Here is a 125,193-nt window from a genome sequence, read left to right on the forward strand (position 1 = left end):
AGGGGTGTTGTCAATTCTCAGGCCCAACTCAGCGATAATCTCTGGTGTCGCGAAGTTGTCCGAAACTCCACAATCTATGAGAACGCGTACACGGCGGCCATTTACCTCTTCCCAGGCTTTGATTGACTTGTGATGTCCACTCAAGCTCATGAATTTGAGCTCCAATTGTCCCTGTTCTCCTGTTTTCGGAACTGCCTCATGTTGTAACCAATCTGCTTCAAAGTCTGGCTCCATGATTAAAAGCTTGAACTCTCTATTCTTGCAATTGTGATCTGCAGTGTATGGTTCGTCACAGAGGAAGCATTCACCCTTGGCCCTCTTAGCTCTATATTCCTCGTTGCTGAGATGTCTCAATCCGCGCCGTTGTAAGGGATCTGTCGTCGACTCCACACTGTTGCTTGCTGCAGAGTTGGACGCTGTAGCAGGGTGCTGGTGCACCGCTTTGGTGGCGGTTGAATTGGCAACGGCGAAGTTGGGAGTCAGTGATTTACCGCGTCCCGATACCCCCCGCAAGGCAGCGTTGCGGTTTTCGACCTTCTGTGCCAGTTCCATTAACTCGTCCACTGACTGGTATGGGAACAGTTTACATTCTTCCCCCACCTCTGGTTTCAGCCCATTCAAGAAGAGATCCATCAGCAATTCTGACGCAATTCTGCGGAGGGGCCGCACGTGAAGCACGAACGGGTCAACGTAGCCTCGCACTGAGTTCGTCTGTTTCAGCTTCAGCAGCGCTTGATAAGGGCTCTATAGCTGTTCCGGTTGAAAATTGCGTAGCAGCGCCGCACTGAAAAACCACCACTGCAGCACCGGCGCCGTCGCCTCCCACCACCTGAACCACGTGAATGCCCTTCCTTCCATTGCAAAGGTAGCGACCGTAAGCCATTCCTCCTCTGGCACTGTGCGCAGCAAGAAGAATTGTTCCATGCGTTCAACCCAAACCACCACGTCGTCTCCGTGGAAGATCGGGAGTTCCAGCTTTCGCCATTGCTCCGGCGTGCCGCGGCTTCCGGCCGATGAGCCTGCTGCCAGGTGCGATCCCGGTGAACCACGCTCATTCCGATTAGGCGCGCGATTTTCGAACGCATCTATTCGGGAATTGAAGCGCTGTAGCGTCTCCTGCACCGATCGGAACATCTCCTCCATGCGCGATTCAATTGTGTCAAATCGTGACTCCATTTTTCTCGATCTCGATTGCACCATTCAGCGTTGGGATCCTCAAGCTCCTGATACCAGTTGATAGGACCAGCAATAGCAGAATGATCAAGCTTTATTGATACACCGGGATGGCCAATTAGCTCTCCCTAGAAGGTTCTACACAGCTGGAACTACCAGCTCGGAGAGAGAGATATTCTCTCCAACTTCTAACAGAATTCACAACAGAAAAACTATCCTCTCTTAACTAACTATAACCTAGCTATTTATAACAACCTATCAGCCAGCTGGATATCCTAACAACTCCTAAAACACTTCTACTTGACCTCTACTTACCTCTCCTTTTGTAACACAGTCCAAACCTGTTAGTAGTAGGCGCCTCTCTATCATATTCTTTACAAGATAATAGAGGTCAGAACCCACCATAGCCACACCGCTTGTATACTATCTCTTTCTGGAGCTTTTAGATTGCCCCATACTAAACAAAAAATCCTTTATTTTTTCATTAGAGACATTAGAATTAAGGAGCTCAAGATCAACCTAACTGAGAGCAGGGAAGACATTTTTTAAGCAATAAGAAATATTAGGCATGTCATTTCTATAAAGCTTATTGTAGAAATTAGTAGCCATAAATTTCAGAATTTGTCTGTCAGAGATCTAACTATGCTGCTCATCTTGAATAGCTTTAATTTTGTCTCTTCTTCATTTTGTCATAGTAGTGCTATGGAAATACTTAGTGTTTCTATCTCCAAAATTAGTCCATTTATACCTTGACTTTTGGAACCAAAGTAATTCCCATTGAGAAAGAATTTCTTCATACTCCTTCCAAAGATCAATTTGTAACTTTTTAAGAAAATGATTATTGTTGGCATTAAGACTCTTGGTGATCCCTTAGAGCCTTCTGACAATACGATTTTTCCTCAGCAGAATGTTGCCAAACACATTGTGGTTCCAATTTTTGAGAGCTTCCTAAAAGTTTCTAATATACTTTTTCCACGAGTTCCTGCAATTCCAACTCTTATTAACAAGATTATCAAAATCAGGATGAGACAACCAAGCTACCACATATCTAAAATGTCTCCCCCCTTTGTTAGGAGCCAAAAAAGACGTAAAGATAAGGATGACGGGGGAGTGGTCTGATTTCATCATGGGAAGGTGTTTTATCCTAACATCAGGGAAGACAATTTGCCAATCTATATTACAGAGGCCTCTATCCAACTTTTCACAAAAATTCCCTCTTTTTCAAGTAAAAAGCACCCACTGTAGCCCAAATTCAATAAGCCACCATCCGAAATACAAGCTTTGAAATCAGAACAAGTACCATGATACTAACCGAGACCCACCTCTTCTATCATGATCATGTAACATAGCATCAAAGTTGTATAAATTAGCTTCAATCAATATATGCATTGCACGGTTATATAAACTAATTTTAAATAAAAGATTCAATTTATATTCGAATCAATCACTAAGTTTCTAATAAATCAATTATGCATAATAAATTTAGCTTAATTGTTAATGAATTACATGGTAAGCTAAACTCAACTTTAAAATTATCACATTAACTAAATGAAAAATAACTTTAAACTAGTACTGTATATAAGTGACATAGAGAAAAAAATATTTATTTATTCTCGAAGTACACAATATTTTTTAAGAGTAGTGCCTGAAATTAGAGTAATAGACGAATTTTAAGCATGGAGCATTACAAATTTATAGACTTGCAATTGCCATCCAATGTTTATTCCTCTTCGTTCAACTTTGTTCATCTCTTTTTTTTTTTTGGAAAAACCATCATTTTTTTGGTGACTAAATAGAAAAGAAAGAAAAAAAAGAGACAAAACCAAATTAATTGGCTAGGGTCATATCTAAATCTATTAGATGTTGAAGCTCCCTCCATGGTTGGCTCCAATTCGAGTGAATGTCCGCGACAGAAGCAGCTGTTTTAGCCATACAATCTGCAACACTATTTGCAGTCCTCTGAATTAAAAGAATAGAGACTCTCCCATTCCAATTCATAACCTCATGTATATGCTTTGCCAAATCCCATTCCGGAATATCCTTACCAAGCATTCTTTGGTTTACCAAGAAAAGAGCTTCTAAACAGTCTGTTTCACAAATAACCTCACGAAATCCACTCTCCCAAGCAAGAAGTAAACCTCTCCAAATTGCATACAATTCAGCAAAAAGAACACTGCACACTTCGACTTTCCCAGTGCAACCTTTCAACCAACATCCATCAGGATTGCGAATGATACAACCAAAACCAGCATAGCCAGAAGGAGCAAACCAACTAGCATCACAATTCAATTTAACAGAATAAACTGGAGGTGGAACCCAATGCAAACAAAGTGAAGGAGGAGACAGAGATTGATGCATAGCAAAAATAGTGTGAAACTCCCTTACTGAACTACGAATCAAACTCACCACTTTACTAGCACTCCATGAATCATCTATATTAAATAAGTCATGATTCCTGCTTCTCCAAATCCACCAGATGGTCGAAAAGAAAAGAAAAACATTTTCACTCCTTGCACCTCTGTAGAGCCAATTATGTAAATTCGAGTTATCTGAATACAGGCCTAAAAGGTTCCAGACCTCCTTGGCACTAGGGCACTCCCGAAGACAATGAAGAATTGATTCAGAACTATTCTGACACCGATGACAGGTGCTAGATAAAGCTAAATCACGACCCAAACGAAACTCTGCCGTAGGAATAGCATTATGAAGACTGAGCCAAATCAAGAACTTGTACTTCTCAGGAATATGCAGTCGCCATACCCACAACCAATTATCATGCTCATTCCAGTCAAACTTTCTTTTAGCTAGCCAACTGTACCCGCTCCTAGCTGAGTAAAGTCTAGAAGATGCCACACCCCACGACCAACCCGAACTCTCTCCAGCATTCAAATCCGGATTATAAGCATTCAAACGCTGTTTGACATCTTCTGGAATGATAGAGAAAATATCATGGAGATTCCATTGACCATCTTTCCAAATGTCTCTAATAGTTAAATCAGAGTCAGATATATGTACAAAAGGGACATCTTGAGCAATTGGGCCCTCAATACTCCAATTGTCAAACCAAAAAGATTGATCAAGTGACCCAACGCACCAAGAGAAGGCATCCTTAAGAGCACCAAAAGCCTTTGAGATACTCTTCCAAACATGAGAAGCATTGCAAGGGACATGGCCATCTAAAACTCCCTCATTCCTCAGATACTTCGCCCTCAATAGAGCAACCCAAGGCTTGTCCTGACAATGAAAAAGTTGCCACACCAATTTACCAAGTAAAGATATATTAACACACGCAGGATCTCTAACACCCAGGCCACCAAATTTTTTTGGAGTGATCACGGTCCTCCAATTAACAAGAGAAAGACCTTTACCATCAACTTGACCCTTCCAAAGGAACTGTCTCATCATAGAAGATAATTTATCGCAAACCCAATTTGAAAAAAAAAAGATACCTGCATATGATAGACAGGAATGGATGCTGCAACAGAATTGATCAAGCAAAGTCTCCCTGCTTTATTTAGAAGCCTTCCTTTCCAATTAGCTAATCTTCCCCTCACATTTTCAATCACTGAATGAAAAGAAGCCCTACTGGTACGGGAATGATTAAGGTTAACTCCAAGATATCTTCCTAAGTCCAAAGCAAAACGTATTGAAGAAACACTAGTAAAAATATCTCTTCTACGAGCAGTCACATTTTTAGAACAAAAAGCTTTAGACTTTTCAAGATTCACTTTCATGCCAGATGCCTTGCAAAAAATGTTAAGAGAATGCATGACCATTTGGACCTGACTCTTTGTAGCCTGACAGAAGAGTAAGAGATCATCTGCAAACATCAAATGAGAAAATTTTGGGCCATCCCTAGTGACAGAAACTGGTTTCCACACACCCTCGACCACCTTATGAGATATATAGCAAGCAAGTCTTTCCATACAAAGCACAAATAAGTAAGGAGACATTGGATCGCCCTGTCTAAGCCCCCTTCTAGGAGCAAAACTATCCAATCTATTCCCATTCCACATAATAGAAAGAGATGATGCACGGACACAAGTCATAATCAAATTAACAGTGATGATAGGAAAACCAAAAGCAATGAGAGTACTCTCCAAAAACCTCCAATCCACCCTATCATAAGCTTTTTCAAGATCAATTTTAAAAGCAAGAGTATCTTTCTTGGATTTTGTGTGCTTCATGAAATTCAGAATTTCTTGGGCCACAATAATATTATCAGGAGCACCATGACCCGGAATAAAACCTCCTTGTAAAGGACTAACAATATCTGGAAGAAAAAGCCGAAGTCGGTTAGTCAATACTTTGGTGATAATTTTATAAACAACATTACACAAGCTAATAGGCCTGAAATCCTTCATAAAGGTAGGGTTATCAATTTTAGGAATAAGCACAATCAGAGTTTCAATGATGCTAGGATTTAAGAACTCTCCCAAAAAAGTACTCCGGACAATATTCCAAATCTCAGTGCCTACTATCTCCCAATATTCTTTAAAAAAATAAGCTTGAAAGCCATCTGGACCAGGAGCCTTAAAGGGCTCATACTGAATACTGCTGACTTGACTTCCGCAAAAGAGACAGGGTCAATTAACCTAGCACAAGCCTCAGTGCTTAGAGTGGGCATCGGAACATCCCCTAAACAATCAACCCCAACCTCTTCCGTTGTACCAAAGAGATTCTTGTAAAAAGAGAGGGCTTCTTCCTGGAGAATATCTGGATCAGTAGACCAAGACCCATCTCTAACATATAATCCATGTACTCTATTATGGTTTCTACGCACCAAAGTCTGAAGATGAAAGAATTTAGTGTTTCTATCCCCATACTTGACCCACTGCTCTCTAGATTTCTGGTACCAAAAAAGTTCCTCTTGCAACAAAAGCCTATTGTAATCTTCCCTCAGTTCAGCTTCTTTAATTCTCAGAGATAACACATCGGTAACCTCTAAACGCCGTTGAATCTGATCAATCTGATATTCCAGCTTATTTTTTCGCACAAAAATATTTCCAAAATCTTTGAGTTGAAGTCCAAAGAAGCCTGTTGAACCATCTTAAGCCTTTCGGTAACGCCTCCAAACTCTTGATTCCAAGCCTTACTAATAACATGTTTATAAGAAGGATGTGTTGCCCACGCAGCTTAGAACCTAAAAGGACGTGAACCTTTCACTCTGGGGCTACCATGACAACGAACTAAAATAGGACAATGATCAGAATGAAGCCTGCTAAGAATTTCAGAATAACCCTCAAGAAACATTGTCATCCACGCCTCATTAACTATAGCTCTATCCAACCTTTTAGCCAAGTTCCTGCCAGCCTGAACTGCTCTATACCAAGTATATCTCCTACCAGTCACTTTAAGATCAAAGAGCTCACAGTCATCTAGAGTAGTAGCTAATAGACTAGCTCTGTGAGAAGAAAAATAAGCACCTGTACTCTCATCTGGTGCCACAATCTCATTAAAATCACCAACGGCCATCCATGGTCTATTATGGCATGAATTAATAGAACGCAAATGATCCCAAAGCATACATCTTTTTTCGAATTGAGGACTCCCATATACTGCACTACAAAGCCAAACTAAATTACCCACACTCACTTTCACTGTGATACATTGGTCAATTTGATCAATAACCACACAAGAAGTATTAGCAATAGAAGATAGAAACCAAATGCCACCCCTGTGTCCTACTGCTTCCTTAATACCAACACAATGAAAACCCAACTTATCCAAAAAATTCTTCAAATTATTAAACATGGTATGAGTCTCAAAGAGAAAGAAGAAAGATGGTTTATATATTCTCACCAAATTTTTGCAATGCACACGGGCCATCTTGTTAGACGCACCCCTCACATTCCAGGCTATGATATTGAAACTATCCATAAAAATAGCAAAAAGGGAGCTCCAATAACAAACCCGAGACTCAACATGATGTCCCTGTCTTCGACGATCCTGCCTTTAATGGACTCTCAAGTTGCAGCCCAATTTTCTCCGTCGAAACTTGCACCATACCCGCCGTCGATGCTCCATCCTTATCTACTGGTGAATTCTGCAAAGAGTTTGGGTGAGGACGCTTTCGCACAGTGCCATTTGTTGTCTCACCTTGCTGCTGATGATGAACATTGTGCCGGGTCCCCGAAGAAGCCACACTAACCGGTTTTCCAATATTGATGCCCCTGCTTAATTTTACTTTGGATCCAGTAGCATGTGTTGTACGTTGATGATTAGGCCTTGTCCAAGTATTGGTAGCCTTGTTAGGAGTCTTCTTTACTTTTGGTTGGACCTGATGGGTGCTAAGAGAAGACTTTGACCCATTTTATACTTTCCTTTCCTAATCACTTGAGTCCAACCTTCCAAATCCTCATGTTGTGCATGGTCTACATGAACAGCATGCAAATCACTCTCCATCATTTGTAACTCATAAAAGTTGCCAATACTAATAAAACTATTCATAAAAGAACGAAATTAATTTTGTACCAATATGAAAATAAATATCATTTAACAAAAATAACCAAACACTGAATTCTAGTTAATTCCGTTAAAAAAATTACTTGAATTTTCCAAATTATATTCGTCATCTCCACCACACTATCACTGTTACAACTCCTCTCTCACCATTAAACCACTTTACCATTGCCACCATCATTCATCATCCTCAACTTCTCTCTTTTTTCCTAAATCTAAGACTTTCACAACCCTATCACTACCATCTTAATCTCCTTTAACATCCCCATATCACTACTACTATCACTAACATTGTCAACATAACTAACACTACTAACCAATCAAAAATTGAAAATTGAATGGGAGGAATATATTGAAACTAAAAATTTTAAGTACCTCCTTTGGATACAAGCAGTATTAAAAAAAATTAGGAATAGAAAACAAGGACTAGAGCTCTAATTGCCTGAATCAAAATGATAAATTTAAAGGTAAAAATCTATCAACGTAGCAGAGAGAAGTCGAGAAGTTGCAAAGTCACGATGAAGAGGAGCATAATAAAACAAAGACAAACATAGTAGAGGACCACGGCAGGGGGAGGGGACAATGGACTATGGACTATGGATAGCTCGGAATCCGCTATGCTCAAGAGATCCGAAAGCTTCTTGTACCTCACATCGCGCTTCAGGTTGAGTCAAATTCAGATCTCGGTGGAAGAAATTGAGTCATTATGGTTATTGTAGCAGCTATGACAGACATGGTGGGTATGATAATGGAGTTGGAGGTGAAGTTGTTGAGAAAAGGTTAGTTGAACTTGCAGATGGTGAAGGACGACTTGGGTTATCACAATGGGTGATAAAATGGAAAGGGTTGGGAGGATGACTGTAGTGGTGGTGTGTTGGGGAGAAATTATGTTGGTTAATAATGAAAATGATAATGTTAATGATAAGAACAATTTGATGACGATGATGAGAGAAGAAGGTACGAAGGGGATGGTGTTGTAGGTGAAAACGAGAAGGGTAATTTGAAAAAGTCTTTAAGTAATTTTTGAATAGAGTCAACTAAAATTTGACGTTTGGTTGTTTTTATCAAAAGATATTCATCTTTTATAAATACAAAGTTACTTTTATCAGCATTTACAACTTTTATAGATACACACGGTTGTTTTCTGAAAAAAATTTTCATGGCCAAATAGACTAATAATGATAGGCGGAAAAAACCTAAGTCTCCAAAATTCAGTGTGGTAAATGATAGTGTTAGAGTATACGTTGGGACATTATAGGCTATCTAAATATGTTTTATTATAATTAAATTATATTTTTTATTTCTTTTGTTACTCATAATATTCCTAAGTCCGACAGTATAAAGATTAATTCATCGTAAATCTGAACTCATTTTAAAAGTGTGTCGCTGATTAATTAGTTGCTACATGCACAAGACAAGATTCAAACTCCCAACATTTACTTAAATAGACAAATGAAGTGATCCCTCAATTGTTTAAATTGTATTTTTAATTTATCAATAAACAATAATAATTGTATATTACATCATTCTAAATATATAATTTAATTATATATTTTATCCATGTACAGTGTCACGAAGACCATCGATATCATCACTATCAATAATTCAACCGATTCTGCTAGGTAGACAACAGAAAATCTGAACAATGGACTGATTAAGATAAAAATAACCCAACCTAATCAAATAACAAAAATTCCTTTTACCTTATTTTTTCAAATTTTTAACCATCCTTCGCTGCTACCTCTCCTAAAAACCTATCAGCGCTATTATTGTCCCACCAATCTCCACTGGATTTGCAACAAGAACAATCATCCCTTTTGTATGTAAAATAAAGGGATAAGTGCGATTTTGGTCCCTAACGTTGAGGGTCAGAATCGAAACCGTCCCTCTTCTAATTTTCGACTTAAAATCGTCCTTAATAAAGGGATAAGTACTTAATACGAACATCCATTCTTTTTATATGTAAAATAAAATATAATAATGGATTTGCAATAAGAATAACCATCCCTTTTATATGTAACAAGAATAACCATCTCTTTTATATGTAAAATGAACATCCATCCTTTTTATATTTAAAATAAAAAATAATAATGGATTTGTAACAAGAACAACCATTCCTTTTGTATGTAAAATGAATATCCGCATGCAAGAAATTAGGGAGTTATATAGATGGATTTGTAAAGTATAATGATTTTTGAAATGATTTGAACGATAATGAATGTGAAATTTTCAATGAAAAAGGGAGTTATAGAGAATTAGAGATGGATTAAATCAGTTTCATGAAAGATTATTTCCTTTAAATTGTCTATGAGTAGTGAAAATATATTGTATGAATTTGATAAAAAAAAAAAATTCTACTAATTCCATTGCCTAGACATTGTAGGAAGAAGTGCGAAAAGGGAAGATGTGATAACTTATAGTCATGCTAAGCCAATTAGATGGGATTGATTCTTTTCATGGCTGCGTCTGCACGGGCTATGGAGGGACAGCGGTGCGCGGTCAAGCTGCGGTGATATTAGCGTGGGGTGCGGCGGCGACACGGATTGCAGGGAGATAGCGGCGCGAGATGAGATTGTGGCAGCGTGCATGGATAGCAGCTGAACGGCGTTAGGAGAGCGGCGGCGTTTGATGCGTCGAAACAGTGGTCTCCGGCACCGACAATGAGTTTGGAAATAGACTGGAGATCGACAATGGCAAATTTTGAGCCTGAATCGGAGATTGAATGATTATGATAAAATTAGAAATAACCATACATAGTGTGAATATGTTTAATTATTAATCCTAATTTTTTAAATTTAAAATTTGTAATTAAATAATTAATTGAAAACTTGATTTTTAATTTTTAATTTATCTTTCTTTTTAAATCCTTTATTCATATGGTTTACGACGAGTAAATTTTTAAAATAATCTCTGAGATTGAAGTCGTGCACCAAAATCGTCCATGAGATTCCAATTGCACCAATTACGTCCATGAGAATGAAAAAATTGTACCATATTAGTCTCTGAGCCGTTTTTCGTTAACGATGTGCTGACGTGGCTTGATGACGTGGTTCTTTGGTGACACATGTCACCTCATAGTTTGGTCACGTGTAACGGTATGATGACTTGTCGATCAGCGACACGTGCCATGCTGACGTGGATGATTATGCCACGTGTTATAATGTTATTTGTCCACGTGTCATCCACTATGTCATCATTACATATGCACCAAATTGGTCCTTTATTTTGCATCAAATGATTTATTTTAGTCCCTAAAATTGAATATCGTGCACCAAATTAGTTCCTTTATCAGTTTGTTCTCTTTTTTTTTTTGTAAATTTAAAACTCTCAATATTTTTTGATACACTAATTTTAATTTTATTTTTTATTATATAATTTTTTATAATGAATTTTTTAATTAATAATTTTAACTTGTATCGTTATTAGAGCACATGTTAGCTAAATCCAAAATTTTATTATTGTCTCTTGTATTTATTTGTATCTGTTTTAATACTGTTCAAGCCATGGTTACAATAAGTATTTATATTAATTAATAGTGTAATATATGAAAAGGTCGCCTAACTAAGTTATAGATAAAATGAATTATTATGATCGACAGTATAAATTTATCTTATTAATTTAGTAAGAAGTCAATTATATGGGAAATCAAACATTATTAAAACGGATGGGAATAATGAATTTATATTAATTAACAAGTGTCTTATCAAGTATTCTTAAATTATGGTGTTAAATATTAAAAAGTTTGTATTAAAAAATATTATTATACTCTTAACTTACACTCTTTACTAAATTAATTTCAATATCTCATCTAATTCTTTTAATAAAATATTGTAGAAAAAAATTGTATCATTTAAACTAAAATTTTTAAAATATTTTATAAAAACACTTGTATTTAAATAACTTGTGAAAAGATAAAATTAAAATTAGAGTATTTAAAGATATTAAAAATTTTGAATTTATAAAAAAAAACAAACGGATGAAGGAACTAATTTGATGCACGATATTCAATTTCAAAAACTAAAATGAGTCATTTGATACAAAGTAAGGAACCAATTTAATGCATATGTAATGATGACATAGTAAATAACACGTGGACAAATAACATTGTGACACGTGGCATAATCATCTACGTCAACATGCCACGTATCGTTGATCAACACGTCATCATACTGTTACAGGTGGCAAAATCATGAAGTGATATGTGTCATCAAAGAACCACATCATCAAATTACCTGAAAGCCTTGTTAACAAAAACTAATATGGTACAATTTTTTTAATATAAAAAATATAGTTAATAGAATTAGAGTCTTAGAGATAATTTTAATGTACGAAATCAATCTCAGATTTCTCTGTACTTTCTCTACTTCAATACCTACACTTTCTTCGTACCATCACCTTACTTTCACCCTACTAACAATAACAATAATAACACCAATAATTGTAAATAATCCACCATCGCCACAACCTCAATTTCCACCACCTTTTAAATTTCCACCACCAACCGCAATAAAATAATAGCAATTTAAATTATTTTATTGCTATTATCTTTTAAATATTATTTTGTCAATTTCAAATGTTTCGATAATCAAACCAGCTATTTACTCGTGTAAAAACATAACTTTCTTCATGTACATTTAATTCATTGAAAAATCACGTTTAAAAAGAATCATGTTCTTTCTTGTCCTGAAATCTATATTAATGTAATAATTTTTTGACATATGATGGTTGTAAAACTCTTGATTCATAAAGTTTTGAAAGAATTAAAGTTTTTCTGTCAAAAAGAAAAAGTTGTCTAAATTCCAATTTCGTATTTATTTGAAAAGAAAATAGTTTAATAATAGAAGTTGATAAGTGGATGAAATTCGAATTCTACTTTAGGACCTTTAGCTAATTAACTAGCTAAATTTGTGGAAATAGTTTTATTTTATTTTTTTTCCGTTAGTGTGAAATGAGATTATTGTATAGATAGGTTGTCTGTGATGGAAATAGTGCAATGCACATCCATATACCAAGAAATAGTGCAATATGGTAATTTTTTTTACATTAAAACTCAAATAATAATGGTTAGATATAATTACTATTTACTAGGCTAAGAGGAAGAAAAAATAAAATATATTAAAACATTAACCTTACCTATCTCCAACTCCAATTTCCACAGTGCCTTTTACTAATTTTCTGCTATCCAATTTTTACCCAAACCTTTTTTTATCGGAAAATCGCAAAGCCATTTTGCTTGCTTCTGCTTCCGTACGTTCAAATGTAACGTACGTAGAGAAGAGAAGAAACTTTCTTTCCCGCTATCTCTCTGTTTTCTTTATTCTTCTCTTTCTCTCTTTTTTTTTTTTTGTTTTCTGCAATTTCCTTCATTACTTCATTCTAATGCAGAATGGCATCACCATCAATACTTTCGTGTTTCTTTCTTCACCATCATCGTGATTTCTAGTTTATAACCCATTGCATGCTTTATTTTTTCGTTCTTTTGGCGTTCGAATTTTGGTTCTAAGGTTTTTCCAGACGATCGAGCTGAGTGACGCAACAACAATGGAGAACTCAGATGGGAGGAACGTGGATTGCGTGCGTGTAGCGGTTAACATTCGCCCATTGATCACGTCGGAGCTTCTTCTAGGATGCACAGATTGCATTTCTGTTGTTCCAGGCGAACCTCAGGTTCTAGAACCTTCGTTTTCTCGAAATTATATATGATGGTTAAGTTTGAGCTTTGCTTACAATTAGTGTTGCAATTATTTGAAACTATGAGAAATTGATATATGATGCATTGTTGTTGTTGTTGCTTGTGAATTCGGTAGGTGCAAATTGGGACTCATACATTCACCTATGATTATGTTTATGGCAGCACGGGGCCATCTTCGTCTACGATATACGATGATTGTGTAGCTCCGCTTGTTGATGCGTTATTTAATGGCTATAATGCCACGGTTCTTGCTTATGGCCAGGTATAAACTTTTGAAGGTTTGCTGGTTAATTATGACTTTTGGAAACTTTGCTTTGATATATATTAATATTTTGTGTACTCATTTTATTTTGGGGTGTGAGAGTCATCCCATGTGAAAGATGCATGTTTCGTTTCAATGTATGAGGCATAATGTGTATAAATAATTTATCTCTGTGTGTAATCACTTATGTAGCTTTACACTATATTTTGTTCTCATTTTGTTAGACTGGATCTGGAAAAACATACACCATGGGAACAAACTATAATGGAGAGGGAAGTAGTGGTGGAATTATACCAAGGGTATTAGAGAGCATATTTGAAAAAGTTAAGGAAGCAAAGGACTCCATGGAGTTCTTGATCAGAGTATCATTTATTGAGGTGAAAAAAAGATAGTATAATTAGTTGGTAAATTTTCTATAATTCTCAATTGAGATGAATAATTGATTTGGTTTAAAAAACTGACAGATATTCAAGGAAGAGGTTTTTGATTTGCTTGATCCCAATTCATCGAGAGGAGAAGCAACTTCTGCTTCGAAGCCTGTTGTGCTAGGTAGAGTGCCCATACAAATCAGAGAAACAGTGAATGGAGGAATAACTCTATCTGGTGTGACTGAGGCTGAAGTTAAGACAAAAGAAGAAATGGCATCTTATCTATCAAGTGGTTCGTTATCGCGTGCCACAGGGAGTACAAATATGAATAGCCAATCAAGGTAAAATGCCAAATAAAAAGCATGCAACATTTTATTTATTTTTTAGCTTTGGGTCTAATTTCATGGTTCATTATGAAACTATACTTTAATGGAGAATATCTTTTATAGTATGTTGACTACTTGTTTTGTATGCATTATCCAGTCGTTCACATGCTATATTTACCATCACAATGGAGCAAAAGAAAGGTGATGATATCTTATGTGCCAAACTGCATTTGGTAGATCTTGCTGGTTCTGAGCGTGCAAAAAGAACTGGGGCAGATGGCATGCGTTTAAAAGAAGGTATTTCTCATTGGTAATATTACCGAGTTTGATATATTATTAATACAAGAGCAAATATCCTTTTTAGTTTTAACATTTTGAAATTAATCTGTAAATTTGGCATCAATTTTATCTTTCTGTCAAATTATAGGTATTTTCATTACAATTCATCTTACTTGGCGCATTGATGCACTTATTTGATTTTCTTGGCAAAATGGGGTAGATTATTTCTACCTTATTATCTTGAGAATAATAATATTATTAAAATGATAAAATTGATGTCAAAACTAAGTATTGACTTAATTGATCAAAAGACATTTTAGGACCAAAGGAGATATTATGACTAAAGAATATATTTACTCGTAACACAAAAAGTAATATCACAGAAATGTCAATTTTGAATTTTTAAGCTAGTTAATTTCATTTCTGAATGAAAATTGTATTTAGTTTGAATATTGTTCTTATGATTAGGAATTCATATCAACAAGGGGTTGTTAGCTCTTGGAAATGTTATAAGTGCACTGGGAGATGAAAAAAAGCGAAAAGAGGGAGGTCATGTTCCATATCGTGATAGCAAATTGACACGCCTGTTGCAGGTTTGCTCAATATTTTTTTAAGCAATTTATTGAGATTACTTATGAACCTAAGTCTATTGTGTTTGTTTGGATGACTATTCATAAAATGAAAAGTAAAGTAAGTAACACACTGGACCAAAAACTTGGTTATGCATGAATGTTTACAGTCTACTCTACTCACAAGTTCATGAATTGCCGGGTGTGTGCTTCTCATTTTTTTTCAAAGTATGATAATTCTTGTACTACAAATGTAATACAGTTTGAATATGAATGTAATGCTAGTTAAACCTATTTGCAATAGTCACTGCTACTTAAAAAAGTGATTAAAAAGGCTATATTTATAGTGTTCAATTCAAAATAGCTTCAATGGATTAATATTGTATTATTATGACTGACAAAGAATGGGGTAATGAACATGTAGGATTCTCTGGGGGGAAACAGCAAAACAGTGATGATAGGTACACAATCAGTGCACGTTGGCAATGTTCTGAATTTCTGATATTTTTGTTGGTGGTTAAATTATTGTAGTGGTCATAATAATTTTACTCAATTTTCAATTAGGTCTCTATACTTTAAGAGTTTGTAATAAAGTTTTTATATTGTATAATAATTTTCAATCATGTAACTATAAGTTAATATTTCCAAACAAGTCCTTATGCTGTACAAATATTTTTCAGCCAAGTCCCTTTTGCTGAAAAATTTTGATCAAGCCCATAAATTGGCTGGTAAGCTGTCTTTTTGAAAAATTTTCTGCAATACAGGTACTTGATCACAAAAGTTTAAATTAGAGGGACCCAGTTAAAAAATGTTTGTACTGGTCAGAGACATAATTTGAAGTCTATATGAACTTGATTGAGAATTTTAGTATAATATAATAATTTGATTATAAATTCTAAACTATAAGGACTTAATTGAAAATTGAAATGATCTAATTACAACATAATTCAACCTATTATTTCCTTTGGAGCATATAATCTAATTTGTTGGGAATGTCACAGCATGTGTTAGTCCAGCTGACAACAATATTGAAGAGACACTGAACACCTTAAAGTATGCAAATCGTGCTCGCAACATTCAGAACAAAGCAATTGTAAGTGTGTTTAGTAATTTTTTAATTTGTGAAAATTTCAGTTTCTTAATGTGCGTGATTTCAAATTTTTCATGTTTCAGATTAATCGTGATCCAGCTGCAGCTCAGGCACAGGAAATGCGAAATCAAATTGAGCAGTTGCAAGCTGAGCTTCTATTTTATAGAGGTGAAGGTGTGGGACCATTTGAGGAGCTTCAGGTACTTCGTTTTATAAAATGTCAAAAGATGCTCACTTTTTAATCTACATGTTTATAATGTTGTCTACTTTTTCTTTTTAAATTTTATTTTATTTTCAGATGCTTAAACATAAAACTTCGTTACTTGAAGCAAGCAATGCAGAGCTACAACAGGAGCTAAAAAGACGTCGAGTAGCTTGTGAGAGTTTACAACAATCTGCCCTTGAAGCTCAGGTTTTTCTTTTATCCTTTGTCTTATCTCATTTATAATAAATTTGTTAGTTGCATGCAATATCTTTATAGTATTTTTTACAACAACTTTTGGAGTCTCACTCAAGTCAGTGATAATATTTGTAGGTTGAAAGAGACCAGCTGATTATGAAAATAGAAGCTATACGAAACGGTAAATCCTTGGACAAGATTGACTCTAATTCAAATCAGGTTTGGATGCAACAAGTTCTTGTTAATGCTTGGTTACAATTCTCAGAAGTGATCGATCTCTTAAAAATTATATAAATTATTTTCAGGACTACAACTTGGTAAAATCTTATGTGTCAAAGATCCAATATCTTGAAGGGGAATTGAAACGTTTGAAGACTTCAAACACCACGAATTCAAGACATTTTGTTAACTGTGTTGATTCCGAAGATGATGAACCACTTTCATCTGATAGCCATGCTAAAGCTATGGATTTACCAGGTATCACATTGGAAATTTTATTTCTTGTGATGGATCCTGTTATAGAATTTTAGCACTAGTTTTGACCTTCGAAACATAAATTTTGACAAATCTGTTTTGGTTTTGAAAAGTCCGTCTGTCGAATCTTCAGGATGATTTGTTAGATACTAAAAGATTCAACAACAACGTTACACTTAATAATGAAGCGTACTTATTTGTTATTTTATCTTGTTGATTGGCATTTCATTCTAAGTATGCTTTCTTTCTCAACATTAATATAACTTGTTTGCAGATGAATCAGATGATGAAGAAAAGGAGCTAGAACACTCTTCTCTCCAAGAAAAATTGGATAAGGAGCTCAAAGAACTGGACAAAAAACTTGAACAAAAGGAGGTAAGAGCAACCTTTTCTAGTTTTAACTCCTTAAGATGTTGAAATCCCTCTCTATACAAGCACACATGTGCACATGTCCTCACCTGAGCGCGCACAGATCTGTTTTATTGAGCTTTTTAAATTGCTAATATATCTATTTAGCTTATTGTATTAAATGTTTTATAGGGATGCAACTGATTTTTACATATTTCAATTAATAATTCATTTCCCCCTTGGTTGAAGGCTGAAATGAAGTTGTACAATAACTCTGATCCTTCAATTCTTAGGCAACATTATGAAAGGAAACTTCTTGAGATGGAACAAGAGAAGAAAATTTTGCAGGTGGTTGCTCTGAAAATTTCACTATCAATCAGTTAAAGAATTTTGTTTTATTTTAAATATTTTTTACTAACCCTTCTTTTGTACATAATTGATAGAAAGAAATTGAGCAACTTAAAGAGAATCTTGCAAATATTTCTTCCAACTCTGATGACGGTGCTGAAAAGACAAAGCAGGATTATCTACAAAAGTTGAATGCGCTTGAAGTGCAAGTGAGTTGATATTTTAAGCGTGTTAAACCTCAATGGCCACTCAATGCCATAAACTGATTATTTGCTTTCTAGGTTTCCGAACTGAAGAGGAAACAAGATGACCAGGCTATGCTTTTGAGACAAAAACAAAAGAGTGATGAGGCTGCAAAACGACTTTATGATGAAATACAACGAATTAAAGCTCAGAAGGTGCAATAGTCCTGTCAATCAAACGTGCATTGTTTGTTAGAAAGGAGAAATTTTTTTTTTGGGGGGAATTGCTTATGGTTACTTTTCTTTAGGTTCAACTTCAACAAAAGATTAAGCAGGAATCTGAACAATTTAGGTTATGGAAAGCTACACGTGAAAAAGAAGTTCTTCAGGTAAAATGCATAAGGGGAGAATTTTCTTTTACCTTTACATATTAATATATTCTTACTTTTATTTTTTTATTTTTTTGGGGTCCAATAATCTTTTCCCAACTTTTAAATAACGATAGATTAGTTATGAAGAATAAAAATTTTTAGTCATTTGACATATTTGCTTAAATACCAGCTTAAGAAAGAGGGGAGGAGGAACGAATATGAGATGCATAAGCTATTAGCGTTAAATCAAAGGCAAAAGCTAGTAAGTTCATGCTCAAATCACGTGTTGTTGCATTGAAGTCTTATATAGTTGTTTAAATTACAAGTTATATGTTCATTGCAGGTACTGCAAAGGAAGACAGAAGAAGCTTCCATGGCTACCAAAAGGCTGAAAGAACTTTTGGAATCTCGAAAGGCTTCCTCACGTGAATCCATGGGTTAGAAGAAACTGTGTCATGTAGTCTCTTACTCTCTTTCCCCTATGTTGAGTTTGCCTAATATCTGGCACTTTGTTTTCCTTTTCCTTTTTCGTTTTTCACATAAACACAGGTGTTGGTGGTGGGAGTGCTCCTGGAATTCAGGTACAAGTAACTTTATGGAGTAATTAAAAACAAGGAGTAAATTGCATGTTAAAATTCAATATGGATGAGTGCTGGATTTTTTACTAGGTGTTATGCCTTTTGTATTTTTCCCATTGATCAAAAGACAGGTCATAGCTATTCATGCTAATGAGTTGTAAGTGATGTATTGACAATTTGACATATCAGTAACTGCTACTTGATGCAAATTTTTTTTTTCAAGGCTTTGATGAAGGCAATCGAGCATGAGCTTGAAGTTTCTGTTCGAGTGCACGAAGTACGCTCGGAATATGAGCGTCAAATGGAAGAGTACGTGACATTTAGGTGGAACGCTTGATGCTTGATTACATTTGAAGTTATCTTATTTTTGCATTAGAATTTACCATCAAATATAACACCTCTCTCATAATACACCCCATATCTATTCACTTGAATGTTCGGAAAGAACCCCAGTTTTTATGTTTATAGGATATGATAATGTGTCATTCTCCCTCATTTTCTTTTAAATATAAGTGTGGCTTAACCAATTACATACACTGCATATGGATACTTAAGCATAGTATTTACTCTATATGCAAAATTTAGTTCTTATAAATTCTCCATACTGAATACCAAACCAAAAAAAATATAAAATATAAAATAAAATAAAATTCTCCATGGTAGTCAAAATTAAAGTATGAGAAATGTTAAACAGATATACTAATTTTCTTGGATTAGGTACCTTTCTATGTTGTTAGACTGGCTCCAACCCATGGTTATTGTCAGTCCATAAACATTCAATGGAAGACTCTAGAAAGAAATTTGCAATTGGTTATATTTTGTAATAAAATATGTGCCAAATTTAATTATTTGAGTTCAATAACCAATTATTTTAGGCTAGATGGTGTGACAACTTTGCAGGGAGGATTTGAATTGTTCTGTTAAGCATTATTTTTTTTTTTCCCCATTTGATTGGGGCTTTCCTCACTTATTCATTTAGTTATCCTTTTATTTTAGGAGGAATAAAATGGCCTCAGAGATGAGTAAGCTAAAGGAGGAAGTAGAGATGATGAATCAATATGGTACAAGGTGATGCCTTGTAATTACCTATTTCCTTAAAAACATGAAACAATGTTTGTGGTTTTAGTTTGGTATTTTATGCACGTCTCTCTCTGACTGGTTGCTATTGTAGTGATGGCTCTGTGTTAATGTCTCCTGGAGCCAAAAATTCAAGGATTTTTGCCCTTGAAAACATGCTTTCTACTTCTTCTTCATCTCTAGTGTCTATGGCTTCCCAGTTGTCAGAGGCAGAAGAGCAAGAACGGGTTTTTAGTGGTAAGGGACGTTGGAACCAAGTCCGGTCCGTTGCAGATGCTAAGAATGTGATGAATTATCTGTTCAACATAGCATCTTCCTCGAGGTAACAATTTCTCTGCAACAATTTGGTCCCGTGATTTAACCAATTCTTGCAAAGTTATCAAACTTGCTTATATTGTGTTAAAATGCAATAGGTTTTAATTTGTGAGTAATCCAAAAATTTCCTGAAGTGGTAATCTGACTGGCATATTGCTCTGGCTTTTATTTTATCTTAGGTGTTTAGTGCGAGAGAAAGAAATAATCTGCAGAGAGAAGGACATGGAGATTAAAGATTTAAAGGAAAAGGTAGTAAGGTTAAACTATGCAGTTCGACAGTTGGAAATGATAAAAGTTCAACTTACTCGTCAGTTGGAATCACAGGTTTGTTTATGAGCCACATCATCTAGCTAATAGCTATATGGTTAAAAAACGTTTTGCTGCAAAAAAATTTCTTCGTATATAGAAACTTACCAATATTCCTCTTTACTACTTTACAAACTTTTAGCTCCAATTTGTAGAATTGGGGCACGATTCCACTGTCAATGAATATTTAGCATTTTGATTACCCTATTATTTAGTATCTTCTTTTTAAATAATTGTTTCTTTATCATTTGAACTTTATGACAGAGTGAAACTTTAAAGAGGTATACAGGATCTATGGGAGAAGCAGAATACACTAACATGAATTTGCACAAGCCGGTTGGTCTCGCACACTAGTTTTCTTACAAAAAATGGTTAAAAGGATTCTATCTCCTAGTTGACTATAAACTGCTATTGGTTAATTCGGTATAATTTCTTCTAAACGTAGGAAAACCGCCATTCTACACATGTACAGGAGGATATATACATGTCTGGTGCAGAATCAGAATATTTTGATGACATGGAAGCAACAGATGACGAGTGGTTTGAGCCAGGAGAATCAACTGAGAATAAACGGAAATCCACAAGCACATACGCAAGCTTAGAGAATATCAACCTTTCAGAACATGATGATAAAGAGTATTCAAGAGATGAACCTGGATGTACATCTGGAGAAATAACATCAAATATTTGCTGCTCTTGTAGTAAAACTTCATCATGTAACACAACAAAATGCAAGTGCAAAACCACAAGAAACAATTGCAGTAGTTCTTGTGGTTGCCTAGCAACCAAGTGTGCTAATAGAGCATCAATCTCAAATGAGTCAACACATCTGGGATCAGTTGAGATGGACAAAGACCACCTTCTTGTTGCTCAAGGTGCAGAGTTACTTCGTGGAGCACTGGTTGATGGGCTTGCCGAAATAGGCCAACAACCTAGAAAGGCTCTTACTGACGTAGGAAATACTTTGGTGTGTAAGCCCTCCAAAAGTCAAGTTCTTTAGAATTGCATGAAGTTAATGGCATCTTTTTTTGTTTATTTTTTCCCTCAACTTTTTTGAAGCATTGTTATTTCATTTTGCAGGCCAAACCAAAAGCTCAAAAGGGTAATCAGAGAAAGAAATTGCCTAAACCCACCACAATTGTTGTGTCCGATCCTTCGTCTTCCTTGCAACCCGAGAATTCTGGACCTCCCAAGTCCAAGAAACAAATTGATGATATATTTGATTCAAAAACACTAACATTGAATATACCACCAAGACTACCCTCCTCTAAGCCTGAACATGCTGCCTCTGCCCCTAGGGTAGAGGGTAATGCCTTGGACCCAGATAACAGTCCTTTAAAAATAAGGGCTGCACGAAGGGCAGCATCATCTAGTGACAGTGATGTTCCGTTGTGGGATAGGAATGCTGGCAAGTTTGATTAATCTATAAAGAAGAAAGGGCCTGAAGTGGTTCTGTCTAGAAATCCTCTACAATCGAAAAGATCATGGGAAGAGAAAGAAGACAACAGAAGCTAATTGTATGTATGTATTTATCCCCTCTTTACTTGTTCTGGAATTTTTATAAGACCAAAGATCACAATGTAAGATGCATGCCTTAGCATCTTCTAGTGGTGGGTCTGCAGAACAAATAAAGAAGAGTGGTGTATAGTGTGGCTTGCCAATAGTAGACAATCATTTTGGCTTGGCCTGATTTTTGTTTGGCTTGCTTTTCTTTGTTCTCACAGTTGAAATGAAAGCCGAAATCACAGGTTTTGATCGTCTACGGCTTGCTTTGCAAAAGCTTAGTTTTTTTTTGTTAGGTAGCTTATAAAAGTAAATTTTAAAAAGACGTGACATCTGATAAATCAAACTATAAGTAATTTTCAGTAAATATAAATAATAACAACTATATCTGATAAAATAATTTTTAAAATTTAAATTGATCGTAACAGGTATAGGTATAAATAAAAGGAGAATTTTGATTGTGAATGAAATTTAGCATTAATAATTTTGGTGATGTTATATATATAAGTATTTTTGTAATTAAGTCTAACTAAATTGGCACAAACTGAGCAAAAAAAAAAAAAATGTGCGTATATGTTATAGAAACTTATTGAGATAAAATTTTTATATATATCAAAAAATTTTTTACATAGTACGAATTTATCGATATAGCATAAAAATTTTGCACATAGCACATAAATATTTACACATAGCATATAAATTTTTGTTGCGAATGTATTTTGTTAGTTGTGTATGTGGTCTTTCAAAATGTCTGTATTATGCACCAAAAGTCATGTGTTGTCCATATTTTGTTTGTTGGGTGTCAATATTTGACGTATTGTCTTTCAAAATTTTTTGCTCACCAAAATTTATGTACACAATAATTTTAGTGAACATAAAAGATGAAAAAGATGACGATGATAATTATAATTGATAGTTATAAGTATTTGTGATTTTCACACGCGCAATATTTCTCTAAAGAGGCCTGCTACACATACAAGTCTTTTTGACTTACAAGTCTTACAAGTTGCTACACACGGGCCTTTTAATGCGTTATTCAACCGTTTTCTATTTTCAAAGCGCTACACTCACCATGTATTATGAACGACTTTTCTTCTTCTTCTTCTTCTTCCTCTTCCTCTTCCTCTTCTTCTTCGTTTTTTTTTTTTCGATTTTCATGGTTTCTGAAATCAAGCTTTGAAATCGTTTTGAAGATAATAGAACTTCAGAAATACACCCAAACAATTACAGAAATACACCCAAACGATTATAGAAATACATCCAAAAGATTACAGAAATACACCCAAAGGATTACAAAACTACACCCAAAGGATTTAAGAAATACACCCAAAATTCATTGAAGTACACCTTATGCATAATTCAGAACTCTTTCTCTTTCTCCTCCTCATCTTCTGCTGCTTCTTTTTCTTCAAAAACAATTTCAGAGTTTGATGTCAAAAAAACAATGGAAATCGAGAATAACGAAGAAAGAAAATAGAGAGAAAAGCACGTAAATGAAGAAGAAGAAGAGGAAGACGAGGAAGAAGAACGTGCAACAAGAAGAAGAAGAAGGAGAAAGAGAAGGCAAGAAATGAAAGAAAAGAAGAAGAAGAAGAGGAAGAGGAAGAAGAACCTGCAGCAAGAAGAAGAAGGAGAAAGAGAAGGCAAAAAACGAAAGAAAAGAAGAAGAAAAAAACGAAGAGGAAGCGCGTTTTGAGCGTTAGTTTTAATTGGATTTGTAAGGCTTACAAGCCTTAATCGCTTGTATGCGAAGAATTTCTGTTCTCTAAATACTTTACCAAATTAAGTCTATATTATTTTTAAAATTATAAATTGAAATAAAATAAAAATACGTTATTTTAAACTTAACATTTCAGCTAAATGTCTATTAAAAAAACTTTTGACTAACCATTATTATAAGGGTTTGGTTAATAAGTATAAGGAAACAAAAACATAAAGATTTTATTGAAAAATTAAGAGCGTATTAAGTTTGAATTTTTATTTTTTATTTTTTATTTAGAATTTTGTTAAAAAAAATAAAAACATAATTTTATTATTTTTATTTTTTTATAAAATTCTAAATACAGAAAATTTTAAAATAAAAATAAAAAATAAAAACTGAGATGATGAAGAAATGATGAACAAGAAAAGAGAGAAAGAGAGAGAAGTGAGGAAGAGAGAGAGCTATTCTATTGAGTGACTTTGAATTTGTATTTTCTTAACTTAATTTTAGTTTACAGGTTTGTACTATATATACAGGGTTGTTTAACAGATTCTAACTAATTATGCTGAGTTGGACATACTAATAAACTCACTAACTAACTTTGTGGTTACTGCACATGCTTCTCACTCTCGTTGCTTCTATCATCATCAATCCTACTACTTAATATTCTTGTTGACGCTTTTATTACTAACATTAGCCCTACTATTGAGACTTCGATCATCAACTCTGCCTGAATTCTCTGCGCTCTTTTCATCAGTTCTGCTCCATGGGATCTCTACATTTTTTTTCCACAATTCTCAACTTTGATATGAAATTCATTAAGGCTAGGCTTGACTGTAATTTTGTTAGTATATCTGCAATTTGGTCTTGTGAAAAAATGTGTTGAATGTCTATCTTCTTTTATGTTATGTAATCTCGAATAAAGTACAAATTAAGCTCAAAGTGTTTACTTTTTCTATGCGAAACTGGATTGGCAGTGAGACTTGGTTTCATGGTGCATATGACTTGTATTTCACTAAACAAGTTCTGAACCCATATTATTTCAGTTAGACTAGCAACTATTCCTCTATATTCAGTTTCTGTAGAACTTCTTGACACCATATGTTGTTTTCTATTTGACTAAGAGATTAAATTTGGACTAAGATATATGCAAAAATCACTAGCAAAACTTTCTGTCATCTATGTCATTGCCCCAATCTGAATCACTAAAATCATAGATTCTGAACTCATTTGACTTCTGAAACCTCAACTTGAAGTTGACTGTCCTAGCTAGGTACCTTAGGATTTGCTTCACAACTTTCCAATGACTTTCAAGAGGCTTATTCATGAACTGACTTACTTGGTTTATTACATAAGAAATTTCAGGTATTGTGATGGTTACGTACTATAGGCCTCCAACAATTGACCTATAAAGTGTTGGTTTTTGGAAAATCTCTCCCCCAAATGTTGACAGTTTTTTACTTGAAGCCATTGGTGTTGGCATTGCTTTTGCATCCTACATTCCTGCCTTGATGAGTAGCTCTTTAAAGTACTTAGTTTGGCACAACATCATTTCACAATCATTTTTTTCACTGTTTCAATTCCCAGGAAGTAATTCATTTCACCTAGATCCTTTAGAGAGAAAGTTGAGTTGAGCTGGCTTATTAGAGTTGAGATTTCATCTTGGCAGTTCCTTGTCACTAGTATATCATCGACATAGACAAGTATGTAGACGACTGATTTCATAGTGAATCTAGTGAATAAAGACGTGTCTGATCTTGTGTTGCTGAAGCCAAATTTGTTGAGAGTTTGCTTGAGTTTAGTAAACCATGCATGGAGAGCTTGCTTTAACCCATACAAAGATCTTTGAAGCTTGCACACATGATAGGGCTGAGTTGGTGAAAGAAAGCCTTCAGGTTGAGACATGAACACATCTTCCGCTAAGTCTCCAATTAGAAAGTCGTTGTTGAAGTCGAATTGCCTTATTTTCCACCCTTTTGTTAATGCTAAACTCAACATGATTTTGACAGTAGATGGCTGAACTATTGGACTAAACACTTGGTTAAAGTTTACTCCTTCTTTTTGGTGAAACCCTTTGGCAATAAGTCTTGCTTTATACTTTTGAATTGTTTCATTTGGGTGTTTCTTTATTCTAAACACCCATTTGCATCCAATGGTAGGGGCAGTGTTAGGAGGGGATTTTGGAACTAATTTCCAGGTTTGGTTTCTCATAAGCGCTTCATACTCTTCCTCCATTGCTCTTTTCTAGTGATGGCTGCTTAATGCTTGCTCAACAGTTTGAGGTACACATTAAAACATATCTGGTGATGACATTTGTTTTACCACTGCAGCATATGTCTTGGGCTTTACAATCCTTGACTTGCTTCTTGTTTGTATCGAGTGTAAATTAGTTGTTAAAGCAGGATTAGTAGGAATATTAGCAGCCAAATGATTAATAGAATCAGAATTATTAGATACAGAGTTAGTATAACAAATAATGGTGCAAATATGTGATTGGCATCATTGGAAGTGTCATGTAATGAATGCAATGCATTGTGAGATGAGTGAGGTGGGTTGGGTGGGTGAGGATGTTGTTGGGCTATTTGTAGTTGGGTTAGTTTTGGTGGTGGTTGAGGCTCTTGATGAGGTTGGGGGGTTTGAGATGATAAAGTTAGTGAGGTTTGGGAGTGGATGGAGTGTTGGATGTTTGTGTTGGGGTTGGGGTGTTGCTGGTACTTGTTGTGGTTGAGAGTTGAACAACTGGCTGTAAGGAAATTCCTGCTCATTGAATTTGACATTTCTTGAGATAAACTCTTTTTCATTAGGTGAAAGATATTTGTAGCCTCTGTGATCTGTGACATAGCCTATAACGATATATTTTTGGGATCTATGGTCAAATTTGTGGGTATTATAGGGTCAAAGAAGTGGGTAGCATGTGCATCCAAATGGTTTGAGTAGGTAGTAGTCAGGTTTGGTTTTGGTGAGGGCTTCAAGTGGTAATAGGTTGTTAAGAGTTGAGGTTGGTATTCTGTTTATTAGATATGTGGCTATGAGGGTGGTTTCATCCCAGAATGTTAGAGGGAGGTTGGCTTGGGCTAGTAAGGTTAAAGTGCTTTCAGTGATGTGTCTGTCTTCGTTCAACCATGCCGTTTTGCTGATGAGTGTAGGGACAAGTGAGCATATGTTGTATTTCATTTGCTGCCAGAAATTGTTTAAAGCTTGACGACAAATATTCACCACCATTGTCTATCTGTAGAGCATTGATTTTCATACCTGTCTTGAGATCCATAGCTGTTTTGTATTGCTAAAATGCAGTAAAGGTTTGAGACTTTGCTTGTAGCAGATACGTACTTGTATACCTGGTTTTAACATCAATGAAGCAGATGTAGAACCTAAAACCTGCTCTACTATAAACAGGTGCTGGCCCCGAAATGTCAGAAAAAATTAGTTCTAAAGGTTCATATGTTGTATGGGAGTTAGGGTGGGGTAATTGATGGATTTTGCTTATGCATCAAGCATTGCATAAAGATGGATCAAGGCTTTCTTTATTTATTGAATCAGAAATGTTACATTATTTCATTACAAGTTTAGTCACCTTTTTTTTATGGATGACCTAATTTTCGATGCCACAATTGAGCTATAAGACTTACATTTTTACAGCTAAGATATGCAACAATGCTATTAACTAGACAAAACACATTATTAATAGACTTAACAGTAGTGTTTGAAATAATAACTTTAACAACTGAATTGTTAATTTGTTGTGTGTTCTTGGACTCTGTGTATAATTCCATCACCATTAGGCTTGGCAACTTTATTGGCTTGTGAACTTAAGCAAGCTTCTGTAGCATAATTCCTATTATTGATTGGATTTTCAATGAGGTTTCTTCTATCTTCAACATTTATATTGTGACATGTTGGGTTAGCAGAAAAGGTATCTTTGGTTTTGATATTTTTGGGAATTATTTGGACTCCTTCAAACTTGTACAGCTCTTCTTTAAGTAGTCCTTGAAGAAAAATCTTTTTGGTTATCTGACTTTTACATTGCACAAGTAAGACCAGAATTCGAAGATCACACAATTATCTAGGGCAAATTTAGCTACACCAACTAGATTCTTGGAGATAGTAGGGACATGTAGAAGGTTTTTCAGCTTAAAAGGTCTATTAGACAATGATGCATGCATTAATGAATTTCCAACATGTTCAATTTTCATACCTTGGCCATTACCTCCATAGACTTGCTCTGCACCTTCATAATCAGATCCCATGATGAGATTTCTTTGGTCAAATGTGATGTGGTGGGAGGCTCCAAAGTCAGGGTACCATGCTATATCTGGAACTGTCAAAAGCAGTGCAAGGAATGCTTGTGGATTGGGAGATGATGTTCTTGAATTCTGCATTTGTGGCCTCATTCCTGGGTAGTTTTGTTGAGTGCTTTAATTTGTGAGCTCAAACCATTGTGAATGCCACTGATGGTGGTTGTATTGTGTATGTTTAGTGGTTGCATTTGTTGATTCATGAATTCCTGACCAAATAATTGGTGAAAGCATTGCATTACTGTATGGTCAACCTTTCTACAAAGTTGGCATTGAGGCTTGCTGCCTTGCCACCAAGATGCTCTTCCATCACTTCTAAAGTAACCTCTGCCTCTGGTGCCTCGGAAGCCTCTTCTGCTACTATGGTTGTTGTAGCTATTGTAGTTTATTTCTTGCGATCTTTCTTGACTCTCATCTCTTTATGCTACATTTGCTTGAACCAGTCTAATCTCTATTCTTTTGAATCTGTCTAGCAGTTCTTCTTGTGCTAGCAGTTGTAATTCGAACTCGCTTTCAGCATTTGGTCGATTTTGCTGTTTGCCATTGTGATGAAGGTGTTATATTCTTTATTGAGTCCTCCTAGTACAACTTCGATGTACTTTTCACTGGAAAGTGATGCTCCTAGTGCGTTTACTGCGTTTGCTATTTGGTTGATCCTGGCCATATACTCGATGACTGTTGAACCTTGCTTCTTGAACGATTTCAGCTGCATTTTCAGTTGTTTGATTTTCGATTTAACTCGATCTTCAAAGTACTCTTCAAGAACATTCCAGATCTGATATGTGTATTCATACTGCACCACTTGATTGATGAAGTTTGACTCCATGGATGCTATGAGCCACGCTACAAGCCATTGGTCTTGGATCTCCTATTCTGCGTATTCTGAAGTCTCTATTCCACGGCTTCGATATGCTTCTGAGGTGAACCTGACTGGGATCTTTTTTGGATCTAGGTGATTCTGTAGTTTGTTAACTTTGATGCATGCTAGCACTTGCTTCTTCCACGCTTTGAAATTGCTATCGTTGAGTTTTATGGCCGAGAACGCAGCGAAGGCATTCTAACTGAGTGGGCTCGATAGAGCTCTAGTGATTGGCGTGGTGTTGTGGTTGTTGTCTATGAATCTTCATCTCTGATACCATGAGAGGTATCAGAAATTGTGATGATGAAGAAATGATGAAAAAAAAAGAGGAAGAAAGAGAGAGAAGTGAGGAAGAGAGAGAGATATTACATTGAGTGATTTTGAATTTTATTTTCTGAACTTAATTTTAGTTTACAGATTTGTACTATATATACAAGGTTGCTTAACAGATTCTAACTAATTGTGCTAAGCTGGACATACTAACAAACTCACTAACTAACTTTGTGGTTGCTGCACATATCTAACTACACATGCTTTTCACTCTCACTGCTTCTATCATCAACATAAATAGAGAGAGTGAAATGTCTAAAGCTAGCTATGAAAATGAAAAACAATTGTGATATACATGTTCATTTAATAAGTATTTGACCCTTTTAACCATTTAAAGCAACTTGAAAAGCAAAAGTCTTCAAAAATAGACCGCTTAAGATTCTTTTAGAAAAATTAAGTTTAATGAGGATAGAAAAAAGATGAACTTGTACCTATATAAATAGGGTTATATCTTATAATATGAGGTAAAACACACCTTACAAACATAATAAAATCGTATGTTTATACCCTGGTAAATGTTGGAAAAACTCAACAAAGGTTTAAAGAAGAACCTGTCTAACAACAGAAACACAAAAAAAAAAAAAATTTCACAACCTGTGCGATTAAATAGGCAATACAAAAGATATTCTAAGCAGCAAATGTAATGACAGAAATTAAATAATCAGACATCAGAATTTTAACGTAGGAAAACCCCAAAAGAGGGACAAAAAACCCACGGGACCTAGTCCAGTAAAATCTTCCACTATCAAAATAATGGGTACATAATCAGTCTTCCTAGTAGCACTAGGGCATCTCAACAATCAACAAAATACATCATCAAAACGGATGGAATCAACATAAATCCTCCACAAAGTGGGTATCTCAAATCAGGCAAAAGTGAAGGCAATACAACTAACAAGTTATATCCTAATGTTCATCTCTATACCAGGATTAACATACTAAAATTTCATAAAAAATGGAGCAAGTTTACCAGCTCAATCGGATTAAAAATGGCTTGCCCTTTTCCCCCGAATTTTCTTCTTCTCCAACGCCGAAACCACGCTGCTTCTTTTCTTTCATTCAAAATGAATGAGGCTTCCCTTCTCTCTCTCTCTCGGTGGCTTAAACCCACTTTCTTTTATTTTATTTGTTTTTTTTTTTGTTTTAAAAAGTTGTGGGCCCCACTTGAGGTTGAGGACTCACCAACAAATCTCCCCCTCATCAACTCAAGTGGGGATAGGCTGCTCCACCAAACCCAACTTCTCTTTGCAAGAATCAAACTTCACTACAGGTAAACTCTTAGTCATCATATCTGAACCATTATCATCAGTATGGATCTTCTTAAGTTCATATGACTTCATCTCAAGCGCTTGATGTATCCAATGATACCTCACCTCTATGTGCTTCGATCTAGAATGAAACGTCGGATTCCTGCTAAGATGGATAGCACTCTGACTGTCATAAAATAACATAAACTTCTCTTGATTGATGCCTAACTCTTGTAGAAATTTCTTCATCCACAAGGGATCCTTAGAAGCTTCAACAACAACAATGTATTCTGCCTCTGTAGTAGACAAAGCAACACATTTCAGAAGTCGAGATTGCCACGACACAGCTCCCCCTGCAAAAGTCATCATATAACCAGAAGTAGACTTCCTTGAATCAAGATCCCCAGCCATATCCGCATCTGTGTAACCATCCAACACAGGTTGGTCACTCCCAAAGCATAAACAAACTCTGGAAGTACCATTAAGGTATCTAAGAATCTACTTCACTGCTTGCCAGTGTTCCTTGCTAGGATTAGAGAGGAACCGACTAACAACTCCAACGGCATGAGCAATATCCGGCCTGGTGTAAATCATAGCATACATCAAACTGCCAACTACAGATGCATATGGAATCTTCTTCATTTCTGCTTTCTCTTTCTCACTTGTAGGACATTGCTGCGAACTCAGCTTGAAATGACTAGCAAGTGGAGTATTAACAGGTTTAGAATTACTCATGCTAAACCTCTCTAAAACCTTCTCAATATACTTCTGCTGCGACAACCACAGTTTCCCATTCTTCCTATCACGAGTGATACTCATGCCACGGATTTTCTTTGCAGGACCCAAATCCTTCATAGCAAAAGATCTGTTCAAGTCTTTCTTAAGACTTTCAATCTTTTTAGTGTCATGACCAACAATTAACATGTCATCAACATAAAGCAAGAGAATTATAAAATCACCATCAGAGAATTTCTTAACATATACACAATGATCAGAAGAAGTCTTACTATACCCATGACCTTCCATGAAGGAATCAAACTTCGTGTACCACTGCCTTGGCGCTTGCTTCAGCCCATATAAGCTCTTCTTCAACTTGCATACAAGGTGCTCCTTTTCTTTAACCTTGAAACCCTCTGGTTGCTCCATATAAATTTCTTTATCTATGTCACCGTGAAGGAATGCAGTCTTCACATCAAGCTGCTCAACCTCTAAATTCAAACTAGCTGCCAATCCAAGCACAACTCGAATAGAGGACATCTTCACAACTGGAGAGAAAATATCCACAAAATCAATACCTTTCTTTTGCTCAAAGCCTTTCATAACCAATCGAGCTTTGTACCTTGGCCGTGAGACATTTTTATCTGCTTTCAATTTGAACACCATTTATTTTTGAATGCTCTCTTACCCTTCGGCAACTTCACCAATTCAAACGTATGATTCTCATGCAAGGATTTCATTTCTTCTTGCATGGCCTTCAACCAATCTTCCTTATGCTCATCAGACATAGCTTCCTGGTAGCTCTCTGGCTCTCCAGTCTCAGTGTTCATCACATACTCACGAGGAGAGTATTTTTGAGAAGAATGACGCTCTCTAGTAGATCTTATCAATTCAGGCTCAACTGGTGGTTCAAGTGGAACTTCAACATCTAGTAGAACTTCTGCATCTGGCACCTCAGGTTGAGGTGTAGGTTCATCATGCAAATCATCACCATCATTATCAACTTGTACATCTCCCCCATCAACAGAAGGTCTAGTGGAAAGACTAAATTCATCATTAGCAGAACGTCTAACAGTTATTGTTGGCTTATCTGTCTTCTCAAGATCTTCAATAGTTTGGTCTTCAAGAAAAATCACATCTCGGCTTCTAATTATTTTCTTGCTCACCGGATCCCATAATCTGTAACCAAAGTCTTCATGACCATAACCAATGAAGATACACTGCTTTGACTTTCCATAAAGTTTGGACCTTTCATCTCTTGGGATGTGAACAAAAGCCCTACAGCCGAACACTCGCAAGTGACTATAGGAGACATCTTTTTCTCTCCAAACTTTTTCTGGAATATCACCATTTAATGGAACTGAAGGAGAAAGGTTGATCAAATCTACTGCAGTCCTCATCGCTTCACCCCAAAAGGATTTAGGTAACTTTGCATGAGAGAGCATACACCTGACTCTGTCATTGATAGTGCGATTTATTCTCTCTGCAACTCCATTATGTTGAGGAGTCTTAGGAACCGTCTTCTCAAGCTTGATCCCATGTTCTTTACAATACTCTTCAAATGGACCCCTATATTCACCACCATTATCTGCTCGAACACATTTCAATTTCCTTCCTGTTTCTCTTTCAACACTTGCATGAAAGTGTTTGAAGATTCCGAGCACCTGGTCTTTAGATTTCAAAAATAAAAGCCCACACTTTTCAAGAATAATCATCAATAAAAGTAACAAAATATGATGCACTACCTAGTGTCTTAGCATCCATAGTGCAAACATCAGTGTGAACTAAATCTAGAACATGTGATCTCCTATGAGGTCCAAAATTATGAAATGATACTCTAGCATGTTTTCCAACAAAATAATGAGTACAAGTATTTTAAGTTGTACCTTTCACTGGGAGTGCTTCTTGGCTAAGACGCTTAGTTCTTTCTCGTTCAAGTGACTAAGACGTATATCCACAAATCAGAAGAGGAATCATCAGCTACATTCACCTCTTCTTTGCACAACTTTGCTTGCAACCGGTAGAGAGTAGTGAGACTATTGTCTTCTCTAGCAACAATGAGAGCCCCTTTAGTAATCTTGTATTTTTCACTACCAAAGGAAGTACAATATCCCTCTTGATCCAATGCCTTCACTGAAATGAGATTGAACCGCATATCTGACGCATGCCTAACATTCTTCAACTGCAACTTGTATCCTATGTTAGTTTCAAGCCACATATCACCCATACCAATGATATCACACACTCCTTTATCTCCCAATTTGATCTTGCCAAAATTTCCAGCAGTATAAGAAGTGAAAAATTCACGCCTCGGAGTAACATGACATGAGGTACCAGAGTCCATAATCCAAGTGGAATCATCACAGACAATATTCACATAATTTTCATAATATGTGATAAGAACATCTTCATAAATAATAGTAGCAGTTTCTTTATCACTATCTTTACCTTTGTCTTCGTTTCTTACCCTTGATTGTTCTCTTTTTAAGAACATATAATACCTCTTGATATGCCCCGGCTTGCCACAATGGTGACAAATGAACTCCTTTCTAGGCTTGTACTTTCCTCTTGACTTGCTTTGACTCTCTGACTTGTTAAAACTGTGAGGTTTTCTACTTTGACTTCTCTCCCGTGACTTTGAAACAAGTGCTTCTGACTGGGAGGAGGCATTAGTCAAATCTCGCTCTCTTCTTCTGGCTTCTTCATTCAACATGCTCTCTTTAACCATTGCTAACGTCAACTTCCCGTTTGGAGCTGAGTTAGTTAGTGTCACAACTAGAACTTCCCAACTATCAGGCAAAGAGCTCAACAACAACAAGGCTTGCAACTCATCATTCAAAGTGATTTCATCATTTGTCAGTTGATTCACCGTCTCTTGAAAAATGCTCATCAAGTGCTCTGGTATTGATTTACCTTCAGTATACTTCATATTAACAAGCTTCCTAATCAAGAATGCTTTGTTTTTCACATTCTTCCTCTCATATAACTCCTTCAATTTGTTCCACATCTTCTCGGCATTCATTTCGGTGTCAACATGTGGATAAACGCCAAGATCAAGCCATTGCCTAATCAAAGCAACTGCCTTCCAATTCAGCTTCTTCCATTCAGCATCAAATTTAGTACCTTTGGATTTATCCCCCTCTACAGGATCATACAAGTCCTTGATATACAACATATCTTCTATGAGGGTCTTCCAAATTGAGTAATTTTGAGAATTCAATTTGACCATATTCGGTCCATGAGTATTTTTCTCCATTTAATCAGCATAGAGATAAACAACCAAAGCTCTAGATACCACTTTGTTGGGAAAAACTCAACAAAGGTTCAAACAAGAACCTGTCTAATAGCAGAAGTACCAAAAATAATTTTTCCACAACCTTTGCGATTAAATAGGCAATACCAAAGATACTCTAAGCAGCAAATGTAATGGCATAAATTAAATAATCAGACACCAGAATTTTAACGTGGAAAAACTCCCAAAAGAGGGACAAAAAACCCACGGGACCTAGTCCAATAAAATCTTCCACTATCAAAATAATGGATACACAATCAGTCTTCCTAGTAGCACTAGGGCATCTCCACAATCAACAAAATACATCATCAAAACTGATGAAATCAACATAAACCATCTACAAAGTGGGTATCTCAAATCAGGCAAAAGAGAAGGCAATACAACTAACAAGTTATATGCTAATGTTCATCTCTATACCATGAATAACATACTAAAATTTCATAAAAAATGGAGCAAATTTACCTTTTCTTCTTCTCCAACACCGAAACCACGCTGCTTCTTTCCTTTCATTCAAAATGATTAGGGCTGCACACGGATCAGATCGGATCGGATATAGCCTAAAACTCTATCCGATCTGCACTGTACTCATCGGATCTGATCCACTACAAGAGACGCGGGACTTAGCAGCCAAAGATTGTCGGCCGTTGTCCCAAACCGCTGCAGCTTCGTTAAATTGATGCGGTTCCTAGTGCGTAATTAAGCCCCGCTCCAATTGTTTTGACCTGAGGCGGTTTTGAGCATTCACCGCATCAAATAACCTGGGGGAAGAGGGGTTTTGCGTTTCCGTAAGATACCCAAAGAAAAATTATCAGTAACCATAACACTTCAGTCTTTGGCGCGAGAACCCCAGCAGCGCAAAGGTGAGTCAAGCACTGGTCTCCTCCTCCGCCGTCGTGGCTCTTCCCTCTGTCAGTTCCAGCTTGCACGTTCGCTTCATCGTTCTTCCCGGTCACCAGTCTCCTCCCTCAGCCATGTAGCTCCCGTGCGCGAAGGTAAAGTGGAAGGGGTCCGAGTCTTCTCCTTCTGCCGTGCATGTCCGTGACATTGTCAGCGTCCTCCCCAGCCACCCGTCCCTGTGTCATCGTCGGCAACCTTCTCCTCTTGCCCTGTTGTGCGTTGCGGATCGCAAGAGACTCCCCTCTAAGTCGTATGTTCCCTTCCATTCTCCCAATTTAATTTTGGTGGCTGTTTGTAAATTAATCTTGCATCTGATCCTTGTGACTTCTGATTTAATTTGTCCCCAATTTAATTTTGGTGGCTGTTGGCCAAATTTTTCTTCCCCAATTTAACATTCAGATTCAATTTGTCCCTAATTTCTGAACCCCACTCTTGATATGTTTGTGTTTACTGCTTCGGCTCATTTCACTAAAAACCCAAATGTTTCCCATCTCAGTTTTAATAAGAAAAAAGAGAATATAGGGGGATGCTTTAGGGTTTAATGTCCAAACCCATCACTTTCAAGTGAGTGTGTTTCTGATCTAACCAATTTTTTCTTCTTTATTCTCCTGAAGTTTACAGTTCTAATCCTGCTTATGGATATTTGTTTTTTAGGAAAATTTCTATTCTAATGCGTTGATCTATTGATTAATTAATTTGTTCACTAATCACTGGTTGATATTTTAGATTTTGATTTCTCAGTTTATCTGTCTAGGCATATAGTTGTATAGTAAACCAATAGCAATACGTTGTTGGTATGGGTTTGGTTGATTTGTACTGTGTTTTCAATAGGATCCACCTGAAGACGCAATTGTGACAATGTGTGGCCATGTCTTCTGTTATCAATGTGTATCAGATTACTTGAATGGTGATGATAATACATGCCCTGCTCGTGGTTGTAAAGCAGCACTTGCAGAAAGGGAACTGGAAGGGCGAAAGGGAACTGGAAGGGCGTGAAACCATCGTTCTTCCTTCCGCCGTGCTCATCCTTGTCGTCGTGGAGTCGCGTGGCTGCCCATCCGTCTTGGTGTTGTGGTCGTTGTCCTCTTCATCCTTCCCCTTTGCCCTATTGTGCGCTACTCGATCACTCTCTCCCTTCTCACTGGTTCGTTCTTCCTCTTGCCCTGTTGTTCTAATTTCATCCCTTTGTCCCAATTTAATTTATTTGCTTGTTGTTCTACTAATTTTGCTCCAATTTCATCCCTTTATCTTCGGCCTTTTGTTCGACTTTATCCTGATTCAATCACTATTCTATTTCAATCCCTATTCTTGGTCTAGAAACATCGATTGTGTTCCAACCTAGCCCTCTGTTTGTGCAATATCTCTATCAATTTTTGTTATTGCAATTTCTTTTATCCATTTTCTATTTGCTGTTACTGAGTTTTGTCTTGTGATTTGCGTTTGTTTTGTGTTAATGATCTTACTCGTACCTGACCTCCATGTGGTAGCTTTTCTTCTTCCCAAGTTTGCCTAATTGAATTGCTTTTAGTAATTCCACATAGTTATTAGACGAAACAAGTCTATTTTATTGCCATGGTGTCATTTTCCATTTCATCCTTGGTGGTATATTTAGGAGGTTTGTTTACGAAACTTTATTTACCTTCATCCTGTTTAATGTGGCTATGCAGCCTACATCTATTCATAACATATATTTTCAAGTTTAATTACCTGTAAAACCGCATCAGTTGAAAGGGTTTATTCCTTTCACCAAAGCTGGTTATGAGACTTTAAAAACACTTGTAGTGTTTAGGATTTGAACATTTGTGTACGCTTGATATTTTTATATTCCCCCCTTTTGATGAGCATGGAGTTATATGAGATGTTATATTTTGGTACGTGTATTCCATGATGAAAACTTAAGTCTTTATTTATCTTTCCACCATGTAAAAAATTTTGGATGCAGATCTTGAAGGCAAGACAGATCTCAAGATTCTTGCTTTAGAGGTTGTGGAAGAACTTAGAACTAAAAGCAGAGAAGCAAGTCAGTTATTAGTTATCACCCTTAAATGCTAAGATCCACGTGTCTTGTCAGTGTTGTAAACTCTGGATCATTGTTTGACCTTTTTTCTTTTGTTGATTTCCCTTTGTCATTAAACTATTAAGATAGTTGTCTGATCACTATTTTAGAGGAGCATACTAACAATTCTTTTGACTTTCTAACAATTTCCAAACAGTCCATGCTCCTGTTAGATGCCTTTAACAAAGACAGGGCATCTTTACCTCAACCTCTGCCAAATCCACCTCCTTTGGCTCCCATTCCTGTTGCTGCTCCTGACCCTCGAACACAAGAGATGATAAATGAGAAGTTGAAGAAAGCCGAGGACCTTGGTAAGCCACTGATATGATATTCTTTAGCTCATTGGTAGACTGAGGAGAGATGACCTCTTTAAGGAAAAAGCCCTTTAATTTATATTTAATATATAAGTTTGGATTAATGAATAGGCGAGCAAGGAAAGGTTGATGAGGCGCAAAAAGCATTGGAAGAAGCCGAAGCACTTAAGAAGGTCCTTCACTTTTTATACTATGGTTTTGTTTGTCTTGCTATTGAAATCATTTTGGGTACTGTTTGCTTATTTAAATCGAAGAGTTCATATATATCTGCTGTGATTTTTTCTTGTTAATTTTTATCTGTGTGTTAACAATCTGATTTTGTGTCAGCTTCCGACAAGGCAGGAGCCTGTAGTGGATAATTCAAATTCTTCAAAATATACAGCTGCTGATGTGCGGATTGTGAGTAGATTTCCTGTGTTCTATAACTTTAATGAGATAATATGCACTCATATTTCGATTACATTTCAAATGATGCATCAAAATAAATGAAATGTGTAATGTCAAGTCTTTTTCCATATTCTTGCATCCAACCATTTCACTGCAACTTGTACTCATGAGCATTTTTCTTTTTTTTTTTTCGATGTAAATGGCTTTCCTTAGATTATATCAATTGATTCTTATGTTTTCTTATTCATATATAACTACTCAGACTGATCAGAAGCTACGCGTGTGTGACATATGTGGAGCATTTTTTAGTGTATATGACAGGTAACAACTGATCCTATGCAATACATCTTTTTACCCATCTTTAAGTTTTGATAGGAATTTATGGAGTTATAATTTGGGGTTTCAAGTGCTTCAGCTTTACCTTAAAGTTTCTTGCCACTTCAACTAAATCCATGAATGAATTACTTAATGTTTCTTTTTATCTTTTTTTTTTTAAGAAAAACATAAAAGGAAATTCCATCTTCCAAATAAGGAAAGTGTGAAAGTTCATCCTTATCTTTAATTAAGAATTGAGTATACATATGATTGTGCATCTGATCTATTATAACTTCAGGAAGAAAGCCAAGGGCCGCAAAAAATGAAAGGCACTTATTTTTTGTTGGTAAAATTTAATATTAAGACTGTAAGAAGTAGGAGAGTAAAAAAAGTGAGGAAGCAGATGCCTCAAAGACTTATTTGGTGTTTCTCTCAGTACTTACTTTTCTATTTGACTACTCTTTGGTAGTCAGTGAAATTTCTTCAACAAGATAGTATGCTAGTACCACTTTCTTATCGATTCACTTGTTTGAAAATTCAATAAGTAACCAAAAGGCTTGTCACAGGAATCCATGATAGATCAGAAGATGGCATTACGGAAGAAGTGAAGATTTATGTTGGTGCAAATATGCTAAATTAAAAAAGCCACTGTATATATTGAAAGTGTTCAAGCTTCGGATGGTTCATGGTTTGCTACTCCCTTTTTGGAAACCACTATTTTCAAGTTTTTCTATTGTTATAGTTGATTTATGCATGTTGTGGTTTTGCTCTCTTGCTTTTAGCATGAATGGAACTTTGTTAGTTTAGTAGACCTCTAAACTACTCAAATCTGCTTAACATGTATGGTTCATGGGGAGTTTGCTTCACTTATGCCACATGGTTTAGGATAAATGAGTTGATTGCTTCTGGAAAGAGTTATAGTGATTCCCCAGCCATTTGTAAAGCTTGTGAATTTTTGATGGAGTTGTTACTGTCTCCAATCTCAAAAGTCCTGGACATGGTGTGAGGTTGTCATCTGCTTAATTACTATTTACATAAATTTTTAACTTTCAGTTAAATCTGTTCCTGAGATTGATGATGTTGAACATTTTAGTGAACTTAATTGATTATTCTTATTTGAGTGAGACAAGATCCAGGAGGATATTTCTTCAACATTATTTATATTCATTTTTATGTGTGGCTTTGAAGTATTGATAACGTGACAAAGTTAATGAAAAATGGCATAAACAATTGTAATTAGTCATTTTTTTAAAGCACATGTATGAAATTGCGGCGGTTTAAAACCGTGTATTTTTTTAAAAAACCTCAGAGTTTTGCGGCGGTTTTAAAACCGCTGTAGTTTTTTTAAATCCACTGACCAAATAGCGGCGGTTTCAAAACCGCTGCAAAATCAATTTCTGTTTTGTAGCGGTTGTGCCAGACTGCCAGCGGTTCCTTAGAACCGCCGCTAAATCATAAAACCACCCCCTAATAGGCGACGCTTAACGAACCGCTGGAATTCCGTTTCGCGGCGGCTTAAAACCGCCGCAAGTCACTCCAAAAAGCGCCGCAATTTCCCGTTTCCTTTGTAGTGATCGGATACGATATCCGCAATTTTCCAGGCCAGATCCGATCCGTAAGTATGCGGATCGGATCGGATCGGATATCGAGTATAGCCGCATAATTCAAAAAAAATGTTTTCAAATTTCATTTGGCTATTTTTACAAAAAAATTTATTTTTCACCTGTTTAAGCATATTTAATTCTAAAATATTATCAATAAAAGTTCTCTTGAATAATAAAAAAAAAAATAATAACACAAGATTTAAGTTTAATTATTCTAAGTCGAAGTACAACATAAAAAATAAAAAACAAGATATCATAAAATTCATAAAACAACACACTAAAATTCATATCACATTAGAGTTTATTTTCTTAAACTATGCTATTTATATGTGATGTGCGGATATGCAAATTTACGGATCGGATGCGGATAATTACCGCGGATATACGGATATTATCCGATCCATGTGCAGCCCTAAAAATGAACGAGACCTCTCTCTCTCCCTAAAAAGTTGTGGACCCACTTGAAGTTGGAGACTCACCAAAAATAAATAATACGTGTGCATGAAAGAGTGAATAAATTTTTATTATCTCAGTTATATTGAGATATTAATATTAAAAAATATTAATATTATAATTTTTTATTTATATTTTTTTTTTATTTATTTTACAACAAAAATGACGTTTGATTTTTTTTTAAAACGAAGAAGTTGCATGTCAACAGGGAGAATGTATTATTTCACAAAAAATTAAACAAAATTCAACCTCAAATTTTTTCCCATTTTTCTTAAAAAATTTTAATTATTAAAAAAAATTGCCAAATGCTTACTTAACGTAAATTACCAATCACTAAACTTTAACGATGAAAACCTCTTATTATTATAATCATACTCCCAAAAAATAATATCGAAATTTAATTTCTAAAACTTTTTGAGTATATATGTGAAACATTTGATTATTTTTCTCATGTTTGTAATTCTTTTAAAGATTTATTGTCATTTATATCTTTCAAAATTATTTTTATTAGTGACATCAACTTTTGGTATATTTTCGTAGTTTACCTACTTTAAATAATACACTTAAATATTTGTAATTATAATGGGTAGAAATAAAGTGTTTGTTATGTAAAATCCTACATGGCTATAGCTATGGCGTAAAATATTTGCTTAAAATGATTAAAGTAATAAATTTTGCATAAAGAGAATAAACTTTATAAAATTTTTAATGTATTAAAAAATTAAATCTTAAAACTTTTTAAAAGTAAAAATTGTTAGATAATTAAATCAAGAATATTCAAGAGAATAGTACAACTACACCATACTAGAACTATCATGAAATTAGAAGTTACAAGAATTATAAGTGATGAAACTAGAAGCTAGAAGAATCACAAGTCAAACTTTATCTCCTAGTCAAAATTGAAGGCTACAAATCAAGTTGGAAGAATCATGAACAAAGTTGTACTCATCACCTCCATACTAGAAAAATGATGAATCATGAATTGGAAGCTTCAAGATTGATGACTAAGAATTTGAAACAAAATTGAACAAGAAACTTGACTAGTAAAATTTCTACTTGTTTCTTGAAATCATTACAACTAGTGCTTAGTTGTTATAAAAATTACTATTTTATTATGAAGGTTTGCCTATATAAAGGCTTCATATGTATGTTGTTAATTATCTCTCCATGAATCAAAATACTTAGTGTTTGTTTCAAAAATTCTCTCCTTATTATTATGAGTGTTAGTGAGTTTGAGAGATGAAAAATATGATAGTGTCATTTATATGAGTGAGTGATCCTAGGGCCAATTAGTTGTGGGTATTATACTTTCATTTGGTATCAGAGCTGGTTAATCCAGCGCCTGGTGTTTGAGAGTTTGTGAGGTGTAGGAGAGTTCTCACATAGTTGTTTACTCATAGAGTCGGTATGACAAACACTTTCAATATTGTGTGGTCCGGTCCCAAGTTAGATAGGAAACTTGATTATAGTTATTGGGAGACTTTGATGTCCACCCATTTGAAGGCCCAGAACCTGTGGAATTTCATTAACCGGGTTTGCAAGAAGGAGCAGATGCTGCCCAACAAACGAGAGATCAATTGGCGCTATCTCAAATTCATCAAGGAGTAGATTATACGGTGTTTGGCAAAATAGCAAATGCCAAAAGTGCAAAGGAAGCATGGAACACGTTGAAGATGTCATACAAAGGCGTAGATAAAGCTCAAAAAGCAAAGCTACAGTCTTTGAGAAGAGAATATGAAAGGTATGAGATGTCGAGCTCAGAAACCGTTAAGCAATATTTTACTCGTGTTACAGATCTTGTCAATAAGATGAGAGTCTATGGAGAAGATATGCCCGATAGCAAAGTAGTGGAGAAAATTCTTCGCACCATGCCAATGAAGTATGACCATGTGGTGACTACGATACTAGAGTCCCACGATATGGACACTATGACGATTGCAGAATTGCAAGGAACCATGGAAAGCCACATCAATAGAATACTGGAGAAGTCAGAAAAATCAACCGAGGAAGCCCTGAAAAGCCGAGTGAATTTCAACAACGTTGCAGAATCAAGCCGTACACAAGAAGGACGAGGTCGTGGTTTTAATTTTCAAAGTAGAGGTAGAGGAAGTTTCAGAGATAGAGGTCGTGGCAATTACAACTAAGAAAGTTACAATAACTTTACACCACCTAATCAAGGAAGAGGTGGAACGAATTTTAGGCCTGTCAACCGAGGAAGAGGTCGAGGCAATTTTTATCAAGAAAGAACCAATTTCAACTGCTTTCATTGTGGAAAGTATGGACATAAAGCAGCAGATTGCAGATTCAAAGTGATGAATAATAATCAAGCACACGTTGCAGAAAATCAGCATCAAAATACTGATAACAATCCGGGTACTCAGACTTTATTTTTTACAAGTAATTCATGTGCTGAAGATGAAAATATATGGTACTTGGATAATGCTTGCAGTAATCATATGTCTGGTAGAAAGGAGTTATTTTCTTCATTAGATGATTCAGTTAAACTATTATTGAAGTTTGGTAATAGTACAAAGATCCCTATTGAAGGAAAAGGGCACATACCAATTAGGTTGAAAGATGGTTCTCTAAGTTATATTTCTGATGTTTTCTATGCTCCTGAACTTGATTACAATTTACTGAGTATGGGGCAATTATCTGAGAAGGGATATAAGATGATAACTTATCGTGGATATTGCACTGTATTTGACAACAACGGAAGGTTCATAGATAAAGCAAAGATGACTTCAAACAGAATGTTTCCATTAAAAATTCAACATGTTAATCCCTCTTGCATGAGTTCTGTGATACTTGATGATAACTGGTTGTGGCATATGCAGTTTGGGCACTTTCATTTTTCTGGCCTAAACTACCTGTCAAGAAAAGGACTTGTTTCTGGTCTACCAGGATTCATATTCCCAATTGTGTTTGTGAGATTTGTCAACTGAAAAAGAAGCACAGAGATCCATTTCCTACAGGAAAGTCTTGGAGAGCTAGAAGATTACTTGAAATTGTGCATTCAGATCTCTGTTCTGTAGAAGTTCCAAGTAATGGTGGTAGCAGGTACTTTATCACTTTTATTGATGATTTTAGTAGATATACATGGGTATACTTTCTGAAGCAGAAATCAGAAGCATGTGATGTCTTTAAGACATTCAAGGCGTTTGTCGAAAAACAAAGTGGCTGTAAAATCAAAATTCTCAGAACAGACAGAGGAACAGAATATCTTGTGTGTTCAGAATACTTTAAGCAACACGAAATTCAACACCAACTAACAACTAGATATACTCCTCAACAAAATGGAGTTGCTGAAAGAAAGAATAGAACCATCATGGATATGGTCAGATGCATGCTCAAGTCAAAACAAATGCCTAAAGAGTTTTGGGCAGAAGCAGTTGCAACAGCAGTTCATATTTTAAACAAGTGTCCAACAAAAATTGTTCGTGATAAAACTCCAGAGGAAGCTTGGAGTGGAAAGCGGCCTTCCATTCATCATTTCAGAGTCTTTGGGTGTATCGCTTATGCCCACGTACTAGATCAATTAAGGAAGAAGTTAGATAACAAAGGCGAGAAGTGTATCTTTATCGGCTATAGCACAGACTCAAAAGCATACAAGCTGTATAATCCAGAATCAAAGAAAGTGATCATGAGCAGAGACGTGACATTTGACGAGAAAGCCATGTGGGACTGGGACACAAAGACAGAAAAGCAGCGGACTATAATTCCAAATACATGTGATGAAGTAGAAGAAAGACAACCTGACACAACTGAACAACCAGAATCATCTAGAAGACCTCAAAGAGAGAGGAGACTACCTGCTAGATTAGCAGATTATGAAGTTGGCAATGACAACGATCCGTCCGATGAAGAAATCATAAATTTTGCTCTATTTTCAGATTGTGAGCCGTTGAACTTTGAAGAAGCATCTAAAGACAACAATTGGAAGAAAGCAATGGATGAGGAGATTCATGCCATTGAGAAGAATGACACATGGGAGCTGACAGATTTACCAGCAGATAAGAAGCCGATTGGAGTAAAGTGGGTTTACAAGACTAAGTACAAACCCAGTGGTGAAGTTGATCGTTTCAAAGCAAGATTAGTTGCAAAAGGATACAAACAAAAACCAGGTATCGACTACTTTGAAGTATTTGCTCCTGTTGCTAGATTAGACACTATTCGTATGATTATTTCACTCTCGGCTCAAAATAAGTGGAAGATACATCAAATGGATGTTAAGTCTGCATTTCTAAATGGCACTTTAGAAGAAGAAGTGTATGTTGAGCAACCTGTAGGATATGAAGTTCTTGGAAAAGAAGATAAAGTTTATAAATTGAAGAAAGCTTTGTACGGATTAAAGCAAGCACCAAGAGCATGGTACAAGAAGATTGATTCTTATTTCATTGAGAATGGTTTCAGAAGATGTCCGTTTGAGCATACTCTTTATATCAAGTTCGTTGAAAATGGAGATATCTTGATCGTGTGTCTTTATGTTGATGATTTGATCTTTACTGGGAACAATTTGAAGATAATTGCAGAATTCAGGGAGGCTATGATAAAGCACTTTGAAATGACAGATATGGGCTTGATGTCTTACTTTCTTGGCATTGAAGTAGTTCAAAAAGATGGTGGAATTTTCATTTCTCAAAAGAAATATGCAAATGATATTTTGAAGAAATTTCAGATGGAGCACTCAAAACCAGTTTCTACTCCAGTTGAAGAGAAGTTCAAATTGTTGAGAGAAGATAAAGGAAGAGCAGTAAATCCCACATACTACAAAAGCTTGATTGGAAGTCTGAGATACTTGACTGCGACTAGACCAGATATTGTGTTTGGAGTTGGTTTGCTTAGCAGATTTATGGAGGAGTCTTGTATCAACCATTTGCAAGCGGCAAAGAGAATTCTTCGATATATCAAAGGTACTTTAAATGATGGAATTTATTATGAGAATACTAATGAAGTAAATCTTGTTGGCTACACTGATAGTGATTGGGCCGGAGATATAGAAACAAGAAAAAGTACTTCAGGGTTTGTATTTCATCTTGGTTCTGGTGCAATTTCATGGTCATCAAAGAAACAACCAGTAGTAGCACTATCTACAGCAGAAGCAGAATATATAGCAACAGCAAGTTGTGCAACACAAGCGGTTTGGCTAAGAAGAATTCTTGAGGAGTTAAACGAGAAACAAAGTACTCCAACAACAATATTTTGTGATAACAAGTCAGCTATTGCACTTTGCAAAAATCCAGTATTCCATGGAAGATCAAAGCATATTGATATTCGATTTCACAAAATTAGAGAATTGGTGAATGAGAAAGAAGTTTTGATTGAGTACTATCCCACTGAAGACCAAGTTGCAGATATCTTTACAAAACCGTTGAAGACAGAATTATTTAACAAGGTGAAGAAGATGCTTGGAATGATAAACTCTACAAACTTGATTTAAGGGAGGCAATGTTAGATAATTAAATCAAGAATATTCAAGAGAATAGTACAACTACACCATACTAGAACTATCATGAAATTAGAAGTTACAAGAATTATAAGTGATGAAACTAGAAGCTAGAAGAATCACAAGTCAAACTTTATCTCCTAGTCAAAATTGAAGGCTACAAATCAAGTTGGAAGAATCATGAACAAAGTTGTACTCATCACCTCCATACTAGAAGAATGATGAATCATGAATTGGAAGCTTCAAGATTGATGACTAAGAATTTAAAACAAAATTGAACAAGAAACTTGACTAGTAAAATTTCTACTTGTTTCTTGAAATCATTACAACTAGTGCTTAGTTGTTATAAAAATTACTATTTTATTATGAAGGTTTGCCTATATAAAGGCTTCATATGTATGTTGTTAATTATCTCTCCATGAATCAAAATACTTAGTGTTTGTTTCAAAAATTCTCTCCTTATTATTATGAGTGTTAGTGAGTTTGAGAGATGAAAAATATGATAGTGTCATTTATATGAGTGAGTGATCCTAGAGCCAATTAGTTGTGGGTATTATACTTTCATTATATATCAGCTAGGTCTTTGATTAGTTTAGTGTAATTTATTTTTTTTTTCTATTGGTTACAATAAAATAAAGGTAAATATATTTTTTGTCTTTAAAATTTTTCAAAAATTTTTAAAAATATTTCTAACATTTAATTTTATTCAATATTATTCAACATTTAAAAATTAATTTTGATCATATGTTATGAAAATTGATAGTAATGATAAAACTGAAATATATTCATTATTTATGACATTGAAAATAAAATTAAAATTTAATTAAATCAAATATTAAGTCACAAAAAAATTAAATCAACTATTAGGAATATTTTTAAAATTTTCAAAAAATTTAAAAATAAAGTATAATTTATCCCAAAATTAATAAATCTTAAGCCCCCCACCCCCCTTTTTTTTTTATCATTAAACCATTTTTACCATGCAGTATACTACCACGAATTAAATTTACCAAATATTGAAACTAGCCGTAGAAAATTTGAATCAACTAGGTTTCCCTCGAGGGGATTCATTACATGGGACCATCGTTGTTTACGTGGCGCCTTACGATTGGTGGTTTGCTACACCCAGTTAACGCAGTAGTCAAATGTCATCTTATGTAGTGGCAGCAGCGAAGAGCACCATTTCCGATCGCATATTCGATTTTCTTTTTTCTGCAAAAAAAGAAAAAATTCAAAAGAAATTGTCCCTCTCTCTCAGTTGAGGATCATGAAACGGGCGAATCGCAGATCGAAGGAGTCAAGCCCAATCGACGATGCTTCAGCTTCCGCCGAGAAGGAAAAGCAAATGTACGAGGAGAGGATCCGCGAGCTCGAGCGAGAGAATAAAGCGTATCAGGTTCGCGATTTTGAAATTTTCCGTTTGATTCGGCGATCTTCTTTTTGGTTTCTGATCTGGATGAGAACTGTTTGGTTAGGAAAATGTGTGCGGGAAAAAAGAAGAAGAAAAATCAAGTCACTGAATCTGATATTTTGGATTTTTTTTTTCCTCCGTTTCCTTTTAATGTTTGAATGATGTTTACTGAGAATTTGACTGAGTTTAAAACTGGTGTTTGATTTTAAGAGGATAAGTTTCGTTGATTTTGACTTTTTGAAATGGAATTATTAAGAGAGATTAGTGAAGAACCAAAATCGTAGGATAGGAACGTTTTTTTTCCTTACTTCCGTATCCACTGTAATTTGGCAGATGGAAATTGCGGAACTGAAGCAGAAACAGGGAAATTATTCAGCTGCGACGAATGGAGTTGAGAAGCTTAAGAAGCATTATCTTCAAAAGCTGAACCTACTTGAAGAGCAGGTTAACATTGATCTGCACTACTAGAGTGAAAATGATTTTTGTTGTCAGGAATTTATTTTAGTACCATGGTGTTGCATGCAGGTAACTGAGTTGCAGAGTAAGTTAGCTTCTCGGTCTCAATTTTCAACTCAAAGGAAAAGAGTGGATGAGTCAAGTAGGCAGTTCCAATTTGAGATTCAAAGTTTAAAGGCTCAGAAGGTGATGTTTCTTCTCTGGATTCAGGATGCAGAATGCTGTTTTCTCCCATGTCCTCTTTTCTTTTGGGATTGACCTTTGTCATTTGCTTTTATATAGGTTCAACTGCAATGTAAGATGAAGCTAGACTCTGTGCAATTTAGAATATGCAAAGCTATGCTAGAAAAAGAAATTTTGCAGGTATCTTTTTAGTTACATATCTTCTTATGTATGAAATGTGGATATAGATACGGATGATTGTTGCTCTCAATTCGACAATTCCTGAAGTTAACTTTTAAGAGCATGATTCCCAATGAACAATTGAATCCAGCACTTCCTTTGTTAGTATATTCATCCTATGGAATCTTTGTTCGTGCATTGTCAGCTTAAGAAAGAGAGGAGAACATATGATATCAAGGTTCAAAATTTGCTGGCTTCAAATGACAGACTTAAAATGGTGGGGATCTCCTTGTGGCTTTTGATTTCCTCATTTTCTCTCCTCCATGTAGCTTTTATTCTTTTCACTTACAGCTTCTACTTTTCTCTGGATTTCCTTATGCTAGGTGTTGCAACGGAAGACAGAAGCTGCTTTTACTGCTACCAATCGTCTAAGAGAAATGATTGAAGCTCGAAAAGTTATATCAAATAGATCAGCTGGTTAGAAGACTTGAATATTGGCCTTGTTTAAATCTTCCCTTGATTTATTTTTTCCAGAACATTTATTGCTTTTCTTGCTTCTATTTTTGCTTGTTCTCATACAGGTGCTAGAAAGAGGAATAGTCAAGCAATTCATGTAAGTTCACATTTACTGAAATCATTAACTTTTTGTAGATTAATAAACATCTGGTTATTTAATAGTGTCAATTGATAAAATGACAGGCAGTTAGTTTTCTTGGCACTTGCTCGTGGTTCTTTATAGAATATCTGGATGTGACTAAATGCTATATGGTTCATAAGTTGGGTCAAACAACTACAATCTTTTGCCTCCGAATTATTTACATACTAATATACTACTCTGGGGGTTAGAATTCAATAATATTTTAGATATGTTGGACATCTTGCTTCTCCGTAGAATTTCATGATCTACATTTGTTAATTTCTAGAGGAGAATGTTATTTTTTGTCTTTAAATACTTGATCAATTAGAAAGCAATTGTTCTTTTGTAGTAGTGTCCTGATTTATATTTGGTCCCTATGAAACCATCATTTTAGACCTAAAAGGAAAAGAATCACCAAAACAATATGGCTTGTGCAGGTTGCTGAGCATGAACTTGAAGTTACAACTAGGTTACACAAGTTATGTTCTCAGTACGAATCCCGAATCGAAAAGTAAGTCTTTTGGCACTTGTCTTGTCTTCTCCTTGGCTTACATCTGTGCCTTTTTTTATAGGTTAAAGATTTAACTTTATCGTTTATTTTACAATTTATTTTGGGTTCCCTTCATAGTAATATATTTCTGGATTTTCCATCTGTCGTAACTACCATTTTGATTGTGTATTTGTATTTATCTTTATAACTAAATATATTTTACTCTAATGCATGTATTTTGATCTTTTACTTTAAAAACAATCGGCATCACTGGATTTCAAAACTTGATGGTTGAATAAATTTCTAGTCCTGTTGGAGGCTAACACTTTCTACCAGATTTTACTATAAGACTTATGGTTAGATCTTTGCTAAATTGATATTCCCGGGAATCTAGATTACAGTATTTTGCTATCTTGATTTTGTTGAAGAAAAAGTAACCAAAGGACCACTATTTTAACATTTTCAAATGTTCAGAATGGCTGCAGAAATTGGAAGGCTGAAAGAAGAAATCGAGATGCAAAGAAATGAAAATTTAAGGTGTGAAGATTGTTGCTTATTTTTTTTCTCCTGCAGTGTTGAACTCATCAGCTTGCAGAACTACACGATTAACTTTGCTTTTTGTTACTACAAGGTCTGAATTCCAGGTTGAAGAGACTGACAGCTTTGAGAAAGAGGTTGATATCCAAGATTTAAAGGAACAAATGAATGGTCTTGGTTGTCTGCTCAGAGAATTAAAATTGCAGAAGGAGATGCTTGATTCCAAGGATAAAAAGCAGGTTTGGGCCGTTGGCATGAAATAAGTAACTTATTGAGAAATATGACAACTCGTCTTTTTCTTTAAAAAATTTATTCAGAACTACCTTGCTAATTTGTTAAACTGTGGAATCTTCTAATTAGCAGGTTCTAGATCAGCCTCTTTTCACTGATGAGAGCAACCGAAAGCTACTGATGAAAATGGAAACCCCGGAAACAAATAGTTCAAGTGACAGTAATGCCAACGGGGAGAGAACAGATGAAGGAGTTTGCTGCACGTGCAGCAAGAGATCCCTATGCAAGACTACAAAATGCAAATGTCGATCCATCGGTGGTAGCTGCGGACCATCATGCGGCTGCAAACTTTTCAAGTGTACAAATAGGGAATCGAACCAAATAGAAGAAGAAACTGAAGCAATAATATCAGAAAGCATGGAGTGCAACATGAAAATGAATAATTCAGCTGTGTTTGAGCATGGAAACATAATTGCTTCTGAATGCGCTAAATTGCTTCAGAGTGCACTTATTCAAAAACCTGCTAGCTACAGAGACAACCCAGGACCAATAAAGAAGCCATTATCTGACATTCAAAACTCGCTGGTATTCTTCTTCCCCAGGACCTTTTTTTTTTTTTTAAATGGGTTTAAATGTAAGTTATGAAACTTATATCCATCCAATAATTTCTCCTATTGCATTTGCCAACTATTTCAATAATAGTAACCTAGATGAGATTTCTCCAATTTAGTAAGTGTTATATTTTGTACACTTAGTTAAGGTAAAGTGACTGTCAACACGGTATTTGAGGAGTTAATGTTCACATGTCCTACTTATTTTTGGTATAGGTTTTCCTACTATCTTACTCTAATCAACTTAACTATTCCATTGCAGGGCCAATTGGACAATCAAAAACCAGGCAAGAAAAAGACTGTGCGGAAGCCCATAATTCAGTTGGTTACCAACAATCCAATGTCCACGTCCCCAGAAAATATAAGCAGCAACAGCACTGAACAGAGTAGTTCTATTCAGTCCAATGAATTGGCAACATCAGTTGATGATGCACTTGTTACCCGTCCTTCAAGAAATCCACCACGGCGCGCCAAATCTGTGGTCGGGAAAGAGAACTACCTCACTTAACTAACTCGTCTTCCTCAAGTAGGTGTGATCCCACATTTAACCTGGCCGTTGGTGAGTGTTAAAATTCATGCGAATGCTGAATTGTTGAGTGTGGAAATTGGTGTCAATACAGGTATTTGCCTTATGTTACTACGAACCCCGAGTGTAACAACTAAACAATTTTTTATCTTTCTACCAGTGTGGGAAGTCCCTACTATTGATTGATCTAATGCCATATGTTTAGTGTTTACTTATAATTCATTACTCCATCGGAAAGATATTCAAATTTTTTTCACAAGAGTTTAATTCCTTAAGAAGTTATTTAATTGTTACTAGATGAATCAGGCTTACACCAAAATCAAGATTTCAACTTCCCCATAATTCAGATTTTTCTATACCAACTTAATCTTTCATAGTATATGGTATAAAACAAAAAAGGGTTTAACTTTAGTGGCTTTCCTTCCCTTAGTCCCTTTAGAGGGGCATAGGGGGTACAACACACTTCAAAATATTGCATTATTCTTTTTTGTATTCTTCCTTTTACAGGTTCTGAACACCAATGCTACCTTCATCCCAAGTTTCAAAATTCAAAAGATTCACATTTTTTAGTTGTTAATTTTATTTAAAACTTGATCAAATTATGGTCTTTGAGTACCAAGAGGCTTATGATAATAATGCCGAATTGCCGATCGTAGTTAAAATTTCTTCGAAACCAGATTTTTCTAAATTAATTACTAATAATAAAGTTATGTAATATTTTTTGTATTAATGTTCAAATTCATTTCTTAGAGATCACTTATTTTTTAAATTTGTTCTCTAAATATTAAATTAGTCATATTAGTTCTTGAAAAATATAATTATAAATTAAATTGATCATTCTTTTCGTTATATAAAGACTTGTTACATTAAATGTGATAGAAGTATCATGTCATGTGTCATCTAACATATCATAAATTTATAGAATTAAATTAATCTCTAAAAATACATGCGAGTTATTTTCATCTCTAAATTTTTAAAAATTGAGTCAAATTAGTCTTTATATAAATTTCTCTTATTTCTTTTTTCATAATGTTAAATTTTTAGTATTTTTTAATCCTACTAATTTTGATTTCATTTATTATACATTACTAAAAAAAATTCTCTTTAAATAAAATAATAAAAATATATATTATTAATTTTATATATACCTATCTAAAAAATTTATGGATATAATTATAATTAAGGTGATGTCCAGTTTGTTCCATAAAATTTCACTCATTAAAATAGTCTTGAGTTTTGAAAATGATCAAATTGGTTCATGTATTTACAAATTGTAAATTTCTTTCGTCCTTAGTTCAACTGTTGTTAATACATTATTGATATGGAATGTTAAAGTATTAAAATAAGTGTTCTAAATTGATTAACCAGGCCCATTTTAATAAATTGGTTTAGAATTTGGTCAAAAGACTAAAATGAATCAAATTAGCTAATTTGAGACACCTATTTAATAACACTAGAGTCTTAACCATGTCACCTTATTGTGAATGATGTCACACTAGTTTAACTCTTTATGTCAATATTATCTTAATGACAAGTTGAATTAGGGATAAAGGAGATTCACAACTTGTACATTTATTAAAGACCAATTTGATTATTTCCAAAAGTCATAAATTGTTTTGATAAATCATAGAAATTTTAGAGACCAAACTAGATATTGCGTCAATTATAATTCTTTGCCAAAGTAATCAATAATTAAATTATTAAAAAATGCTAAATTTTGCATAAATTTTATTTTCTTTTATTATAAATGATTAAAATTTAAACTAATAAAATTGTTATAATTCAAAAAAAAAAGTGTAAAAGACTAAAATTTTAAAATGACAACTATATTTTTTATTCAGTGAATCCAACAAAATTGATAAAATTATTTAAATAAAAAATTTTTACTACAAAAAAAATTAAAATTTGAAAATGTTAAAATCTAAAAATCTGAATGAGAAAATGACTTTGTAATATGCTTTAATCATTGATTACTTTGATGAATAAAGAATAATTATATTCTACATTATTTTTTATTATTTTATTTCCAAAGAATTTTATTTAGTAAAGTGTAATAAATAAAATTAAAATTAGGAAGATTAAGAAATGTTTAAAATTTAAAGTTATGAAGAAAAAATAAGAGATTTATATAAAGCTAATTTGAATTAATTTTAAAATTTTTAGAAATAAAAATTATTCGTATATTTTTAAAGACTAATTTGATTCTAAAAAATTTATGACATCAAATAACACAACAATTCAATTATTTCATGACACATAATATTAACTTGTCATGTCATCATATTTCTTATGGATATAGAGATAAAGTTTTATTTTTAAAATTAGAATTTGCAAATTGGATACTCAGTTTTGTCTAAAATACAAAACCTAAGGTTCTGATTTGTGGTATGGTGAAGGTGATAAACAAATGAGAGGTTCATTTGTATATTTTTTTAAAAAAAATTAAAGTCACAAATTTGTGCTCTTTCACATGAAAAAAAAAAACACATTGTTTGAAAACATCATTGGAAGCCCAACACCAAAATTAACTAATTTGGATTGGTCAAATGACCAATTTATTCATCCGCTTAAACAAGTGTCAGAAGTTTAAATTCAGCCATATGCATGCAACAACCCATTGGCCAACATAAATCTCATATCTGCAACGGATTAGTCCTTATCGTGTTGGACTAAGAGATACCTTGGGCAACTAAAAAACTAACAAAAAATCAATTTGATTTATAATCATATTTTTTTAAGGACTAATATAATTAGAGAAAGTCTAGGGGGCCAGCAATTTTTGTATTTTGTGGCCAGCACATAACCATTAAAAGAAAAGTGAATGATCTCCCACCATTGAATGTAATCTCACACCATTAAAAACACGATTGATGGCCAATTGATGGTTACAAAACACAAAAGTTGCTGGCCCCTAGCACTCCTCATATAATTAATTTAATTTTTAAAAGGAACTAATTTGAAAAATAAATGATCTGGTGGAATTAGCATTACCCCTCAAGCATGATGAATATTCCAATCCGGAGGCTAGAAGGGACTTTATTTTACTAATGCTACAAAAACTCCATCGAAAGTTACCGTCCGACAGCAACAATCGATATCGGATGAAAGAAGTCAAGAAGCACATAACTTCAGACCGGGCATCTCAAATTCTGAAAATAACGACCAACAAAAAGATTGTGAAATTGCCTTTTCGGCAACCCCGACCAATTTCCAATTTTCCATTTCACATAAAATGGTTACGATCTCCAAAATACGTAAAGATAATCATCCTTGCATTGGCAAACTTGCATCTCTTCCAATGAAATGGCTGCATAGTTGATTTCAGAATAACACGTTGCAGGATCTTTGGTAAGTTGTGGGAAACTATTACGAGTATTATTAAGTAATTCCTTGACAGATGATGAGAATTGCAGCACAATTAGTACAAAATCTTCATTTGATTTCAAGCTTTTTGGTCCAGTAATCAAGTTGGCTGGCAACGCAAGCTGACCCAGTGGAACCATAGGAGCTGAACTTGTTGATTGCGTTTTCCACTCCAAGATATTCATAAACGTGCTCATCAAAGACTGGATTGATACTTCTCAGCTCATCTAGACTCAGGTCCAACAGTTGGCAGTTCTTTGATGTACACAAGGCAACGGCTCTTCCAACAATATCATGAGAGGTCCTAAATGGCACTCCCTGAACGAGAGAGAAACAGGGTAAGAATCTACAGTAAATTTGCAGAACTAACAATGAAAAAGCAAAAGATAGTTCAGGAATTTAAAATTCTATAAATAAAATGAAACAATATATCTGATAAACACGGAAGGTAATAGAAGCAGCAACAAATTATAAGTCAATAAAAGTTATACAAAGGTGTGACGACCAGAGGGCCAGAGTTGAAAATGGTTTCAAATCTGAACTTGGACAGTGATATACAGCATTAAGACTATCAAGTACCACCAGAGAGCCAATGAATAACATGTCTTTACCTTGTTAACAAGGTAATCGGCAAGTGTTGTTGCATCAAGATGACCAGCAGGTAAAGCCTTTTGTATTCTGTCCCGATTGAAGGTGATGTTCAGTGCAAACTCCGCTGACACCTCAAGCATCCCCAAAATAGTTTTAACACTGTCAAATACTGGTTCTTTGTCTTCCTACTTCAAGAAAGGAACTTATGTTAGTATCGAACTTATGTTAGTTAATCTAAAAGACAAAGGAAATATACTAAGAGAAGTTACACTTCCTTCCTAATATTCTTTAGTTACCTGCAAATCACGATTGTATGCATGAGGGAGCCCTTTGCACAATGTAAGCAAAGTAACCAAATCTCCTATGACCCTAGCAGACTTTCCACGGACTAGCTCCATTGGGTCTGGATTCTTTTTCTGAGGCATTATACTACTCCCTGTAGAGACAGAGTCACTTGGAGTGATAAATCCAAACTCCTCAGAAGCCCACAACACCCATTCTTCACCAAGCCGAGAAAGATGCACCGCTGTGATGGCATTAGCAGAAAGGAACTCCATCACAAAATCTCGGTCAGAAACTGCATCAATACTATTTAAGATGACAATTAACCGATCGGAGAGGAAAAAGAGATGCATATGAAGTTTTGACACCAATCACGTGCCAGGAACAATGACAAAGATTGAGCTTAAATAAAGAAATTGAACCTAGATACCTATTCCTCAGGGGAGCAGTAAATCCTAAGGTCTCTGAAGTCATGAAGCGATCAATCGGGAGCCCCGTGCCAGCTAATGCACAGGCACCTAAGGGGCAGAAATTCATCCTAGCTCTACAATCCACAAGACGACCAATATCGCGGTCAATCTGCAAGAATCCATAATGTCTACAGTCAACAAAATACACAAGTACAAAAATTAATTCCCGAAGATATCAACTCAACCGCTTAAGTTGTAAATGAACAAGCTAAAATGCAAACCCATGACATTTTGAAAATACTAAATTACTAATAATTGTAACTATATTTTTGTGTAAAATAAATCAAACAGATGACTAGATTCCTTTGCATAAAAAAGAAAAGAAAGAAACCTCAAATGCCTAAAATTTCCACAATTCATCATCCATTTAAGCATGCATGCATAAAGTACTACTGATATCTTTCTCGGCACCTGTTCAACATATGCCAGCAGAAGATGCTGCAGCAAAACAGGCTGCGCACGCTGCAAATGTGTGTAGCCAGGGACAATGAGGCCCTCATTCTTCAAAGCCAAGGTAATCAGAGACACCTGAAGCCGCTTCATGCTCCCCATGATCCCATCAATGGCATCGCGACACCACAGCCTGAAGTCAGTCAAGACCTGATCGTTCCTGCTCCGAGCAGTGTGTAGCTTCTTCGCAGGCTCGCCAATCATCTCGATCAACGCTGCCTCAATGTTCATGTGCACGTCCTCTCTGTCCGTCCTCCACTGAAACTCCCCACTAGCAATGCGCCTCTCAATGTCTTCAAGACCTTTGACAATCTCATCCCTTTCTTTCACGCTAATCAAACTCTAACATCCACAAACAACAACTAAAATCGCATATCAATATACAAATTAAATCACATAAGGCACAAATCAAACAGAAAATTGGCAAAATCATCCATTTCTCAAAAGCCTTATAAACAGAAATGAGTGATACCTCTGTTAATTCACATTCATAGCTACATCAAAATTAAACTTTAAAGAGAAAAGTAAATAAAAAGAAGAACCTGTTGAGCGAGCATTTGAGCGTGAGCTTTGCTTCCCATAATGTCGTACTTAGAGAGAAGCTTGTCGAAGGAGATCGACTCAGTGAAGCTCTCAACGGCCTCCGTGACGCTCTCTTCGAAGCGTCCACCCCACAGCTTGGCCTCTTTGTTGCTCTGAGACGCCGCGCGGAGAGGCTCCATTCTGAGCTGCTGTGGTTTCGGCGCGTGAGAGAAGGCGCGTGACAGTGGTTGGGGCGTGGAGGAGAAGGAGAAGAGGAAGGTTGAGGAGGAGGATGGTGAGAATAATGCTTTTGAGGAATGCATCGGCGGTTTAAGGGTTTTAGTAACCGTTTCGGTTTGGGAAAGGTGCAAGGAGGAGTCAATAAGGGGGTTTTACGGGTTTTGCAGGTTTGTTGTTACTGTTAGTGTTAGTGTTAGTGTTAGAGTTGGTGAAAGTGTACTGTCGGATGGACATGGAACCTTCTGTTATAGCGTCGCGACTCGCGACTGCGTTTCACGTCTTAGGAGCCCAATAATGTCTATAATTGGGCTTTCTCTTAATTTGGGCCATATGGGCTCACATATTTTCTGTCATATATGTTGGAATTTCCCTTAACAAACCCTGCAAAAACCAATTCCAGACCCAAAATAAACAAAAAGTTATGCACGGCAATTAACAGCAAGGTCAGGTTATACGAAACAAAAAAACAGCAGGACCACGCCGGGTATCTCAGCTACCCTGTGGGCAGAGGCGTTGATGACTGATACCTAGTCAAGAGCATAGGGTCCAGTCCGAAAAAAAAAAGAGCGTAGAGTCACCTGGAATGGGAGCTGCCAAAGGGTTAGATTCTGTCGAGTTGGGTCTGGTGCAGGTTGTATCTTGATCTGGTCCTTGACAGATCATATTCTAAAAAAAAGGCTCGACGGATTAGTTCTTAACCTGTTAGGTTGGAAGATACCGTAAAAAAAAAAAACCTATCACTTGTATTCACAAAAATTCTAAACGCTAACAGATATACTCACAAAACAACGATGTTGACATTGTATTATGAACAATCAATTATTTCGTACGACAAAACTATCCAAATTGACCACTATTACCATCACTCTCTCTCTCTCTCTCCAACGTCAATCTATTATTCCCTTTTCTAGCAACCACCTGTCATTTCCCTCATCTTTGTCACCGCTGCCAATCCCAACCACTCACACGGCAGCCTCCCCCAACACCAATTGCTAACACCTTCTCCCTCTTCATTTCCAATTGCAGTCACACACTCATCTTTTTTTCTATTCTTCGATCACAGCACATGAAAAAAAAAATCCGATACCCACAACCAAATAATCAAAAAAACTAAAAAAGATAGATTTTTTTTTTCAGGAAAAGAAAAAGTTTCAACAATAATTTCAAAGTCAAGGTGGGTTCGATTCCTCATTGCCTATGCGCGGTGCCAAGGTGGGTTCGATTCCTTCCTGCAATAGCATACCTCGGTGGTTTGACTCCTCTCTTCCATCACGCTGCCGAGATGAGTTCCTTCCTCTTTTGCTAGGTGCCCCCTAAAGTTAGGAAAGTGAATTGGAAACTTCACTCTAACCTCAGTGTCCTCCCTTGTCAGCCTCTTCACGGTGAAAGTAGCAGCGACTCGCTCCTCATCCTCTCCCTTCCCAATAACATATGACAACGCCTCACTACCATTCGCCATCTGAATTCTATCTGGGGCCATCTTAAATCTCTCGTCCCCGTAAACCAAGCTCCATAGCATCTCGCTATACCAGCATCAGAACCACTTGGGTCCGTGAAGGACCTGGACATGACGCAAGAAGCTGTTCTCAAAGTAGTCTTCGCAAGTATGGGTTATGGCGTTGGCGTCGTGTGTCGGTCCAAAAAAGGTAAGATGAGAGAATTAGCCATGGCTTTGAAGAGTGATGGCAAGATTTTTGTTGTTGTTGCTACTGGGAGAGGGAGAGGGAGAGGGAGAGGGAGAGAGAGAGTTTGGGATTTTTTAGAGTTTGAATAGTTTTGTCATACGGAACCGATCTTTCATGGGTAGACCGTCAATTTCGTCGTTTCGTAGGTACATTTGTCAGCATTTAGAACTTTCGTAAGTAGTAGTTTATTATAAAATAGGCTAATCTTTTTCTATATTGTATATCATTTTTGTGTATTCCCAATGTATTCATAAATTTTGTATTATATACAAATATTAATTTTTCTCAAATTGGCACGTTTTAATTTAGAAATGGGAGTGACATTGGTGCATTGCACCATTTTTGGAGAGCACAGTGTTTGACGCATCTGTGACGTAAGGACAAAAAAGATCGACCGGTCCAATTTGGGAGAAAGATAATCGGACGGTCCGGTTTGCGTACCACCTTCCTTGTCTTATCCATGCAGCTGCCTCGACCCCACCCGTGATATACCCCCTCTCTTTCTCTCTCAAACAAATAACAATGCCAAAAAGATAAAATTAGAGGAGTTGATTGTCGACAGCTTTATGTTATTAATTATCTCAGTCATTCTAATTATGTAAGTTATTATTATTTAATTTTTTAATTTAATAAAAATAATAGAAATAACACTAGAGATTAATATTATTTACAATAATTAAATGATAGTTAAAATATTATTAACAAGGTGATATATAAAATTGTTAAAGATGTATTTGTTTATTTAGTTAATGAATGATGTTACTTATTGTTGTTAGAAAATATATTCATTTGTTAGTTAATGTCATGTGAATTTTTTGTAAAATAAATTTTAAATATGTTAATTGTTATTATGAATATAGATGTTAGTTAGGTATTTTAATAATTAGTTAATTATTGTTAGATATTTGATTAGTAAGTAATAAATTGTTAGATAATTTATTAATATATTTATGGTATTGTAATTATATTTTTAAATTTTTTGATATAATAATTATTGTTATCATTATAATAAGAGTAGTTAATATATATGTATATTGGTAGCCGTAAGTTGTTAAGGAATAATTGATAAATTTATTTAGTTAATTAATAATTATTAACACTAAATTTGGTATTTTTAATAAATTATTTATTATTTTAATAAATTTAGTGTTAAATATTATTATAGTGATATCAGAGTTATTTAGATAATTTTTAATATTTTTAGATATTTTTAGATTTTATTAATTGATTAATTATTGTTAGATATTTAATTAATATATTTATTGTATTATAAATAAGTGTTTAAATTTTTTGATATAATAATTATTGTTATCATTATAACAAGAGTAGTTAAGTAATTAATATATATTATTGGTCCATGTACATACATGTCCTATTAGGCAGTATTTGATTTATCAATAAGTTGAGACATAGATACAGAGACATAAACATTAAAGACACAGACACAAATAATTAGTATATATGTAGTGTATTTGGTAAAAATTGAACAAGATACAATAAAAATTATAAAAAATCTATATTAACCCCATAATATATTTAAAAAAAAACCCATTTACCACCAATGCTAGTAATTATTTCCTCCACCACCATGGATTCATCATTACACACACTACCAAAAATTAATTAGCAAAAAATAGCTAAATAATTTCACAACAATTACTATTTCGGAGTAAAAAAAAAGGCAAGAGTATCATTTTTTTAATAAATAAAAAAAATAAAAAGGGACAGATGAATAGTGAGACAAAATTTAAAATGGATTGCATAGTGTAAAGTGACAAAAAGGTAAAGAAGACAATGAGAGAGGGACATATAGTGGCGCATCGTGGCAAGCAAAAAAGATGAACCCAACAGTACTCACAGTTACGTCATCGAACAAGCAACAATAGTGGCACGTCGTGATCGGCAACAAATAAGATAAACCAAGATCTGAGAACAAGTGGAAGTGAAGAAAGGAGAAGAGAGGAAAGAACAACACAAAGGAATAGAGGGAAAAGAAGGAAGGAGAGTATATCATGTATGGAGGGAGAGAACAAGATGAAAAAGAAGGAAGAAAAGTGAGTCTCCGGATAACAAGGGGTAAAAATAAAAATAATTTATATCTCATATATTGTGTCTTTGTGGCTCAACTTCAAATTGGTACACAAAATTTGTATATTTTATGTATACCTGTGTCTATCTGTATTTTAAAATATTTTTTTGTCTTAACAAACTAAACAATATACATGTATTACTGTGTCTATGTCTTGGCTAGACATGGATACCAACCAAATATTACCTTAAGGAATAATTAAATTTAGATTAGTTATTAATAGTTAATAATAGTTAGGGTTAAGTTCGATTTTGGTCCTCAACGTAGAGGTCGAAAATCGGAATCGTCCCCAACTTTTTTTTGCTACAAAATGGTCTCCAAAGTTTCAGTTTGTTTTAAAATCGTCATTTTTACCAATTTTATTTTTTTTATTACTAAATTACTCCTCAATAAAAAAATATAAAATAAAATAAATATAAAATAAATAAAAAAAAGAAAGGGATAACAGAAGCGGGGGAGGGTTGAGGAGAGAGAGAAGGGGGGCGTGAGAAGGTGGGGAGGAGGGGGAGGAGGGGGGAGAGAAGGGGATCGCCGCCTGCCGCACCGCACATCACCACCACCGCGCTGCCGCCTGCCGCCTGCCGCATCGCACAGCACCACCACCAGCTTCTTCTTCTTCTTCTTCGCCGCCTTGCCGCCCTGCTGCATCGCACCGCACCACCACCAGCTTCTCCTTCTTCTTCTGTGAATTGGTTTTTATGTGAAATTTTAGATTTTTTTTGTGAAATTTGTTGTTGCTGAAATTTAAATTTGGAATATTGTTGTTGCTGAATTTGTTAATTGAATTTGAAATCTGTGCATGTTGCTTGAATTTCTGATGATGATGATGATGATGAGGCCATGATGATAATGGTGGTGGTGGTGGTGGTGGTGGATTCTTGTTCAGCTTGGACTTCTGGTTGATTTTTGTTGATTTTGGAAAAAGTTCTGATGAAGATGATGATGACCATGATGATACTAATGGTGGTGGTGGTGGTTCTGGTTGGGTGTAGGTTTCTGTTCTGGTGGTGGTGGTGGTGGTTGATTTTGGGGTGAAGGGAGAAGGGTATTTTCGTCCGAGTGACGATTTTAAAACAAACTGAAACTTTGGGACCATTTCGTAGCAAAAAAAGTTGAAGATGATTCCGATTTTCGACCTCTATGTTGGGGACCAAAATCATACTTAACCCTAATAGTTATTAACACTAAATTTGGAATTATTTTAATAAGTTACTTATTAATAATAACAAATCTATTATAATTGATATTAGAGTTGTTAAGATAGTTTTTAATATATCTAGTTATATAATTAGTTAGTTTTTAAATTTTATTAGTTAACTAATTATGGTTAGACATATAGTATATATAATTAATATATTTATTATAATTAAGTTTGAGTGAACTATTATTTCTATTCAAGAAAGTTGTGCTGATATATCTATCCATAGAAAATGAAAATAATCTATAGCTCTCTCCTTGTGTCACAACTCACCCAAAACTAAAACCTTTTATCCCAATTTGTTTTCCAATCGTTCACTCGGAGGAAGGAGAAAAATCGTAAAAGGAAAGGGAAGGAAGAGGCGAAGGCGCAGAAAGCCACTGCCGCCATTGTAGCCGTCGTGGGTTGACAAGGAATTGAGGCAGAGGTGTTAAACCCGAGAAGATATATATATATATATATATATATATATATATATATATATATAGGTGAATTCTACCCAACCCTCTCTAAAATAACATGTAAGTTACCCTTTATGATGTGTCACATTTTAATTGGTCATTACTTAACTATAGTTGAGTTATTTTGTAATTTATTATTTGAGATGGGTAATTGTATAATTTCTTAAAATATTAAAATTCTTCCCCGTTAATTGAAGCACGTTCTCACGCAATCTCTTTCTACATTGCATCATTTCTTAACGGGTCGTTGAATTCCCATGGCAAGTAACTTCCCTGTTCTTCCAGTATAGTCAGCGCCGACTTCATTGCTATCTCTTGTCCTCTCACTCAATCTTTTTTTTTTTTTTTTTCCATGAATCACTCCTTACCAACATCAACATTATTAATGGTTAGTTCAGTTATTAAATTTTTTCATTAAAAAAATATATCTTTATTTAATTACAAGATGGAATATATATTCATATTTAAAATATAATATAATAAAATAAATCTATTTAAAATACTTAAAAGTATAATTAAAATCATGAATATATAAATATAATAATAAAATTTGTACTCTAAACAAGTAAACATATTTTTTATCATACATAAATTATTTAAAAAATAAATATATTATTAAAATTAATAATACAAATTTAAAATAATAAAATCCAACTTTTTTACCGTATTTTTTATAATATTTTTATTCTTTTAATTTACAATTTATTAGTACTTTATTATTTAATTAATGATTAAACAAATTATTTTTATAAAAAATTATTTTTTGTATTATCTTATAGAAGAGACCAATATAGTAGTTTAAAAAATAAAATAAAAATAAAATTTTAAATAAAAAATATTTAATATTAAAATTTTTAAATACAAAATAATTTGTATAAATATTTAAAAGATAAATATAAAATATATACTTAAAATAAATAAAACAGATAAAATGGGAGTACTCATGAAAAATAAATAATTATTTTTGTCTCCTTTATTTATTTTAAACATGTATTTCATATTTATATCCTGAATATCTATATAATTTGTTTTTGTATTTAAAAATTTTAATATTAACTATTTTTTATTTAAAATATCATTTTTACATTAATTTTTAAATTGGTATATTGGTCTCTTCTTTAAGATTATACAAAAAATATTTCTCATGAAAATAATTTGTTTAATCATTAATTAAATAATAAAATATTAATAAATTAAAAATTAAAAGAATAAAAATACTATAAAAATTACTTGTAAGAAAGTTGAATTTTATCATTTTAAATTTGTGTTATTAATTTTAACAATTTATATTTTTTTAAATAATTTATGTATGATAAAAGATATGTTTACTTGTTTAGAGTACAAATTTTATTATTATATTTGTATATTTCTGATTTTAATTATACTTTTAAGTACTCTGAATAAATTTATTATATTATATTATATTATATTTTACATATGAATATATATTCCATATATTATTTTTAATGAAAAAAATTTAATAACCAAACTAACCATTAATTATATTGGTAAGGAGTGATCCATGACAAAAAAAAAAAAAAGAGTTTGAGTGAGAGGACATGAGATAGCAATGAAGTCGGTGCTGACTATACTGGGGAAGAACGAAGAAGTTACAAGCCATGGGAATTCAACGACTCGTTAAGGAATGATGCACTGTAAAAAGAGATTGCGTGAAAGGCGGGTAGAATTTTAATATTTTAAGAAATTATACAATTACCCATCTCAAATAATAAATTACAAAATAACCCAACTATAGTTAAGATAATAACCAATTAAAGTGTAATACATCATGAAGGGTAACTTACATGTTATTTTAGAGGGGGTAAGGTAGAATTCACCATATATATATATATATATATATATATATATATATATATATAGAGAGAGAGAGAGAGAGAGAGAGAGAGAGAGAGAGAGAGAGAGAGAGAGAGAGATGGCAATGACAGAGGTGCTCCCGCGGTGGTTTCTGTCACGACTGAAGGAGGCCGCCGCCGAGCTGCTCTCCTCCCTACGTTGATACTACTGCAACCACCTTCTCCATGCTCTGCCATGACTCTGTGGGCTAAATATCGCAAGAAAATGGCAACGACAGATAGGCTCCCACGGTGGTTTCCGTCACGACTGAAGGAGGCCGCCGTCGAGCTGCTCCCCTTCCTACGTCGCTGCCGTTGCAACTACCTTCTCCATACTCTGCCATGACTCTTCCTTTGTTATGAAAGAGAACAAGAAGGGTCATCGAGTCTAGCAATAGCAGCGTCTCTCAAGGAGACAACCTTCTCTGGCGATAGCAGTGGCGAAGCATGGACTTTGCTGCCTCTACTTCTCTCTGTATCTCGCTCATCTCTTTGTCCCTAAATTTGATGAATGTTTTCATTCTTTTTGTTTTCAAAAAAATCTGAGTATTTTGTAGTTAATTGTTGAACTTGAAGAATTTGATGTTATTGAATTTTAAAAAAAAATCTGAGGTGTTAGTGGTGGCGACAGTGACTTTGAAAAGTGGTGGTGAATGCAGGGTGAGCGCTAGTGTAGTGGTAGGATTAGAGGGTAATTTGATAAATTTATTTAATTATTTAGTATTTGGATAATTTTGCTTGCAAAAGCTAATTTTTCTTGAATACAAATGTTAATTTTCATCTTCTATGGATAGATATGTTAGCGTTTTTAACTTTCATGGATAAAAATAGTAATTCACTCTATAAAATATAGATTGATTGAATTAGATTTTATTATCTTATTATCAGTGTAATATACTATAAAATTTATTATATTTATTTTAAGAGCTATATAAATTGTTTTATAACTAACTATAAAACTCAAAATTCTTCTATTATTATTTTACTTATCTAAAAATTTGTACAAAAAATTCATAGCATTAATTTTTTGCACTTGTGCGAGTCTACACCTAGTTAACAAATAAACCTGTTACACAAAACATAAAATACACAAAGTGTAGTTCTAAAACTTGATTAGTTACATTTTGGAGTGATGAGTCATAATTCACATCATGACTCTCTAACTCTATGCTCTTATATTGTGAAGTTGCACACATTTTAAGCACACCTTAGTCTTTATACAAGCAACTAATGTTTAATATGCATGTGAAGACACAAATTGTATTCACAAAAGTCTCCAACTTGAATGCAACCATGCCACCAACCATAAATAAATAAATAAAGCATTTGTAGTAATCAAGTTTTTGATAATAAATTATTACACATATTGCTTCGGATCTAATTTTGAAGCTGTCTATCTAAAACATACCAATCCAACACTATTGCCCAGCCTTCCATAACCCGTTGTACCCATGAAAGATACAGACACTGACAAATGTACCCATATAAAAATAAAACGACAATTATAATTACAGAAGATGGCTTATGTGTGTCAAAAGTACCCTAACAGACCAATTGCGTAACGAACATCCGGTACTTTTGGCACACGAAAGCCATTTCCCATGGTTATAATTATCGTTTTATTTTTATATGGGTACATTTGTCAGCGTCTGTATCTTTCATTGGTACAAATGGTAATTTATTCTTTTAAATTTTATCTTTAAACTATTTTCTCAAACAATCAACAGAGTCTCAAAAGCTTCTCTTAATTGGGCATTTTTTATTGACAAGAACAGTTATTTGAGCATTTAAATTCTCGTATTGTGTACTTACATTCATTTTATTACTCATGTTTTCATGTGATTTTCATTCTGATTACCAAATTTTCATCTTTCTTACTATTTAACTGAGTGAAGTGTTCATGATCATGTGCTCATATTATACTTATTCAACCAAGCTAGGTGTACGTCAAAATCAGCCATCAATATAAAACACACGTTAAAATACAAATACACATTGAATGCTACGGTACACATGCACATGCTAACATGTATTTTATGGGAAGTACATTTCATTACAATTCTAAAATCCATAAGCAAAACTAACCTCAACATAATAAAAAATCAGAGTACATAACGTAAAGTTGGCCAAAACAAACACTTAGAAGAAAAAAAGATCAAAATTGTTCTACAATGTGGCATCATGAGTAGTTGATGGATCAAGATTTGGTTTCTGCATTGCTGCATTTACACGTGAGGAGGAGGAAGATTGGCCATGCTTCTTCAACTTCACTCCAAACAAAAATGACCTTAATGGTATTCTAGTACGGCTACTTGGTTGATTCTGCTTCATGTGAACATGTCCAGGAACTTGGCCAGGCTTGTTCACCCCAAGTTCTTGGCCCATTTCTTCTAGAGACTTCTCCACTTCAACTTTCAGCCCCTTAACAAAACTGAGTCCTCCTTGAAGCTCACTCAAAATCCTGTTGCTCTCTTGCTTCATGTGGAGAACCTCACCTTGAAACTTTGCAGCCTGGTACTCACTAAGTTGTGCTCTTTCTGTTGTGGAAACCGGGTTGGCCGCTCTAGCAATTTCGTCTTGTAAGCTTATCAGTGTTGGATGCCTGGTTTGCAACTCCTCCTGCAGCACTGCATTGTGTTCAAGCCACAATGACAATTCAGTTCTTATCTCCCTTAGGTGTCTATATATTGGCTTTATTTCGGATTGGATATTGGAATTTGGTAACTCCCCTTCAGTCCTTTTCTTAAACTTTATGTTCCTTACTTCAAGTTTTAGATCTTGTATGCAAGTTTGGAACCTCTGAATCTGGTGAACTGCTGTGCTGAATCTCAACCAGAACTCTAGGTTCTCCTCCATTAAATCATCGATGTAGGAACGGAATTTCTTTTCCATGGCTGAAAGAGGACTATGGTGATCTTCAATGTGGTTTGCTGCCACAATCTGTTGTAATATGGATTCTGTTGTTGGAGACATGCTAGTTGACAAATCTTCTTTGTTTTCGGCGTCTTGGGGTTGATCTGCAAAAGAGCTTCTAGCACTTTCCTCCTCCATTCCTGGAGATGGAATTTCAGGTTGATCTGTGGAAGAGCTTCTAGCACTTTCCTCCATAGCTGAAGATGGAATTTCATCTTGTTCCTGCATGCTGGCTTCCTGAGTCTCGTTTTCTAGAAGTGCTTCTTCAGCAGGATTTTCTTCTGAACTATTCAGCTTCTGCTGTAAAATGTTTATCTCTTCATCCTTCATGGAAATGACCTTCTTGAACTCATTCAACTGCAGAACCAGATACACATAATCTCTTGTTCAATTACTTTGATATTACATAATTTTGAAGCTTAGAGTTAGTTTGATGACTAAGGAATATCTTATACTTTGATAGTTTACTGAATAAAAGAGTTACTATGGTGAAACTTTTAGATTGATTACTGCTTACCTGAAGTTCCAGCTCGTTAATGCTCTCAGAATTTTTCTTCTCCATCTCATGGAGCTTGACCTTGACAAGCTTGTAGTCCTTTAGAACTGATGTGTATTCCTCCAACAGAATCTTTTCTCTGTCATCCAGTCCACTGACAAATATCTGCCTGATGTTAGGCTGATCTTCTTCCTCACCAGCAACCGATTCCGGCGTCTTGATATCCACACTATCAACTGTCTGAGGCAAATCATCCTTTTCCTGCTCTATTACTTCAGGAATGCTTTCAGTCAGAGGATCAGTATTTTCTTCTGACTTGGACTTGTTATCTTCACATGTCGAATTGCTTAGGTCTGTGGCATAATCTTCCTTTTTGTTATCTTCCCCTGTCATATTGCTTAGATCTGTGGGATAATCTTCCTTTTCTTCCTTTGTTGTCTCAACATCTTTCATGATAGCTAAGTTATCACCACTTCTCTTCTTGTAAGGTGTATAGTGTTCCTCTGGCTTCACATCCTTCAATTTTTCTGAAAGATTCTCAAGATTATAGCTAGCTTCAGTGAAGTTTGATTGGATACTATTTTCTTGCATTCTGACATTCCTGTTAAGAAGCTTAACTCTCTTCATTTCCTCCTCCAATTCCTTCAGCAGCTTCTTGGTTTTTTCTGAATCATCTAACAGCATTTCCTTGTCCTCTTCCAAGCTTTTTATATTTGTCTCAAGTTTTTCTGCTTCTGACATTAGCCTTTTTACCGAGACATTCTGAGAAGAGACTGCGGTTTCCAAGAAAACAACCTTATTAACAAGCTTATCAATCAACTCTACGATTTCTGTCATAGTGTGGGACATATCTGAATCTTCTTCAAGATTTTCCATGTTTTCTTTCAGAAGCTCTGCGTCCTCATGTGGCTCATCTTCTAAGGCAGCCAACTCTTCCTCTATGTCTATGCTACTCAGATCTGTTTCGGTGCCTTGGTCTAGTTGAATTGAATGTTTAGAAAGAAATTCTTCCTTAAGTGTTTCAATCCTTTCATGAGATTCCTTAACCTTTTGGAATGCTGCATTAGCTTCTTCAGAAGATTGCAATTGTTCTTCTTGCAATTTAGTCAATTTCACTTTGCATGAATTCAGAGCCGTGGTTGCCATCAAAGTTCGCGCATCATTATCTTCTATGACAGTAGAAATTCCAAACTCATCTTGCAAGTCACCAACAATTTTCTGTATTCCTACGATCCGGTCTTCAATTTCCCAGTACTTATCATAGGAACCTTCATACAAACTCCTCACAAACTCTTTCTCAGTCTGAAGAGCTAAAATTTCCTTTTGAAGCTTGTCAACTTGAGCATGCGCCTCCGCCTTACTGAAACCACAAATTGGTATTTCAAAGCCGCCAGCAATCTTCCTAGATGGTCCCTTTCTAGACAGCAACATGGAATAGCTCCTCAAGTTCTGCTTTCTCACACTTGCAGCCTTAGAAATGTCTGATTTTTGTGTTTCCTGCGAAGATGCATTGCTTGCAGGAAAAGTTACATCAAATTCATCATCATCATCCATTCTATACTGGACTTGTTCTGGAAACACGGTGGCAAGTTGGCGGTTCGCTGTTTGGAGCTCCTTTGAAATATGATCAAACCTCTGTGCCAATGATCTATATGCTTTTAAGGTTTCTTCCACAAAATTTAACAATTCTGGCTTCTTCTTGTAGTACATTTCCGCCCTTTGCGCAAACGAGTCCCCGGTATGATCAATGATCTGGAGGGCCTCTGCAGCCTTGTCCTCCACATCTGTTCAATTTTTTTGTTTGCATATCATTGGCAAGGGTTAATGCTATATAGTCTATACAATTGTGTGGTTTTTCAGGTCAATGTGATGCATATATTTGTTGAAAGAATTTCTTTTTTCCTTGCATTATCAAAAGATCATGTAATATGTTTAAAAACAAGTATTATACACATTGAAGGAATTGGATCATGTTTTATGCATATAGATTATTAGTTGTCTGCCATCTTTGGATAAACAAAATAAATCTAAGAATTTGGAGAAATCAAGCGAAGAAAAGATTCAGATTCTAATTACCTTGGAGGCTTTGTTCCAGCCATTTGGATTGTTTTGTCCTCACGTGGCTGGCCCACCACCATGTATATGCATTTGTTGCTGCCCTTTGCAACATTTTTTTCCCTTAATTATCAATTAATTATGAAATGCATTGTCATCTCATCATAAAAAAACAAAACAACCTTAGATTTGATGATGATGGAGATTCATAAAACCAACAAAAAAGGAGGGGGGGGAGGGGGAGCTATGATTAAAAGAAATTTTGGGAAAAGAGAGACAAATTTTGCAGAGGAAACAATACTTGGTTACAATGAATGATAGGTTTGTAATGTAATAATGTAATAGACCCTTTGAAGAGCTAAAACTTTTAGAAAGAAACACTTCCTCCACATGGCAGTTTTTTTTGGGTGGGGTGGGGGTGTTGATGTGTTCCTAGTTGGCTTAGTCTCATTGTATTCGTATTCGTATTTCTATATGCCTGCCATGTTTGGTTCATCAAAATATTTTTGTGTGGCTTGAAGTAATATAGTCTCGAGCAACTTTGATACTCTCAAAATATTTCTTATATTATTTAATTGTTATATATGTATGTATTAATTATCATTAAATGAGAGATATTTTAGTATTTTTGTTAAATAATTTTTAATTTTTATTCACATGTGAATATTTATTCACTTATTATTTTTAATATTTTTTTGTCTCACAAGATGTTAAAATAGAGGTGTGTTACTTTATTGCTATGAAAACAAGAAATTGGAGGCTCAATTTTATCGAAATGGAAACCAAATGTGTGCTTTTCTTGGATATGGAAGCATGGTGTACTAGACGTATATGTGGGACAGATTTTTGGCAGTGTCACAAAGAAGCACTCGGACCGTGGGTTTTCGTTGTTATTGAATATTTGCATGGGAAATCTCACGGTCCGATTTGCATGGTTTAGGGAAGCAAAATCTGGGGTGAACTAATCGGACCCTCAGTGTGGTGCAGACGCATGGTCCGAGTTCAAGGCTAGATTTTTGAGAAGAACTCGGACCCTTCGTTTTGAGTGGAAATGGAAAATGTTTTGGTGAAGTGGGAGCTCAAGTCGTAGGGTCCGAGTGCGTTTTATACGATTATTTTAATCATGTTAACCTAGTCGAAGGGTACGAGTTGTAATAAGTGGCCTATATAAAAGTGAGAAGTGAACTCATAACTTACTCGACTCTTCGTCCCGAACTTGAGCGGCTGCCCCTTGTGTTCTTCTTTCTCCTTTCTTTTTTATTTCATCTGTTAAAGTTGAAAATCTAGTTGGTATTTCTATGTTTTTTTTGGGGTTTCCACAAAAATGAGTGATAGAGTGTTACTAAAAGTATATTATTTTGGTCAGATTTTACTACAAACATCTGAAGGAATAAAATTTATTTGTGAAAATCCGCTAGATGTTGTTATTCCTTTTATCATCTCATTTGAAGAGCTCAAAGGTGTGATATGTGAAAAGGTTGATTCTGAGAGGGCAAAAAAGATATCCTGTATTCTCTACCGATATCCCGTACAGGTGTTTGGTGGATTCATCCAGTTTCAAACCAAATATGTGACGGACGAGGCGAGCATGCAAGAGATGTTTTCAATGTATATTGAAAACCGGACTCAGATCACGTTCATCGAGTTGTATGTTGAGTTTGAACAATCTGAGGCTGACCAGAATATTGTAAGGGAAGATTATAATAGTGACAGTGAAGAAGAGTTCGAAAGCAATTACGAGTTTGTTGGTCCAGATGGAGATGAAGATCAAGTTGATGGAAATACGGCTCCAGATGTGACAGAGGTGGCAAATGCACTCGCAAACGAAGTACCGTTTGAGGAGCCATCATTCATGCGAGTTTTGGACTTGGAAGCCATGCATGTACCGGAGTTTCCGGAATATATGACTGCAGGTACGTAAGACCTCGTTTTTGAATTTTTTTTTTAGACAGATATCGATATAGTTATGAATAAATTAGTATTTATTTGCCATTATATAATCATGCATTGATGTCATCTTTCTCAGCATCGAACCGGCGGTCGAGCAGTTCAGGTGACTGAGTCACTGGTTCAACCGCTGGTTCTATGTAAATAACAAAATAAAAAATAGCACCAATGATAAATCACAAAGTTGAAATGTATGTTTTTTATAACAACAATGATTTTTTTTCACTTATATATGTATAGTATAAGTACTTATTAGGTAATAAGTATATTCTCTCGAACATGATTAGTAACTATTACGTGAGTTTCTAATTATCATTCGCAGTTGATCGATCCCTTCAATGGTTAAAACCTAGTGAACCGGATCGGTTAGGTTCCGGTTCATTTGGCTTGGCGGTCGAGTTGGCATGTCCGGTCCGTTTTTAATATCTTCTGCTGTTGTTCGTTTTTTAATTAGAGTGACATAATAACATGTTGTAAGATTTGGATTTAAATCATACTAGAGGCAGTGACTGTAGATTTGCCCATATTATTGGTTTTGAAATCTCAGTGTCTTTATTTGATTTTTCCTATGGTGGTTTTCAATTGCAGAGGCTCCTATTGTCGCAGATGGTGAATTTGCCGTCGGTATGGAGTTCAGTTCCAGGGAAGCTGTTATTAAGGCGATAAAGGATTATACCATATGACGAAGCGTTGACTACCGGGTGTATGAGTCTGAGCCATTGACATTTTATGCGAAATGTACGCAGTATGGGTCCGGGTGTGATTGGCTTATCAGGGTTAGCATGATCAGCAGGAAGTACTGTTGGGTTATAAGGAGGTATAATGGTAGTCACACCTGTACCAGAGCCACCATTTAACAAGATCATTCGAAACTGGATTCTATCACAATTGCGGAAGTGATAAAGCCATTGGTTGAGGCTGACCCCTCGTTGAAGGTAAAGTCGATTATAGCAGAAGTGCAGTCGAAGTTCAACTACACCGTCAGTTACCGGAAAGCATGGTTGGCTAAGCAAAGGGCAGTGGAAAAAATATTTGGAGGTTGGGAGGCATCGTTTGAAGCGTTGCCTATATGGTTCCAGGCCATGTGTCATAAGGAGCCATCAGCTGTTGTCCATTTTGAGACTATGCCTGCATATCAAGGCGATGAGTTGGTGCGTGATATTCAAGTACTGCATCGAGTATTTTGGAGTTATTACCCCTGTATTAGGGCATTCAGACATTGTAAGCCAATTGTCCAGGTGGATGGGACTCACTTGTACGGAAAGTATAAGGGTTGTCTACTAGTGGTAGTTTCACAGGATGGCAATAACAATATCGTCCCAATTGCGTTTGCTATTGTGGAGGGAGAGACTTCTGATGCATGGCACTTCTTCCTTAGTAACCTTCGTCAACATGTTGTTACTCGGGATGGTGTGGGTCTAATATCTGACCGACATGAATCCATCAATGCAGCTGTGGAGCGCAGTAACGGAGCTTGGTCACCTCCTAGAGCTTTTCATATGTTCTGCATCAGGCATATAGAGTTGAATTTTCTGCGAAAATTCAAGGCACCGTACCTCCAAAAATTGGTCGTCAACATTGGTAACCATTCACTAAATTTTCTTTAACCTATTTACAGACATAACCTTCAATATTTGTTTTGACATCTACATTTATTTTTTTTTTGTTGCATTCCTCTAGGATATTCGAGGACGGTACGGGAATACGAAGTGCGTTACCAGCGATTACGGGAACGGGGGGGAAGCGTACACAAACTGGTTAGACCGAATTCCTCGCGAACAGTACGCATTGGCATTTGATGGTGGATACCGATGGGGTCACATGACAACGAATCTAGTGGAATGCATCAATTCAATGTTGAAGGGTGCACGCAATCTTCCCGTTACTGCTCTTGTCAAGGCAACATTCTACAGGCTAAACGAGCTGTTCACCAGAAAAAGAGCGGAGGCAGAAGCGCGGATTAATGCTGGCCATGTGTTCTCCGATGTCGTGACCTCGAAATTGCATGCAAACCAACTTGCATCAGGAAACATTCAGGTCAGTTGCTTTGACCGGCAGAATGAGGTCTTTGAGGTACGTGAGATGCCAAGCGGACTGGAGTTTGCAGTCGATCTACGTGGCCTTCGATGTGACTGTGGTGAGTTCCAGGTGGACCGGATCCCCTGCAGACATGTGTTCGCATGTTGCGCCAACCAGCGACTGGATTGGAAACTGTATGTGAATGATGTGTATAAGATGGAGCAAGTTCGGCGGGTGTACCGAGCAAGATTTAGGCCACTAGGTAACCCGACTACTTGGCCTGCGTACAACGGTCCTCGCTTCGTACCGAATCCGTTTCTGAGACGCGTCTCGAAAGGTCGCCCCAGGATGACGCGCTTCTTGAATGAGATGGACACGCGAATGTTACGTCGTCCTAGGCGATGTACGCTCTGTGGAGCTGAGGGACATAGTCGTAGCAGATGCCGTCAGTCAGCTAGTACACATGCCGGCGGAGATGCTCAGTAGGTTCACAGTATGGTGGGTGTAGCACGGGACTAGTGTGGCATGGGTTGTCCATTTGAGGTAACTTCACCTCATATATGTAACATTGTATTAAATAACTCGAAATGTGACCACTATGTAACGTTGTATAACATGTTTAAATTGTTTTTAGGATAAAGTATATTTTTTGTCCCTGAAGTTTGACAAAAATTTCAAAAATACCCCTAAGTTTTATTTTGTTTCAATTTTATACCAAAAGTTTTCGATTTGCATCAAATATACCCCTGACGGCTAATTTTTTCAAAAAATTTAAAACCAATTCAACAACAATTTCACAAGAACAACCTTCATCACAAGCAAATCAAGCATAATTTTCATGCATTATTGTTAGATTGGTCTTAATTTTTTTGAAAATTTAGTTGTCGAGGGTATATTTGATGCAAATCGAAAACTTTTGGGACAAAATTGAAATAAAATAAAACTTAGGAGTATTTTTGAAACTTTTACCAAACTTCAAGGATAAAAAGTATACTTTACCCTTGTTTTTATTTTAAAGTAGTATTTATGTTTGAGTTTTTATAAGTTATTTGGTAGTTTATATCTATTATTTTAATATATACTACAGGTTCGTACTAAAAATTAAAACTGATACGTTTCATATAAATATATTATAATTTGCATTCTTGTTGAACACGCGTTCCGGTTCACGGATTTTCTGATTGAACCGGCCGGTCCGGTCCAATTTTTACAACACTACATCTAGTATACCTGTTGCTTGTTATAATATGATCTCAATTTTCCAACTGAGGTACATTGACATGATATCTATAGCAACATTCTCAGATCTTATGTAGCCAAGATACATAGTCCAGACCAGTAATACCTGAATAAGGTCATTAATGCATAAATACTCTAAACACACAATAGGGTTATTTGTTCATAATGTCCAAAAGAGACAAATTACTCTAAACATAGTCCACCTGAGTAATACTTAAGTAAATAATTAACACTACAATTACTTTCTCATAGCCCACTTCACATCCTTGACAAAATTCTTGCATTTCTTGGCCGCCTTTTTCAACACAGATGGAGTGTAGCGATTAGCACTGCGACGTGGTGGATCAATCCTCAGATTGTAACCTTTGGATGTTTCATCCAGAGTGCGTGCCTGACCTGTTTACAAGTTGTAAAAAACAAGTAAAATTAAGTGCATCTGGTAATCTAAGCAACACATATACCACATATCATTTAGTAAAAATCAAACAGAGATGCGAACTATGAACAAAAAATAAATAACTAATCGAACATGTAAAGTAAAATACACAACATAATACCATCATTACGAGATTCTTCATCCTCATCGGACTCCTCTATTTCATCATCCTCATGATCGCCCTCGTCATCCGGCTCATCCACGAGATACGCATCGGTCTCTTTCTCGAGTGTGTTAGCATTTTCCTCAATGAGTCCCATGAAAACACGGTTAGGGTTCTGAGTAAAGAAAGCTCCGCTTCCACCGTCACTCCTACTAGAGTCAACCGACACAAACCCCCCAGAAGCAACCGATGAGGTATGCCCCGGGTACCTCGCATCCAATGAATACCTGCCTGCCATGAACTCAGGCTGATGGCCATCATGTGATAGTCCAGGATCTACAGACATGAATCCAAGCAACTGGCTAAAAGAACCTCCTTCTCCTGTTTCAAACTGTGAGGTTCCCCAATATTGTTGACTTATTGGAACTGATGGAGGGAATTATGTCTGAGGTACATACTGACTTGAGGACTGAGGTTGTTCTTCTGGAATCGGGTTTGGTGGTAACATATGCGGCGAACGTGGCTCTTGTTCTTCATTGTCATCGTCAATATCCTGACTACCATCATCGGTTTCCTGATTATCCTCATCCATATCCTGATCACCCTCATCCATTTCCTGATCACCATCATCATTATCTTGACCCACAAGATTTGACAAGTTCAAGTGGTTCCCATATTTTGTTCGGTACCAATGGATGTAACTATCTAGTAGATGATGTGAAGGCATGGGAAGCTCAGATAGAACGTAGTTATACCTGTTTGACCAATGCATCACCCAAATTGAATGACTCCGTTCCGTGGCCCAATTTAGATTCTTGGGACCAGTCAGGGTTTCTCCATGCGCCTTGTCTAGATTCCGCTCCTGACTAGGTAGTCCCTGAACAAAACCAAACTGTCGCCGAAACCTATCGGTAGCATGCCACTCGATACATTCAAATGATACCAACGGAACTGTAGCGCTCCAAACAACCGACTGCATGTAGATTTCAGGAGGAATGATGTTCGGATCCACGCGATCCACAGCATAAGCAACCCAAACAAACTGGAAAAAATAAAGGAACCTCATGATCACAATCCACAATGCCAATTACAATAACAATGCTTTATAATTATGTCTCAGACCCTAATCCGGAAACTAATACTTCTTTAATTAAAACACACCTGTCCTTCCTGAAGTTCGTCAAATGCCTTCCTAAAGTGATCTAACTTCAGATATCTATATCGTCGGTCACCACGCTCCCAGTTCCGCCACCTAATATGATATTTTCAATTAGCTCAACAGGCATTAAATGAATCTTAAATATCAACATATGTTGCTATTGTGACAAATTATTACCTGTTTGCTAGAGGAAAACTTCGTGGTTCCCTAGGTAGCGGCGATAGATATGGCAACCTCATCCAAGCCCAACAGAGTAGAAGTGTTAGTGGACCATCTATTTCCTTGCAGTTATAACGAGATGCCCGACATAATGCCCTGTAGAGGTGTGCTAGGCATGCCGCTCCCCAACTATACTGTCCAATACTAACAAAATCACGCAGGAAGGGTAGAAATTTCCAATGCACACCTGCCCCAGACTTATCCCCAAACAAGATAGTCCCGATCAGCAACATAATATGGCACCTCACGTACCTCTGTATACTGATATCATCGGTCAACTCTAAATTTTCTTTTAGATTTCGTAGCCAGGTAAGTTTTATGCAACTACCTCTACAATCCGACTTACGCGGTGCAACTCCAAATTGAATCAAACACTCCGCCTCCAACGCTTCAAAACTGCTCATTGTCATCCCTGTGACTGGAAGACCATCGGTGGGAAGACCAAGAATTAGAGCCACATCTTCAAGAGTCACGGCACATTCACCAATGGGAAGGTGAAACGTATGTGTTTCCGGATGCCAACGTTCAATCAGAGCATTCACCAATGCTTTCTGACACTGAACTACCCCAATCTGCGATGCATGGTAGAAACCGGTAAGTCGTAAAAGGTCCTCCGCCCTATCGTTGTACCGGTCCGGAGGAAGTGGGTGATTACAAGTCAACATTCTTAATTTCTACAAAAAAGATAACAAATTCATAGTCAGCTCATTAACATTTAATATATGACTATCATGAATCATTTTACTAAATCCTTTTAACGCTAATTATTCGTACTTCTAAAATTAATTATTAAGCCTTAATTTTATTCAAAACTCACAACTAAAGAAAACAGTTATCAATGCAAAAATTTCTAACCAAAATTCTGAAGTTACAACATCTACCATAATATCTTATAGTAATTACTGATTTACTATCATTCAAACATTATTTCCTCAACTATCAAAAAATATTACTAGCCGGTATCCTTCATATTTCGTCAACAACGGTAAGAACAATTAACTTGCTAATAATGATGATTAGAACAAACAAAATTTAAATATCCTCATGCTAAAACCTAACGTGCTTTAATAAAAATAATTCCACTTATCATTCATGACCCCCGACAATTTCTCACAATAACAACAATATTTAACTTCATCCATACCAGTTATAGTAACAAAATTTTAAACTTTTTTAAAAAATCTTAAGAAATTTACACGGTTTTTTCCAATTATAACAAAAATAGAATTTAATAAAAAATAACAAAATTTCAGACTACTATTTATAAATATCTAACAAATACGAAAATATCTTAATAATCATTCTATTTTATATTTCTAACTTGCGTTTCTAACAATAATCATAATAATTACATTTCTAACAATAATAATTATAAATATAAAAAATTTCTAAAATCTACAAATAACACTTACACACCCTACATAAATCAGATAATAATAAAATTTAATAAAAATTTAATAAAAAGTTACAAAAAATGTTACATTCTCTCTTAAAAATATAACTACCACCGTTCTGTTTACGTTTTTCTAATATCAACAAACCAGCAAGCATAATAGTAATAACAAATTTCCTAAAAATAATATTCATAATAAAAAATTAGAAAAAATATTTCAGACTAATTTTTATAAGTATCTAACAAATACGGAGATATCCTAATAATCATTCTATTTATATTAATAACTTGCGTTCCTAACAATAATCATAATAATTATATTTCTAACAATAATAATTATAAATATAAAAAATTTCTAAAATCTAAAAATAACACTTACATACGCTACATAAATCAGCCAGATAGTAATAAAATTTAATCAACTATTACAAAAAATTTTACATTCTCTCTTAAAATTTAACTACCGCCGTTAACTATTATATTTTTCTAATAACAACAAACCAGCAAGTATAATAGTAATAACAAATTTCTTAATAATAATATTTATAATAAAAAATTACAAAAAAATCTCGTACAAATTTTTAACAAAATCTAACAATTATGGAGATATCTTAATAATCATTCTATTTATATTTTTAACTTGCATTTCTAACAATAATCATAATAACTATATTTCTAACAATAATAATTATAAATATAAAAAATTTACAAAACTTATAAATAACACTTACATAATCAGAATGACTAAGATAATGAATAATGTGAAGCTCAGGTCGATCAACATCTTTAAATTTATTTTTCTTTGGCATGTTCTTCCTTCTTCAAGCAGTAGCTTTCAGGCCGTTTTTGAGAGGAAGAAGAAGAAGCTGGGAGCGAGTAATGTTGAGAGTGAAATGATACAATGGGTTCGGATGGTGAGAGTAGGTAAGTTGGATTCGTTTGCTTTTCAGGGCACCGCTACTGGGATCCAATCATGCGCGACGCGTGTCTATTGAATAGAAGAAATCGGACCATGCGTCTGGTTCAACCGAAATCGGACGGTCCGTTTGGGTATGGCATGTCGCAGGGTCTGACTGGGTAATGCTTGCCAACTCGCACGGTCCGTTTACCTACTCATACCCAACTCGCAGGGTCCGATTAGCTTTGGCACTGACACCACAAAAATGTTTAGCACACCCCTCTCCCATATCTACGCCAAGCTCCATTGATGGAGCCATATGTAAATTAAAAAGCGGAAATTGGAGCTTCTGATTTTTTGTTGACTAACGATGATGTGCAGAAATCATATCCGCATATTTGTATTTAATTTTTTTTAAGAAAATCCAAATCGAATCTTCCTATTTACATTTTTGAAAATTAAAAGCTTTTAAATATGAAATCGGACTCTCTAATTCGAGTTTTAGCAATCAAAAGTTTCATTCCACTAATTGAATTGTTCCTTTTTTAGTTTTACAAATTTTAAAAAATTCTAACCGTGAAATCGGTTGGTTCGAATTGAGACTCAGTTTTTTTCAATATGAAGATTGTACGTGTGTTGTGCTTTGTTATAGGGCTTGAATGTGTTAGACCATGATGTGACGGCTGCGTTTTAAAATTTATATAAAAGAAACCAGACCATTAAATTTTTTTGTTAATGAAAATTGATATACAAATCAAACGGTTCGATTTGTGTTAGGAAAAAACTTTGAAATTATATGGAGTTATTGGACTGCCCGATTTTAGTATTTTTTTTATTTTTTTTATCTTGTGATAGAACAAATCAGATCATCCGATTTGTCTTCAAAAATTATTTTATTGCTTAAATAGAAATCAGACCAATCGATTTGTATAACTATATATCTACAATTTGTACCTCAATTGTTAGATCTCTCGTCTTCTTCTTTCTTCAGCTCTGGAGAACTCTCATCCTCGTATTTTTTTTTTGTGTTTCAAAATTTTTTTATGTGAGAAAAAAATGGGTGATAGAGTTGTACTAAAAGTATATTATTATAGTAAAATTTTGTTACAAACATCCTTCGAATGAGTGAAATTTGTATGTGAAAATTTATTAGATATTGTTATTCCATTCACACTCTCACTTGAAGAACTAAAAGGTATAATTTGTGAGAAAATCGATTCTCAACTATCAAGAAGAATGTCATGTATTTTATATAGGTATCCTATATTGGTATTTGGTGGATTTATTCAATTTCAAATCAAATATGTAACTAATGAAGTGAGCATGTAAGAGATGTCTTCAATGTATATTGAAAGTCGCTCTCAAATGTTGTTCATTGAGTTGTATATTGAGTTCGAACAATCTGAGGCTGACCAAAATATTGAATGGGCCGGGAAGATTACAATAGCGACAATGAGAAAGAGTTTGAAAGCAACTACGAGATCGTTGGTCCAGATGAAAACGAAGATTAAGCTGACGGCACTATGGAGGCAGATATGGCAAAAGTAGCAAATACACTAGCAAACCAACATGCGTTTAAGGAACCATTTTCATGCCTGCATTGAATTTGAAGGCCATACATGCACGAGAATTTGCTAAATATATGAATGCAGGTACGTAATTTGGATATTTATACGAGAGATTAGAATTTTGTTACTTTTTATATCATTGATCGATTAATTAATTATGTGATATATGAAAATATAATTAATTAGTACTTATTTATGTATTTATTTAGTTAAATTTAAGATATTAATCTTATGTATTTATTTATTTATTTGGTTAAATTTAATTAGTATTTATTTATGTATTTTTGTATTTATTTGATTAAAATTGAGATAATTATTTGATTAGGAATAAATATATGTATATATTTATATTAATTTAGTGAATATTTATTTTTGATGTGTATAAATTTAATATAAATTCATAATGATTTATTTATGATTTATAATTTATAGATAGATTTCACTTTTAATTTAACTTATTTAATATTTATTTATTAAATATTTATCGCATGGTGTCGTTGTAGCGGAATTTGTTGTTGTGGCGGATGGTGAATTTGCCGTTAGAATGGAATTCAGTTTCAGGGAAGCTGCTATTATGGCGATGAAAGACTATACCATCCGCAGAGGTGTAGACTACCGGGTGTATGAGTTGAAACCGTTGACATTTTATGCCAAGTGTACGTTGGCTGATTAGGATTAGCATAATCTGCAGAAAGTACTGTTGGGTTATAAGGAGGTATAATGATAATCACACTTATACCAAAGTCACCATTTCTCAAGATTATTCGAAACTGGATTCCAACACAATTACAAAAGCAATAAAGCCGTTGGTAGAGGCTGAGCCCTCTATAAAGGTGAAATCAGTTATTGCAGAAGTACAGTCGAAGTTTAATTACACTATCAGTATTGCAAAGCATGGTTGGCAAAATAAAAGGAGCTGAAAAAATTTTTCGAAAGTTGGAGAGCATCGTGCGAAGCTTTGCCTATATGGTTTGAAGTCATGTGTCACAAAGAGCCATCAACTGCCGTCCATTTTGAAACTATGCCTGCATATCAAGGCGATGACTTGATTACTGATATCAGGGTATTACATCGAGTCTTCTGGGGTTATTACTCTTGTATTAGAGCATTCAGACATTGCAAATCACTTGTCCAGGTAGATAAGACTCATTTGTATAGAACATATAAGGGTTGTCTATTGGTTACAGTTTTATAGGATGATAACAATAATATCGTGCATATTGCATTTGCGATTATGGAGGGAGAGGCTTTTAATGCGTGACACTTTTTTCTTAGTAATTTGTGACAACATGTGGTGACTCGGGATGATGTAGGACTTATCTCTGACCGACACAATTTTATCAGTTCAACTATCGCCCGTAGTAACGGAGCTTGGTCATCTCCTAGAGTTTTTTACATGTTTTACGTTAGGCATATAGAGTTGACTTTTTGAGAAAGTTCAAGGCACTGTACTTGCAAAAGCTTATCGTCAACATAAGTACATATGATATTGAAGTTTGTTGTTGTTAGAGTTACCATTATTTTGAATCTCATTTACACGTGGTCTTTGTACTTGTCTGATTTATATCGCAGGATATTCGAGGACTGTTCGCGAATAAGAGATGCGTTATCAGCGTTTACGAGAAAGGAGCGAGGCTTACACTAACTGGTTAAACCAAATTTCACGTGAACAATATGCATTGGCATTGGATGGTGGTTACCGATGGGGTCATATGACCACGAATCTAGTGGAGTGCATCAATTCAGTCTTAAAGGGTGCACACAATCTCCCTGTGACTGCACTTGTAAAGACAACATTTTACTTGTTTGCAACAGAAAAAGTCGGGGTTGCCAAGAATCGGTGCAAGAAACGATAGATGGATCCAGGCCCAAGTCAGTAAAAGTGTTAGTAAACAATCGACCTTCTTACAGTCGAAACGAGATGCCCTACAAAGAGATCTGTACAAGTGCGCTAGGCATGTTGATTTCCAGTTAAATTCACCGATACTGGTAAAGTCACACAGCAAAGACAAAAACTTCTAGTGCACCGCTGTCCCAAACTTGTCTCCAAACAGGATCGTCCCGAATAATAACATGATGTAGCACTTTAAATACCTCTGAATTCCAATTTCATCATTCAATACTAAACGGTCTTTCAGATTCTGTAGCCACATCAACTTTATGAAACTTCCTCTGCAACCGGCCTTCCTAGGTGCAACTCCAAACTGATTCAAACATTCAGCCTCTAAGGTATTGAAACTACTTACAATCACTCCTATCACTAGAAGACCATTAATCGGAAGACTAAGAATTATAGCCACATCTTCCAATACGAGAGCACACTCACCAACCGAAAGGTGAAATGTATGCGTATCAGGGTGCCATCTTTCGATTAGTGCGTTAACTAATGCTCCCAAACACTGAATTACTCCAATTTGAAAATGTGATAAAAATCAGTCTCCCGTATATGCCCCTCCACAATAGGATTGCACGGATCCAGTGGCAGTAAGTGATTCCACGTCAACATCCGTGAACCCTACAAAGCGTAGTCAAATTTCACATCAAACAAAGATATCCATAAAATCTTAATGAGTAAACTACTATTTCTATCCATGAAAGTTGAAAACAGTGACATATCTACTCATAGAAAATGAAAATTAACATTTGTACCCATAAAAGATTGACTTTTTTAAGCAAAAATATCCAAACACTAAATAATTAAATAAATTTCTCAAATTACCCTCTAATCCTACCACTACACTAGCGCTCACCCTGCATTCACCACCACTACCTCCTTTTTCATAGTCACCATTGCCATCACTAACACCTCATAATTTTTTTTTTAAAAATTCAATAACATCAAATTCTTCAAATTCAACAATAACAAAAAAATATTCAAATTTTTTTTTAAAACAAAAGGAATGAAAACATTCACCAAATTTAGAGATAAAGAGCTGAGCGAGATATACAGAGAAGTAGAGGCAGCAAAGTCCATGCTTCGCCATTGCTATTGCCAGAGAAGGTTGTCTCCTTGAGAGACGCTGCTATTGCTAGACCCGATGATCCTTCTTGTTCTCTTTCATAACAAAGGAAGAGTCATGGCAGAGTATGGAGAAGGTAGTTGCAACAGCAGCGACGTAAGGAGGGGAGCAACTCGGCGGCGGCCTCCTTCAGTAGCGACGGAAACCACTGCGGGAGCATCTCTGTCGTTGCTACTTTCTCGCGATATTTAGCCCACAGAGTCATAGCAGAGCATGGAGAAGGTGGTTGCAGCAGCAGCAACGTAGGGAGGGGAGCAGCTCGGCGGCGGCCTCCTTTAGCCGTGACGAAAACTACCGCAGGAGCACCTCTGTCATTGCTATCTCCTCGCGATCTTCATCCCCCCTTTCGCATTTTGTTTCCATCTCTCTTTCTCTCCTCGGGTTCAACACCTCTGCCTCAATTCCTCGTCAACCCACGACGGCGATAGTGGTGGCAGTGGCTTTCTGTGCCTTCGCCTCTTCCTTCCCTCTCTTTTTACGATTTTTCTCCTTCCTCCGAGTGAATGATTGGAAAACAAATTGGGATAAAAGGTTTTAATTTTGGGTGAGTTGTGACACAAGGAGAGAGCTATAGATGAAGAATTGAAGAGAATGAGACTCACCAAGAAAAGTTTGAAATTTTTATTTAATTATTTAGGATTTGGATAATTTTACTTGTAAAAATCAATCTTTCATAAATACAAATAGTAATTTTCATTTTCTATGGATAGATATGTCAGCGTTTTCAACTTTCTTGGATAGAAATAGTAGTTCACTCTATTTTATATATATTGAAGTATTTATTTAAGTAGTATTTTTAACTCTTAAAATAAAGAATTGTATCATAATAAATTCGGTAGTATAATAAGATCTACTTCTATCAATTTATAGTATAAGTATTTGTTTAGGTATAATTTTTGATTAAGTATAAGAAAAAAGAGACAATCTTTTTTCAAGAGTCAATCTTTTTTCTATTTGATCTTGAATATTCATTAACTTCACAACTTATTATTTCATATTAAAAATTAAAAAATCTATAATGAAAATATAATATATAATTTATTTGATCTATAATGCAAAATATATAAGAATAAAGTAATTTTTTAATAAATCGAATTAATTAGTGATAAATAAATAATATGACAATTTTTTTCTTAAGAAATAATTTAATAATGGTATTAAATTCATTATTAATTAGGAGATAATGCTAGTAAATGTCATTAGATGAGGAAGGATAACAAAAAAAATTCAAAATTCTATAAAAATTACAAGTTGACAAAAGAGCTTATGTGGCAAATAGAATAAGTAGAAGAGATGTCATTCTCTAATTGCAAAAAAGTAAGAGTATCAACTTGCAAAAAATATAAGACAGATAGATTTCTTTATGGTTAGAGATTTGTATTAGTCTTTTATATTTCTCTTAGTTTTAATTTTGACACCGGAGAACAAAAATATAAACAAAAAAGGACATAACGAACTAAAATAGTATTTTACCCTATAAATAATAACCAAATGTTTTCGCAAAAAAAATTTGGGTACGAGTTATGTTATTATCCCATTTGAAAATATATTAACAGGATGTTAAAACTAATTTACCAATGGAACTAAGGTTCTACCTATTCTTTAAGCTGACTAAGAATTCAAATCACAGCTTTGTGGTTAAGATTTCAAGAGGGAAAGAAACAATAAAGAAAATTTTCATATGTACAACCTAGTCACCTAAATTCAGTACCACTTGTTGATTGTTCAGCAAATCCAGACCATTGTTACCTTCATCTTTAGCTCCATACAACAGAATTTTCCTGTTTCTTATTCATGATTTGATCCCCAAATCTTCCATTGATTGAAGATCAGCTTTTCTCTTGATCTAAATCACAGGTTCCCCTTGTCATATACTCATATTGCTATCATAAGCCATTTGATGATTCTCAAGATCCTCATTTTAAATTTGTATCCTTAGCAGTTCCCTGATTTATTCCCACTTGATTTTTTATTATCATTTTATCTTCTATTACTTCCTTACTTGTAATTTCCATTACTATGGTCTTATCTTCTTTGAGAGGGCTAAGATTAGAAACTCTAACTTCTTGCTTTGTTGGAGCTTTATAAACGACAGAGTTATCATGTTTTTCCTGTTCAGGCGACTTCTCCATTGTCAAAGAGGAAGCTTTAGCTGGCTTAATGCATGATGCAGGACATGCAAGTACAACAGTTGATTGGGTGCAAACAGGTGCTGAACTCGGATCTGTTTGAAATTGTACCTTTGATTCCGGAGGCAATGACGCAGGAGTTGATGACTTTGCCAAACAACTACTTGTTGTAGCAACCACATTTCTATGTGAAACCTTTACTTGTGATCCAGAATCTGACGTTGAAACTATTTGGGCACCAGAAACTATGGTGGCACCTTTTACTGTACCGTTAAGAGTTGGATGAACTTCCAGCAATGGTTTTTCAGGAACTAATGTAGATTTCAGTGAGGAACTACAAGACCCCACAAAAGACCCTTGAGAAGGATGCTGAGGTGGTACAACATGACCATGAAGCGGTGAAGACTCTGTAGCAACATGCTGCAACAAATTTTTACCTGACATATTCAAGGTTTTCCTACCTGAAACAATTCAAACCAAAAGTTAGTCAATGAGTTAAAACTAACACATTTTCTAAAAAAATCATGCATCAACATTGTTTACATCTAATATTATTGTCACAAAGTATATATATATATATAAATTTTAAAGCAAATAAATATGACAACCCACATAGGATATATCAGTAATTTTCATAGTACATGAGCAAGGCTGCCAAAGTAGTACTAAATTAGTACGAACAAAATAACGCATAGTTTGTGAGAACCTTATAGCTTGACACATCTGACAATCAAAGTTTATCTTGCCATTTGAATTTGAATTTGAAAGAAGCATAAGCACATATCCCCAGAAAAAATAGCAGTTGATGAAAGTAAAGTTAGCAACTAGCAGGTGGTCTTCAAACAAGGCACTAAATACATCTCCCCAATCATCAGCTAGAGCCACAATAAAATAAGGTCAACAATCACTGAACCCAAGACTCTTGATGATAAGGACCAAAGAAATATAGCAAATTCTGGAATATGATTAAAGTTTTACTGTATTTTTATAATTATAATTTAATACAAAATAGAAAAGACATTCACCGTAACTGGTCATTCCGGGAGCAGTTAACTTTTTTAATGGCATATCAAGGGCTAAAGATAATGAGTGACGAGTTGCTTGTTGTTCAGCAGTATCATAACGCGTGCTGGTCAAGATGGGTCCTGAATTGGTACTGTCATCTTTCTTTTGCAAAAAGTTCCACCTCTGCAAGTATTTGGGTAGCCCAGGATAAAATATAGAATAAATAATGGCATGCATATAATGAATCTTGGTGATATGGTAGGTCCAAAACAAACCAAACAATTTAAAATATGATACAAGATGGCAGGATCTTAATACATAGTCCATCATTCAAAATTGCCTTGAGTGAGTTGTTCTACTTTTAGAGCTATGACAAATTGACAACAAACAAAATACACATCTGAAAAAGTGATATTAAAGCCCCTACTAACTTCTGTTTCATTTTCTTTACTGCCTACTGAAAAAAAAAATTGATTATCCAGTGATGAACATGTTGCTTTACACTGAATTAAACATTCACTTGCATACTGAGAAACTAAATAACAACAGTTGATATAAAGATCACATAATTTGCAAGCTAAGGTTGAAATAGTTACTTGATATATCTGTTTAGCAGTTCTCTTAACAGGAAAGTTGCCTCCTTTTGCAATGGTAGCCCAATGCCCTTCACCAAATCTTTGAACAGCATCTCGTAGCAGATTGTCCTCTTCCTCTGACCATGCTGTTTTCCTCTTTTTGGAAGCCATGTTGCTACCATCTAATCCCTTGCTTTCAATATTATCTGTCAATGATACAGCTGGCAGTGTCTGTCTCTTAATAGTAACCGGAAAAATAATCTCTGTTCCTTGCATCAAACTAGAGGATTGTGAGCCCTTGTTAGAAGTTTTAGATGAATTGCAAACTGGAGCATGTATAGTCAGTGGAGCCTCAATTGTTGAACTACTAGGTGTTGATTCACTTAGTGAAGCAATCATTACCTAAGGAATGAACAATTCACAGAAACATGCCAGTGAAATGTTAAAGAATAGCACAATTGCTAGTCTTATATTTGTCCAGTATGAAACAGATTTGCAAAACATTGTAAAATATATTATGGACTTCGATCAGAAGTAAAATATGGAAATTAGGGTAGGGATAAGATTCAATAAAATGTAATTTAATCATGAGAACATGCAATTAAACAAGCACTATGTAACCAGCTAAGGCAAGAAATCTAGATATAATGTATAATTGGAGAAGGTATAGGGCCAGTGACCTTCACCTTCACACATGCCACAGTCTCTGATGCTACTTCCGGACTTATTGGGGGTAATGCTTCAACCTCATATTCTAGGTCACTATCATCATCCTAGAGTTTCATCACAATCACAATCAGATTCAGATCTTCACAAAACAAGCAAAATTCAAATAATGTAGCTCCAGTCCACACATCAATGTGACACATACCAGAGGTTCCGCGCCATTTTCGAGATTGTCGACAAGGGCATGACCGTAGGCTAAATGCCGCCACAGCATCTGATACTCCCTGGCATTAGAGATCCCAGTTGAGGTTCTCTTCACCAATTCATTCCAATCAATTTTTGCGTTCGGACACTGAGCCTGAGCCACCTCCTGAAGTAAGGTTAACACCGTCGTTGCATCGTACCTTTGCAACACCACAAAAGTTCTCAATAAAAAAATCTCAACGAAATTCGAGAAAAGAGTGAAAAACAAGAAGAAGAAGTGAAGAACACCTTTGTGCGATTCTAGCAGCGTCTTGTTCCGTGAAAGGCACTAATTTGTTGGGTTTCTTTTCTGGAATTGTCATGCCTGGGAACGGGAAGAACCCTAAATGCTACTATGAGAGAGCAGAGAGATTCTGTGTAATTCAGATTGCAGAGAAGAAGAATGAAGTGAGACCGTTAGAGAATATAGCACACGCCACCCTCTTTTCTCTCTTGGCGTGCGTGCCTTTCGAATCAAGGAATATAACAGGAATTGCCATTATATAACTCAAATAATATGGGTAAATAGTTAAATTTGTTTTTGAAACATTATTCTTTTTTTAAATTAGTTTTTAAAATTTTTTTTAATCAAATTTGTCTTTTAAAATTTTTAAATTAATCGTATTAATTTTTTTGTTATTTTTTTTATTGATGACGTCAAAATATGTTAATGTAACACATTAAGTGATACTACAACACATACATACATGATCATTTATGAAATTAGATGAAATCAAAATATGATTGAGGGACATTGGAATTCTATAATTTGAGATTGATTTGATCTAATTTTATAAACTTATCATGTTAGCCTTCAATTAGGACTACTAAGTATATGATATAATGTCACTTAACATATTACATAAACTAATTTTGATGCTAATGAGTTATAACTCAAATGACATAGTTTTTCCATACTTAATTAAGAGGTGTGGATTCAAGTCTCCCTATCTTTGATAAAAAAAACTAATTTCAACGTCATTAATGAAAGTGACAAAAATGAATAAAATTTTGGAGACTAATTTAATTATTTATTCTTAATAATATGGATTGTTAAAAACTTAAAAATATAAGATTCGATTGATTATTTTTTCTTGGAGATCTAATGGATTATTAATTACATTTTAGATATAAATTAAGTAAAATCTTAAAAATTTATATATTACAAAATGAATATTATTGAATTGCCATTATATATATTTTTCATTTTTATACACAGTAATTTTTAATTTGTAATTTTTTTATAATAATTAGGATGGTAATTTCTTTTACATATGGTAACACTACTCGAATCTGTCGGTATCTACTCTGTCCCTACTTACTCAAAACGGGTAATTACCCATTCCAGTGCATGATAGGGTCTTAGGCAGGGTGGGAGCGAGGTCGGGTTTAGGTAATACCTGGTATATATATAATTTTAATATGTAATATATATAAAATAATTAGTAAAATGATTAATAATATTGTATCATATTTAAATTTTTGTTTTAATCTATGTTATGTATGTGATTATGGTTATATAAATTTTGAAATTTAATTTTATTTGTTGGATTTTAATAATGATAGAGGCAAATAGGAGCGGGTACCCACCGGAGCGAATTAGAGTTCAATTTTTTACTACCTACAAATAAGAGTGAGGTGAATTCTATGCGAGTTATTGTAGAGCGGGACGGAGTCGGGTAGGGAGAAAACCCGTCCCATTGCCACCATTAATTTCTTCAAGATCTGAAAGTTAAATTTAGGGTAATTCACACTAATAAATCATTTCAGCTTCAAAATTACATCAATGTCCTGTTTTGATTTTCGTTACATGCATGTTGAATAATGCTATGTAAATCAAAACAATTGAACTCGATTACACTTCCTCAATGTAAATCGAATCAATTGATGTCGATTTAAGGTGATACATGGTAAATCGACATCAATTGATTCGATTTACATTGAAGAAGTATAAATCGAGTTTAATTATTTTGCGTAAAATTATTTAGGACATGCATGTAACGAAAATTAAAATAGAACATTGGTGTAATTTTGAGGCTGAAATGATTTATTAGTGTGAATTACCCTTAAATTTATGGGTTTAAATCTAAGAATGTTATTAACTGATTACTATTTCGTAAACAATTAATCTCTACATCCAAGTCATTTAATCAACTAAGTCCAATCAAGCAACTTTAACCTAATTCACCTCCATGCGCCAGTACTTCTAACAAACTTTTGACTTAATGCACGAATATATATAGCTGTCTTTTTCATGTGGATTTTGTTTTCTTTTTCGAATGTTCTCAATGTTTTCTGCGTTCTATTCCTTCTCTGTGTTCTCTTCGTTTTCTGCATTCAAGATCAATGTTGTTTTATCTAATTTGAAGTTTTGAATAGGTATTTTATTTTCGAAGACAATGAACGATGCAAGTTCAAACTGTCAATTGAACCAGAGTGAATTGGATTATTATTTTGAATCGAAGCAAGTGGCTGATGTGTGGTTCGAATCTAGTTAATGTAGTTCATTAGTAGTTTATAATTCTGTAGTTGAATAATTTTGTTTTTGTCTGTAAAAATTATTGTTCATGGTTGATGGTTTGAATTTGAATATATTTAGGAGTTCTGAATTTGAATTATTATTTTGATGAATCTGTTTCGTTCTGAGTTTCGATGCATTTGGAATTATAAATTGGTTTATTTTGGAAATATTTTTTTATGTATTTTTAAGTTCAGACTATCAGTTGAACTAAGGCGAATCAGATTATTATTTTGAATCGAATCAAGTGGCTGAAGTTTGGTTCAAATCTAGTTAGTATAGTTCGTTAGTAATTTATGATTCTGTAGTTGCATAATTTTGTTTCTGTTTGTGAAAATTGATGTTCATGGTTGATGGTTTGAATTTGAATGTAATGTAGAAGTTTTGAATCTGAATTATTATTTTGATGAATATGTTTCTTCCCAAATTCGGTGCATTTGAAATTATAAATTGGTTTATTTTGGAAATATTTTCGGTGTATTTTCAGTTTTTGTGTGATGTTCATGAGCAGTTTGTGTCAAAGGTTGGTGTTCATACCTTGGCCCAAAATATAAGTCAGACCCAGTAAAGTTAAAAGGCCCAATCAGAAAGAATGGCCTCATCCATGTATCCGACCTCTTCTAAGAGGTCGGAATAGATTGAAATAGGCAGCTCACACTTAACTAAGTGAGTAACCGCCTCTCAGAATCTATCACCCACTTCCAGAAGAGAGATCCTAACAACCCTAAGATAAAGGGATAGTTATCCACCCTCAGAAGTGGAACTACTTCAATGGTGGTTATTGGCTCATCTCCTATAAATACCCTGATACACTCAGGTACATTTAAGTTACAATACTCTAAACCTGCTTAACTCCTTGCTGACTTAGGCATCGGAGTGTCTTGCAGGTACCACCCCCCACCTATTCAAATGCATTTGTACAACTCGGACGGCAGCTCCCAGACATGGACAAATCGGAGACCACCCTCCTCCAACATTTGGGCCTTTCATTCGAGCCCAATCATCCGGGCGACTTTGCAAAAGGATGCTACCGACTTCGTCAAAAAGTGCCAGCCCTATCAAATACATGCTAACTTCTACGTCGCTCCCCTCGAAGAGCTTATTAGTGTAACCTCTCCATGGCCATTTGCAAAATGGGGATTTGATCTACTCGGACCATTTCTCCAAGCGCCAGGTTAGGTCAAATACCTGATTGTAGGAGTGGATTACTTCACCAAGTGGATAAAAGCAGAGCCACTGGCCACTATAACAGCAAAGAGAAGTCGGAAGTTCCTTTATAGGAATATAATTACACGGTTCGGGGTTCCCCACTCTATCACCACAGATAATGGCACCCAGTTCACAGATTCTACATTTAGGAACTTGGTAGTCATCATGAAGATCAAGCATCAATTCACTTCAGTGGAGCATCCTCAAGCCTATAGCCAGGCCGAAGCTGCCAATAAAGTTATACTAGCAGGATTAAAAAAGAGGCTGCAGGATGCAAATGGAGCTTGGGCTGAAGAGCTCCCTCAAGTACTATAGGCTTATAAAACTACACCTCACTCAACCACCGGTGAAACTCCTTTCCGACTTGCATATGGGGTAGAAGCCATGATCCCAATAGAAATCAATGAGCAGAGTCCAAAGGTAAGATTCTATGATGAGGTTAACAACATCCAAGCCCAAAAAGAAGAGCTCGAACTACTTCCAGAGGTCCGAGAGCAAGCGCAAATAAGACAAGCAACCTTAAAGCAAAGGATGACAACAAGGTATAACCAAAAAGTCATTCGAAGAAGCTTCGCCACAAACGACTTAGTTCTCAATCGGAATGACATCGGGATAAACAAGTCAGGCAAAGGAAAGCTCGCTGCAAATTTGAAGGGACCTCTCAAGATAACTGAAGTCCTGGAAAAAGGTTACTATAAAGTGTCTGACCTGAGCGGAACCGAGCTCCCCAGGTCATGGCATGCTTGCAATATGAAAAAGTATTATAGCTAGAAGCGAACCTCGCTCCCTGATGTACTCTTTTTCTTGATTTTATGGTTTTTTCCCAAAAAGGGTTTTTCCTTAAGGGAGTTTTAACGAGACATCAAAGCAAGGGCTAGAGGCATGAAATTTATTCCCTTAGTATCCAAAGCATCCTTGTAAAGTTACATTTCATTAATAATAATATCTCTCCCTTTATTATTTTCTTTTTTAGAATTTCCATTACCATTACTACGATACGCACTGACTTAAGCTCGAAAAAGCGCAAAAATCTGTTGTCCGACCTATGTGGTCAACAGAATAAAGTGACGAGGTACAAGTCGGTGTAAAGAGGTTGTAAAAAGACGAGCATAACAACTCGGTCATAAAAGGCAAATGACTTACAAGTCGGAAAGCCCCTGAGCAGAGCAAAATGCATCGCAAAAATAACTTAATTTATGAAAACGATTCAATAAGCAAAGCGAAGTTGAACGTATGCGAACAAAGTAATGGAAAGCAAAAAATACAAAAGTCCCTTAGAGGATCGGAGGTAAAGGTGTTCTCATAAAAGCCTTACCAAAATAGAGATTGCTTAGCAAAAAGTTTTCTCAAAAACTTTGCACTGGATTAGAGATCATCTGGCAAAAGCTTTCTCAAAAAGCCTTACACTGAATAATAGCGAAATCATATAACTTAGAGATCATCTGGTAAAAGCTTTCTCAAAAGCTTTGCAAAAGTAAAGCCCAAAACAGTAAAGGTTTTTCAAAAAGCCTCGCAAACTAAAGATAATTCAACAAAAGCTTCATCGCATGAACAAAAAACGGCTACTTTGTTAAAGGTCCTATTAAAAAAGGACCAAAAAACGATAAAGTTGTTGTTAACGATACTATTAAAAATGACCAAGTGTCAGGAACCATCAATAAAAATACATAAAGTGTTCATAAAGAGACCCATAAGTCAGGCCTTAGTAACATTATCATTTTGGACCAAGGAGAGGATTTGGGTCATTGGTAGGAAAGGAGACCGGTACAGCTGCAGGAGTTGGAGGGATTGGCGGGATCTCTTCGGCATCAGAAGTTGGAACCACCTCGGGAGCTGCCGAAGAACTTAGCAAATCGACTTCACGAGGGAGGATTCAATCATATGTTGCCCCGCCGTCTTCAACTCAGAGTCTGTTTCAGGACGAGGAGGAAAAACTATCTCTCCATTGACAACAACCTTGTCAGGATGAAGGGGTGACAGGTCCAAGTCGGGAGCAATAACTCCGACCTGTTATTTCAGCACCCTAAACACCTCTTCAGTGCCCTCAACAATGGAGTCTTCCAAGTCCTGATAACCCTCCCGAAGTTGTTCCACCTCTTTTTTCAAGTCAATATTGGCCGAAAAGACACTGACGTAATTCTGCTCAGCCTTCTCCTTCAAACTCTCAGCCATTGCACAGGAGCCCATTAACTGCTTCTCTCTTTCCCGGGACCGGGAGAGTTCTTCCTTCAACCGAGCATTCTCCTCCTGCAGTCTCTTCTCATCTTCTTGATACATGGCAATTCTCCCCTAGAGATTTTCCAAAGAATGCTGAGTCGTACTCAAAGGAGTCTTCTCCAACTCCTCGAGAAGAGAAGTGCAAACCCTCGCAAGTCCGAATTCTCCCCCGGATCAAGACCTGGAGGTGAGTTCAGATAGAAGCATCATCCATGCCAAAAGAACATTAGGAAATGATGTGCTTCTTACTGAACTTCACCCCAGCCATCAAAGCCGGTGTCGCCCACATTAGAGGCACCAGCTTCCGAGGTCTTGCGCTTCTTGGAAATAGGATCCGAGGAGGGAAGAACGGGAGAAGTAGGCACAAAAGGAGGAGGAGGAGGAGGAGGAGTGGGAAGATTTACCGACTTAGAGGCCATCCCTGCTTCTAACTTGTGAGGAGAAGAAGTAGTCGACGTCCCGCCCTCTTGCGCCTGAGCAGCTCAGATGCGTGCATTCCTTTTTGCCTCCTGCACTTTAAGATAAGCTGTCTTTGACCCACTTTTCATTTTTTCTGAAAGAGAAAATGAGAAACAATTAGCATACAAGTCGGGTGAACAAATCGGAGGAATACGAAAACACCTATAAAATAAAAAAAAGCTACCTAGCTCAGCCCGGACAAAGCTCGGAGATCCAAGAAGAAATCGATTTGGAGCCCGCCCCCAAGCCTCTCGGAAAAACTCAACCACAGCCTCCTCTACCTCTTCCAAGTCTACTAGGTTGTATTTTTCTACGGGGCTGTCTCTACCCAGTACAAGGGGAAGCGGGGTTCATTGTTCTCATTCAAGAAAAAGGGATGATGACCTTCAACAGCTTGGATTTTGAAAAAAAAAATTCTTGAAGTCGTAGAACGACTCGTCAAAAATAGAAAAAACTTTCCAGCCTTGAATAGCTCAAAAGGAAACCCACTGTTGCTTATTTTTAGCACTGGAAAGCTTTGTTAAATGAAAAAGATAGAAAAAGATTTTTAAAGAAATCGAAATCCGAGTTCATGGCTGACGAGTTGATAAATTTTAAGGAAACCCCAGGAATTGAGATGAAGCTGGGAAGGAGCTATCCTACAATGGGACAACACCTTTATCTCAAAATCAGAGAAAGGAAAGGCAACCCCCAAACGGGTAAACAGACAGTTGTACATAAAGAAAAAATGCGAATCAGAATCGTTAATCCTCCCACAACAAACTCGGTCCTCTGGGTCGGGGCCCACTATTTCGTATCTGACTTCGTCGGCATCAGAACTACAAATCCTATGGTGTTTGCGGACTTCGGTTATAAAGACGCTATCTACTATAGGATGTTCAGAAAGGACAGAGGGGTCTACCCATCTCAATAGAACTTCAGAAACTCGGGAAGACATTTTCTTAGAAATAAGAAAAGATATATAAGGGGATATACCTACATCACACAAAGAAAAGAAATCATAAAAAACAAGTTCGAAAAAAAACAGTCCTCTCCAAACAAAGCAGAAAACAGCCAATAGTCACAACAAAAACACAAAGTTTTAAAGTTTCTTACAATGAAGGTACCACAGAGACCTACCCAAATCTCCCTCTCAAGCATACAGTATATTTAACGAACAAAAGAATACTGGAAAAACGAAGAAGGGATATAGGCCAGGAGAAACTAAACTTTCCAAAGAAGTAACGAAGGAGGGAGTCCCAGCAACAGAGAGGCGAACGTTGTGAAGCACCAACAAACGAAAGCCAAAGGGTTTAAACAAGGAAGCGCAAAAGAACAAAGAACGACAGTTTTAGAGAAGGCGAAAGAAAAGAAAGAGAAAAGAGGAAAATGTAAAGATACTAGGGGAATAATTGTAAAATGGCTCACTTATTAAAAGAATACGCCGTTACCAATGTAACTGCTCTCCACATATAATTGCGAAAAGCCAAACAGACGCGACGGTTGATAAGACACGACAATTGATAAATTGAAATCACATCGGTTTTAAAATCTAAATCACGTCAGTTTTCTGACTTGGGAAGAAAATATCGACCTAAGTATCCCCGAGTTCTATCAATACTTGAATCCAACTCATGGTAAAGCGATCGGACTCGAGTAGGGGCACTGTTCATACCCTGACCCAAAATATAAGCCATGCCCAGTAAAGTTAAAAGGCCCAATCAAGAAGAATGGCCTCATCCACGTATCTGACCTCTTCTAAGAGGTCGGAATAGATTGAAATAGGCAGCTCACACTTAACTTAGTGAGTAACCGCCTCCCAGAATCTCTCACCCACTTCTAGAAGAGAGATCCTAACAACCCTAAGATAAAGGGACGGTTATCCACCCTCAGAAGTGGAACTACTTCAACAATGGTTATTGGCTCATCTCCTATAAATACCAGGTACATTTAAGTTCCAATACTCTAAACCTGCTTAACCCCTTGTTGACTTAGGCATCGGAGTGTCTTGCAAGTACCACCCCCACCTATTCAAATGCATTTGTACAACTCGGACGGCAGCTCCCAAACGTGGACAAATCGGAGACCACCCTCCTCCAATATTTGGGCCTTTCATTCGAGCCCAATCATCCGGTTTCAGGTAAACCCTGGAACAGTTGGGATAACTTTTAACACGTTTGAAGAGGTTAAAAAATTCCACAAAAATTATTCTAAATTTGCTGGTTTTTTATGAAAATTCGGAACACAAATAAAAAAATGAAATTAAGAACCAATTAATTACATGTAACAAAGAGAAAAAATGAAAACCGAATATATATCCAACTCAGAAGACAAATCCCTCAACTGGATTAAATTATTCTGCAAGAATTTATATACATATATTGAAGAACGTTGCTAATATATGATTTACTTTTTGCAGTTGAACCTTTTAGATGGTGGATCAGTGATGCAGTCAAATTCTAACCATTATCATGGACATATTATGAATTATCAGTTTAGATATTCAAGAGAATAAGATAGACTTTTTAGTATTTATATAAAGGCATTTCAGTGTTTTATAACACAGTTTCAATGTAATTTATGTAATTTTTTTTATGAAAATGAGGTCTACTTTTTATATTTTCTTATTTTGTTCTATTTTACCATGTTACTATTTGTTTTTAAATTAGTTTTTTTCAATTTTTTAAGAGATTTGTTTATTGAAATAAACAGTACACATATAATTCAAAAGTTAAGCAATGTAGAGATTCAACCTACACAATTTTTATATCTCCTGATGAAAATTTATAGAAAAAATTATAAGCATTCTCGGTGTTTATTTAAATAGTTTTGGTACATTTGGTGTAGCAATTTGGTGTATTACAGACATTATTCTTCTTTTTCTGTATTTTTTTTAACTTGGATTCATTCAAATTAATAGGATTTCAATATAGTATAGACAGGTTCATAGAAGTTTAAATTTGCAAAGAAATTTTATGAAAAGTTTGGATTGAATATTTAAAAAGATACAAAGTATGTGTTTATTTTAATTATACATTGCATAGACAATTCAGTAGACAATCAGTATAAAAATTCTTAACAATTTACAATATTCAAACTATCTACTATCAATATCTCCTGATAAAAATTTACAGTAAGGACTTAATAATGCAGCAGCTGGCTTGGAGAGTCTGATGGCTTCAGATTCTTGAATGACTTTATCTCTCAGTTGATTTATTTCCTCAAAGAGAATGAGTGAAGCATAATCGACTCTGAAGTGTTCAACTACAGTTTAAAGAAATTTATTTATTATACTCTGTTAATTTAGTAATAGAGAGTTATCTATTTTTAACGATAATTACCTGTTTCCAATTCTTTCATGCATATTTTTTCTTTTTGATATTTTTTCAGATCAGTTATTTCCAGCCATTTCATCACATATATTGCACAATCCCAGCTAAAGACAAAAATGAAATAACACATTAAACTAGGACAGTAACAGAAAATACAGTCTATTAGGTTAATAGGTAACAACAACATCAAGTGCACCTCAATTCACATGAAATACAAACAACATGAAATATACTGAAATACAAATCAAATATACCGCTATTATTTCTTGATTGTATCACACAACATCAGTTCAAAAAGACAAGCAACTTAACCAAACATACACAAAATGACACCAGAAGCACTACAACAAAATTCTATGTGCTAGTTACAACAAATCCATGAACAAGATCCCTAAAAAAGGGACAAAAACACATGCAAATTACTCAAACATGTACAAAATAACATCAAAAATACTACAATAACATTCTGTTGTCTAGTTACAATAAAAGGAGGATAACAACATCAAGTGCACCTCAATTCATACAAAATACACCGAAATACAAACTAAATATACCGCCATTATTTCTTGATTGCATCACACAATGTCAGTTAAAAAAGAATGCAACTCAATCAAATATGCACAAAACGACACCAAAAACACTACAACAAATTTCTATGGGCTAGTTACAACAAATTCATGAACAAAATTCCTCAGAAATGAAAAAAAACATGCAAATCACTCAAATATGCACAAAATAACATCAGAAGCAGCACAACAATATTCTATTGCCTAGTTACAACAAAAAGAGAACACAATACCAAGTACCCCTCAATTTAGACAAAATACACCGAAATACAAACTAAATACACTGCTATTATTTCTTGATTGCATCACACAATGTCAGTTCAAAAAGACATGCAACTCAATCAAACATGCACAAAACGACACCAAAAGCACTACAACAAATTTCGATGGGCTAGTTACAACAAATTCATGAACAAAATTTCTCAAAAAAAAAATGCAAATCACTCAAACATGCACAAAATATCATCAGAAGCACTACAACAACATTTTGTTGCCTAATTACAACAAAAACAGGACAACACCAAGTGCACATCAATTCAGACAAAATACACCGAAAATTGTTACTGATTACTACATACGAACTCAGTTCAAAACATGCAAACACTCAAACATGCATAAAAACATATTCAAATCCTTCAAACACGTGCTGATATAGGTTAAACTATACCAGAAACACTACGTAATATTTTTACACCGACCTAACAATGTTATCACCAAATGAACAATATAATGAGAACAATAATATCTACTTTAATGAAAAAACACAAAATGAATCTACTAAATAAACAGAAATATGACCATCTAGTGTTTCGCGATCAAAAATGCGAAAGAGAAAAGTGAAAAAACTGGACGATTAGTGAACAGTACATTCAATAATCTTTCGTCTTCTATTTCTGTGTTTTTTTTTTTTTTTGTGAAAATTTGAAACATGGCTTTGAGATTTTCTTGAGTTTTCGCAAAGATTTTGAGCGTCATTTGAAATTTGATCATTTCAATTTTGATCGAGGGAGAAGAAGCGTTTCTCATATTAACGTTCGCGCTAGTGAATAGTTACAAGAATGCATGTTTACACGCTCTCTAATTTAAAGTTAATTTTTGTTGAGTTTGAACCAATTTAATTGGATTTATTTACCAAAAAAACTTGTATATGTAGTATAACTGTTTCCTAAAATCTGTTTGCTTAGCATTGCAGGAAAACTTTATGAATTTCGAGGTTCCAAAAATGAATCAAGAACGCATTTCGTTTATAGAATACTTCTACCATGATAATAATCTTGTTCGATATAATCTTACGAATACAAAATTTATGCGTATCAAATTTTCCTCCTTTGTGAGTCGATGGATGTTGGTGGTGGTGTGGTGGAACATGCATTGTAGCTTGGCAATGGAAATAAAACAAAATAATCAGATAGAAATTTTCTGTTAAAAGTAACTAAAATTTATGTTCTAATGTTTTCAGTTTCTGATATTCTAACGTTTTAGCCCTTTTTTTTTTAACAATCATTTATTCTCTCTAACTTTTTTCTACCACTTTCTCTTATTAAATAACAAAGGAGAAATTAAAATATATTTACCATCAAACAAGACTTATGGATATTACAAGATTTTGCTGTAGGTGATTAGGTGATCTTCCACAAATTCCTAAGGCTGACTTCGACCTTAAAAAGTTAGAGCTCAGCATACTATAGAACAGCAACAAGAAGAAGAAAGAAAACCTATTCTTTGCACAAGCTAAATCAGTCAACCACCGAACCAACTGTTGCTAGTTCTGCAAATTTTCTTGCTTCTCATCCATCTTTTGATCCTGAGATCTTCCATTAATTGAAATTTTGCTCTTTTCTTTATCTAAATCATGGCTCCCCTTGTTTCCATCATCTTCAGACTTGACTTGATTTTTTGGCACTGCTTTATCTTCTGCTACTTCCTCCTTTCTTGTACTTCCCACAAGAGAAGTAACCCTCTCTTTAACGGGAATATTCATGCTCTTGTCTTGAGTTGATTTCTCATCATTTTGAACCATCTCTTTTGGTGCCGGGCTAGGCTTTGAATTTCGCAATTCATCTGTAGTATTAACTTCTTGCTTTATTGGAACTTTGTTAACCACAGGGGTAACGGGTTTGTCCTTCTCAGGCAATACAGGCACCGTAGAAGAGGCGGCTTTAACGGTACTAGAGCACGATGACGGAGATGTGATAGGAGCAGTTGACTGGGAGGGTGCAGGTGCAGACTGAGATGGAATGCGTACAGACTGAGGGGGAACATGTGCAACACTTGAACTAGTGCGAGCTTGTACCTCCGATTCGGAAGACATACCAGCAGAAGTGGATGGTTTTGCCAATGAAATACTTGTTCCAGGCACAGCATTTCTTGCTTGTGCAACCTTTATTTGTGATGCAATGTTTGACTGAGAAACAACTCTGGCACCAACAGCAACTGCAGTAGCTTTCAATGCAGGATTTGGAGTTGGATTACCTCTGAGCATTGATTGCTGATGTGGTGGTAAACTACTTTGTATTGTTGTTGCTGTAGCGTTATGCTGCACTTGAGTTTTACTTGTTAAGGATGTCTTAGCTGCAATCATAAAAAACAGAAGTTATTCAAGTAACACATTACTCAGAAGAATTACGCCGATATTATTCACCCCATGAGAAATGCAATTCTATAAGTTAATAACATGGAAAAAGAAAATTAAATTATAAATAAATAAATATAGCAACTTAAAAGATACAATTTGTAACCTGTACTCTGTAGTGGACACATAATTTGTTAGTAGTGATATCAGCACAGCTGCTAAAGTAGTTTGAAATTAGTATTTAATACCGATTATTAGGGCAAAACACATGACACGGATTAATTCCACCTTAAGAGAACAAGACAATTTGTTCCTGCTTAAGGGAGCCCTAAGTAAGAAGAGAATTTAAAAAAGCAGGACACCTCTATCCAAGAATTTTGCTAATTTTGCAGCAGTTGCTTACAACCAAAGAACATAGGAGCACAACAACTTGAGCTATTTAGCTATTCTGCTCATGCCAAAAACGAAAGTTAAACCTATATGATAGCAATGCCAATTTTCTCATTCAAAGTAGACCGCATTTGCAATTTCATATTAGATAGATTCCATAGATATACTAGATGACATGAGTTTAAACAATCTAAAACATACATAATTTAGAGGAAAAGAAACGATAAATCAATACATTCATTTAGTTAACAGTTTTTAGGAGAAAAAATCAGCATTGGTAAATCATATGGGCATCATGCCACAAGCAGTTGAAAGAAGCACAAGCCCAAACCACACTGCAAAACAAGGTACTACACCTTTCCACTATCATGATTGCTTTTCGAGGAAAGCTCGATGACAAACATCCATTTCTCAGAAACGGCACTAAATAAATCCACAATCATTGACATCATTGAGAATCATGAAACTGATGCTCATTAGGACTTAAAGACAAGGGGTGCAAAGACAAAAAGGATAAAAATTAAGAAACAAATAATAGAAAGTTGTTCAGCATGATTACCAATTACCATTTTCCTATATTTCAAAGTTAAGCCTTAAAGAGAATCACCTTGATCAGCAGTTCCAGGAGCAGTTAACTTCTTGAATGGCATATCAAGGGCTAAAGATAATGAATGACGAGTTGCCAGTTGTTCGGCAGTAGTATAAGTTGTGCTGGTCACGATGGTTCCCGAATTGGCAGTTCCATCTTTCTTTCTTAAAATGCTCCACCTCTGCAACATTCAGGGAACGAATGACAATACGTAGCACAAGTGGACAACAATTAGTCAATACAGGTAAAATGCGTTACGATCACATTAAATATTCACAAAGACAATCGGCACAGGAAAATCTATTCAATATAATATTTTTTTCTGGATCTAAAACAAAGATTCATTACACTTATTATACTTGTCCAACTATAAATAGTTGTATATGTAACTCCGTTGCCGGGATTTGAACCCGGGAAAACTGGGTTATACCCAGACATCCTGACCTGACTAGATGACAACGGATTAAACATTCAGTGCCATCAGTCACTGTATTCCAATCAAACACATCATCCACAACAAGACAAGCACTATGTGTGTGCAACAATTCACGTTCTCTTTCGTATAAGCAATCCTCCATTTATACATAAAACATTATTAGTTTCAACATGCATGACACTACTTGCTGCAGAAATAATCTAAAGAACCCACTCCCAATAATAGAGCTGGCCAATATATATTTGCTGCTAAATCAGGAAATCATACTTTAGTAAAATGTAAAACATTTTTTGAATAAAAACCAAGTGGTCAATTTGTCAATAGCCAAGGAATAAGATCAGCTTGCAAAATTTACCTTAAATAATTCCTAAAGCAAGTTTCTAGCTTATTAAGCAATGCTGTTACATATAAAAAAAAAGAATTTTTGATAATGTTCATAATTAGAGTATTGAATGCTTAGAAGTAGCAACCTACAAGAGAGTAGCTCTTAATTAACTAACAACAAGGAACATGCACAGGACTTAAACCTCGGGGATCACAGAATAATTTTAACTTCAAGTTTTGAATTTCGAGAAACTGGCTGGCTATGCCATCCAAATATAATAAAGAACATACAAACAATTATTCCTGGTGATATGTGAGGTCAAAGACAAATTATTGAGTGAACGACGAAGAATTCCGGGATCAAAAAGGGATTAAAAACTAAATTCCACCATTTGCGAAATTTGCTAAGCAGGCTGTTCCATGACAACCAAGCAACAATACCATTACCCAAAGTAGAAAACAAAACAATAACAAACGAGGGGGAAAATGGTTCTGAAAAGTTGGAGAACATGGTTTTGGATGACATAACCCCTGGTGACTTCTTTTATCTTTCTTTTAACGTTATCTTTACCACCCTGATGGACAAATTGACAATTTGCAACGCTATTGACTACAGGGGCTAATGCTGAACAAGTTGCCATTCATGGATCAATGATATAGTCCCATGCATAATCATAAGAAAATAATCTCTCCCCCACTAATGAATTTCCTTTTCTTATCAAAAAAATAAAAACTAAAAAAAACGATAGGAGTTGATAAAGGTCCCATAAATCATAAATATTGAGGGTTGAAAAACCACCTGAGCCAATTGAGTAGGACTTCTCTTAATAGGAAAGTTATCTCCTTTGGCCATGTTAGCCCAATTTCCTTCACCAAATCTCTGAACAGCTGCTCGTAACTGGATGTCCTCTTCCTCTGACCATGCTTTTCTCTTCCTTTTGGAAGCCATGTTGCCACCACCTAATCCCTTGGTCTCAACACCATCTGTTGATGGTGCAGTTGGCAGTGTTTGTCTCTGAACAGTAACCGGAAAAATAACATTCATCCCTTGCATCAATTTAGATGATTGTGAACTTCCACTAGGAGTTCCAGATCCACGGCAAACCGGAACAGTTATAGTCAATGGAGCCTCAATCGTTGAGCTACTAGGGGTTGATTCACTCAGCGTACGAGAAGCAATCATTACCTAATTGGTAAACAATTCGTGGAAACACACAGGTTATATTTAAAGAAATAGTAAATGGAACTTTTATAAGACTCGAGGTAAAATATAAGACAAAATTTGGATGGATATTAGCTGTTTGTTTCATTTAAAGATAAATCAAATTGTATTTCTGTACCAATGAGTATCCATGAGTTCCAAACATGTAACAATACCAAGTTCCTAGTACAGGTACATCATTCATCTAGGTGTACCCATGTGCTGGAGCAAAATCATAGGACACTTGGATGGATAGAATTTAACAACTGGGGGTGGTAAAGAGCCAGCATATTCACCTTCATACATGCTGCAGCCTCTGACACAGCTTCAGCACTTACTGGAGGCGATACTTCCAGCTCGCACTCTAGGTCACTATCATCATCCTGTAAGTAACAGAGGTAGTCAACTAACCCATTGCTAGTAACAACATATCAATGAGAAACTGAAGGCCTGAACTAGCATGATGTGCACAAGCATTGACAAGTTTTTATTTCCTGCAAGTGGTAACTATAGATTCATGTCCCTGACAAATTCAACTATAACCACTGCCATAGTTACAGCTTGATCCCTGTTAGTGAATGTACTTAATTATTTCATCTTATGACCCCAAGAAATTTTTTTCTTTTTATAATTAAATAATATAACTAAAATCACAAACCAGAGGTTGAGCACCATCTTCAAGATTTTCAGCAAGGGCATGACGGTAGGCCAAGTGGCGCCACACCATCTGATACTCTCTGGCGGTGGAAATGCCAGTTGATGTATTCTTCACCAACTCATTCCAATCGATCTTCGCGTGAGGATAGTGCGCAAGTTCCTGAAGCAAAGTTAACACCGTCGTTGCATCATACCTGCTAGATAAAAACAGATGAAGAAAATCCGCAATCATGCTCAAACTTCACCGCAAAAATCACTAAAATAACAACATAAAATAAAATAATCAAAATAAAGAAATAAATAATAATACCTTTCTAGGAGCTTTGCTGAGTCTTGTTCCGTGAAAGGTACCTTCCTGGACTTCTCCGGCATTGAAATGTGCGGGAAGAAGATGAACCCTAAAACCCTATTACTGTGAAACAGAAACAGAAAAAAGAAGAAGAAAAAAGAGGAGAGAGTAGTGGTGTGGTGAGGGAAGAACCGCAGAGAGAGGTTGCAGAAGGAAGCGAAGGGAGGGAGAGTGTGTCAGAGTGAGACCGTTGAGGAGGTGGAGCTCACGCGCCCCTATTGTTCGGGTTTATATATAAATTGCGAACAGCGGAATTCAGAGTGTGCCAGCTGGCACTTTTTGGTAGCAAGCTATGAAGCATGCGATTGCGATTGCGATTGCACTGCTTGGGAAACGGGGATAAATTAAACAGAAACCATGATTATTGTTGATTACCATTATACCCCTTTTCAAGCTGAGTGAATATATTATGTGTCAGATTTTTTTTTACGTATTTAAATTTAAATTTGAGTAAAGTATTGTTTTTGTCTCCAACGTTTGGGTAAGTCATATTTGTGTTTCTAACGTTTAAATCGTCTTATTTGTATCTTTAATATTTATAAAAGTGATTCAATATTATCCTACTATCAATTATACTAATAAATCAGATTATATTTTTCAATTATTTTCACTTTGATATATTCATTCTCAATTAGGTCTCACTTGGATGTGTTCGATTTTAATATTATACCCACTATTTGTGTTTGAATTATGTAAATATTGTAGGAATTAGTTTCAATATTTAGGATAAGCTATTTTTTGGAGTAGATCATCGATTCTATCCCAGACATTTGTATTCTAACTTCAAGAAGAGATTTTTAAAACTCAAACTAAAGCGTTCATGATGTATAATTGACGGCAGAATAACATTGAATCACTTTTATAAACGTTAGGATACAAATAAGACGATTTAAACGTTAGGGACACAAATAAGATTTACTCCAAACGTTGGAGATAAAAATGATAATTTACTCTTTAAATTTTAATATTAATGCATTATAAAAAAGATTAACTATTCTTTGTGTTGTCGTCCTAAGTCATCATTTAAAAGAATGAACAAAAATATTTTATACTGTAGGTATATTAAATTTAAACTCTCTAAATTTAAATTATCCTATAAATTTATTTTGTATTATAAACCAATCATTTAAAAGCTTAAATGAATTCTTAAAATGTTTATGAAATAATTGACTGCAATAATAGTTAGTGTATTAGACGATGGTATAATTGTTTTTTTTTTTTCAACAATATTAGTGATGTATTAAAAATTTTCTATATATGTTCACTTATTCATAGATTTCATCACTCATAGTTGACTGAAAAAAATAAATAAATAATTGATATGAATGGAGTTAAGTAATCACAATTATAAAAAGAAAAAAAAAACAGATTCAAACCGGAAAACAACCAAGAGAGAGAAATAAGAATTAAACACACCATTTCGAACTTAAATTAAAACTAATTTATTGCTTTATTTATGTAATATAAGCGTATACTTATCGAAAATGGAAGAAAGTATAATATATAATTTTATTTTTACATATATTTTATCAATTATATTATGTGCATATTAAAAATTAAAAATTAATTACTAAATCAATCATCTAGATAAAATATATATTAAAATATAAAATATATATTAAAAATAAATTAAATAACACATATATTTATACATAAATATATTATGACTAATTTGATAATTAAATTTTTTTGTACAGATAATATTTTTTATATTTTATCTTTACAAATAATTAATCAGTAATATTACATAACCAGTAAATATTATCATTTTGAGCAAGTATTTAGTCATTATTTACATACAAAAAATATATAATTTACACTTTATAGTTTATACTTATGTTTATCAGAGTTTGCACATGAGTTAACACAATTTGCATTCACATTCTCTATAGTTTTACACATTTTTTTTGTGACTATAATTTTACATATATAAATTAATAAAATATATTATTAAAAACAATTTAATACTTATACTAGTGAAATAATAATTAAAATCACTAAAGATTACTAACCCCAAAAATTTCTTATAATTCATTTTGATGTCATAACTAATTTTCATATTCAAACTCTTCCTTGAGGGTAATTCGTTATCAAGAGTCCATGAATCATGAAGCAAGTACACAAAAACAAATTCATACTCAGTCGTGTTTTTGTGATCTTAATATAAATTAATAAGAGCAATCCATAGAAGAAAACAAAATTAATTAGATTTTTTTTTCTATAGTATCTTTTAGTCTCGACTAAGAATTAATCTATCGTAAATCGAAGCTTCATTTAAAAATTTGCTATATATACAAAACGAAATTCGAATTTCCAACACTTGATTAAGCAGATTAGTGAACTATCTATAAGAGTTTAAGACTAACTCAATTTAGTTAAATAAATTAGATTTTTTTTTTAGAAAAAAAAATTAGATTTTGATTATGCTATCTGTCTCCTTTTTTTTTTTTTATCTATGTTATTATGTCTTGAAAAACTCAGTAGGTTAAATTATACAATCACATGATGAAAAACATGGATCCCAAAAATTCAGCCCAACATTGTACTCTGAAGAAAACTTGTCGCTAGCTTGTGTCCCAATCCGACCCAGAAAAAAAATGCCTGTCTTCGCTGTCTGCTTTAATGTGTTTTGGTTTTGGTGCATGTTTCCCTTTGACACAGAATGCAATAGTATTTCTAGCAGTTATGCATACACTTGAAAAGAGAAGACTTTGTAGATCAGTAAATCCTCTAACTCAAATTAAGGCTTTAAAAAACGTTATTGTTTAGGATTTAAGATTGATGGAGTATTAAGACCTCTAACAAAGTTTTGTTACTTTTATATAGTTGATAATTTAGAGCCGTTAAATAAAAATTTAGTTAAATCAATTAAATTATTTAACTATTCTCAACTATCAATTTCACGTGAAGTTAACTGCACTTAAATTTTCACAATTAAAATATCACGGGTAGGGATGGCAAAACTCCCCGAGACACGGGGATCCGAATGGAGATCCAATTGTGGGGAATTTTTCCTGCGGGGATGGGGATGAGGGACAAAATTCCCCCGAAACAGGCGCGGAGACCCGAGCGGGGATCCCCGCCCCGTCTCCGCTATTTCCCGAAATTTATGAATTTCCTGAATTATCCTTTATAATTTATTTCTCATATATGTTTTTTAGTCATTTCTCACATACACACATATAGAAATCCAAAACTCCTAATCTTTATTTGCATAACCCACCTCCTCGCCACCCTTCTCACTGCATCATCGTCACACCTCACCGTGCCATCACCCTTACCGCATTGTAATTTCTATTTGCGGCGTTCATTTTCGTAACTCTGCCGCCGTGTCCATTCTCCTCTTTGTTGCCGTGTTTCTCACCTCGTTCACTGCTTTGTCCTTTGGCTCATCATTGCATCCCCTCATTGCGTTATTTCAAAAGAAGTCACTATCGTGTCATTTAGACTTTTTGTATAAAATCTTGCAGTTTTTGTATAAGATAGATACTTACACCTCTATTTATATGAAAATTAATAATTAGTTAGAACTATTATGTAGATGGAGAATGGAGTCTCTGCGATAAATGGGGCTCCGTGGAAAATGGGGATGGGAAGCAATATTCCCCCACAGCAAGGAATGGGGACGGGGATGAGAAGCAAATCTGAGGGCGGGGATGGGGAGCAGGGAGGCATCCCCGCCCCTGCCCTGCCCCAATAACATCCCTAATCACAGGACAAGGTAGGTATCAATGAAGCACCGACTCGCTTGACGGCGCCGACGTATCGGCGACGAACCCAAATACGACACGAATATGCAGAAGAAACGTTGGATGAAGTAGGTGAGGTTGTCGATTACTCGATTTATTTTGTGGAACTTCCGCTGCAACACAAGTCCAAGGCAAGTCTGGTCACTTGGTCAGGGAGTTCAGTTTTACCAAGTTATGGGCTAAATTCAGGGTCCATCTTTTCTTTCAAATTTTAAATTTTTAATCCTTCCAAGACAGATGTTAAAGTTTTTAGTAACAAAAATTTTAGAACCTAGTGTTTCTTTCGATTCTATGATCACAAACAAACATGTAATTGTTGACAATCATGACTCAAAAATTTCTCTTTGGGCTTATGTCAAGATTTTGAAAAACAAATCCTAATACTGACGTTGCAATGTTGCATACAAAAATTGACATTGTAATTTTTGTGATAGGGTGTGTATGAGTTTGTATTTAAGGGTTAAATCACACTTATTGAAAATAAAAAGAGGTGGAATTGATGCATGTAAGAATGTGAATAATGAATATACCGTATCTAATCGAAATAAAAAAAAATGATGATCGTAAACAATGTGAATAATAAATTTTAAAAAAAGATAAATTAAAAATTAAAGATTAAATTCGTAATTAATTATTTAATTTCAGATTTTAAAATTTAAAAAATTAGAATTAGTAATTAAACACCTTCACACTAAAAAAAAGGTAATATTTTTTTCTTATAATAATCCAGATGTGCAAGTAGGTTTAGAAGTGGGGTTGGTATTGGTCTAGTCTGTTAAAGTCTATGACTCACGCAATGATTACTTGTGGTTGTGTAAGCAGCTGTTTGGTTGGGAAGAGCGGGAGAATTGGCTTTAGCTTTGGTTTTGGCGCCAGCTTGCTCCGAAAAAGCACAAGTTTTTGGCTTGGTTGTGTCTTAAGGAGGCTCTTCCTACTGCAAGTTTTCACTTCAAAAGAGGGATGTCACCATCGGATAGGTGCTCAAGATGTCTTTCTAGTCAGGAATCGGTTTTACATTGTATTCGGAATTGTCCAAAAGCTCAGCTTATATGGCATAGGTTGGATATTTCTTATCATCCTCTAGATTTGAAAAACTGGTTCTTGTATCATAGCAGAGAGCATCTGTTCAGGTTCTTTTCGAGACTTTGGTGAATATGGCGAGTAAGGAATAATGACATTTTTAATCCTCATGAGACTTGGCCTCCGAAAAAAAGTGATTTGTCTCGCATTAACTTCAGAAACGAAGTTTAGGAATATTTTTAAATTACAACTATGTCCCTTCCCTCTTTTCTAAATGATTTTTGGAATCTCCTATCCATTAGTACTTTCAAGATTAATTGTGATGCTAGTTATCCTGGTTTGGGTGATAGTGTTGGTTTTGCTTGTGTTATTAAAGATTGTAATGAGAGTTTGCAAAGGGGGTGTTTGGAAATGATTGGGAGTAATAATATTCTTCAAGAAGAATTGTTTGCTATTTGGAGAGAATATCTCTTAACCTGAGATGTGGATTAACGAGATGTTATTTGTGAGACAGATTGTGTGGAAGCGTTTAATCTTGTTACTAATCACCAAGATGATTTTGAGTTTATTGATACGTTGATACTCAAAATGAGGGATATCATGCATTGGAATTGGCGTGTTGACTTTTATTTGATTATGAGAGATGCAAACACAGTGGCAGACACGATGACAAAAATGGCGATAAGGTTACAACTTTATCATATGGAGCTTCTTTCTCCTTGGGAGGAGTTTAAGATTAGTCTTAAATGGGACTGTTTCTCTATTTAAGCAGTTTTTTTGTTTTTCTTTTTTTTTTTTAGTTTCTTTAAGTCACCAAGAAAACACATTCACACTACGTACAGTTACTTCCAATTTTACCATAATCTCCGGTCCACACCCAAAACTCGTCATCGTCGATCTCCGATCCACGACTTTGCGTATAGATATTGAACTATAAGGTGTTATTGGTAATTTGGAGGTTAATGGAGCTGCAAGTGTCGGAGAAGGGTTTTAATTATGGCCGTAAGATGAAGTGGTTTTTTAACCTGGGTGCCATCAGCTTCACTGCTGACGGCACTTATAGGCTTTATCACGCGCCCATTTTAATGCGTAAGAGGATGAGAGTTTCCAAGCTTCTTGGCACGCTACTTTCCGTTGTGGAAGTCATTTTCAAATCTGCAAAAACTGTTGAGGTGGTCTCCGGAGACCTCAAGGACTTCTTGCAATCTAATTTCGACCAACTTTCCAACCGTTTGAAGCAGATTTCTCTCAGCACTTTGCTGATTCTCTCGTCACCGTCACGCGCGCTATTACCGACGGAGTTCTCAGATGGCATTATTGTGGAGGCGCAAATTTTTGACAAAGTATTTATTGAAAGTTTTATTTGCATGCGAATATTCATTTTACATATAAAAGGGATTGTTATTCTTGTTACAAATCTATTATTATATTTTATTTTACATATAAAAGGGACGGATGTTTATTTTAAATACAAAATGGAAGATTGTTCTTGTTGCAAATCGAGTGGGAGGCTTATGGGGCAACAATGGCGCTGATAGAGTTTCTAAGAGAAACAGCAGCAATGGATGGTTAAAAATTTAAAAAGGTAATGTAAAAAAAATTTTTGTTACTTAGTTAGGGTGATTTTTTTTTTTATCTTCGGTGGGCTAAAAAATGACCTATTATTCACGTTTTTCAAATTTTTTGTTGTTTATCTAATGAAACTGTAAAAAAAAATTAATAATAAATAAACTATAAGAGCTCTGAGAATAGCCAAGTTACTTTTGGCTATAGTGCAAACAATACCTTCAGCTTAATAGAAAAGGAAAAAAGAAAGTGCTCCCTTTAATAAAGAAGAGGGACTCAATTTACTAAGCTTATTGCTTGAATGCTTTATTCTTCTGACTTTTCTTTTTCTCTTGTGAGAAATTCATTCTATATGAATTCTTACATTTTGACTGCAAGTCATGTAATATTTGGCTATCTACCTCCTAAATTCAATGCTTTAAAAACATTGTTACAAAAAGAGAAAGAAAATATTGAAAGAATACTTTAACCAATAGAAAGTATATAAAACTCAAAAAGTGTTATTTTTTTGCTGAGAGGTGGACGGATTTATAAAGACATTTGGTTAATTTTATGACAATAGGTAAGGGAGACCATATTTTCTTAAAAGTTGATGGAAGTCATGGACAAAACAAAGATTATATATGCTCGCTTATACAATGAAGCAATTAAGAAGGTTGGAGTCATACCAATCATAACTGAAAATGCTCTAGTATGCAAGGCTACTGAATCATTTATTGACAAAATTATTATCACATTTCCTAGACCCTATGTGTAGTGCATATAGGGCTGGCAATGGGTAGTGTAGGATAGGGTCCAAACTCTACCCTAATCCTACCTGCGGATTGAAAATTTTATTAAAACTCTACCCTATCCTACCTGTGGGTTGAGAATCTCTCAACCCTAACCCTACCTCCACCTTAAAATTCTAAACCCTACTCTACCCTACTCTACCTGCAGAAATATCAAATTTTTTCAAAGTAAATATAAAATTCAATCATTTTAAATTTTATACATATTAATAACATAAAAAATAAAAAACTAATGCTCTAAATTACTAAATTAACTAACTAGTTTTAGTGGTTGTTCATTTATGGTAAGTCATTACACAAGGGAGGTTATGGGTTTAACTTTCACTTCCTTCACTATATTCCTAATTTTTATAAAATATGTGTTATATATGAGGTATGGGTAGGGTAGGGTACACCCTAAACCCGTACCCTACCCTACCCGCAGCGGGTCAGGTAGCCTACCCTACCCGAACGGATTGGACCAGGTTGGATACCCGCGGGTAGGGTATGAATTGCCAGCCCTAAGTGCATACACTAAACTCGGGATTGAAATATATATATATATATATATATATATATATATATATATATATATTGTTCTGTCCGTGAAGATCCAGCCGAGCGACTCTTTAGAACATTGTGCTGCTTCGTCGGAAGAGCTATACGTTGGCTTGGTTAGAACATCGTGAGCAGAAACATCTACAAAGATATTCTGACACATAAATAAGGGTAAGAGATGAGTATAATATTATTTAAAATGAACAACGTACCTTTCACATAGTTAAGATTTTGTATTTCTAGAGTTGTTGTGCTATAAGCGGTTACCTAGTAGACCTAGTATTGCGGAACTGTTGAGGATATGTTAGCCTGATTTTGTGGTAACTGCTCCTGAATGTATTCATATAGTTCTGTTATAGCCGAGATTCTCTCTAACTGGAGATAAGTCACCTCTATTATTTCACTTAGATTCTGATTTATAGGTATAATTGGACCAAGCTATAGCTAACAGATCAATAGGTATAGTTGGGTCGAGCTATAACTAACGGATCAATAGGTAAATTTAGGTCGAGCTATAGCTACTGGATCACAGCTCCCATGCTTGACCTGTGATATTTTTCAATAAAACATGTTGAGCTTTCGACTTTTGGACTTATAAATCAGAATTGTAGTAATAGTAGTAGCCCTCAAGCTCAACTTGTTGGATGGGAAAAAAAGTGTTTCTGCACAGTAATCTGACCCAAGGTATACCTCCTTCTAGTGCCGAGGTATAACTCCATCTTCCGTTTATATGGAGTTTTCTGTCCTATGAGTACAGACACCGAGCTATACTTCAGTCCTCAAAAAACACCGAAAGGGGTTGGGACTTGGTTCTGTTTATATAAGATTTGTATCTAACTTGATTGTGGCATGTTCTCCTCATTCTGAGTTATGAGGCATGAATACTGTTCGAGAATCTCGCAGGGAATCGTTTGGTGGCTTCTTTGAAGAGGACCTCTAAGGATTATCAGCAAGTAACTGTTTTGTTTTTTGTTGAATTTGCTGCACGTGGCCGAGTTATGGCACACACGGCTGACTTATACGAACGGATCACAAACTGTTCTATTTTGAATTTGCACGTGGCCGACTTATACGAACAGATCAGAAAGAAACAAGAGAAACATTAGTAGTGAGAAAGTTATATTGAAAGATTATGAATGATCAAATAGATAAAATAGATAAACAAATAAATAATTAAATAAATAAATAAAGATGGATAGAAAGATTAAAAAGTGAGAGAGTTATGTCCATCTATAAATCGGTTATGCAATGAGTGGTAGCCCCCAAACTTGGCCAGATTATTATGTCGACACTTATTCAAAAAATAATTGAATAGTAAGAGTTATTCGATCAATACAATTGTGTGGAGGATACTTTTCCGCTTGAGAATAATTTTTCACAGCATGCATATAGCATTTGATTGATGCGAATTGAAAAGTTCAGAAATATGCATTCGTTGATGGAATCGATTGTATGACTCGAGGATATAATGATCAATTGTCTTTGGAAATTTTTCCGACCCAAAATAATTTATTGATGAATTTCTTACTCAATGCAGTTAATTTTTTTCCGAATTGATTAATAGCCGATTTTGTTCTCGGATGGATTAATTGATTGATTTTGATATATGAAATGATAAGATATATAAATAATGTGAAGCGATTCGAGTATATAGAGTAGTATATACTTCATAAGAAGCTATAATGTATTGAAATTTGACATAAAATATTTTATATAAGCAAACTAAATTATGCATATACATAGTTTTACCGAGGTAGAAATGACTTAGTAATTTAATTTGTTGAAGTCATTTGCCTTTCATTGATTTTTTTTGTCGTTGAGCTAATGGATCGGCCATCATCTGGACCTCAAATTATCGTGCAACGTCCATAAGTTATAACTCGGCTGAGTTGGTGGAGGATGAGGTAAAATTTGTTCACCAGCCATGATTGAGGTTCTACAAAAAAGAGGAATAACAAGTGGAAAAAGAAAATATGGGATAACGTTAAAGTCAGAATCATGGACATAGATTTGTATGCTACAAACTTGTTGGTGAAGAAGTCGGCCACCTCCTGAAAAGTAGAAATAAAACTAAAAACTTCGAAGTGACTAACACCGCGGGCGTGACTTTCGAGGTGCGGTCGTCGTCATCTGTGCCATTACCAGAATTTTTTTGCTCTTCCTCGTCACGTCGGTCATTTTGTTTCTAGTTTAATAGCTCGGCCACACGTTGGATTTCTGCTCGCAACGACTCATTGATAACTAAAAGCTCGGCCTCGGTCAGAGAAGAGGAGGAAGTGGATTGTTTTGTTCTTTCGCGCATTGATTATAACTTGCAAAAGAGGGTAAAAGTAAGCAGAAGAGATAATGGTGGGTTAAGTCAACTCGATCTCACAGTGGGTGCCAAATGTTCTGTCCATAAAGATCCAACCGAGTTATAGTGACTCCTTAGAACAGTGTTGCTTCGTCGGAAGAGTTATACGTCGACTTGGCTAGAACACTGCAAGCAAGAACACTTGCCAAGGTACTCCACGCTCAAATAAGTAAGGATAAGAGATGAGTATAATATTGTTTAGAATGAACAATGTACCTTTCACGAAGTTAAGATTTTGTATTTATAGAGTTGTTATGCTATAGGCAGTTACTCAGTGGACCTAGTATTGCAGAGTTGTTGAGGATATGTTAGCCTGATTTTGTGGTAACTCCTCCTGAACGTATTTATATAGTTCTGTTATAGTCGATATGCTCTCTAACTTAAGATAAGTCACCTCTATTATTTCACTTGGATTCCGATGTATAGGTATAATTGGGTCGAGCTATAGCTAACAGATCAATAGGTGAATTTGAGCCAAACTATAACTAACGGATCAATAAATAAATTTGGGTTGAGTTATAATTATTGGATCATATATATATATATATATATATATATATATATATGAAAAAATTTCAAGTGTACCTAGAACACTGGTGTTCCAATTATTTTAACCGTTAATTTCAATTAATACATATTATATATATTTTTTATAATTATATATATATATATATATATATGTTACGTAGGTAACCTGAAGTTAGAGGATTGGGCTTGTGAAACTGGCCCACGCGTTGAGTGAAGATAGTCTCCGCCTAGACTAGCATTTGGGAGCTGCTCTCCGACTTGTGTGTGTGAAAGAGTGGGGGTGGTACCTGCAAAGAAACTCCGATGCCTAAGTCAGCAAAGGATTTTAGCAGGTTTTAAGAATATTAGAACTTAAGAGATACCTGAGGGGTGTCAGTGTATTTATAGTGGTGAACCAATAACCACCGTTGGAGTAGTTTTACCTTTTTAGGTGGATAACCGTCCCTTTATCGTAGGGAAGTTGAGATATGGCTCCTGGAAGTGGGTTGAAGATTTTAGGGGCAGTTACTTAAGGGTTATCTGCCAGCTAATCTTTGATCCGACTTTCTTAGAGCAAGTCGGTGTAGGATCCGACTTCTTGCGAGAAGGTCGGTGTCGAGTGAAGGCTAATCTTTAGATTGGGCCTTTTATTTAAACATGTGCCTTAGTGTTGGACCAGGGTATGAACAGTGCCCCTACTCGAGTCCAATCCCTTTTTTAATTATGAGTTGGATTTGAGTATTTGAACTTGGGCTTGTAGCCGACGTGATGTAGGAACTGACGTGATTTAAAAATTTCCAACAGTCGCGTCTAATCAAACGTCACGTCCGTTTAGGAGATTCATATTTACACGTATGGAGTGGTTACATTGGTAACGGCGCGTATCTTTAATGATAGCTTCGTTTTACTGTTTTGCCCCTGGTGTATTTATAAATACTTTTCCCTCTCGTTCTTCTGTTTCTTTCGTTTTCTGAAATTTTTTACTTCGAATCTTATTTTCTCAAAGAAAAAGCTTTTTAGCCTTCATTGATGTGACTGTTGTTGCCTCTGCTTCTCTTCACACTAATCAACAAAGGTTAGTTCCACATTCTTCTCCTCTTTGTCATTTACTTTTTATGTATTTAGAGGAGATCATGCTGTTAGCGAGTATGTTAAACTAGCCTTTTTATTTTCTTGCCTTTGAGTCGGGCTGTTTAGTTTTTTAGAGGTTCTGTGTATGATCTTCTTCTGCTTTCCTTTGTAGGTCTTCGTCACTTTTTCTTCCATTTCTTTTACTGGAAAAGATGACTTCTCAGATTTTTGACTGGGTAGACGTTACTGTTCTTGGGGAGGAACCCCTAGTAAATACAGACTACATCACTGACCTTCGCACCCATCATAGGATTTGTGTTCTTGATGAGGATGAACCTAAGTACGAGTTGATTGTCCCGGGTCCTGAAGACCGGGTTTGTTTTGGGAAGGCTGCCAATGCTGACCCTCATTTCTTTTTTATGTATGAAAGTCTTTTTACCCGTCTAGGGTTTCTTTTGCCTTTTTCTGACTTTGAGATAGAAGTTCTGAACCACTGCTGAGTTGCTCCTACCCAGCTCCACCCCAATTCTTAGGATTTTTATGAAGATTTACCAGCTTGTTAGCCAAGAGTTGGATTTTCGGACGTCTTTGAGGATCTTTTTCTATCTCTTTCATATGACCAACCCCTTCAGTGGGCAAAATAATAAGCAACAGTGGATCTCTTTTTGGGCCATTCAAGGTCGGAAGATTTTTTCCATCTTTGATGAGTCCTTTCACGATTTTAAGAACTTTTTTAAAGTCCTAGCAGTTGAGGGTCACCATCCCTTCTTCCTTGATGAAAATTCTTCTCCCCGCTTTCCTTTATACTGGTTAGAGGCCTCTCCTGTCAAGAAATACGGCCTGAATGATTTGGTAACGAGGTTGAGGAGGCGGTTGTAGGGTTCTTCCGAGAAGTTTGGGGAAGAGCCCCTTATTTGGATACAAAAAAGTTTCTTCAGGGGTCTTCGATTTTGTGCGGACCCAACTAGGTACCTTTATTGTAGCTTTTGATAGTTTTCGATTTATAACTAGCTGTTTTTGACTTACAACTAGCTGTTTCTGACTTGTAGTAGTCTTAACTCTTTTTTGTTTTCTTCTTTTCAGAAAAGGTGAAGAAGGGTTCTAGTGCTTCCTACCAGAAAGTTCAGGATGCTAAAAGGAAGTCGCGGGCACAGGTTGACGCCGCGAGGGCTGCTGGCACTCTTCCCCCTCCTCCTCCTCCTCCCCCTCGTGATTTGAGGACCTCTTCTCGTCCCACTACGGTAACTTCTAATTCTGCCTCTTCTCTTCCTTCTCCTACCCCTCCCGCCCGTGCTTCCCCTGAACCTGAGAGGAAGAAGCGCAAGACTTCAGGGTTGGGTGCTTCTTCCAATTCGTTCGGAATCAAATCTTTTCCCATACTCATATTAATATGGATGATGCTTCCGTTTGAAACCATCTTAATATCCTGGTCCAGGGTGGTGTTCGAGCGGCTGGGGTAATGCACCAAACTTCTTGATATTTTTTAGAATACTCCCCTTAGTTCTTTGGGTTCTACCCAAAAAGTTGAAGAGCTGGAGGGAAGGATTTTCCTTTATCAGGAGAAAGAGAAGAGGCTTTTGGAGGAAGTCGCTGGCTTGAAGGAAGAGAAGTCCCGACTTCAGGAGAGGGAGAAGAATTTGATGGCCCAGTGTGCCATGGCGGAAGGTCTGAAAGAGAAGGCCGAGTAGAACTATGTCAGGGTCTTTACCGACAACATCGATCTTCAGCGGGAGTTGGAGAAAGGTCGGGAGGCTTATCAGGATCTGGAGGACTCTGTGGCGGAGAGCTCGGAGGAAGCCTGGAGGATCTTTAAGGAACAGATCGGAGTTATTGCTCTTGGCCTGGACCTTTCTCCTCTGGATCCTGATAAGATTGTGGCGAATGGTGCTATTATCTCTCCTCCCCGTCCTGAGACGGATTCCGAGCTAAAGACCCATGGTCAGAGGATTGTAGAATCTCCTCCTTGTGAGGATCAACGAGAGAGATCTCAGCCGACGTCTTCAAGCGTTCTGACTCCTGCTGCTGAAGAGACTACTCTGTCCTCCCCAGCGGCTGACCCGACCTCTTTGCCTTCTGGTGATGTTGACCTTCCTGTTGTTTAACTAATTTCTGGCTATTCTGGGGCCCGGCCTGTGGGCCCCTTCTTTGAACAATTTTATTTATTTGTTATTGTGATGGTTGGTTCTTGACACTTTCTGGCCTTTTATAGCTGTAAACAAAAATGTTTTAATTCCTGCCCCCTTTTTTGGATAAAGGGTTTTAAGACTAATTTTCGTGTACATGCTTTCTACGATTTTTCCTTTGTTAGGTTTTTTATGAAAAACCCTTTTTACCTTTTTGTTTTTTGGAAAAAAACCTTTTATCTGGGTAGGCTGGGCTTTGTTTGAATTGTCTTTAGGTTTTCCAAAGACTTGAGCTAGCCCCTGCTTTTGCTTTTTGATGATTTTCTTTTTTTCTCTTTTTGCATTCTTTATGAGTTCAAATTTCTCTATCTGAATTGTTCATAACATAGGTTATTTTCGCGATGCATTTCAAGTTTTCTCGGTCTTTCTAACTTGTTAGTCGTAACACTTCCGAGTTATCATGATCTGCTTTTAAAATCTCTTTACACCGACTTGTACCTCGTCGTTTTATCCGGCCGATCATGTAGGTCGGGCATGGAATTTTCATGTTTTGTCGAGCTTAAGTCGGCGCGTTTCGTAGAAAAAATGATAGTAACTTAATGGAATATACAAAGAGATGTAGAAAAAGATCTTTATTTATTGATGAAGGAACTTTTTGCTACTAAGGGGTTGAAAATTGTTGCCCCTTAGCCTACACTTTGATGCCTCGTTAAAACCCCCTTCAAGAAAACTCTTTTTTTTTGGGAAAAAAACCATGAAGTCGAGAAAAAGAGTACATCAGGGAGTGGAGTTCGCTTCTAACTATAGTACCTTTTCATATTACAAGCATGCCACGACCTAGGTAGTTCGGTACCGCCTAAGTCGGTTACCTTGTAGTATCCATTTCCTAAGACCTCACTTATCTTGTATGGTCCTTTCCAATTAGCAGCAAGCTTCCCTTCCCTCGATTTGTTGACTTTGATGTCATTTCTAATCAGGATCAAGTCGTCTGGGGCAAAGCTTCTTCGAATAACTTTTTTGTTGTATCGATTTGTCATCCTTTGAGCGCTGCTTCTCTTATATGGGCTTGTTCTCGGACTTCGGGAAGTAGCTCGAGCTCTTCTTTTTGCCCCTATATGTTTCCAACCTCGTCATAGAAGCTCACCCTTGGACTTTGCTCATTAATTTCAACTGGTATCATGGCTTCTATGCCATAAGCAAGTCGGAAGCGTGTTTCTCCTGTAGCAGACTGAGGTGTAATCCGATAGGCCCATAGTACTTGAGGGAGTTCCTTAGCCCATGCTCCCTTTGCATCTTGCAACCTTTTCTTTAACCCTGCCAGTACGACTTTGTTGGCTGCCTTGACTTGCCCATTTGCTTGTGGGTGTTCTACCGAGGTGAACTGATGTTTGATGTTCATACTGGCTACCAGGTTTATGAAGGTTGAGTGCCATTATTAGTGGTGATTGAGTGGTGACTCCATATCTTATGATAATGTTCTTGTAGAGGAACCTCCAACTTCTCTGGGCGGTGATGGTGGCCAATGGTTCTGCTTGGATCCATTTTGTGAAGTAGTCTACCCCCACTATTAGGTACATTACTTGTCCAGACGCTTGGAAAAAGGGTCCCAATAGGTCCAATCCCCATTTTGCAAAAGGCCATAGAGAAGTTATGCTAATGAGCTCTCCGGGGGGAGTGACGTGGAAGTTTGCATGCATTTGGCATGGTTGACACTTCTTTACGAACTCGGTGGCATCTTTTTGTAAGGTCGGCCAGTAGAACCCGGCTCGTATGACTTTCCTGGCCAAAGACCTTGCTCCGAGATGATTTCCGCAGATACCATTGTGGACCTCTTCTAAGACTTCTGTCGTCCTTGAGGTCGGGACACACTACAATAGTGGTGTTGATATCCCTCTTTTATAAAGGATATTTTTCACCAAGGTGTAGTTCTGCGCCTCCCTCCGTATTTTCTTGGCCTCTTTTTCCTCTTTGGGTAGGATGTCGAATTTCATATATTCGATTAGTGGGTTCATCCATTCGATGTCCAATCCGGATACTTCAAGGACGTCTTGTCTGTCCTCTGTTTTTGTAACTGAGGGTTCTTGGAGAGTTTCTTGGATCAGGCTGTTATTATTCCCTCCTGGCTTGGTACTTGCTAGTTTGGAGAGTGTGTCTGCTCTGCTATTGAGATCTCGAATTATGTGTTTGACCTCAGTTTCTGCAAAACGCCTAAGATACTCCAGGGTTTTGTCTAAGTACCTCTTCATGTTGGGGTCTTTAGTCTGATATTCTCCATTTATTTAGAAAGTCACCACCTGAGAGTCACTGAACACGACTACTTTGGTCACACCGACTTCTTCTGCCAGCTTTAATCCTGCAATCAAGGCTTCATATTCTGCCTGATTGTTAGAAGCTGGAAATTCAAATTTGAGGGAGACTTCTACTTGTGTTTCCTCTTGGTTGACTAGTATTATGCCTGCACCGCTTCTGACTTTGTTGGAGGATCCATCCATGTATAATTCCCATGTAGTGGAAGTTTTCTCTTGATCCCCTGCATATTCTGCCATGAAGTCGGTGACGCATTGGGCTTTGATTGCCATCCGAGTTTCATACTTAAGGTCAAACTCGGATAGCTCTATAGCCCATTGAACCATCCTACCCGCAATATCCATTTTCTGAAGGATTTGCTTCATGGGTTGGTTCGTTCGGACTCTTATCGTGTGAGCTTGAAAGTAAGAACGTAGCCTTTGAGAGGCTACTATTAAGGCATATGCAAATTTCTCAATTTTTTTATACCTTAATTCAGGGACTTGTAGAACTTTTCTGGTGAAGTATACAGGATGCTGTCCGACCTCGTCATCCCGTATTAGAGCTGATGCTACAGCTTTGTCGACTATGGATAAATATAGGACGAGTTCTTCCCCAACCTTAGGTTGGGTCAGAATGGGAGGTTGGCTTAAAAACCTTTTGAATTCCTAGAATGCTTTTTCGCATTCAGGAGTCCATTCGAACTGGCATCCTTTTCTTAGTAGAGAGAAGAGATGTAAGGATCTTAATGCTGATCCTGCCAAGAACCTAAAGAGACCTGCAAGTCGGCCATTCAGCTGTTGGACCTCCCTTAAGCAAGTCGGGCTTTTCATTTCTAGGACTGCTCTACATTTGTCGGGGTTGGCTTCAATCCCCTTTGTGTAAGCATAAATCCTAGAAATTTTCCTACCTCTACCACGAAGGTGCATTTTGTGGGATTCAATCTCATCCCATGCATCCTGATGGTGTCGAAGACTTGCTTGAGATCGGTCAAGAGGTCACCCTCATCCTTGGTTTTTACGAGCATATCGTCTACATAGACTTCCATTAAGCTCCCAAGGTGAGGGAAAAACACCTTATTCATCAGCCTTTGATATGTGGCTCCTGCATTTTTCAATCCGAAAGGCATGACCACATAGCAATAGTTTGCTCTTGGCGTGATGAAAGATGTCTTTTCTTGATCCGGCTTGTACATCGGAATTTGATTATATCCCGAGTACGCATCCATAAACGACAAGTATTGATACTCCGAGCTGGAGTCTACTAAGTTATCAATGTTTGGAAGTGGGTATGGGTCTTTAGGACATGCCTTATTCAGGTCAGTGTAATCGACGCACATCCTCCACTTGCCGTTTTGCTTTTTGACCAGCACCACGTTTGCCAGCCACGCCGGATACTTAACCTCTTTGATGAAGCCGGCTTCTAAGAGGGCTTGTACTTGATCCTCCACCACTTGAGCTCGTTCTTGTCCGAGCTTCCGTATTCTTTGCTCAACATGTCGCGATCCGGGGTATACTGACAGTTTATGTGACATGAGTTCGGGATTTATCCCTGGCATGTCGGAGGCTTTCTAGGCGAAGAGGTCGGAGTTCTCTCGTAGGAGCCTTATAAGCTTCTGTTTCAAATCATCTTTCAGTTTGGCTCCTATATTGGTACTTTTTCCTTCCTCCTCTCCCACCTGTACTTCCTCAGTTTTTCCTCCGGGTTGTGGTCGCAACTCTTCTTTAACTATGATTCCTTCGAGCTCAACGGTGTGTACCTCCTTACCCTTTCCTCTCAGGTTCAGACTTTCGTTGTAACACTTTCTCACTAACTTCTGGTCTCCCTTAATGGTTGCGATTCCCTCTTATGTTGGGAATTTCATGCAAAGGTGGGGGTGAAAACCACTGCTCCGAGCCGATTTAGGGTGGTTCTGCCTATTAGGGCGTTGTAGGCTGAACCCACATCGACGACTATGAAGTCGATACTCAAAATTTTGGATTTCGCCCTTTTTTTCAAACATTGTGTGAAGGGGTATGAATCCTAGTGGTTTTATTGGCGTATCCCCCAGCCCATAAAGGGTGTCAGGGTAAGCCCTTAACTCTTTTTCATCCAACCCCAACTTATCAAATGCTGGTTTGAACAGGATGTCGGCTAAGCTTCCCTGATCTACCTGAGTTCTGTGAAGATGGGCATTGGCAAGAATCATAGTTATCACAAATGGATCATGTGTATGTGTTTTTTCGGGGTCTGTGGTGGCGGGTCTCTTCGGCCTTCTTCGTCTCGCTTTCTCTTGCCATGATGGTCCGACCTTTCCATGAGATATCTATCCAACCGACCTTCTCTGGCCAACTTTTTTATCACATTTTTAAGGTCGTAGCAATCATTTGTTGAGTGACCATATAGCTTATGGTACTCGCAGTAGTCGCCACGATTCCCCCCCCCCCCCCTTTATTTTTGATGGGCCTAGGGGGAGGTAGTTGTTCAGTGTGGCAGATTTTTCTGTACACATCTACTAAGAAAACTCGTAGAGGAGCGTAGGAGTGATATCTCCTAGGCCTTTCAGGGCCAGCTTTCTCTTTCTTTTTAGGCTCTTTTTCTCTTTCTTTAGATGAGTGAGAGTGTCCCAATCGCCAACTTCGCTCTCGAAGCCTGGCGTTTTCCTCCATGTTGATGTACTTCTCCACTCTTTCCTATACATCACTCAGGGAGGTGTGGTGCCTTTTTGAGATGGACAAGGAGAAAAGACCTTCTCGAAGTCCATTTACTAGGCCCATAATTACTGCCTCCGTGGGCAGATCTTGAATCTCTAAGCACGCTTTGTTGAATCTTTCCATGTAGTCCCTTAAAGGTTCTCCGACCTCTTGTTTTATTCCCAAGAGGCTCGATGCGTTCTTTACTTTATCCTTTTGGATTGAGAATCGCATGAGGAACTTCCGTGAGAGGTCGTCGAAACTGCTGACCGACCTTGGGGGGGAGACTATCGAACCACTTCATTGCTGCTTTAGTCAGACTTGTCGAAAAAGCCTTGCAGCGAGTAACATCAGAAGCGTCGGCTAAGTACATCCGACTTTTAAAATTGCTCAAATGATGCTTAGGATCCGTGGTTCCGTCGTAGAGGTCCATATCAGGGCTTTTAAAGTTCCTTGGTATTTTTGCCCTCAAAATGTCCTCACTGAATGGATCTTCTCCCCCCTAAGGGAGAATCTTCTCGGTCACTGCGAGAGTTTGGACCTTTGAGAGCGGACTCTAACCTTAGGAGCTTTTCCTCAAGCTCCTTTCGTCGCTCGATCTCGTTCCTCAGATTTCTCTCTGCTTCTTGTTGTCGTTCCAGTTCTTGCTCCAACTACTCCACACGCCCTTGATGACCATGGAACAGTCCCATGAAGTCAGCTACATGGGGATGCCCTTCCTTTTCTGATTCGCGTCCCTCAAAGGAGTTTCCCTTTTGGTCCTTTACTCTCGAGGTGCCTTCTTTATTCTGGTTGGTCGCCCCTTGGTGGGTGACTATCGCTCTGTTGTTATTACTAGCATCCTGATTTTCTTGCTCAGACTCGGACACCGTGTTTTCATCCTCGTTGAATTCCTCCGCCATCATTAGTTGATCTCCAGGTCCCCGACAACAGCGCCAATGTTACGTAGGTAACCTGAAGTTAGAGGATTGGCCTTGTGAAACTGGCCCACGCGTTGAGTGAAGATAGTCTCCGCCTAGACTAGCGTCTGGGAGCTGCTCTCCGACTTGTGTGTGTGAAAGAGTGGGGGTGGTACCTGCAAAGACACTTTGATGCCTAAGTCAGCAAATGGTTTTAGCAGGTTTTAACAATACTGGAACTTAAGAGATACCTGAG

General features: G+C 35.8%; 8 protein-coding genes across 11 annotated transcripts; 3 read left to right on the top strand and 5 right to left on the bottom strand.

Moving 5' to 3' along the window:
• Positions 1–12,895: 12,895 nt before the first annotated feature.
• On the top strand, positions 12,896–22,380 carry LOC107606213 (kinesin-like protein KIN-4C). The gene is made up of 27 exons (XM_021106511.2): positions 12,896–13,302; positions 13,443–13,589; positions 13,814–13,966; positions 14,054–14,298; positions 14,441–14,580; positions 15,031–15,155; positions 15,556–15,592; positions 16,133–16,224; positions 16,305–16,421; positions 16,520–16,633; positions 16,757–16,840; positions 16,927–17,098; positions 17,370–17,470; positions 17,693–17,791; positions 17,887–18,000; positions 18,073–18,189; positions 18,282–18,362; positions 18,535–18,606; positions 18,688–18,781; positions 18,894–18,925; positions 19,146–19,246; positions 19,919–19,990; positions 20,094–20,321; positions 20,494–20,638; positions 20,885–20,956; positions 21,066–21,587; positions 21,701–22,380. The coding sequence occupies exons 1-27, from the start codon at positions 13,177–13,179 to the stop codon at positions 22,040–22,042; spliced, it is 3,744 nt and encodes a 1,247-aa protein (XP_020962170.1). The 5' UTR covers positions 12,896–13,176; the 3' UTR covers positions 22,043–22,380.
• A 24,798-nt stretch (positions 22,381–47,178) lies between these two features.
• On the top strand, positions 47,179–51,496 carry LOC107606214 (chromosome-associated kinesin-like protein). Of its 2 annotated transcripts, none has more exons than XM_016308230.3 (12): positions 47,179–47,433; positions 47,782–47,892; positions 47,974–48,090; positions 48,187–48,267; positions 48,452–48,523; positions 48,630–48,723; positions 48,828–48,859; positions 49,321–49,394; positions 49,848–49,910; positions 50,005–50,149; positions 50,274–50,726; positions 51,015–51,496. In XM_016308230.3, exons 1-12 carry the CDS (start codon positions 47,305–47,307, stop codon positions 51,258–51,260), a joined length of 1,617 nt encoding a protein of 538 aa, XP_016163716.1. In that variant the 5' UTR covers positions 47,179–47,304; the 3' UTR covers positions 51,261–51,496. The 2 variants fall into 2 exon arrangements, with proteins under 2 accessions (XP_016163716.1, XP_020962172.1); XM_021106513.2 differs by having other exon boundaries at positions 50,271–50,726; positions 51,015–51,397.
• Positions 51,497–54,233: 2,737 nt separating this feature from the next.
• LOC107606215 (L-Aspartase-like family protein) lies at positions 54,234–57,416 on the bottom strand. Its single transcript, XM_016308231.3, has 6 exons — positions 56,977–57,416; positions 56,396–56,776; positions 55,945–56,093; positions 55,529–55,820; positions 55,253–55,417; positions 54,234–54,959 (listed from the first exon to the last, which is right to left on the bottom strand). The coding sequence occupies exons 1-6, from the start codon at positions 57,277–57,279 to the stop codon at positions 54,711–54,713; spliced, it is 1,539 nt and encodes a 512-aa protein (XP_016163717.1). The 5' UTR covers positions 57,280–57,416; the 3' UTR covers positions 54,234–54,710.
• Positions 57,417–66,584: 9,168 nt separating this feature from the next.
• On the bottom strand, positions 66,585–70,061 carry LOC107607910 (protein NETWORKED 2A). The gene is made up of 3 exons (XM_088494136.1): positions 69,968–70,061; positions 67,913–69,675; positions 66,585–67,752 (listed from the first exon to the last, which is right to left on the bottom strand). The coding sequence occupies exons 1-3, from the start codon at positions 70,059–70,061 to the stop codon at positions 66,649–66,651; spliced, it is 2,961 nt and encodes a 986-aa protein (XP_088350262.1). The 3' UTR covers positions 66,585–66,648.
• A 1,209-nt stretch (positions 70,062–71,270) lies between these two features.
• On the top strand, positions 71,271–73,118 carry LOC107607911 (uncharacterized). The gene is made up of 5 exons (XM_088495115.1): positions 71,271–71,859; positions 72,482–72,552; positions 72,640–72,730; positions 72,791–73,059; positions 73,101–73,118. The coding sequence occupies exons 1-5, from the start codon at positions 71,271–71,273 to the stop codon at positions 73,116–73,118; spliced, it is 1,038 nt and encodes a 345-aa protein (XP_088351241.1).
• Positions 73,119–75,389: 2,271 nt separating this feature from the next.
• LOC148554337 (uncharacterized) lies at positions 75,390–75,988 on the bottom strand. The gene is made up of 2 exons (XM_088493117.1): positions 75,709–75,988; positions 75,390–75,547 (listed from the first exon to the last, which is right to left on the bottom strand). Exons 1-2 carry the CDS (start codon positions 75,986–75,988, stop codon positions 75,390–75,392), a joined length of 438 nt encoding a protein of 145 aa, XP_088349243.1.
• Positions 75,989–85,441: 9,453 nt separating this feature from the next.
• Positions 85,442–89,041, bottom strand: LOC107606216 (uncharacterized). Of its 2 annotated transcripts, none has more exons than XM_016308233.3 (6): positions 88,815–89,041; positions 88,528–88,726; positions 88,343–88,429; positions 87,678–88,058; positions 87,108–87,264; positions 85,442–86,537 (listed from the first exon to the last, which is right to left on the bottom strand). In XM_016308233.3, exons 1-6 carry the CDS (start codon positions 88,886–88,888, stop codon positions 85,864–85,866), a joined length of 1,572 nt encoding a protein of 523 aa, XP_016163719.1. In that variant the 5' UTR covers positions 88,889–89,041; the 3' UTR covers positions 85,442–85,863. The 2 variants fall into 2 exon arrangements, with proteins under 2 accessions (XP_016163719.1, XP_016163718.1); XM_016308232.3 differs by having other exon boundaries at positions 87,102–87,264; positions 88,815–89,036.
• Positions 89,042–100,348: 11,307 nt separating this feature from the next.
• Positions 100,349–105,676, bottom strand: LOC107606217 (uncharacterized). Of its 2 annotated transcripts, none has more exons than XM_016308235.3 (6): positions 105,325–105,676; positions 105,016–105,208; positions 104,654–104,740; positions 103,956–104,342; positions 102,415–102,577; positions 100,349–101,416 (listed from the first exon to the last, which is right to left on the bottom strand). In XM_016308235.3, exons 1-6 carry the CDS (start codon positions 105,384–105,386, stop codon positions 100,608–100,610), a joined length of 1,701 nt encoding a protein of 566 aa, XP_016163721.1. In that variant the 5' UTR covers positions 105,387–105,676; the 3' UTR covers positions 100,349–100,607. The 2 variants fall into 2 exon arrangements, with proteins under 2 accessions (XP_016163721.1, XP_016163720.1); XM_016308234.3 differs by having other exon boundaries at positions 105,016–105,211; positions 105,325–105,672.
• Positions 105,677–125,193: the final 19,517 nt, after the last annotated feature.

Source organism: Arachis ipaensis, chromosome B7 (genome assembly GCF_059453495.1).
Source record: "Arachis ipaensis isolate K30076 ecotype BB chromosome B7, ASM5945349v1, whole genome shotgun sequence".
NCBI lineage: Eukaryota > Viridiplantae > Streptophyta > Magnoliopsida > Fabales > Fabaceae > Arachis > Arachis ipaensis.

Coding starts and splice junctions, on each gene's coding strand:
- LOC107606213 (XM_021106511.2), top strand. CDS start 13,177: ATGGAGAACTCAGATGGGAGGAACGTGGATTGCGTGCGTGTAGCGGTT. Junction 13,303..13,442: donor TTGTTCCAGGCGAACCTCAG/GTTCTAGAACCT, acceptor TGAATTCGGTAG/GTGCAAATTGGGACTCATAC. Junction 20,639..20,884: donor CTCGTCAGTTGGAATCACAG/GTTTGTTTATGA, acceptor ACTTTATGACAG/AGTGAAACTTTAAAGAGGTA.
- LOC107606214 (XM_021106513.2), top strand. CDS start 47,305: ATGAAACGGGCGAATCGCAGATCGAAGGAGTCAAGCCCAATCGACGAT. Junction 48,268..48,451: donor TAGAAAAAGAAATTTTGCAG/GTATCTTTTTAG, acceptor GTGCATTGTCAG/CTTAAGAAAGAGAGGAGAAC. Junction 50,150..50,270: donor ATTCCAAGGATAAAAAGCAG/GTTTGGGCCGTT, acceptor TCTTCTAATTAG/CAGGTTCTAGATCAGCCTCT.
- LOC107606215 (XM_016308231.3), bottom strand. CDS start 57,279: ATGCATTCCTCAAAAGCATTATTCTCACCATCCTCCTCCTCAACCTTC. Junction 56,777..56,976: donor CTCAAATGCTCGCTCAACAG/GTTCTTCTTTTT, acceptor TGTGGATGTTAG/AGTTTGATTAGCGTGAAAGA. Junction 55,821..55,944: donor ACTGCTCCCCTGAGGAATAG/GTATCTAGGTTC, acceptor CATCTTAAATAG/TATTGATGCAGTTTCTGACC.
- LOC107607910 (XM_088494136.1), bottom strand. CDS start 70,061: ATGTTGCAAAGGGCAGCAACAAATGCATATACATGGTGGTGGGCCAGC. Junction 69,676..69,967: donor GCTGGAACAAAGCCTCCAAG/GTAATTAGAATC, acceptor AAAATTGAACAG/ATGTGGAGGACAAGGCTGCA. Junction 67,753..67,912: donor TTAACGAGCTGGAACTTCAG/GTAAGCAGTAAT, acceptor CTGGTTCTGCAG/TTGAATGAGTTCAAGAAGGT.
- LOC107607911 (XM_088495115.1), top strand. CDS start 71,271: ATGAGTGATAGAGTGTTACTAAAAGTATATTATTTTGGTCAGATTTTA. Junction 71,860..72,481: donor TCCGGAATATATGACTGCAG/GTACGTAAGACC, acceptor TTTCAATTGCAG/AGGCTCCTATTGTCGCAGAT. Junction 72,731..72,790: donor GTATAATGGTAGTCACACCT/GTACCAGAGCCA, acceptor CAATTGCGGAAG/TGATAAAGCCATTGGTTGAG.
- LOC148554337 (XM_088493117.1), bottom strand. CDS start 75,988: ATGGCAGGCAGGTATTCATTGGATGCGAGGTACCCGGGGCATACCTCA. Junction 75,548..75,708: donor TGAAGAATCTCGTAATGATG/GTATTATGTTGT, acceptor ACTTGTAAACAG/GTCAGGCACGCACTCTGGAT.
- LOC107606216 (XM_016308232.3), bottom strand. CDS start 88,888: ATGACAATTCCAGAAAAGAAACCCAACAAATTAGTGCCTTTCACGGAA. Junction 88,059..88,342: donor AGACTGTGGCATGTGTGAAG/GTGAAGGTCACT, acceptor TTCATTCCTTAG/GTAATGATTGCTTCACTAAG. Junction 86,538..87,101: donor TCCCGGAATGACCAGTTACG/GTGAATGTCTTT, acceptor GAATTGTTTCAG/GTAGGAAAACCTTGAATATG.
- LOC107606217 (XM_016308234.3), bottom strand. CDS start 105,386: ATGCCGGAGAAGTCCAGGAAGGTACCTTTCACGGAACAAGACTCAGCA. Junction 102,578..103,955: donor GTCCTACTCAATTGGCTCAG/GTGGTTTTTCAA, acceptor TGAATGTTGCAG/AGGTGGAGCATTTTAAGAAA. Junction 101,417..102,414: donor TCCTGGAACTGCTGATCAAG/GTGATTCTCTTT, acceptor TTATGATTGCAG/CTAAGACATCCTTAACAAGT.